The 121896-nt window shown below is 38.6% G+C and overlaps 1 protein-coding gene and 1 long non-coding RNA gene across 11 annotated transcripts; one reads left to right on the top strand and one right to left on the bottom strand.

The window, feature by feature from the left end:
* Positions 1-525: 525 nt before the first annotated feature.
* Positions 526-89425, bottom strand: ZNF236 (zinc finger protein 236). 10 transcript variants are annotated; one of them, XM_075416593.1, is made up of 33 exons: positions 89406-89425; positions 77049-77191; positions 75614-75778; positions 71030-71208; positions 67795-67919; positions 63217-63389; positions 60908-61054; positions 59123-59194; positions 53618-53821; positions 51816-52041; positions 49716-49988; positions 46889-47092; positions 43477-43621; positions 40323-40583; positions 39820-40070; positions 39439-39540; positions 34358-34509; positions 33094-33200; positions 32848-32999; positions 32523-32735; positions 31746-32025; positions 31183-31286; positions 29354-29719; positions 27241-27386; positions 25800-26043; positions 25188-25367; positions 23793-23945; positions 21963-22153; positions 20178-20309; positions 15565-15762; positions 7797-7926; positions 2666-2842; positions 526-2229 (listed from the first exon to the last, which is right to left on the bottom strand). In XM_075416593.1, the coding sequence occupies exons 2-33, from the start codon at positions 77073-77075 to the stop codon at positions 2102-2104; spliced, it is 5607 nt and encodes a 1868-aa protein (XP_075272708.1). In that variant the 5' UTR covers positions 77076-77191; positions 89406-89425; the 3' UTR covers positions 526-2101. The 10 variants fall into 10 exon arrangements, with proteins under 10 accessions (XP_075272708.1, XP_075272698.1, XP_075272699.1 ...); XM_075416583.1 differs by lacking the exon at positions 89406-89425 and adding an exon at positions 89257-89336; XM_075416584.1 differs by lacking the exon at positions 89406-89425 and adding an exon at positions 89257-89336 and having other exon boundaries at positions 27241-27356.
* Positions 89426-89702: 277 nt separating this feature from the next.
* On the top strand, positions 89703-91880 carry LOC142360754 (uncharacterized). The gene is made up of 2 exons (XR_012763333.1): positions 89703-89863; positions 90699-91880. It is a non-coding gene; the product is annotated as an uncharacterized LOC142360754 (long non-coding RNA).
* Positions 91881-121896: the final 30016 nt, after the last annotated feature.

Here is a 121896-nt window from a genome sequence, read left to right as displayed (position 1 = left end):
CAGTTTTGACTAGCTGGCAAAGCAGTCACAGCTGGAGCAGACTGAACGCTTCCAAGCGTGCAGGAACCATGTTCCTCTTATGAAGGATGGATTTGCATCTGGACGTGACCAGCTGTCAATCACCTTCTGTCCAACTGAGTGTCATCCCTGACACAGCTTTACTACACGTATATATAGTTTGCTCTGAAAGAACAGGGAAAAGGCACTATACACGGTACACGCAGCACTGTACATTTTGCTCTATTACAGATAAACAGGACGCTACGCCATGGGGCCAGTATGCCTTCAGACAACTGTAAAATGTAACGTCTGTCTTGAACAGGCGAAACACTAACAGGCTGTCTGGAAGGAAAGGCACTGCTGGAAGAACTTCGCATACATTCTTTACATCTTGAGACAAGCACTTCTGTTAAACGGAGTCTTTCAGATTTCCTAGAATCCAGAATCGAACGCATAAAAAATACACACAACAGAATTTGGAAAAAAGTAATATTATTTAACATGTTTTTGAATTAAATATTCCACATAACAAAAGTGTTATTTTCATGTCACCAACTATATTACTTATATACATATGCCAAGGAGTTACCAAAAGAATTTAGAGATGCCCTATCAAAACCAACAGTGATTTCTTGCTTCAGCAATCTGAAATAACCAGTTTGTATCATAGACAAAGTATAGACAATATTTACAGAAAAGGGCTTTTTGGATCTGAGAGCAATTATCTTTCAGAAGGTAAATTAAAATCCATCTCTGTATTATAGTACAATAAATCCACCACTGATCTAGAAGTACTTGCGGCAAACCAAAAAGATGAACTTCCTGCAACTGGGATTGGTATTTACAAAATATACTGATCAGCCACACAGAGGCTCATATAACTTTAAATATATATATACATACAAGCACACATATATATATCTATATATATGTAACATAAATAAAATTCAAAAGAACAAGGTAAAAATAAGAGAAGAGCTTCTGTCTTTGGAATGTCTAAAAGATGACTATGTTTTTACTCCAGTGTTTCTTTGTTATGAATATACTTAAGTGGCACCTTTCCAAAGCATTACTTAGTCAACTAGGTAGTTTTGCTGAAATGACGACTTAAAAGTAACATATTTCCAAAATTCACAAAGAAATTAATGAGGAGTTTACAGATTTGAAGTGATAACTGTTTATAGCACTGGGGAATATGGAATAATACAGGTAACCTCGTGTGCACCTAACTTTCTCACTGCTAACACAAAATTGTACGTTTACTTCCCAGATTTAGTATATGGCTGTGCTTTCCACAGATACCAAGATAGGTACCTGCTGATCCAATACAGCAAACATGAAAGAAGAGGCTTTCACTGGAACCCCTTCTAATTTGGATTCTCTTTAAACAGTTATTGCTGAGCTTAAAACCTCAGACTTTTAATGTAAAAACTAATAACTAACTGTGTCTGTGGCTGGAATGGAAATGAACATACTCTCCGTCAAGAGTCTAACTCAAGAAAAGCTGTAAGTTCATGGCATATTTTTTTTTTCCAACAAATTCTCAAAACATACTAAAAAAAGCTTAAAACAGAAATACGGCATTTTCCTGTGCCTTGTAAAAAAAAATAAAATCAACACTATTTTATACTGCATGCATCTACTCTGTAACATTTTGTTTCCAACCTCAATGATTTCTTTAAACATGTAAAAAAAGAAAGCTGACTGACAGTTTCATAGTTTTCCCACGAAGCCATCCTTCACCTCCTTTAAAAATGGGAATCATTCTACTCTGATATAAAGTTCCAGTTTATTTTTCAAACAGATATACTGGCTGTGAATTAGAAGATGAAACTGTATACAGTATTACCTGAGTTCATTGATTCACAGACAACTTAGCACAGATCAAATGATGTTTTCCCAACATTCTATAAGCTTAAAAAAAGAATGAGTCTTTTAGGTAATTTTTGTAAATAATTAAAAAAACTGTAATATATTATTCTATTGTTAATATTCTCAATGCTTGCAGCTTTAACCGTAAAATCCATCTTTTACTTTTCTGAAAACTTGCTTAGAGAAATTTGAGTCCCAGAAACATTATTAGCTTTCATATTTTAAGGTGTCATCGAAAAACATTGCCTATGCTTTGCCATTCATTTGAAGATTCTTGTACCACTTCTTCTAAATTCAGAGCCCGACTAATGTCTTCCCCTTCTTGTTCTTGATGAGTAGCAGGCTCTTGTACAGGACCTACCAAAGTAGAAGAGAAGACGACAAATGAGTGTGATTCGATGTACAGTGTAAGAAAAAAGCAAATATAGCACTTGGGAATAAAGGAATCACACCGGGAAAGGTATTAAACAACCAATTCCAATTCTTCAAATTCATTAGATGCTCTTTGAAAAATTAAAAAAAAGTCTAACATAATCAATTGCTTTCCTGTAATAGCTGTTGAACTTTGTATTTCTGTCCAACAGAACTCCATATGAAAAGCAAGGAAGCCTAAGCACTAACCAGTCTCTCTTCCAACCTGCTTTCTGGGTTGCGTGTGGAACTACCTACTCATCAACTCTGGTCTTTGGCTATTTGTGCCCAGTTCCCCAATAACTTAAAGGAAGTGTTCTGTGCTTTCCTAGTAAAGCATACGGCGTTCTGCACTCACCGTTACTATCACTACGCTACATACCGGTGTAACCATGAGCCCGTTTCATATGCAATTTCATATTGCTCTTCTGTGTAAATCCCATTGCACAGTAATCACATTTATAAGGCCTCTCTCCTGTGTGCTTTTTCATGTGGACTTGAAGAGCACTCTTCTGGTTAAAAGCCTTTTCACATAGTGTACACTGAAATGGCCGTTCCCCTTATAAAAGAGAAAAACATATTTAATAATTTCTCATTTCAACATAAAAAACACAGTTCAGAATTCAGTACAAATCACCAAGATGACCTAGAAATTAAGTAGACACGATGATCTTCCTTGAGATTTTCTCAAAAGAGTACTACAAGCCCGTATCATCAGCAAAACAACTCAAATTAAATGTCAGAATATTTACACAAGTCCTAAACCACTGATATTGTTATGCTTCATATACAATTTATTATCTCAGTGAATAATTTAACAGAGGTGCAGTTTGACTTTTCTGTATTTACAGGAACCATCACCTTTTTATGTCATTTACAAATAATGTATATAAAGCAATACTCTAGAATTAACAAAGCTGAGGTCTGTAAGAAATGAGAAAGTCAAACGTGTTAAAAAAAAAGTTCTGGTAATACTACATGGGACCTATGGCCTTCTATGCCAATAGCTATTAGTGATTCCTATATCTTACCAAAGCAGGCATATTGTTCCAGATCTGCCAGAATACTACTAATTTCTAAATATAAACTCAAGAACATATGAATTGTAAAAATATTTTAAACTTTTACAATATCTACTTTGCAAAACCAGATCTTTGCTCCAACAGTCAACACCACAACCTCCGACATCAACACAAGACACACTGCCGTATGTCATTAGGGACTTCTAAAAGCACTTTCTGAACTTACAAACACACTTTGTTATCAGTTAGCACAATAAAACACAAGCAGGAGTATAAATACATTCCACAATTTTCTTTAAAGGATCAATTTCTCTTTTCCTTCACTACCTGTCTGTTAGTGTCCCCACATGCACTGTAGCTTCCATGCTAAATCCAACTTCTTAGACGATCAATAAAGGTCCTTTAAAGCACAGTCTATTTTTAACAATTATTTCTATAGTTTAAAGTGAAATCTATGTTTTCTCACATACTTTTGACTCCAGGTTTTCTATTCTGTTAAGATGAACAGCCTTTTTGGTGTGTAATGGATTACCACATGCCTTTTTGGTAGAACTGGAAGCATCTGCATCCCTCTAATTTTGGCAACATTTCTCCATACTGTTCATTCTTCACTGATAAATCTGAATATATAGGATATTTAGAGCTATTCAGACAAATAATGTGTTTTCCTTACAGCCACTCATTCAGTAGGTATTGCCCATTAGAAATTGTTAAAAATGTTTAATCAAGATAGAAATCACAACTACTTTCTCACAAACAGGGATCATACCTTTAGGAAAGCACATCCGTTTAGACTTAGATTAGCCTTTCCTATCACAGTTCATGTAACAGCACGCATCTAAAAACTTCTGCGCAGCACACTTTCACTCTTTTGGTCTTAAGGTATTTTTAAAAGAACTTTCGCTTCTGAAAGAATGACTATCATGTAGATTGATTTGCTGTTTCAACATCATCAGACAACAGACATATAAAAATGAATTTAGCAAGGATTGTTACAATTTCTGGGTGTTCCTAGCACATGAGCACCCAAGTATAAAAAAACCCAAAATACCTGAGGGTTTAGTGAGTAAATTACAAATCATTCCAAAGCAGAAAGAATTTTTCTGGTCATGGTGCAGATTTATGCGAAACAGATGCATAAAGAGACTCAACTCTGCTGCCAGCCTTCCTCAAGTGCTCTGTGTCTATCACAATGGACAGCATAAATCATGGCAGGGAAAAGGGAAACTGGCCTTCTTTCCCACTTTCAGATTATTTTGTGGAACTCTTAATTAGAACATCTTTTTAAAGTTTGTATTATTTAAGTCAGTTATGCAGAAAGCAAACAACTGGGGAATTCCAAACTTTTATTCTCCCTGGATTGCAGCTCCTGCCTCTCTTCTCCTGCCCTGAATACAACCAGAATGTTCCCTTCTACCACAGTAACCACAAACAGCTCTGTTCCCCTTCTTCAGTTTTGCTCTCAGGAAGAGCAGACACCACTTCTCGTGGCGCAGAGGGTGGAGGAAAGAGAAGCATAACCAGCCAACCCATCAGATGAGAATACACAGGGTCAGCAGAGACCCCTAACACATAAAACCAGCTCTAGTAGATCAGATAAAAGTTTCCTCCCATACTCAGATGGGAAACCACCTTCAACCAGTAGGTACAAACACCCCTTATAAAACACGCTGACACACACCCACAGTACGGTAACTGCAACCGGCAGCAGTTGTTCAGTGATGAATGCTGCTAGCTGCCAAATGGCTGCCAATACCCATTACTCTTACCAAGGGTTACTGATTATCTACCAGAAGTTAAGTTTTGCTGGAATTTGATGATCCAGCCCATTAATATTAAAGTCTATCATATCCCACCTGCACTGAAAACTTCCCCTCCTGTTACACTACTCTCCAGTTGCCGCAACCAATATGAAATACTGCAGTGTGGGTGACACACAACTCGATACATAAGGATCTCATCCCTTCCCATCTTAGTGATCACTCACGTTTTTCATTTGCTTTTTATGCCCAGTACCTCCCCTACCTACCCATGCTTTCCCACTGCAACATCTCTAAACCTGCTCTTAGGATTCCCAAATCCCAGAATTCCCTCAGGAAAAGGACTCAAACCATAAATTCACCAAGTTCATAAATCCTCTCTATCCAATGTCCTATCCCTTCCTGCTAGACAGTTCTCAGCAACTGAATGAAATGCCAAAAAAAGTCAGGGCCAGCACCTGAGACCTCTCTGGCTCTCAGCTGCTGAGCAAACCCTAACACCCCACAGATCAAACCTCAAAATAAGGTGCAACAGCACTTTCAATTACTGCTCCTACTTTATCTTTGACAATATACGAACCATGTGCTGAATTAGGCAACCAAAACGAGCCAAATTAATTTTACCAGAACAAATAAAAAAATGGCACAGCAGGCTGCACATTGTATTTAATTGATTTGATTCACCCACATTGATTTAATTCACTGATATAATTCACCCACAAACATTTGGAATCACTATATAATTTATTATCCAATTCTTTTTTCCCATGGTAAAACAAGTATCAGACTGCACGAATCTGTCTGCAAACCTCATGATATACTGCAAAAGCCAGCAAGAAAGCACAGATAAAAGAGTATGATCCTGTCTTAAGCAGTTACTGAGACATAACTAGTCATGTGCAATAGTGAGTATGAACTAACTTAATTCTAACAGAAGACAAAGTCATTGATCACCTAACTACTACTTTTCTATATAGCCACTGCTATATGGAAAGTTAAAGTAGTTTCCTAGACTGTGGCACTCTTAACATGTTTTCAGTTTCATCTACTACTTTTTTTTTTCCCCTCTGTCTTCCCTGGAAACCCTTTTATCATTTATTATTCATAAGATCACACTACACACCCTCAGACCTGGACTGAAACTCTACCACATTAAGTGCTTCATGAAAAAAAGAGCAAAGAGACAGATCCTACCTTTAAAAACTTGCCATAAACATAACTAAGAGAAGAGAAATTAATAGATAGACTAGTATGCAAGGACACATGAAGATAATGTAAATTATCAATACTGGTAGTGGTCCCAAGACATCAACAGCCTATCAGATATCACAGACATGTAAAAAGAATTCAAAGGTACTACTGAATAAATATTTACATCCCTTCCAAACATTTTGAACAGCAAGGCAGAATGCATGTGAGAGTGTGCGTGTTTATATATGACTGCATTTGTCAAAGCCAAAGAAAAAGAAAAATTTTTGATGCATGAAATGAGAGCACGTACAAGACACTTCGATATACAGGCAAGTCTATACTTCCCAGATGCAATACTAAAAACCGCAAGCCTAAATGTGAAGGTGCGAAGTGAAGGTCCATTCAAAGGTGAAACTCAAATTACATGTCACAAGACCAGCCAGTGATGCTAACCAAGGAAAAACTACAGGGTTAACAAGACAACTTCAAGGAATAGATTAGGAACTTTGCCTTAAACGCACGAAGAGCAGTCAAAAGCTAAATACCAGAAGCTGATACTAGGGGGAAGAGAAAGCTCTGGCTAGCTCACTGGAAGACAGTTATACTTTTGCGGGAGTTTCTTTACGCTACAGCACATCCAGACAAATTCCTTGGTCCCCTCCAGCATAGCAGCAACACAGATAACCTCCCCCTATCCTTTTCAACTCTAGCAGCCGTGAAAGCTCTTTACTGGGAGCAGTGGTATGGAAGAGAGAGAAGTTGTTTCAGAGAACTGACTCCTATATTTAGAACTCATGTTCTGAAGAACACTGTTCTGAAGATACAGAAAGGGAAGGGGAAGGCAGCTGGGCTACCCAATGTACAGCTTTCAACTTATGACAGGGCAGAGGCTGCAACCTGAACAGCACTTCTGTCACAGAAAACGTGTGCTCCCTAAGAGAAGTCAGTATAGTCTTTATACAGTAACAGTTGAAGAAAATAATTTTGCAGAGAAGAACACAACAAATTAAAAGCACTGGCATTAGAGACAGATGAACTAAGTAATTCAATGACACTGAAGCACTGCATACAGCAGTCAGTATCAGCAGTCAAGACTGTCCCCCATTTAACATTACTGAGAACACCGACTTATTTGCACGTTCACCTACATGCTTGAAGAAGATCATCTCCGGTGTTTCTACACCACTTTGCTTTAAAAAATGCTCTTATTAGATCTGCTTCAAAGACTGACAAACTTTTAGATACAAGCTCATGCATTCACACTACCACTGCAGTACCACTAGTCCCAAAATACGGAGCAGCTTAGTCTCACCACTAAGCACAGTGTTCTGGCTTTAAACAAAACATCACAGTCTTGCAGATTTCAAGTCTGCTGTTTCTCATGTTTATTTCTAGACTCTTTGGGTTAGAAATTTACTTGTGTTTAAGCTTAAACTGACATTTAAATGCAGTTACCTGAAACCATGAGCAAGGACTCCAAATATAACACCCATATATTTATGAGAAAATTATGCAAAATAAAAATAATTTCTGGTGTTACCTGTGTGAATGCGACTATGTCTCTCCAGCTGACTTGGCTTAGCGAAAGCTTTTTCACAAGTATCACACTTAAACACTCTAGGCTTCTGGGAACTCAGCGATGGTCCAGCCTGATGGGTTTGCATGTGTTCCTAAGCCATTACAGAAAGAAAAAAACCCCACATTTCAGACCACCTAAAAACACTTCAGTATTTAATGCAGAAATACATTCACACTTTGAACACAAAAGCAGAGGATCTTAGTCATCAGTAGACAAGGTGGAAAAAGATGGAATTCTGCATTTTTTTTTTTCTTTTAAATGAGAGATTGCTTTTGTATATCAACTCCTTGTAAGGCTGATGCATCAATATCTTCACATTTCTGAAAACCTCTGTCAATAGCGGTATGCACTCGTGTTTTTGCATATGTTAGTCCCTTCACTAATTACCTGAAGCAAAATAAATAAAAAACCCCAGAACTCTTGAAATGCTTTGTTCACTTACAAATGTGGATTTCAGACAACTGTGCTTTGTAAGTTAATACTGGATTTTTTTTTCCTTCCCGTCTATAGCATCCATCTCCCCTCCCCCCTTGCCTGAAAGACAGATACTCCTACTCAGCACCTGAATAAGTAAGTATCATTGTAAAATTGTAAAGGCCTCAAAGAGGGGACTATCACAACATACATGTGTGCAGCCACACAGTGTCAATGTGCGAACAGAACCACTTAACACTGAACTCTTAAATTAGTAATAAAAAAAAATATATATGAGTCCTTACTGATAAGAAAGCATTAATAACAGTTCTAACTTCAGCCATTTTAATTCACCAGTACTGGGCCCAGAAGTTTTGCAATTTTAAAGAAGTATCAATCTCATTATTAATACTAATACATAATTCAGATTGCAAAAGAAAGCAAATACAAACATATTTAATTTAAAAATCTGATCAAGAACTATATTTGAAACAATACTGTACTTGCCTACTTTTTAAAATGTGTGTGGATATTCTTTTCTAGTCTATTCATTAAAGACTAGACTATTAATTAGTCTTTACTACACCTAAACAATAAGTCTTCTTGATGTCTACAAAGTCCTATTCCTCACTCTGTGGACTGAAGCAAATTGTGTCTGCAGAATTTGTTTGCACTGGAAAAATCAGTGACTGTTACAGGAAAGAATATTATAATCAGAGTAATTATTATAATATAGTATTATAGGGAAATAATAAAAGGTGTTCAGAAAATCTCTCAAAAGGAGATTCATAAACCACAGCTTAGTTGGCGATCAAGAAAATATTTTGCTTTTATCTTGTTCATTACCTCCTGAAGCACTGAAATGGTGGAAGCACACTATGACCTATTCCAGAAAAATTATCTGAAACCGGCTGCTTCTTTCTGACCGCCACAAAAAACCCCAATCCAACACAACAAATCCCCCCTGAAACCCCAACAACCCCCACACCCTATTTTCTACTTGAAAGCAAACAGGTGAGCATCCAGATAGCCACCATAAAACTCTATCATGTTTCTCTGAAGAATCAGTTTGGGATGTAATTCTGTTCCACTGATCTGCCAATCCCTTACACTTTTCCTGTAAAATACAGGTTTTTGAAAATAGTTCCTGGCAATACAATGTTCTGAAGTGCAAGCACTTCTTTATATTCATGCTTGGTATTTCTTTGATAGTTCATACGATGTTTTACAAGTTTGTGTAATTCTCATATTTTTCAGATCAGAAGTATCTTAGGGTCCCAAACGCACATTATCTATTTAGAAAAAATGAATAAGAAACCTTATTTGAAAGGGCCCTTTACCCCTCCCCCCCCATGCACTGGTATGCAACTCTTCTGCCCCACCTACCTTAAAACAGTAATTGTAACCACCTCTCAAAGTATGGCAATATAAAGTTTGTTTCATTCCATTGTTTTAATAAGATCATAATCTCATTCTATTTTCATCTTGGAATGTCGTCTGTGCTTTACTATCTACAGTCACCTTGCAGGTACTTCCACTATCTAACGTTACGGAATTGGATAGTTTAGTCACCACCCATGTCTAAAATCAGGACAGTCGCCAACATAAGAAGAACCAAAAGACACTGGACTGAAAATTTTTGACACTGAGGGTGGGCTGCGTGGTGGAAGCGTTCGTACACTCTCTCTAAAGAAACTTTTCTTGTGGGTATTTGTGAAATTGCTGGTACTGATGCCTTTGGAAAAAACAAACACAGTTAAGTACTGGCATCTAAACATTGGTACCCTTACTTCCTACTGGGTTTTTCTGGAAAGCCTGAAGTTTGGCAGGGCTCTTGATATTTTTGGTGATCTCCAGAATACCACCAGCACAAAATTAAGACCTTGAGCAAGAGATCACTGAACACCGAACCCTTCCCAAAAACCCTAAGACAAAACCTGTGGTTCCATTGATCTTTGTGGAACCTTGTGTAAAAGCTGCTCACAGCTGATGCTCTGGAACACCTTAATGAAGAAAAGAGTTTGATGAAGAGGTGAAATTTGTTTTAGGACATGAGAGCCAAACGGTAAATGAAACTTTCTTTCTGTTTAAAACATCCTCTCCTCCTTCTCACCAGAAGTGAAAAATGATGATTTTGAGATTCATTTGGAATTTCATCATCAGAAATCCTGAAATAAGATTTATTAACCTTCACAGCCACTAGCTGGATTGATAAAGATCAAACCATTACACTGGTTGAAACAGAGTGACAGTGCTTCCACAAGATCAGCTGTATGAAACTGCAAACCTCTGCCACAGTTTTGATGAAATGTTCCAAAAACTTAGCTGGTCACTTTGCTGATCTGTCTACATCCACATGACAAAAGCAACTGCTGAAATTTTCTCATCATCCGATGAGGTTCACTCCCCAATTTTTCCATATACATGCAACATTACCCTCCTTTCCTAGGAGCTAACAAAATACGACCTTTTGCCAACACTGATGTCTTCGGATCTGAAGGTTGAAAATGGTCCACTGCACTGAGCAGCAAGTGTTTCCCGGTATAAAGCGTGGTTTAAAAAAGCACCCCAAATAAAGCAAATACGGCTGTATTTCACACGAGAAAGTACCCATTCAAGAAATCAACTTTCAAATATAAATGTTTTTCTAGCATCACCCTAGCCTTACGTAGCAAGCAGGTTTTTGTCCATGTTGTTCCCGACCCGAGTTGAACTGCAGATTTTTTCAAATCTCTTTTTTTCAGAGAAAGTTCATAGAATCACAGAATCATTTAGCTTGGAAAAGACCTTTAATACCATTGAGCCCAACTGTGAACCCAACACTGCCAAGTTCACCACTAAACCATGACCTTAAGCATCACATCTACATGTCTTTTAAATACCTCCAAGGATGGTGAGTCCATCACTTCCCTGGGCAGCCTGTTCCAGTGCTCCATTACCCTTTCAGTGAAGACATTTTCCCTAATATCAAATCTAAACCTCCCCTGATGCAACTTGAGGCCATTTCCTCTCGTCTTACTGGTAGTTACTTGGGAAAAGAGACCAACACCAACCTCACCACAATCTCCTTTCAGGTAGTTGTAGAGAGTGAGCAGGTCTCCCCTCAGCCCCCTCTCCTCCAGACTAAACAACCTCAGTTCCTTCAGCCGCTTCTCATAAGACTTGTTCTCCAGACCCCTCACCAGCCTCGTTGCTCTTCTCTGGACACGTTCCAGCACCTCCATGGCCTTCTTGTAGTGAGGGGCCCAAAACTGAACACAGTGCTCGAGGTGTGGCCTCACCAGTGCCGAGTACAGAGGCACGATCACCTCCCTGCTCCCGCTGGCCACACTGTTCCTGAGACAAGCCAGGATGCCGTTGGCCTTCTTGGCCACCTGGGCACACTGTTGGCTCATGTTCACCTGGCTGTCGACCAGCACCCCCAGGTCCTTTCCCACCAGGCAGCTTTCCAGCCACTCTTCCCCAAGCCTGTAGCGTTGCATGGGGTTGTTGTGACCCAAGTGCAGGACCCGGTATTTGGCCTTGTTGAACCTCATACACTTGGCCTCGGCCCATCGATCCAGCCTGTCCAGATCCCTCTGCAGAGCCTTCCTACCCTCGAGCAGATCGACACTCCCACCCAACTTGGTATCATCTGCAAACTTACTGAGGGTGCACTCGATCCCCTCATTCAGATCATTGATACAGATCTTAAACAGAACTAGTCCCAATACTGAGCCCTGGGTAACACCACTTGTGACCATTCACCAACTGGATTTAACTCCATTTACCACAACTCCTTGGGCCCAGTCATCCAGACAGCTTTTTATCCAGTGAAGAGTACACCCACCCAAGCCATGAGCAGCCAGTTTCTCCAGGAGAATGCTGTGGGAAACTATTTCAAAGGCTTTACTAAAGTCTTGGTAGACAATGTCCACAGTGTCTCCCTCATCCCTGTCATAGAAAGAGATCAGGTTGGTCAAGTAGGATCTGCCTTTCATAAACCCATGCTGATGGGGCCCAATCATCTGGTTGTCCTGTATGTGCTGCATGATGGCGTTCAAGATGATCTGCTGCATAACCTTTCCTGACACCGAGGTCAGACTGATAGGCCTGTAGTTTCCTAGATCCTCCTTCAGACTCTTCTTGTAGATGGGTGTCACATTTGCTAACCTCCAGTCAACTGGGACCTTCCTGGTTAGTCAGAACTGCCAATCAACGACTGAAAGTGGCTTGGTGAGCACTTCCACCAGCTCCCACAGTACCCTTGGGTGGATCCCATACAGCCCCACAGCCCCACAGCCTTATGTATATCTAAGTGGTGTAGCAGGTCGCTAACCACTTCCCGTTGGTTTATAGGGGCTTCACTCTGCTTCCAGTTCCTGTCTTCCAGCTCAGGGGGCTGGGTATCTGCAGAACAACTGGCCTTAGTATTAACGACTGAGGCAAAGCAGGCATTAAGTACCTCAAACTTCTCAGCCTTTGTCACTATGTTTTCCCCTGCATCCAATAAAGGATGGAGATTCTCCTTAGCCCTCCTTCTGTTGTTAATGCATTTATAAGAAACGTTTTTTACTGTCTTTTCTGGCAGCAGTAAGATTAAGTTCTAGTTCCAATTTTCTCCCTGCCTAAACTCACATCTTTGTAGTCCTCCTGAGTTGCCTGCCCCTTCTTCCAAAGTCATAAACTCTCTTTTTTCTCCTGAGCTCCAGCCAACGTTCTCTGTTCAGCCAGTCTGGTCATCTTCCCCACTGGCTTGTCTTTTGGCACATGGGGATGGCCTGCTCCTGAGCCTTTAAGATTTCCTTCTTGAAGAATGTCCAGCTTTCCTGGACTCCTTTCCCCTTCAAGACTGCCTCTCAAGGGACTCTGTTAATCAGCCTCCTCAAAAGGCAAAAGTCTGCCCTCCAGAAGTCCAAGGCATTTCTGCTAACCCTACTTACTTCTCTGAGAATCAAAAACTGTATCATTTCATGATTGCTGTGCCCAAGACAGTCTCCAATTACCACATGATGCACAAGTCCTTCTCTGTTTGCAAACACCAGGTCCAGTGGGGCACCTCCCCTAGTTGTCTCACCAACCGTGTCAGGAAGTTGTCTTCCACACACTTTTCACTGTATTGTGTTTCTAGCAGACATCTGGTAAGCTGAAGTCCCCCACAAGAACAATGGTTAGTGATCACGAGACTTCTCACAGCTGCTTACAGAATATTTTATCTGTCTTTTCATCCTCATTGGGTTGTCTACAACAGACTCCTACCATGGTACATGCCTTGTGGGCCTTTCCCAATTCTCACCCATAAGCACTCGACCTTTTCATCACCATCATCCCACCACCTCTCCTTCCTTGTCTATCCCTTCTGAAGAGTTTATAGCCATCCATTGCAGCACTCCAGCTGTGTGAATCATTCCACCACATTTCTGTGATTGCAACTATATCAAAGTTGTCCAGCTGCACAATGGCTTCCAACTCCTCCCATTTGTTGCCCATGCTGCACGCATTGGTGTAGATGTACTCCAGTTGGGCCATTGATCCTGCCACCTTTTTTTTGGGGAGAAGCCCTAATTCCAATGTGACTGTTCTGAGGTGCTTCTGTAGTTTCTAAAACACCAGCAACCCTTGCGCCTTTGCTGCCATGTGGATCTCCATCCCCTAACTCCACCGAGACGGCTAGGGTGCTGCATGCATAAGTACATTTCAAATGTGCTCCAGTGGACTCAGCACATCTTGGAGCAGACCAAAGGACCTCACTTGCACACCTTCCCTCAAACATTGGCATACTGTGCCCAGACTTATCTCTAGCAAGTCTGGTTTTATCCCTTTCCCCCTTCAAACCCAGTTCAAAGCTCTTTCATTGAGCCCTGCTAACTCCTGCACAAAAATCCTTTCCTCCCTTTGAAACATGTGTACCTCATCTGTCACTAGCAGGCCTGGTGTCATGTGACAGACCCACGCTCAAAAACCCCAAAATTTTGCCAGTGACACCAGTCTCAGAAACAGTTATTTGTCTGCTGGGTCTTACTGGTTTTTTCCCCCCTCATTGTTTCCTGCAACTGGAATGACAGAGGAGAACACTACTGGTGCTCCTCGTCCCTTAACCAATCATCCTAAGGTCCTGAAGTCTCATTTTGATTGGCCTTGGTCTTCTTATTGCAACTTCATCGCTGCCTACATGAAAAACGAGTAACAGACAATAACCTAAGCACCATGCCAGGGTAGGAATTTTCCTCATCATATCTTTAACCTGGGACTAGTGTGTAACAGAAGTCAAGTTTTAATTACAAAAAAAAAAGTAGCACCAGCCAGTTCTAAGAAACCAAATTGAAGAAAGACTGATATTTGGGGTTTTCTTATCATTACTTAAGGAAAACAAGTATCAATACCGTTTTTCGTGTCCCCCCCAGAAAATTTCTACTAAACCAGAGGTTAATAGTTTCACACCCCCACATTTTATCATGGTTTCCTCAAGGCATCATAGTCTGGTTGACACACATGATCACCCCAATTGAGTGAACTTCACAAACAGGGTATTTTTCCTAACTAAAGTGAAAGGAAAACTACTGAAAAGCTCTCCTAAGAACTACTTAATATAAAGACATTGCCTCTGGCTCCAGAAATTTCCTGCTATAAATTCTGGGCAAGTTATATTATATGCTTGCTCTTTTTGTAAAGCACTTCTTCAAATCACTGTCTTTTAGTATCTCTCAGAGATGGGGTACTGTCCTGGACGTACCACTTGTCTAGTACAGCCCAGTATTCCCAACAGGAACATTCTATCAACTAATTAAAAAGTTAAACACATCACTTTTTTTTTTTTAAAGACTTGGAAGTATCAGGTTGTTCATAATATAGAGAAATCTACACAGTTAATATCACTGGACAGCAGTAATAATATAAAGATATTTTAGAACAAATGCTTCCTCTGCAGATGTCACTTGTACTCACAAGACAGAGCATCTAAAAACCAAATGATAGCGTGCAAAGCAGACAGCTTCCTATGATTCCAGAAGCTTATCTGGAAATCAGGATTACCAGCGATGACAAACATAAGCAGATGAACTAAGTGACATATTTTTCTGGCACTATTATTTTCATGACAGGCATTCACATTTTTCATTCAGTAGTCAGTACATGCATTAAAATCCTCTCCATGCTCCAAGAAAGAGTTCTCTCTCTGTGTATACATTATCACTTAGACTCCCTCTCTCAGATGCACACCTCATACTGTCAAAGGAAAGGAAAGGTAGAGGGACAATAGGGACCTTTCATTAGTATCGCAAAAAGTCCAAAACAAAAGAATGAGTAAACAGAACAATCAACTGTTATTACCAAATACCTTGAGATGTGTTGCCCGCTTAAAGGCTTTATTGCAGACGTGGCAAACATGTATTCTTTCCTTGCCATGAACCTCTTTACTATGGTGCATCAACATGGTGGCTGAAGAAAAGGTTTGACTACACTCAAAACACTGGTGCACGCGACCTTCTTTTTCTGCTTGACTGCTTTTCGTCACACCAGGAGAAACTTCTGTCACCTGTAACAATTTACAAAAACACCGTCAAATAATTTCACAAGCACATCCACAATAGCAGTTTATTTTTTAAAATCTACCTCAACATGACCAATTTCTGGAGAGTACTTGCAGGCAACTTACCAACACAAAGAAAAGAAAGAAGTTGGATGTAAATATGAACTTGTATTTCATTGCTCTTAAGAATGACACATATATGTACCTTAAGAAAACGGAAAGATTATAACTATGATCAAATTCATTTACATATTATAAATAGAATGTGTTTGTATTAATATTTTCCTATATTCAGTTTTACATTCCTGAGAATCTCAGATGATTCTCATATTTCTCGCTGAACAAAATTCAAAGCCAAAACCATTCAGACAAAAAAAGACAGTATCTCTCATTTTACAGAGGAGAAAAATTTTATATTTGTTTAACTTCTTCACTGGGAATTCCATTTTCATAAGGAACTAAAGCTCTGAGCTATGAACACTAAGTTCCAGAAGTACTGAAACACAATGAAAAGTTGATAGAGTTTGGATGGTGTTGTGCTGCATTTTTGTTTTGATCAATGAGGGCGTTTACAAAAATTTCACTCTCTTCAAATAAAACAACACAAAAAAATGCTAGAAAGTAAAGATACAATATAAAACACATGGAAACAAATGACAAAAAATCCTGTGTGCCTGTGTGCGCACATGCGTGTGCGTGTTTGTTTCCAACTATCTGGAACCTCTCGGAAAAAGGGTGAAATGTTGAAAGGTCAATCAACACAGTCACCATGACTAAATAAAACACATATCACAGGCAATGACAGAAAACTAGTTTACATTAGTGTTACATTCTGACTGTTATTACAGTAGCGCTATTCAGACACAGTCACACTTTACAAGTGACATCAGAAGTCTTCTTATGAAATGGCATCCTGATTTATGAAAGCATATATACCGAAAGACAAAAAATCTAGTTTTAAATTCAGAAGAGTAAGAAAATTATGTTCATGCTAAATTTTAAAACATCCACCTTCACAGAGTATTTGAAGACTAACATTGTTAAGAACTCACAGTCATAAGCATATGCAAATGTAAAAATCATACGCACATGATGTTATTAGAAACATACAATAGTTCAAGTTGGAAGGGATTGCTTGAGATCATCCAGTCCAGTGTCCCTAGAGCACACAGGGCCATGCTCGGACGCGTTTTGAACGTCACCAGGGATGGAGACTCTAGAACTTCCCTGGACAGCCTCTTCCAGGGTTTAACCAGCCTCACAGTGAAACAGGGGTTTTGTGCTCAGAAGGAATTATTTTAATTCGTGCCCATTACCTCTTGTTCTTTCACTAGATATGACTGAGAAGAGCCTGGCTCTGTCTGCTTTGCTCCCTCCCATCAGGTATTTATCCACACTGATAAGACACGCCCCCACCAAGAGCCTGCTCTCTTTTAAGCCAAACAGTCCCAGCTCTCTCAGCCTCTCCTTTTTTATTGTATGTTCCAAGCCCTTAATCATCTTTGTAGTCCTCCACTGCACCCAATCCCATATATTCATGTCTCTCATACTGGGGGGCCCAGGACCGGACACAGCACTCTAGATGATGTGTTCTCACTGGTACTGAGAGCTGGATCAACCCTCTTGACTTGCTGGCAACACTCAGTGCATCCCAGGATGCTGTTGGCCTTCTTTGATGCACGGCTGCCTCATGGTCAACTACTTGCCCACCAGTGCCCCTGGTCCTTCTTTGAAAAGCTGCTTTCCTGCTGCCCTCAGTGTGTATTAGTGCATGGGGTTATTCTTCTCCAGGGACAGGACTTTGCACTTCCATTTGCTGATCTTCATGAGGTTCCCGATGGCCTAACTCTCCAGGCCTGTTGAGGTCCCTCTGCATGGCAGTGCACCCATTCAGTCTGTCAACCACTCCTTCCAGTTTTCTATCCCCTATAAACCTGCCGAACATGCACTCTGTTCTATCATGCACATGACTAACGAAGAACATTAACGAACAGTACTAGCCCCAGTATTTGAACCCTGGGGAAACACCACTAATAACTGGCCCTGAGATGAACTTTGTTTCATGGATCACAACCCTTTCATGCCCAGCCATTCAGCCAGTTTTCAATCCACCTCACTTTTCCATTTATCCTGCCCATACTTCACCAGCTTGCCTACAAGGAGGTTATGGGAGACAATATCGAAAGCCTTACTAAAGTCAAGACAAACCACATCCACTCATCCACCAAGCCAGTCATCTCATTGTGAAAGGCTCTCAGGTCAGTTAGGCATGTTTTTCCCTCCATATATCTCTGCTGACTACTCCTAATCACCTTCTTGTCCTTCACGTGTTTGGAAACGCTTTCTAGGGTTTTTCGCTCTACCACCTTCCCAGGGATTGAGGTGAGATTGACTGACCTGTACTTCTCCAGATTATCCAACCTGCCCTCCTTGAAGGCAGAAACAACTTAGCTTTTTCCTAGTCCTCAGGAACCTATCCCAATCACCATGACCTTTCAAAGATAATAGACAGTGGTCTCATGACGACATCAGCTAGCTCCCTTAGCACTCATGAATGTATCCCATCACCAAAAGATTTGTGTATAGTCCTGGCCTCCTCTACTGAGGGTACATATTCATTGCTCCACCCTTTCCCACTGCTTTTAGTGATCTGAGACTGCAAAAGACAAATCTTACCAGTAAAAATGAAGCAAAAAGGAGACACTCCATACATCATCGTTTTCAAAATCTCCTGTCACCAAGTCCTCTTCCCCAATCAGAACAATTCATATTCCTTTTGCTGCTGATATACCTGTAAAAGCCCACTTTTTACATTTTATGTCCCTTTCAGAGTCAACTGCAGGTGGGCTTTGGGCTTCCTAAACTCATCCCTGCGTCCTTGAATGGTGTCTCTCTATTCCTTCAAGGTCACCTGATCATGCTTCCACTTATGTATGCTTCTTTTTTAAATCTTGAGTTTTGTCAGGACCTTCTTGTTCCTCCATGCTAGCCTCCTGTCACCTTTGACTTTCTACACACTGGGACTGACAATTCTTAATCTTGGAGGAGGACAATATTTAATATCAACCAGCTCTCCTGGTCCTCCTTCTCTCCAGGTCTGCTCACCATATGATTATTCCAAGAAGATCCCTGAACAGACCAAAGTCTGCTCTCCTGATGCCCAGGCTTGTGATCCCGCTATTTGCCTTATTTCCTTCCTTCAGAATCCTGAGCTCCACCATCTCATGGTCACTGCAACAAAGAACATCCCTGACGTTCACATTCCCAATCTGTTCTTCCTTGTTTGCAATTATCACGCCCAGAACACCACCCCCATTTGCTGGCTTCTCAGTCACCTGTATCAGGAAGTCATCACCAATGCACACCAGAAATTTCTGCATTCCTTGCAGTGTGCTTGTTGCCTTTCTAGCAGATGTTAGGGAGGTTGAAGTAACTCATTTGAACCAGAGACTGCAAATCACAGATACGTTTAGGTTGGAAAGGACCTAGTCCAACTCCTCTACACAAGAACGGTCAGCTAGAGCAGGCTGCCCAAGACCAAGATGAAAGCCTTATCTTCTATCTATTTCTTCCTGATCAGGTGACCTGTAGTAGATGGCTAGTACTCACGACAGCATCACCCACGTTGGTCTGCTTGTCAGTCCTTACCCACAAGGTCTCAGCTAGCTCATCATCCAGGCAGAGCTCCATGCATTCCTGCTGCTGTCTTGCCAGTCTGTCCTTCCTAAAGCTCATGCATCCAGCTATGGCAGTGCTTCAGTTGTGCGAGCTGTAGCACCTTCTCTCTTCGACTCCAGCGAGATCGCCACCCTGCAACTGCATGCAGACCTCTAATTCCTCCTTTTTGCTCCCCATGCTGCATGCATCAGTGTACAGGCACTTCAGAGAGACATCCAGTTGTGACAATTTTTCCAAGTAGAGTGTTGAAGTTTCCTTTATTATGCTGTTATCTCAGCACCTTTATTCTTACACATACACTTGAGGTAGGCCCTTTCTCTTCAGCCCTTCTTATTTTTGAGGTTTCTCTTGTCCACATCAGTCACAACTTGCCCACATCTTGCCCTTCACTTGCCAATCCAGTCCATCACTTCTTCACTGATTGCGGATCCCCATCTGCCTCTCCCAGTTTTGCGATTTTAGAGCTTGCATTACCAGGTTGTTTGAAAACATTCACTTTGCCTTCAACAAGAGAAGTCTGAATGACTTTTTCCAATATTAATACTATTCTTACATACGTAAAAGTTTCAGTTGAAATTCAAATATGCAAGAAGTTGAAAAGACGCCACAATGAATCTCTTCCCCATACTCTAATTTGGGAATGACATCAGCCTTCCTGCTACAGGATATAGTGGAATCATTCCAGTACTTTGATTAAATAACGTCCTTCACCCACAAAAGATACAGGAATGTATTGTATCTACCTGATACGTTATTTCATCAGAGTTTGCAGATGCTGCATGGGGTGTATGGCTCACCAGTATGACTTGCTGTGAGCCTGACCCACTTTGGCTAGTGAGACTGGAATCTGTTAGTATAGCAGGGAACTGCTGACCCTGTCAAAGAGGGGAGGAAAAAAAAGGTATGACAGTTACATTTAAACAGCTAACCGTAATCATGTAATTTACTTTTATGCCTCAAGACTACTCCCCCTTCCCCCCTTGAAAAAGTCCATTCTGGAATCCTAACTGAACAAATACACCTGCTTTCTCTCTTTTTCTTCTTCCTTTTTAAGTTTACCAGTTTAAGGATAACAACAGCTGGAAGTCTGTAAGAGTACAGATTCAGTTCCGCTTAATTTTTCCCAGCCTTGCATCAACTGCTGAATGTCTCAGCCTTCCCTCGTCTTTGTCTCTTCAGCTGACGTTTTCTTCAACCCCTCTATTCTGCTTTCCTGCATGGTCTTCCCATAGTATTTTCTTTTTTTTTTTTTTCAAATCTCTGAATTTAATCTAATTCTGAAATACATGAAATCCAGGCACAAAACTACTACTTAAGATACACACTTACTAATAGCACGCTACTAATTCTACTTTACTGTTAAAAGACTTTTCAATTTCCCCCCAAAATGCCGTACTTTTATGTACTACCTGTCTGTCTATCAAGATTTCTGCAACATACACTGTGTTTGCATAGTACCTAATACAATGTTTCATTTTTATTTATGCCTGCCTTGACTTCAGGTACAGTGTCTTATTAATCAACATCAACACTGCCAAATGTAATTGCTTAAAGTCTGAAATGAAACCACAAGTTGCTTTGTTACTCTGTGATAGCAGAAATCACAACTGTGTCATAAGAACTATGTAAGAAGTCTTTTCTGACCCTCCTCAGAGCAAAATTGCAGAGAGTGAAGCATATAGTCATCCTCACAGACTTTGCTTTACCAGGTTTAATCATACCATATGCCAGACAAATAGTCTTTCATTTCTATTTGCATCAAAACATTAAAGTCAATCTAAACCTTGTTAAGCCAAGAAAGGAGAAGAAACAGCCCAAGTTTTCAGATGTCAAAATCTACACTGAAATGCTGACCACACAGTGACTCTAAATTTTCACTTTCTAGTCTTTTAATATTTTTTTATTGATTGTGGCTTTTTTCCTTCCCACTCTAAACATTCTATTTGCCAACATGTCTTTGGCGCCTGATACCATGAAAATCTTAAATAAAAACAAAACTAATCCTAAATCTACTGGGGAGCTAACTGTCTGTACAGCACTATTATTATAAAATGCCTTATAACGCTACCTGTTTTTAAAGACAGTCAATGTAATTTAGATGCTGTCCTGTTAATTGCTGTGAAAGGAACTGTTGCAACCGCTCTTCAACTCTCACGTTCACAGTAAGGACAACAAAACTTTACCATATTAAGCAATAAAAAGTTTATGAATATTAAGCTGCATTACTGAATAGTGATGAAGTACACAGTTTATCACTAAAAAATTATTGCAAACGATGTTTGAAACAGTAGAGCCTATCTGCTCATTGCAAAAAACACCCTGCAAAATGTATCTATATTTCTGTTTAAATGGTTAATGCTTCTAGATGGCAGCATGCACACACTGTTGGCAGAAAGAAGGAAAGTTAACTGAATTTTCAAATACTATGTATTTGCAGGACAAAATTACTTTCTAAGCAAAATCTCCAATTCCTGCCCTGTAAGACAGTAATGCCAGTTTATCTGTCGGTTCAGAAATGCAGTTCTTACCTGTGAAGTGATATTAAGTGTAACTGCATCAAGACCACCTGACAACATCCCCTGAGTGTCAGCAAGAGTCAAGGTGACACTACCATCTCCTCCAACTCCTGATGAAGACATTACCAAATTCTGGGCAGAAACTGTAGACTGAGATATGGGTGTTGCTGAAGGAAGGTTTGTTCCACCTGTTGTATTAAGTTCTGGAATATATGTAAAATAGTAAAAAAAAAAAAAATCTGTTACATATGTAAACTGTCAGCTACAAAGTTATTTTAATAGCACTTAATTTCTATTTCTCATTTGCCAGGTCTTTCTATTTTGGATGCAAATAAATCAGTTAAACAGCTAATTGCATATCAAAAGTTGTCTGAGAGTCAGACAATAAAATCAGAAAAATTACATCTAAACGTAGCTTGATGGACATCATACTGCAAAGCAGTAACTTCGTAACACGGCCTGTGGGAGTTGACTCATCGCTGAAAAGACACCTGAAGATGTTTCAGGTTACATTTTTCTGCAGTCTGACCTCTCGAACAAGTCTCGATGAAATACACTTTGACTCATGGTAGTAAAACCAAAAGTTGGTAACTCCATAACCCAACACTCCTACCCTATCCTTGCAACATGGTTAACAATCCATAATAGCAAAAAAGGCCAATTTATTATATTAATATTCTCCAACACGTGACTAGAGGCGTCACGGCTCTCAGTTTATGATACGCCTCAAAAACCTGAGGAGATGACACAGAAGGTACAATACAACTGTTTGTTTTTACCTTATAAATGCTTACAAATATCTGAAGGGTGGGTGTCAGGAGGATGGGGCCAAGCTCTTTTCAGTGGTGCCCAGTGACAGGACAAGGGGCAACGGGCACAAACTGAGGCACAGGAAGTTCCGTCTGAACTCGAGGAAGAACTTCTTCCCTCTGAGGGTGACGGAGCACTGGAACAGGCTGCCCAGGGAGGTTGTGGAGTCTCCTTCTCTGGAGATATTCAAGACCCGTCTGGACAAGGTCCTGTGCAGCTTGCTGTAGGTGACCCTGCTTCGGCAGGAGGGTTGGACTAGATGACCCACAGAGGTCACTTCCAAACCCTAAAATTCTGTGATTCTGTGATTTCATTTACTAATTCATTACACAAGAGTATGCCTTAACTTTCAAATCTTACAGGATACTCTGGCATAGGCTTCCCTTAGTATGACATCAAAGCCAATTTGCTTTATATATGTATATGAGCACTCAAGGAAGCTATGAAAGGAGATGGATGAAAGAAAAGGAAGATCGAGAAAATTTAAGTGTACATAAAAGTGAAGAAAATTACTAACTTATCAGTAATAAGTCTGTATGTGTGCAACCTGCTGCCACTGCAACCAATCAGTGCAACCAACACAATCTGCTGCACTGGTTGAAAATATGAACAACTACATACACGCACATGTGTTTGTGTGTATATACAAACAGATATAGGTAGGAATTCATATACATATTTAAAATCTCAAAATTTGAATACCAGAGCAAATTTGATATAAAGGATATTTTAATATGTCTGCAGCAAATACACCAGATTTCTTAATCCTCCAATTTATAAACAGCCCTTCAATATTCCTGTAACTGCCTCAAAGTACTAGTTTAAGTCTTCTTATTTTCGTTTTCTTCTTACTATGTGAAATTCATTTACATTGGCGTAACTATTTCAAGCTAGTGAGAAAACACACAAAGCCATGTAGTTCCTGAACCATAAGGTGCAAGACTATACCATTTTGTATTTAGTTATCTGGTCTAATATTTGTTTTTTAACACACTGTTATTCTTTTTAATTAGAAAGTCACTGTATGCATACCTGAAGCATTTAGTGAAGCGCCCTGAGAAAGAAGCTGGTCATTGCTTATAGTTAATGTAGCACCTGTAGTCTGACTGTTGATGGTTGGCGCTGTCAGCCTTAAGCCACTATTCAGATCACTGCTTCCAGAATTATGCTGAATAAGATCTTGGCCTGAACAGAAATTAGTCCTATTGTAACTGGAAATGTCTCAACATTATTCTGCTACTGTACTAAGAACAATAAACACGTGATCAGAAAATAAAAGCAGAAAGTAAAACCAAAATACAAAATTTATTTCTACACACGCAGATTTGCATGCATAGGTTTCACAAGTTTTTAATACAGATGTGATTATGTGTATCCAGATACTAACATGTAGAGAAATGCCTGTGCTTATTAGTATTTAGACAAATATTGATCTTACTTATCCAGATTCAAGGCATCAACTTCATAAAACTATAAAAATCTAGCAAACTAAAAGCTAATGGTTAAAGTGTGTCTTTTTACTATTTATTATATGGATATTGAATTGCATAGAACATGTCCTCCTTTGTAAAAACATCACATGAAGTTTATTTTGTGGAACAGTCAACGAGCACAGAACAGAGAAACTGAAAGCAGATTCTACCAGTTGCTGGACACCTATACTCCATTTTCCTTAGATGAGTGAACATCCATTGTCAAGCAGAAAAACATAAGTGGGGGACTGTAACACCTTCACATAAACATTATTGTCATGACACTTTAAAACACTACACACGCTACAGAAAATGGAGCAAGAGAAAAACGGAAAAAGAAAGAAAGGAAAAGAGAAAAGTACTAAATATACTGGATCTATTGAAGAAATGTTATGACACAAAATACAAACTGTCTTTGAGGGAAATTGATATTTATAGTGTATGCAGGATCAGTCTCAAAGTCAGTAAGCAAAGTCAGTCTAAATTTATTCAAAGTATTAACTACTTATTATAAAGACTGAAGAGTACACCTCAAATAATGATCACAACGTCTATTAGAACATGGATCCACAGGCATTTAAAGAAAACTAGATTAAACAAACTCATCCCCAATGCCTGCCCTGCTTGTTCCTATCCCATTACTAGCCAGAAGTTGCACTACCCCAAGTGAGGCACAGTAAGGAAATAAGAACTGATTATATGGGTTTTGCCACAGAGATAAATGTATGTTGACTCAAAGCTATGAATAAAATAGCGAACCAATCTAATATACATCCTCCAAGCATATGTATTTGGTTTTCAAATGCAGATTTGAGGAGTATCTTTTAAAGCTGACTAATATAAAAAAATATGCCATAGGAAAACCATGGACCGTGAAAATATCCTCAAATGCTACTGTACAGCTACCATATAAAAAGGAGATCTGATACCATTAAAGATCATTTAAAATACCAACCAGATATTGTAAGAGTGATTTCTTGAGGACTTCCTGATGAGCTTGTAGTAGTAGAACCCGAAGCATGAGCTAGAACTTGACTCAAACTGGAATTATTTATGGTCAACGTTATCTCATGTTGTCCATTTGAAGATGATACCATACCCTGTGAAGTCATGACTTGAGAGATGTCCTGTGCACCTAAATATAAGTGGGTAGAACAGAAAAATTTCCATGAAGATACTTCCTTTATAATAGACACAACTTTTAAAAGCAATTAACACATTGTTTTTTGATCTTGAATACCCATTATCACAAAAGATGTAGCCACAGTAAGATGCTACAAATTTTACTCTAAAGAATAAACTGTTTTCATATGCAATTTATTCTTCTGCAGGAAGACCTTCAGAAGAAAGATTTTGTACTTTTCTGAAGACTACAAATGTTCCTCAATATTTTCATTATATAGTCCACCTTCTGAAAAAACTGTATTAAAAATGGTAACACAAAGTTGTAAAATATGCTGATGATGCTCATAGAAGAACTGTATGGGGGGAATTTTCTCACTGTGGGTAATCCCATAAGTAAAAATAAAGACATTCAAAGAACAATAAAACTACTGACACTACTTACCACTAGCGCTGGTCGTCAGCACAGACTCTTGCTCAGAGAGGGATCCTATTGTCATGTTAGCAGAAGATGTTACTGTGGGTTGCAAAGACAGGCCTGATATAGGCTGAATAACCACATTAGCTGGTACTGCATTTTCTGTTGCCTGAAGGGAGGGATTCTGTGGAGTCATACTGGGATCTCCAGTTAGCTGCTGGGCAAGTAAATTACTCGGCTGTAATGTCTGCTGTAGAATACTTGGATCAATCTGAAAAACAAGTTTTCAATCTGATCAATCCGACATTAATAAATAGGGGTTAAGTGAACATTCTTAACATAAATCCAGAATTCAAATTCATTACCTATAGAGTATATATATTTAAACTTTCCAATTAGTCATTTAAAACTTAAATTTATTTTTTAAGTGTCTGTATACGGCCAGTCTCCAAAGTCACTATGTAAACAGTCTATTCAGCTTCATGTATAGATTCTTCCCTCAGCACAGCGTTTGGGGAATCATGATCATAGTTACATATGAGCATGCTGGGCACCACATATCCCCACTACTGGCATTCTGTAGTGTCTTATTGCTGCATGTAATGCTTATCACTGTCTTCAGGTTTTTGAAAGTGAAAAGGCAAGGAACAGAGAGAAGAACGGTATCAGAAATTACCCACTGTTTCAGCTCCTAGGACTCATTAAGGTTCCAGTTCACAGTCAAACATTTGTTCTCGGTAGTTCAAGATAGAAGTTTTACTATTTAGGTATGTTTGTGGATTGAGGAAACAAAGCTAAAAACTAAGTTTTCTTCATTTTAGGCTAAAAATTTCTTGAGTAGAGAGACCCTGAGCAACTCCATGCAACTCTGACAACGTCCTTCCCCTGACCTTGGTGTTGGACCTGGTGACCTCCAAAGGTCAATGATTCTGTGAAACTGATCAACAAATTTTTAAATGTAAACATTTCACCTTTTTCTGTCCTTCATTTTACAAGCTCAAAGGGAATTTAAAATGTGAATCTAAATATTCAGAGCTTGCAAAACAACACAGGTGTCATGTTAAGGACAACATTCTGTGCAATAATTCGAGTTTATTTGTCTTGGGGATAGGGTGTGTGTGTCTTGGGGGGTTGGGTGGGGAGCTTTAGCCTAAAGTGCTTTTAAAGTGAAAAGACAAAATTAAATTAAAAGAAAAAACAAATACAAATTTTAAAGCAATCTGCCAAAATACCAGATGGGTAAAAAACCCTGAAAGACTGAAAAAGAAAGAAATTAACCAGAAAAAAACCCTACTGTGCAGCTATTGTTTAAGTCTTCTAACACGGTACAACTGACACAGAATGGTATTGATGCGTGCCTCACTCAGCTCAGGGGAGCTCTTCCAGAATTACGTATGCTCCTTAAACTTCCTTCAGCCCTCAAAGTGACTCTATAAAACTAAAAATCAAGAAACTGCAAGTAACCTACCTGTAATGTTATGTTGTTAATACTGGTAGCATCTATTCCAGAAATTTGAACATTTTGTCCAACCAGATTAGCAGCAAGTTGTAACTGTATTCCTTCAAGCGTGGCCAAGCTACCATCTGTCAAGGACACAGTTAAGTCACCTCCAGCTACCAAAGAAAACAGTCATATTATAATGTTTTTCTTTATCATTACTGATTGCCTCTTTTAGCTTGTTTATTTTTATAATTAAAATCAATACAAAAGCTATACACACACACAGAGCTATGCCAAGAAAAACAGTCTGAAGTAGATTATTGCCTATTTTAAAGCTTCATGAACTCTATGTAATTCAAAGATTGTTATTATTTAAACACTAGCTGGCATCTTATAAAAGAATCACTCCAGAGTAACTTTGGAAACCTGGACAAAGTTGGTATAAATCCGCTTGGAGAGTGCACCTCACCTAAATACATGCAGCACTCACACACCATATGTACGCATTCTGAACGTACATATGAAAGCTACTGCCACATTTTTGCATAGGACAAGCACTGTTCAAGAAAGTATCACAGTGCATCTTATGTGTTCACATGGCTAGAAATAAAGGTACATTAGCATTTGAAGTCTTTAGAACTTGGAAAGCTCCTAATTTGAAAAGCTGAATAGATCATCTCTACAAAAGGTCTTGAGAGAATATAAGGAAAAAGTCACCTTGTATTTGACATACCTTCTCCTCCAAACACCTTCAGTACGATCAACTAGTCTCCTTTAGCTGATGCTTCAAAAAGCTATGTATCTTTCCCTCTCCAAAATCTTTCAGTATACTACATCTGCTTTACAATGCACCTAAGAAATACCCGTTCTGGGCAAAGCTCAAATCACTAATCTTGATTTAAGTAGTCCTAGAAAGAGGCAGGAAACATGTAAACATGCTAAAGACTTCTCCTTGCTGTATTTACTTAAAAATCCAAGCAAACATCAGTTTTAACTACAAATTTACCCCAAACTGTGCCTGTCAAATAACATTTACCAGCACCTTTGACACAACCAACAGTCTGTCGGTTTTGGACAACAGCTTAGGTCAAATCAGATAAGATGAAATGGCTACAGTTAAATATGAGACTGACACACATTACTCTCAATTTGTGGGCACACTTTCAAAATCACAGACACACACTGAAAAAAGTGCCAATGAAGCACAGAAAATCAAAGTCTTGCTTTCAGAAGTGACTGACAGACACACAGTCCAAGATCCACAAAAATTACTGAGCAGTAAATTTAACAGTACCAGGGAACATTTACAGACACCTGAACACGATTCTGCTCTGAAAAACATCCCTGTGACAACTTTTCCTGAGGCCAGATAGCACTTACACCAGCAATTCCTCAAAGCAATTTAGAAGTTAGCCAGAACAGTTCTCAAAACGCAACATTAAGTACATTGTGTATTCCGTGCCAGCTGGCCTCAGAGTCATTCTGTGGCACTATTAATGTGCTAATGCAGCAGTAGTCACTGTCAATCTGCAAGACTTCAGATCCTAGGCATTTAGTTCTTCAACATGCATGCCTACACTAGTCGTTTTTCGTATCTTTGAAGTGTTGTCTTGCTTTTTGGCTTTTTTTTTTCCCCAGGGTGGGTTTTTGCTGTTTCAGCCTATTAACTACACGAGTACAGCAAACCATGTGCACTTAAAACATGCCCTTCATTGTGTATGTAAATAGCCGGCGTAGACAAACTTTTCTTTGCTCTATGATCTAATGCTTGAATACAAAATAAATCTTACGGAAAGTTTACAGAATAACTGTTTTGCTTCTCTCCTTCTCAAGAAAAGGCAACAGAGCATTATCAAAAATACAAGTACTTCAGCTACTTGTTATGTGTATTTTCTTCCTTTCTGCAGTGTAACACAACAGCAGAACGCAAAAGATCTTTTTAGGTGAGCTGCATACATTCTCCCCTTAATTCTTAAACAGAAAAATTTCTATTTATGTCACCACTGTGCATCAAACCACGAATTCAGCATAACTCTTACCTGTTTGGAAGTAGTGTTTGGCATTATTTTCAGAACTCTAATAGAAAGCAAAGTTCAGTACTTGATCTCAACACCACCACCAAAAAGTCATCCATTTTTACCTGACACTGAAGCAGGCAGGATAGCCTGGCCCACAAGTCCTTGCTGAAGTAAATTTTGATCAAACTGACTCGTCAAAACGGAGTTATTCATGATGAAAACGTTTGGGTCTGTTGAGGATGAATTAAAAAGATTGACTGGTTGTAGTCCCTCTGCTGAAGTACGGGTTGCAGGCTTCCTAACTTTCTTGGTCTCTGGTTTGTAATGACACTGTATATGGGTTTTTCTGCGCCCTGAAGTACGAAACCGTAAATCACAGTGTGGACATTTAAAGGGCTTTGCTCCTGTATGCAGGCGCATGTGGACTTTTAGACTCCCTTTCGTAGAAAAAGAATTACTGCATACATGACAACTGAAGAGCTTCTGGCCTGGAAAAGTTTCAAAAAGAGAAATACAAGTGATAAAACCTCTAAAAATCAACAACACTGTACCAAAAATTTTTTTTAAAATATAGATTCTAAACTAATTTGAACAGAATAGATTTGAAATAACTAGCCACCTTCTTTATATTTTTGATTGCTTTTCAAATGAATGAAGGATCTCAATGAAGGTTATCTTAATTTTTTCCTACTTCTAAAACTCAAAGTGCTGTTAAACCTTTCATGCAGAATCCTATTTGGTCACTTTGATTCTATGGACAATTTTCACAAGGCTGGAAGTCAGCAAGGGAGGTCTTTAAGCACCTGAGTGAGGAATCAAGCTAGTCAAAATTGTAACATATGTAATGTGGAAGAGAGGACAAACAACAGGTTGGAAAAATCTGTTAAGGATATATTAAAATAATTATTTACAAAGCTCTGTTTTATATTAAAGTCTGTAAAATCATAAAAAGTTTGAAAAAAGAAAAATGGGGAGCTATTTCTCATTATTTCTCAAACAAAATGAGCTAGCGGGCTTAGGAACAAAATCATCAGATGGCACACTGAAAATCAAATTTGAATCATTCAAGAAACTTTTCATTACTGGATGTACGGGAGGCTATTCATTTTCACTGTTTTTTTCTGGGTATCAGAAAACAATTGGACAAAACTAATGTAAAATATTCCACTAAAGGTAGTGAGCAAAAAGATACAGTCTCCCAGAACTTGCACACTGCTTGAATCTGGAAGAACATGATGAAATCCCTGCTTTTTAATTTTTGGAAAAAGCTTATAATGCACCTTAGCAAAACTGCAGCCACTTTTAGAAAGTAATTGGTTTATTACAGAAGTTCAATAGTAAGAAGAAAACAAGTTTGAAAGATTTAAAGAGGTTTTGTTTCTAATTTATGCAAAATTGAGGTTGAAAAATACTACTAATTAAAGTCAGACCTCTCAGAAATACAAAGAAACTACTGTAAAAAGTAAATACTGCAGAAATTAGGTTTATATTCAACTTCCACAATTCAAATAAGTCAATGGTCAAATTTTTTGTACTCTTATTTTTCAATCTATTTAGCAGTACAAACATTAGCGTTCAGAATTTTCTACTTCAACTTAATTTTATAAAATTCTCCAACTCCACCCTCTTGCTCAGGAAACTAGTTTAGTATTGAAATGCCACAGCAGATATAAAATTAAAATATTATAGATACATACATAGTTTTTCCATGAGCTGACTATGACTGCTTTATAAGCCTATTAATACAGAAGGCTGTAATAATATGGTTTATTCAAAATATCATAATATGATCCATTTGATGATGCGGTAAGTACCAAATTTCACCTAGCGCTGCCATTTGTAGTGCCATTTCCCAGATTATAGTGAAACATACCATTCCTTGCAAAATCTTTAAACTGCCTATCAAAAAAGTAACCGGTTTCTGAACAAAGACATTCAAAATCTTACTGACCTGTGTGTGTTTTAACATGACAATCTAGAGTGGATTTTACAGTGAAGCTCTTTCCACATTCTTCACACTTATACGGCTTCTCTCCAGTGTGGATACGAACATGCCTAATAATTCCAGAACACATCTATACGTGAATTTCTACTTCTATGTCAGTTTGTAGAAATATTTATTTCATATCTTACTAATTTTAGAATTAGTGGAATACTTATATTAACATTACACAGAACTAGTAAAGAAGATGATTTAAGCATTTGCCATTTTTCACACTGATTCTCACATGGTTTTAGATGTAAGTCCTAAAGCAAGAAAAAAGTAATTTATTCTAAAACTTCGTAATAATAATTTTAATGCTGCAGGGGAAGAAATATCAAAAGGTTGGTTTAGTCATATTCAGAATATGGAACACTTTGACACATTTTTAAACCATTCTGAAAAACAAAAAATGTACGTAAATACAAGTCAAACTTTAGCTTAGGCATACAAAAGTTATATGAAACTTACTGCTAAGTTTCTGGTGAACAGTTTAGAAAAATGAAAATATACAAAACTCTTCCATTCCTTACCTGACTAAATCACTGGGTTTTTTAAAGCTTTTTGGGCAGTAACTACAACAGTTGGCATATTTGGGCTCTGCTTCTAGTTCTGCTTGCTTGTCTTTGATCTCACTAATTCTGTCCTTCTCTGCAGCAGACTGGACAAGAACTTTTTCTGAGACAGTGGCACTTTCTCGAGGCCTAATCTTTGCCAGTTCTGCCGTTTCTTCTTCTGTAAATGTTATGACACCAGGACGAGATTTTCTGGAAGTTCTTTCTGAGTTTTCATCATCCTCTTCAACACAAGCAACTATTAAAAAAATACACACATACACATTTGTTTAGTTTAATCTGTCTGCTGAAGTTACAAAAACAGAAGGGTTTATTATTAAACACATGGCCACTACATTACGTGCTTGGACTTAAATGTCTTTCAGAGGTCTAACATTCATGTCGATGTTTCTTTTAAAGATGGATTTATAATTCTTATTTTTACATAAATAAATTCAATACATAATTAAATACAGGTATAAGTAATTTAGGACAAAAAAAAAATGCTCTACTTTAGTGACACACTAAAAAACTACGTAACATACAGTACTTTCAATTGATTCGACAGACTCCTGGAAAACTCATTTCTTTAAGCAATTTAGATAACAGAGCAATTTCAGTGCCTCTGGACATTAGACATTATCCATGCTGGAAGGCTAATTTATAACATTACTGTTACAGCATTCATGTAATCCACTGAAACACCTGTACTTGTTATGTAGTTAGAACTGTAAGAGTAAAAATGAAATAATTTACCTCCCCCTCTTGTTTCTGTAGCTGCTGCTACAGCTGAGGAGACTGCCTGATGTTTTTTCATATGTTTTTTGCAGTGAACTGTTGTTCGAAAGCTTTCATCACAGAATGGGCACTTGTAAGGCTTCATGCTCATGTGAGTTGCCATGTGCCTCGTAAGGCTGCCATTAGTTGTGAAGGAGGTATTGCAAATGCTACAGCTGAATGCTTTAACTCCTTAAAGTAACAGAAACAAATAAGTAGCATGCCATTTGTTTAAGTTTACTTACACAGGACATTTACAAAACCCAAATGTGAGTTAAGCTAATATAGAACTAGTATACTCTACCTGTATGAGTTTTCTCATGTGACTTAAGAACTCCCGAAGAAACAAACCCACGGCCACAGAGCTGGCATTTGTAAGGTTTCTCACCAGTATGTGAACGTACGTGTTGTTTCAAATGGCTGGACTTCTTAAAACCCTTGTTGCAATATTCACATCTGTTAGAAGAAAATGGTTTTCATTAGTTGCATATAATTACTAGCCATAAAAGATTCAAGACATTCGGTGACAGAACCCGAAAGTCTAACAAACCTATACGAACGCCTGCTTTGATCTTCGTTATCCTCAAGAAAATGAGGCCGTTGGGTATGCAATTCAAGTTCTTCTTGTGATGACTGATCTTGTATCAAGCGAGTCGTCTAGAAATCAAAGCCTCAAGTAAATTTCAGTAACACAATACTGAAATAAAGTCACACAAATAGGTAAGAAAATATTACAGCATTTACAGTCACAAGTAATCAAAATGATGATTTCATAAATTTTTGTCAAGAAATTAAGAGTGTGATATGATACCTCACTCTTTCATAGCGACAAGGAAAGCAGCAAAATGTGCACCTACTGAATCGGAATAAACAGACATGTTGCCCTTGCACCTCCCTGCGAACCTAGACAAAAACATGTCTTGAGTCTCATAGATCTTCCGGTGTTTGAGAGGTTAAATCTAACACTAAACCAATCATTCAAACAGTATGAGGCCCACGCTAGGTAGCAAAATGCACAGTGGTGCTGACAGACTTCACTACTTTTTGAAAAGGTTTTTCCTCTAAGCAAAAACCGCCACAGAATAATCCTCAAGAATGACAGCATGTTGTGAGATCTGAAGAAAAGAAAGCTCCAAAGCCTGTAGGCTGAAATCACTCACTCTTCCAGATCCTAAAACCCACTTCAGTTCTCTGACTGACATTTTCCCTTTGCATACAAGCATCAAGGGACAGTAATTCATGCAGGTCATCACGGTAAACATATTACTACAGATGGTCTTCATGCCAGGTACTGCGACCAATATAAAAAGTTTTATTTAAACTGTATTTTTGGCAATCAAGCTCTTAAAACAAATTTAACCAGATGAGAACCACAAAAGAACATCATTCACCACAATATGCAAGCTCCATGAATGATCTCTACATATCTGTAATGTTACTGTTATTGCTTGATCATATCTATATGAAATAAATTAAATAACTGTGACACAATATAGTACAATAATGTAAAATTATTTTATAACATTAGGTCCTTTCCTTAGTTTTTGACTTATAATGCTTCACAGCATTATATCGTCCTCTAAGCCAAGAGCATCAAAACATACAACTTTTTTTTTTTTAATTAGAAACACATAGCCAGGTCAACTATAATCCCCCTTGCCCTTTTCCTTTCCAGTTGTTCTACATAAGCTATCTAGAAAAGAAATGGCAAAAATTTTCTGACTTCTCAAGTTTACCTAATCACCAATGAAATAGCTCAACGAAACTCATCACTGAACACAGAACAATGGATTCCACCTTCTAGCAGTACTTACAACGTTAATAGTGTCTGTATTCGGAACCTGAAGAAGGGCTGGAGGATGGTAACTCGTTGAAAGAGCCTGAGATTCAAGTGTGCTTGAATCCTGTAGCTGCTGTACAGCTGGAAACTGAGTCTGTTGATTGTAGCTGTCATTCACTGTAAAACCTGCCAGAAATTAAACAGTCACCAACCTGGCAAATACACTGAATTGGACTTTGAGAACACCACACTTCTTTGAATACTACCTTCAAAAGAGATTAAGTAGTATTACCATATAGTAATACTCCTTTTATACTCTTCACTGCTGAGCGGCAAAATACAGAAGCGTTTCTGGCATCTACATAATATGCATAATAGGGTTACTTACCATTAGCTGGAATTCTATTGGAAAATCTCCTCCACAGAAAAACAGTTTGAAGTTTCTTCAGGGTGCCACAATTAACCTTAGAGCCATTGAAATTTTGAATTTCTTGTATGTAAGCATGCATGTGTCAAACAGGTTGACCCATCTCCCTTTATCCACGCTGGTACCACGCTCCCTTAACTACACTGGAAGCCGATCACAAGGATGCAAAGCTCAGTGGGGAGGATGGCGGGTGAGTGGAGGAGATGACCCAATAGGAGAACTCCAGTTTCTGACATAGTAACCCCATTTTCTCCTACTTTGGATCTCCTCCACATATTCCCACTCTTTAGATAATAGTAAAGTAGAGCCTCTCAAAGGCAAACTGCAAAGTAAAAAATCAACAAATTTTTATTCACATTTCCAGTGTGAAGACCTGAAATTTTTATTTGATTTTGTTCTTCAGAAATATCAGATCTTAATCACTTCCTTTTCCAAATGAATGAATGAAATGACAGTATCAATGATGCAGAGCCAGGGAATTATAGCTCAGACCTGAGGGTTTTTTAACGCTATTAGAGATGCCCTTTATCAACCCTTCTAAGACCTAATACGTCTAATATTAAAAAAAAGGAAAAAAAATCCATGTTATGTGGGAAAAAATTAAACGAGTATCAGTAATTCAGGTAAGGGCAGCAATTTTACTAATTCTGTGCAGTTTGCCTTTAGTGGACAAAAAGGGTGAAGATTATGAAAACAGGGTAGAAACAAACCCACATCAGATGATCACAGCATCAAAGGCCAAAAAAGCAATGCTTAAAGAATGTTTTGAATTACAGTATATCAAAATCTGGGATGTGTTAAGTTTCAGCAGAAATTTTCCCCAAAGACACTTCTTACATCAGAATAATACTGTTACCAATATAAGAAAAAAAACCTACTTGTATGCTATTGTTTACACCATAGAATGAAAACTAACCAATCTAAACAAATCTTGCAAGCATTATTAGTCAGGCTGTAACTTCTCACCAAACCTAATGCTGCACCTTCTGTATTATTTCTCTCCTAGAACTACCAAGATCACAAGAAAAAAAAGATTCAACAAGCTGAACCTTGCACCTCAGTTACTCTTAGTGAAATGACAAAATAAAAGAATAGCCTGAAGAACAGCGATGCAAAGCTTTACAGTGATACAATGGTTGCTAATTTCTATTTTCAAATACATTTTAAATGCACCTTTATGGAAAAATGGCAATCCCACTACACTTGATCAGAACAAAAAAAAACAAGTCTCAAGAAACTGAAGCAAAAGTGATGCCATTTCCATGCCCTACTTCAAATAAAAAAAAGGACACAACTATTACATGTGCAAAGAAACAGCTATGTAAAAAGACAGAACTTTTATTTAATGAGTAAGTAAATTTTACTAGCTAAGAAGGAAACAAGAAGTTACTATACCATGACCTGTTTTACTTCACAGTGTTCTAATAAAAGCAATTACTGACATCCTGAAAAATTTCCCAGAATCGTACAACAAAATGCTCAGGAAGAAAAGTTCTGAATTTAGAGGTATTTTGGGACAAAATGAAGGAAGAAATACTACTTCTGAAAGTAGTTCTAAATAAATATAAACCAATGCTGTAACAAGAATATACATGATGCATCCCCATTTTGCTCAATATCTAGTATGAAGGACAATTTCCACGCAAAATTTTAAAAAGATCTGACAATTTTGAGCATGCTAAATGCGTTTGCTACCACCTCACTATTGCTACAGAACAGTATCACAAAAAACCCCAATTATGTTAGTTTCACATTTCTTACAATCTCCTCTACCAGTATACATTGTTTCCCAGAAGCTTTTGCTTAATCTGCAGAGAGCATCTTAAGCTCTGTACAATAAAGAGGAGTCTCTTACTACAAAGTCCTCTAAACATTGAATTGGATTTTGTGTTATTTGAGTACAAGCAACCATTTGCTTTACTTGTTTTTTTCTTTGTGTTAGGACATCACCCAACCTATTCCCTTCCACATTAACAAAACATACTGAAAGAATAGAATACTCTGGAAATCAGTTTACTAGTGGAAAGACGTCTTGCACATGAGAGTCAGAAAACAACAGTACGAAAGTTCGTAACAAATACAGGATTTTAGTTCAGAGAAAACTTAAAGTCTTTACTGACATATCATTTGAATTCTAACATTACAAACATACCTACATGCACATGTGTATCTCTGTGGGGGTCAGTGACTAGCAATTAAGTGTTCTGCAGGTTTGCTCTCTGGGCAACTTTTGGAACCAGCTGAACAGCATTGACTGGAATCAATACATCAATAGCTACTGAAAGAATCGCAATCCCAAGTCCTGAGATTGCAGATCAACTTCTTAGGAAAGCAAAACCGCAGTCTGGTGGCAAGGGTTTATTTGTATGGGCTACTAACAGTATTTGGACTTGTGGTTTTTCAAGATCACTCTCCTCTCACCACTAGCTGACTTATTATCATTCAACCATGCTTACAGGGAGACTTTAAAGGAGGCAAAGGTGACATAATCTACGAGAAAACACATTTGGTGACAGATATTGAATAACACAAAGACATTTTCTGATAAAAGACCTATTTGGTTATTCTGACCTCACTAAAGTCTTAAAATGAAGACAGCTGAATATGTAAACTACAAAGAACACTGAAGTCCTTTTTCTTAGTCTTCAAATCTAGCTCATATGAATAATAGATTATGATACAGCAACACCCTTATAAGATCTGCACTTCTTTACGAGTCTGAACATATCAAGAAGAAAAATCTACCTGAACATACGAGAAATTCTGTAAAATTATTACAAACAAACTTGAAAGAATAAACAAAGTTCTGACAGGTCTGTGCAGACCTAGAGACATCTTTCTGAAATACAAAGTTTTTTTGTTTTTTTTTTTTAAAAAAAGGAAAAAGGAAAATCAAAAAACCTGCTGAAGATTCTGAAGATTTTTCAGAACTCCTATGTTGTCTTATTAACAAACACTGAGCCAAAATATTTTCACAAGAATATAGCCTATAAAAACCAAGGATAAAAATAACATAGTTTTAACCTTGAATGTTCTGCCTAGTTGATAGGAAAAAGAAATTAGGAGCATGAAGCACAGATGCAGACATAGGGAGAGGGTCGACCAATTTAACGCATGCATCCGCGCAAATGCTTACCTACCTGAAATTCAAAAATTTTTAAGGGCTCCAGGATCTTCAAGGAAACTTCAAAGAGTTGGGAATCTGTGGATGAGATTCCAAGTAGAATAGGAGACATCTTATACAAATGAGACTTAAAGAAAACCATACCATAAATGTTCTGATTCTCTGAAGCAATTTTATAATGTACTGATGATGAGTCTAGATTTCTGATGATGGAAGAATTGTTTTAAGAGATCTAGAAGAGTCTCTCCCCTCCCCAAGAAATCACTCAGTATTCAATATTTATTTAATGGAGAAGATACACATACATACAAACTGAAGTCTAAGTAAAATAACAAAACAAGGTTTATGTATTGGATTTTCAAATTCAAAGGAGTCGTAAAAATCCAAAGAAAATCCACCACCACTCTTGAGAGTAACACAGAGTGAAAGGCGGCACTTTTTTCTGTAGTCTCTTTTCATTCATTTGGAAAACCATAACAGATAACCAATGAAAAGAATCCATAGGGTTTTAACAGGACCTGCTTCAGTCTTGTTTAATAAAGGCGGAGACTTTGATTTTTTTTCTGAGTTACATACAAAGCAGCACAACCTAGAGAATTAAAATCAGCAACAAATTATACTATTTCTTCACAGCGTCATGCAACTTCGCACAGTCAATTACATTTTAACAAAAGGCACTATACAATTAAACAGAGAATGAAATTAAGAACAGAAATGTTTACGCAGATGGAATGCCAATTACTGGTCACCAGTTAGATGAATACTAAGTTATTTGCTGGAGTCAGAAACAAGGAGGAAGAGATCAACTGGTCAGCCAGTGAGGTATGGTTCCCAACCAAAATAAATGGAAATCTCTTGAACCTACCCCCTTCCCTCCCCCTGCCCCCCCCCAAAAAAACCCAAAACAAAACCAGTAGCTTCATATCAAGCAACAACTCAAGAAATCCGGCAGTGAAAAGCAAAGCAACACAGTCATTTCTTCACTTTCTGCAGGCTACATAAGCCTTAAACATATTTTTCAGAATTTTGTAGATAAAATTACAAAAAAAAAGTTTCCAAATGTTTACAATCTCTTCGTTACTTATGCAGCTTTATAAAATACAAAAGGAAACTATTGTGGTTATGTGAAAGTAGGATTATTATGTGATTATATTTTACACTGTCTTTTTCCATAATGAATCCCAACAGAAACTCAGTCAAATCTTAGACCGTGTTGCTGATCATTTCAGGTTATGAGCACATACATTCAGTGGCAAAGTTGTGTAAACTGCGCACTGCCACAGTAATTTCAAACACAATCAAGGAAAGAATATGAAATGCCTGACTATAAACCCCATACTGTAATGACTAAACATTGGCTCATAAAAGCAAAATCTATTTCTAAACATTCAAAATATTCCACCAAATATAGTTCAAAAATAGTAATTTAAGAAAAAGTTTTTGCAAGTTCTCTGCATTGCAGTTACTTTGACTGTAGATGTCCACTTTTGAAATGCTTTATGATAGCTATGCTGTAAAGCCAGATTTATAAAAATCACTTTTAAAGCCTTTATTTATTACTAACCTTGTGATAAGCCCTGTTGATCAAATGGCTGCTGTGTTATAGCTTGTTGTTCAAATTGAGTGATGTTTTCCTGTAAAGCATGCTGGGATGTCACAAATCTATCTGAAATGGGGAAGCGGGCAGGGGGAGAAGGTGGGGGGAAAAAAAAAAATCATGAAAAGATGATGTAATTACCTGCCTAATTCAGTTGTTCCCCAAAACCTACATTTATAGTCATCTGATTTTTTACTGCATTAAAAATAAATAAACAATTATTAGCTGAATAGCTATTTAAATCTTTGCTTATTGTAGGCTTTATTTGTATTTCTCTGTAGCATTTGCTAACTCATTACACCATGAAAAAGAGCAAACAAGCAAAACGAAATTATTTCAAATACTCACCCTCATCTTGCTCTAAAGGCTGATCAGCCAATTGTTGTTCTAGTGTTGTTTCTTCTGTGCCTACTACTGGCTGCTGGTCTAACTCTAAAATAGCCTGCTGATCTGTTGCAACTGCTTCTGACTGCTGTAGCTCATCACTTTCTATCTCCACTTGCATCTGTGTAGAAACATGAATGCTCTGCTGATCTACGGTAGAATCTTCTATTGAAGCAGACTGCTGATGCTGCTGAAGTTGCTGTGCAAGTTCGTATCTGCAAACAAAGGCAAGAAGGTCTTTTCATGGCTTCAGTTAGACACTTAATTATTTATGTGAACAATCTTTATTTTCGCTATACACCATAATTTACTGTATCTTTAGAGCTACCTAAGTATTTGCTACCTGTAAATAAACATCCTTATTCAATTACTAGCATTTGCTACAGAGCAAAGCTGCCTTTCTAAGCATCCTTAAGGAAGGGCTACCAAAATACATTGTAGGATTCACATAAAAACTGTGAACTTACCTATGAGTCTTCATGTGTTTTTTACAGTTTAGTGATGTTTTGAATGTTTTTTGACAATACGGACACATATATGGTCGCAGGTCATTATGGATCCCCATATGTCGCCTGAGGCTACCACCAGTAGTAAAGGCCCCGTTGCATATAAGACACTTAAAAGCTTTCAATCCAGTGTGTGTTCTAATATGTGCTTTCAGAACTCCAGCTGACACAAAACCTCTTCCACACTGAGAGCACTTAAATGGCTTTTCACCAGTATGTGACCTTTTAAGAGAAAGAAGAAGTTAAAATAGATTTAATAGTTTGATTTACAAAGTTATTAAAAGATTAAATTTTAAAATGAGCAAAATAAACCAAACTAAGGCAACCGCTGTATGGACGGAAGAGGCTTCAGTTAACAAAATCCAGAAATTAAAGTTTTAATAAATTATAAACAACCTTCATGTCATTACTGGCAGGGCTAGAAGCAATACTCTCTATGACAGTTTCAATGATGTTCTATAATCTAATCTACTTCTCTGATTATACTTTGCCTCATTTGGGTTGAATTTTTCCATTCATTCACATGTATTTTCCTCAATTGGCTAAAACAATGTCCACAAGAGTTTGGAGAAAAATATATGGTCCTCCTCATATTGTATGCTACTACGTTTAATAACAAAACTTTTGGGAAAAGAACTGTGTTCATCCTGGATACCCCTGAACGAGGCACAGTACAATCAGTCTTTCCAACTGCTATGTGCAAACCATATTTACGTGAGGAAACTCTCTCACCCATACTATCAACACACCCCACTCACTAGATCTTTCCTTCCATGGGTGCTAGAGGAGTTTCCCTTCAGGACAGACTAGGAAGTGGAGCAGAGTGCAATGAGAATTTTTAACGATTATGACTTAGCATCCCAGGAGTGAGAGCCAGGAGGGAGGCAATGTGCATTCTAGGAAAAGGAAGTTAAAGGAAGCAGGATTTAATAAAATTGTGAAAATTTAGGGATGGTTTATGACCACAGTAACTTTAGAAGTCTATGACCACCACATCAGATGCCATAATAAAGAACTGCGACAGATACCAAGATTACAGTTTTGCTACCAATACGCATCTATGGAAATCAGTGGTAGAGCATTTCAACCCTTCCTTGGTGTGCCTGTGGGAGAACCTGACACACTATTCAGTCACTGCTCTATTAAAAACACCCCTACTACAAATTTCCCTGTTTCAGACAGAAATTTTCTTTCTTTCTAAGCAATGATCAGGATCACACCGTGAAGAGAGACTGACCACACAAGTGTCAAGGCTAGTAGTTTAGGTACAGCAATGCCAACTTACAAAAAAAAAAAAAAAAAACATACATGGAAAAAGAGAAAAGTTTCTCATTCCACTACAACACCCCAAACAAAGCCAAGCTAAGCTTGACTCACTCGGTATTCTGTTGTAAAGATCAATCAGAAAGAAGCACAGTGGTAAGTGATGGGTACCCCATCACATCTTTGTATTTTCAGTATGGGAGAAGAAAAACAAAGATGCACATACTAAGTCAAGAGGCTTTTAAAGATAGCTTATCCTGAGCTGGAGTACGTGTATACCCAACAGCAGAATGAATTCAAGCACAGGCATTTGAGAAACAGAATTTTCAAACACAAAATGTATTCTGACAAGAAAAAAAACATAATTGTGAGTATTCAGTGCATGTAAACCAATTGTTTAACTAATAAGCTATTCGTGTTCTGTGTAATTAAAACTTTCAATTTCTAATTCAAAGGATCCTGACAAAACTGTGAAAAAGAAGAAATAACTGAACCAGTCAACTACATTTCTCTAACACAAATGAAACATGAAAAAATATGAATCTAAAAACTGTAAACTACATAAATGCTTCAGTAAAATATGCATAAATTTAGCTTATATTTAGGCTAAGGAAGGCCATCTGCAGGCATATAAAGCCCTCTTTAGTGGCAACTAACATTTTAATGGTAACTAACCTCTGACAGTTACACTCTCTTTAAGAAAATAGAGACAAATGTGAAATACAATTAAAATCAACTATTTCAACGAAGGACAATGAAGGTGGTAATGATGCAGACCAGCAACACTTACTAACTTAAAATCATTTTGACTTTAATCAATCCAGCTTGACCTTGTCTGCAAAAGACAGTGAGAAATCTAGGTAGCATATTACAAAAAGAAAAGATGAGATATTGCAAGACTTCCCCACCGTCCTGTTAAGACAGCACACAGAAACTAAGAACTGTTTCAAGCCAGTTTGAGAACCTACCACTACAGAACTTGACCTATAAGGAAAATGTGAGGAACTCACCATGATTTGAATTAGCGACAGTGAGAAAGCGGTACAGAGCTTACATTGCAGAAACAAGCAGATTGTCACCCGCTTGTTTGGAAAATTTCCTTAGATCCTAGTAATGATCTTTGGTGGGTTTATTTTTAAAATATTTTCTCTTCCAGTTATTCATAGTTTATAAAACAGGGAGCAATGTTCGATAATTCAACTGAATGTCAAAGCTCACTGCCTGTAAAACTGCAACCCAATCTAACTTTGAAGCTAGCCTTTCTTTTGAAAACAATGTTGGATTAGTCACCTCCACCGGCTCCCCTCCAACTTAAATTTTTCTGTGGCTCCATGACTATGTGCTTGTAACACCCACTCACTATATGGAACTTGAACTAAACTTCAAGAAAAAAAAAAAAGATCCCCGAAAACATTTACCTGATTACAACGTAAGCCTAAATTCTTTTAGGTTTAGCACACAGAAAACAGCACACAAAACAAAAAACTAGTTTCCTTTTCAAAAAATAGCAATTACTTACAAAGCAGATGAACTGGCGCATCCAATTACAAAATTATGACAAGAATTCACATGCAATGCTTGCTATTTTCTATACATAGTTTAGGAAAGAAGAGTCTGACTGTTAATAAGCTAAACTGCACATGAAACACAACCACTTCTACTGCTAGGACTGCACATAGGTATGAATTAGTCTAAAGTCTCCTTCGACTTCACCAGAAAAATCAATTATCACTGGTTCTCTACTTAGAGACGATAAAAAAAGAAGTCTTTTCAGTGAACACTATATAAAATTCATACTTTTCCATAAATTTGTTATTACATACATTTCCTTTCTTCTTTGTATTTATTTTACCTGATGTGTTGTTTAAGATGACAAGATTTTTTATAGGCTCGATGGCAATAAAAACATTTGTATGGTCTGTCTGCATCATTCACAAAATTATTGTTAAAATAATTTTGGAAAAACTGGCTATTCCTTGGGATTGGCTGGATAAGACCTGCACACATAAACACACACAAAAAGGAAAAATTAGTTGGTGAAGTTATTCCAAAGTTGCAGTAGTCTGCAGAGCTAGTATTTGAAACAAAAAAGAGAGGTGACTTTTAGTATGCAAGAATACAAAGAAAATTAGCATGTTTTCAGCGCTTATTTAAAATTATGCACACATCTATTTAGCATTATACATGCTATACTGCACCTGCTATTTCAGTGACAGCTCTTCTTTTATCCATATGTACACCTTGTTGCATTAAGCCTCATGTATGTCCAAAATAAGCATTAACTTTGAAAAAAGTTGACAGTTATGAATTCACTGCTAGCCAAACAATATTTTGCTCTTCTGACCTCCACCTTAACCAAATTACATTTAACCCATGTACCCCAAATATACACTATAACGTGATAAATATTTACTATGCATTTTGTGAAAAGTAGAAAATACCATGATATATGTCTGCCTTTACTTAAAGTATAAAAAGTGTCCATTAAAAATTGTTGTATTTGTACATCATCTACTTTGGCTAATCAGTCAGTTCTGCGAATTCTCTGGGTACCTCCAAAAATTTATTGGGGAAAAAAAAAACCCCAACCTCAAACCAACTTATTTAAGCAAATGCTCTTTATAAACTGTTCCCTGAAGTCAGTCAAGTGTAGTTCTGGAAAATGAGTTAAAAGTTTCTGCTCCCAAACTTCCAACTGCTAATGCAAGAGTATTCTGCCTCAGAAGCAACCAACAGCACGGCATCACCCCAAACACCAAGACAGAATGGGAACAGTAGCAGACTTCTCAAGTAAAAAACCAACCTCATCACCATTCATGCATCTGTGAACTCAGAAGTACCCATCACAATACTCATACACAAGGCTGAGGGAGCGATGCAAAGTTTCAACAAATATGCAAAAGATCCCTTTACAGTCCTAAATATTCACCACAAAAGCCTTTTATGCCGTCTTTTCTTTCTTCAGACTGCTTCACCTAGCATGCTATGTTTCATATTCAGAAAGGAAAGCCTGAAGGGTTTCTGCTGACTTCCACATGTAATTGAAAAGAGCAGAAGACAAGGAGAGGGAATTCTCTCAATTTTGAGAAGAGATGGCAACAATGAAAAAAGAACAAGCTTCTCTGTCTCAGACTTGAAAAAGTTTATGTATATATATGTATTTATAAATACATATACACCAAAAGTTCCTTCGCCTTCCCCAACTAACTCAGTTGGTCTAGCAAAAACATTTTCTCTTAACAAAAAAAAAAAAAAAAACAAAACAAAAACAAACAAACAAAAAAACAAAAACCAACCAAACAAAAAAACACACAAAAAACCCCCCAAACTGAAAACCCCACCTAAATGAAAACCCAACTTCCTAAATGCCTTCTGGCATCCTTCTGTGATGATGATTAGTAGTATTGTTCAGGAGATGACACAAGTCTTCCAAACCAGAAGGAACTCCATATGACAAATATTTACTCTGTTGTTTTTGATCATATAAAAGCAGAATAATTCAGTTAATAAATGATAGCTGACTAAATTGTGAGCTTATCCCAGGTTACAATGGTTTTGGTCTGCAGAAGTACTGCAGAAATTCCTAATTAGATACATAACAGAAACAACAGAAATTCCTAGTAAAAAATTTCCAAACTCTTTACTCAACCTGTTCAACTCAGATAAATTAAACATTTCTCCAAACTGTTAGAATAGTTAAAGGTGGCTCTGCACTGGATACAGCAAGTCAGCAAAACAGCTGAGTTGTCTAAAAAGGTATTTTTCTTCCCACCAGTTCCACCTTTGGAACCACAGTACACGCTAGAAAATACACAAATATTTTTTGTGATTCCTAGTCAATAAATTCCATCAACTAATGGAATAAAATGAAGCAAACATTATAACAGGTAGACAACAATTTTCAAACTTGCAATAGACTTCTATAGTAATTTAGGCTTTCTTTAAAAAGCAAAATATATATCAAGTTTTATTATCTTTTTTCATGAAAGGTGCCACTCAAACATTAACACTAGTATAGAGCAACAATACTAGTTTCTTGACACCTCCACAAGAAATAAGATTTTTTTCTGGGAACAGTGGAAATACTGTCAGTGGTTTGAAAATAAACATCACACCTTCTACACAAACAGCGGAACTTCTTATTTTTACATTGAGCACTGCAAGTTCATCAGCAGAGTTCAGGTGTTATCAGTACCTGTGAGGAAACAACTTTCATAGTATTTCTTTTTTGTTAATACTAATTAAAAAAAAAACAAACAGAATATCACTGCGCAGATCATAATTGTATTGAAGTGCTTTTTTCTTCATTTTAAAGAAATAGCACTGTATCAGTTTCCAGGGTTCACCCAAGTAAGAAATATTGTGCAATCTGAATAGCTGAAGCTGTGAGCTAAGTTTTGTTGCTACTCTGAAAATTTCAGTTTCTTATACCTGAGACCAGAATAACCACTACTCTTGCATATGGTAATTCTCAAAAGCAGTGAAAGCAAAAGGATTTTTAAAGAGTGATAAAGATTTTCGGCTAAAGATTTTACCTATATAATATTCTACTATATAAAGATGACTACAGGACAGACAAGGCAGGGGTTAGCAGACTGGTGAGTCAAACAATGAAGAGTAAATTCCTTGTCCACTAGATTGACCTCTACTGGACAACAATACATATTGTCTTGAATGAGCTGTACAACATTCTACTTCCTTCCAAAAAGTGGTTTTATGTAATGCTGTAACAATTATTCTACAACAGAATTAAAGCAACTGTATGAATTCTCTATAGCATGTTCCAGAATTATTCTGCCCTTTTTTGAAATATTACCAGTAAGGATTACCAGTAATTCAGTTGAGGTCACAAATATACCAAATACGCTAAAGTCATGTAACACACTGACTCATTAATACACGTAATTTGAATAAACATGATCATCTCAAGAAGAATCTATGTCATGAACTGTCTGTCATCTTTTCTATACCAACAGTCTAACAATAGTTAAATTAAATTCCTCTGATAATGTAATGTAAAAATGCACACTTTTTTTTCTGTAATGATTATACAATTTCTTTGTAAAGAAAAGATTCTTCTTATAAATTCTAGTGCAAGCAAATTATAAAATCTGGAACTTTTGTGAAGCTGATTATTTCTGATGACTTATTTCAAACTGCATCTTTCTGTGTAAGCTCTGAATGCGCTTGCTTGGTTAAATTGAGACACGTATTTTCCAGTGAAATTCAAATTTCAAAAGAGCACGGATTTACTCGCTCTTTACCTAAATCAGTTATGAGTATTGGCTCTTGCAAAGGAATGTCTGGTACTGGAACACTCGTCTTTCCCACTCGAACTTTTGCAGGTTTACGTTGATGTCGCAGCTTTCTTAATTCAGTATGTTTAAAATGTGAAGAAATATGAGTTTTCCGGTGGCCCGATGTTCTAAACTTTTTGTCACAGTGAGGACAAGCAAAAGGCCTAACACCTGCAAAACATTTAAAAAAAAAAAAAGTTAGTTTGTGATTTTATTTCCACTGCCCTAGAAATGTAGCTTTGGAATACAGATTCTTTGGAATACATAGACAGTGGGATCGAGTGCACCCTCAGCAAGTTTGCAGATGACACGAAGCTGAGTGGTGCAGCTGACACGCCAGAAGTACGGAATGCCATCCAGAGGGACCTGGACAAGCTTGAAAAGTGGATCCATGTGAACCTCATGAGGTTCAACAAAGCCAAATGCAGGGTCCTGCACGTGGGTCAGAGCAACCCCTGGTATCAATACAGGCCAGCGGACGAAGGGATGGAGAGCAGCCCTGCCGAGAAGGAACTGGGGGTACTGGTGGATGAAAAGCTTGACATGAGCCAACAATGTGCGTTGGCAGCCCAGAAGGCCAACTGTGGTCTGGGCTGCATCAAAAGCAGCGTAGCCAGCAGGTCGAGCGAGGGGATTCTGCCCCTCTGCTCTGGACCCCACCTGGAGTCCTGCGTCCAGCTCTGGAGCCCTCAGCACAGGAAAGACATGGACCTGTTGGAGCGGGTCCAGAGGAAGGCCACAAAAATGATCAGAAGGATGGAACACCTCTCCTATGAGGAAAGGCTGAGAGAGTTGGGGCTGTTCAGCCTGGAGAAGAGAAGGCTACAAGGAGACATTATTGCGGCCTTCCAGTACCTGAAGGGGGCCTATAAGAAAGGTGGGGACAGGCTTTTTAGCAAGGCCTGTAGTGACAGGACAACGGACAATGGTTTTAAACTAAAAGGGGGTAGATTCAGATGGGATATGAGGAAGAAATTTTTTACAGTGAGGGTGATGAAACACTGGAACAGGTTGCCCAGAAAGGTGCCCCATCCCTGGGAACGTCCAAGGCCAGGTTGGGTTGGACTCTGAGCAATCAGATCTCGTTGAAGATGTCCCTGCTCACTGCAGGGGGGTTGGGCTAGATGGCCTTTAAAGGTCCCTTCCAACCCAAACTATTCTACGATTCTCTTTTCTGTATTTTCTTTTTTGTTTTCTATCAGAGTGTTTATTGTTAAATAAGTTTTCAAAACAGATCCACAAAATCCAATCAGAAGTCATGAAATTGCTGAACTAACTGGTAACACATCACTTTAAGCAAGCTTATTACCAGTAAACTGGATGATGCAAAAGTGACAGCAATTTTTAAAGTGTTCCAAAAGCTATCCTAAGAATTACAGATAGCAGACCAAGTGTCCTTCCAACGCAAACTGTTGAAAAACTCAGAGAAAAAAGAATCAGCAAACACACAGACAAAGGATATATAACAGGATAAAACAGAGGAACAGTGGTCTGACAAAGTTTCAAGAAATTCTAGACTGGTCTCTGAAACTGAGCTAAGTTCTTTGGAACTAAAAAAATCTATGAATTGCTGCTTAATACAGAGATACAGCCTGCTTCATGAAGCCCTCAACCCAAAGATTAGCAGAAGCTAACTGTATGCTGCTAAGAAGCCTTACTGTTGGCTTCCCTGTTTCCATGCATTGCCATTAGAGCATACAGGGCTGGAGGAACCTCTAACCTGACCCAGCAAGCCTAACCTGCTAGACAGAGGAAGAAGCAAACACCTCTGACAGGAAAAACAAGTATGCTGAATGATGGCTAACTACATGCTGGAGTTCTATAAACACTGGACTACCTATTTTTCAAGCCACCTAATGCTTTTGCCACTTTAAATGAATCTGACTTCTCAAATAAAGTAAGGTTGATGAAAGTTACAGGAAAAAAATGCAAGTTTACAAAATACAAAGTGTAAAATTTTCTGCAGATGAATCCAACATTGACATTTCATGGATTAAAAAGCATCTGACTATAAAACCTACTGAGCACCAAATGCATCTAGCCAATGAACGATACTTTTGCAGAACGTAAATACGTAAACAGGAGTGAAAGAGCAGCACATTTATGAGCTTATCTTGCTGAAAACTTATTTACCTGCAAGAACAAAGAAAGAAAAGTGGAAAACAACAAGGTAGTCCACCAAGAGTGGAAAATTCATTTTTCTCTATGCGGAGGATAGAAGTTCAGCCACAGAAAAACAGGTATTGAAGACAGCATATACAATGCAAACAGAAACCACATGAACGGAGGAGTTTCAGGGTATGCAGTATAAGATCTAGCAACAGGTAAGTTGCTGAAAAAAACAAGCAACACCCTACTGTTGAACATAAAATGGGAAGTAACCAAATAGTCCTGAGTAACACAGGGAAACTATTCAAAAGGTGTGGGGAAGGGGACAGAAGTAGAAATGCAGAACACGTATGAAAACATGACGGGATAAGTAAAATCAGAACACAAATTCTAAGAGTATGACTCTTTAGAAAGCACAATTAAATACGCTCATAATAGCTGTATTAAAAAGGAGCAACAGCTGACTCATCATGATCAAATTAGAAGTCCATGGCTTTTTTAAGAGCTCAAAGTTTCAAAGCCAGGAAACACTAGAAAGTTATAACAAAAATTTAAGTTAATCATATAAGACATTAAAACCAGTTCATTCTCCAATAAGATACCAATGGCATGATTTACATTGTCTTTTTTCATTCAAGGTCTCACTCACATCATAGAAAACACAAAAGCAATTTTGAGGCCTTACCTGTATGTAGACGTATGTGAACTTTTAAACTCCCTGAGGTGGAAAAGCATTTCATACAAAATTGGCACTTGAAAGCTTTAATGCCAGTATGTGTTTTTATGTGTGCGGTGAGAGTGCTCTTAACGGCAAAGGCGCGGAAACACTGGGGACACTTGAACGGCTTCTCATGGGTATGAATGCGGATGTGGCGCACTAGGTCACTTGGTTTTTTAAATTCTTTAGAGCAATATGGACAAACATGCCACCTTATTCCATTTTCTTCGCGTATAGAACCTAAAATAAGGAACAACATCAAATGAATGTGTTTGAAACATTGTAACAGTTCTTCAACAATTCCACTACACTGACACCATTATACAGAGCAATCAAAACACAAAAACATTTTGCCAAATTGATGCCATTACAACGCACTTCGTAGACAATTAACTTCTCTATCAGACACATTCTATTTCACAAAAATAGTAACAGACTGGAATGACAAAAACAAAACCCAAGAGAATCCTTTTGAAAGTCAAACATTTTTATGCCACTGAAAAGTAAGAATTAAAAAAAAAAAAAAAAAAAAGAGGAAAAAAAGCTAAGAAATATCTGACTTCACAGAACAGAAAGAATGCACTCTGTATGCCACTTAGAGATACGGAATGTAGGTGTAACGCAATATATCAATTAACTTATAAATACCATATCTAACACAAAATCATCCAACAACGAATGTAACTCCTCAGCCATAACCACATAAAATTATTGTAAATACAAAACACTTATCTAACCAAATGGATAATTTCTATGGCGCTCTCTTCTGCAGATTCAGACTTAAATTACAATTTATACAATTTTAGAGGAGCAAAAATCCCATAAAAAGTCGTTCTGAAAGATTTACATTTAAGGCTGCTTTTTCACAAAAGTTGTTTTATGATCCAAGAACCCTAAGCTCTGTCCTAACGGAACAGCATACCTTTTCTCAACAAAAATGACAAATGCAGCTTGTAAATCCTATTAGGGTTTTTATTCATATATACTGTTCAGTATCATATATTTGCTCATTTAAATCAGTTCACATACTGTTTCTTTCTGTAAACCATGTTAATATATTGAGTTTACATTATTTTATCAAAAAATAAAGGCGGTTGTGTATGACTGTACAGCAGTGACCTTTTATTTTTATTTGCAGTTAGAGTGTTTTTACTGTTGCCCACAAGAAACAAAATAGTTACTATTACCAGAGGAAAACGTTAGTGTTGAGTTTTAGCACAGTTATGCTGGACAAGATGAGTTTTCAACTTTGGATCAACTTCTGCATCCCTTGCAAACAAAACAGCAGTATCAATGCATCTATGAAGTTACTCTGGACAGAGCTCAATGACTGCTTATTATAGAGCTCCCTCCACCAGGCCAGTCATTAAAGTATGATGGCTATACTTGGAACAAACCACTTCCACCAGCCTTAAAGCTTGAGCAACCTTAACACTAAAGATGCATTTAAGCAGAGAGACAAAATCCAGACTTGCATACACACAATACAGTAAGGAGGTGGAAATATTAACGTGCATTTATGGTGACAATATCAAATCAGTACTGCGATTCCAAACACAGGTGACATGAAGTATCCTCCATAATGCCAATCTTCATCCTTCCCTACATGGCCTAGATCAGTGAAGATCTGCATGATGCAGCAGCACTGCACTTCTGCCTCTGCAAGGCCTCACTTCCAAAGAGAAAGAGTAGAGCTTGCAAGAACTCTGCTCCAGGATACACCATGAAATCCCAGTCCTCCTCACAGAAGGATAATGGGAAAAACAGGGCGAGAGATTCATATTCTTCCTTTTTTGTCCTCCTCCAAACACTCCACTGATCTAAATCCAGAAGATTTAACTGAATAACTTCACTTACTGCCATTCTGACACATTTTAATAACAGTATAATTAAACTTATAAATGCTGCTATCACAACTTATACACATACTGTGTTTTAGATAAAAGTAGGTGATGTTTGCAACTGATCCACAATACATTTTGCAAAATTCCTTTATAAAGCCATGAGCACGCCTACAAATACTGTAGTCCTTATAGCATAAAAAGTAGCAAGCAGTGGCAAAATTACCAGGTAAAAACGGTGATTTTTTCTTAATAACCTTTTTTTCTTTTTTGTCCAGTTTATCTGTACTCTCTTGCTCCTTATTTTGTTCTGCATTAGAGTCAGCCTGATGATTTGAGAGAGCCTGGACGTCTGGGTGCTGATCCTGGGCCCCAGGAGTCTTAGCTTGGCTGCAGTCAGTAGAATGTGCAGAGACCGGAATCGAAGACAACCCGCTGTTCTCTAACGCTTGCTAAAACAGCACAAAAAAATTTCTAGATTAAGAAAAGAGAACATTCCACAGTTGCTCCAACTTTTCTGAAACAATTATTTAGAAGATGTAATGCCAATATAATGCAAGGAATTAACGTCTCATCCTCCCAGAATTTCAGCTGGATTTCAAATTTGCAAAAACATTCTTATGCAACATTGACTTCTGATTGTCTGGGAGATTTTAAGTCGGACTTCCTGCACTAATACTTGTGTCAACACCTGCCTTTCAGAAAAGTGTTAATTGTTTCTACAGAATCAAGCATTTACCAGGGATATATAGCTACCACTTATGCCTACTACATGCGAGAAGTTCCCTATAAAAGGTCAAATTTGAAGCCCATCAGCTTGTGGAGAAGCCATAGATGATATAAAGAAACAGGAAGAACAATAAACTAAAGAAAGGCTCAGAAAAGCTCAAAAGCCTCTGTTAACAAACCACTGATAACCGTCTGACCAAGGCAAGAGCTATGCACTCATTTTTATGTACACCTGGAACAGACTGAGTGTAGGGACCTTTATGGACACTCTCATGACTGAAAAGGCTCTGGGTCAAAGACCTCTAACACACATTTAAGTAGGAGTGTGCACATATCCAATCGCCTGGAAGAAAACAATGTTTTATTTTTATTTTGTACAACAATATAGCTAGTGATGTTCATACAGTAACTTAAAGCACCAACCTCAAAGACCGATCTATATTTTTTTTTTTACAATAGCTATTAAGCCAATAGTTATATTTGGTGTTGTAATCTGATGCAACTACACATTACATTTCAGACATTAGAGAACTCGGCACAGGTAGCATGGTGAACCTCCACATAGCTACATGTAACTTTTGGGTCTTCCAAAAAGAAATTTAAATGGTACTTAAAAGCCTAGAGATTAAAAAATAGCTTAGAGGTTAGCAGGATACCACCAACACTAAAGAAAAATATTCTCTGCCCTGTTTCGTTATGCGGTGGAGGCTGCAGAACAAGCACAGACAGCTGAATTACCGCCCTGCATCTCTTCTGTTACATAGCATCTCCTGCTGCCAGTATCAAGGACAGAACAATGGGTTAGACAAAACATTCGTCGACCCAGGAAGGGATTTTCTTGCACAAATAGGAAATACTCAAATAGCCCTTATTAATTAGAATGGGATAAAGGCCCTGTATACATTCTCATTTTTTAACCAGGTAAGAATATTTTTCCCTCTCTTGAATGTCATCATGTTTTATGCATGGCACAACTTAAGGATGTGTCACAAGCTGCTTCTAGACAACAGGAAAAAAAAAAGCCAAAGGGATCAATAAAATGTTCACATATGAGTATATACAGCTTTTTTCTGGGTCATGTAATCAGTATTTATAACCTTGCTTTTGTAATGTTATACAAAAAGATATCTTGGTGCATTCCATACCCATTCAGTAGATCTTTACAATTCTTTCACTGATAAGCCATTTAGAAACACAGAAGGAATGCTATCACTGAAAATACTGAGAAAAGACTTCACTAAAATAAAAACGAGAACGAAACCACTGAAATGTAAAGCTCTTCTCACACACAGCTCTTACCTGCAAAATATCTCTATTGATTCCCACTGCAATGTTAAGTTGTTGACCAGGTTGTTGAGGCTGGTTATTTTCTACAGGACCTGGTTCTGATAACTCCAGGAGCTGCTGAATGACGTCAGTTACAGCCTGCTGACCTTGATGTGCAGTAGCTGAAGACACCTGGTTTTCTGTCTGCTGAAGAAGTGGAGACCGAAAATGCATGGCCTGAAATATACAGTACTACATTTGTAAAGGAAGATGAAAAGTATATATGAACTCAGCTGTCTGGCTCCCTTATTTGACATGTCCGTTAACTGTCCGTTACAAGCATGTCCCCTTGTATTAGACAGAAGGATCATACAGATCTGTCATTCAAGGTCTGCTCACTATACTAAAGAATTGCTTCTGTATATCCCTTTTCTCAAGTTCTTCCCAAACTGCATTAACTATACTCTTACAGCTTCAAATAAGTTTATCGTAACTACCGAACCTTCAACCAATTTACAAAACACAGGGATCAATTACTGAATTCCACACATAGAGGCCACATAAAAAGGAATTCCAAAACAAATAAACAGCACTTACTTGGCTATCTTTTTAAAGTTCACATTTAACTAAAGCAAGTCCTTTGGAAAAATAACCTTCTATAAGTTGACATTTATCTGTGTTGTTACATCAAAACCTTCAGAAAAATCGAACTATCAACTTCTTTCCCTTCAATTTTCCATCTTCCAAATCTTTTAGCTTTGGAAGAATCCCTTTATATTCTAAAAATTTAAATACGCATGGAGCTGTCTCAAATTACTAAAAAAAACTTTAATTCTGAAAATCAAGTTTCTTATCTTTAATTTGATAGTTGTATCTTAGGACCTCAGTAACAAATATAAAGAAAAAAGTGATAAACTGTTGGTATTCCTTTTTAAAATCAGAAATAAAGGCTCCTTCTGTTCTCCTTCATTTACAAACTTCTCTTCCATACAACAAATAGACTGCGTAAGTATACCATTACTGAGACAACTGCTTTCAATCATTTATTTTACTGCAGAAAAGAGAAATATATATTTATATAATGGCTAGCCCCATAATCCTGTTTCTTAAAACACATCGGATATTTGCTTCTAATATTCACTTCTGGTCTCTAAAAACAATCACTTCCAGACATGGATGCATGCTCAAATACATACATACATATATATTTATTTAGTGCTACCTTCTTTCAGATCTTTTTGAACAAATAACAACTTCTGGCTTCATGTGTGTAATATTTCTTCCAATGTGAAAACCCCTGAGATTTTCTTTATACTGACACATTACACTGAACAGTTAAAATGACACTGTCACCGTATTTAAGGATGGTTACAAAGAAATATATTAAGAAAAATTAGCTTCACTGGAGTTACGTCCTGTGAATTTGATGAAGTACTCTTAATGCCTTCTCATAAAATGATACAAAACAAGCCCTTATCACATTTCTCTTGCATGCATGCAAGAACAGCACTCGATGTTTGGCTGACTTACCCATTAGTTCATCTTTTTTCACCTCACCAGTGGGACAGATGGAAAGACTCCATCCCATCAGATTCCAGTTTAGCAAAAGTGCTATAAACATTTCAACATGTATTTTACAAAATAAAACGCACTATATGCCATTTTCATTGCAATGAAGAGGAACTGAAGCAAAGCGTCTTGCTAAAGTATGCAACAACTCTTTACAGAGATCTTTCGTTTTCTTGAAGCAGAATGCAGGGACGCTCTTTAGTAGAGCAGGAGGCCTACACTAAAGTACATTCTCCCAGGCTTCAGCAAGAGAAAAAAAAAAAAGCAAATAAAGGAACAGCTCAATATCATCTTTCACATGAAAATTACAGTACTATTATGTATTTAGCCAGCATGTTCGCGTATTATACAGCAGCTTATATACAGTCTTATGGAGATAAACTATTTTGAAAAATTATATACACTTCTGCACACGTATAAAGTTTGTTACCATTACTATTAAGATCTCCTGTTCATTACAAAAAGCTTCAGAGATCTCTTTGTAGGTCTCACTTCAACAACCAATTTTAAAAATAGCACAGAGAATGAAGTGTTTTATTACAACTTCACAATTCCACATTTGTTCAGTTAGAATAGCGGACCTTGTGATCACCCTTAGTCTGTCTGATCTACTGTGTAACACAGACCACGTGACTGCTCTGAATGAATTGCTCCTTCAAGTAAAGTAATTGTACTGAAATTATAGCGGTTTTTTAAATCAAGTAATTTTTTGTGGTAACTTTTTCTCTTGCTATCCAAGTTCAACAAGTGGCTCCAACAGTAAATTATTCACACTAAAATTCCATACTTTATTTCAAAATTTGTCTAGCTTCAACCCTCAAAACCAGTTTTTCCTCTTCTCTGTTGAAGAGATTACCATTTTTTCCCTTTTCTTAAAGATCAAGTCATGCTTAAATATTTTATCTGGTGGGCAAAATAGAAACTGCAGCTTCAATCTCTTCAATAATAAAACATGTCACATCATACTTTAAGAATTCTGATGGTTCTGCTTCCTCCCGTGTCCTTGAATACAGTTCATAAATAGAGAACAGTACAAACAGACAACCAACAAAAGCAAAAATTCACAGGATTAAATACAGAGTACACACAAGCTTTGCATTTCTATGCAAAGTTTCTTCTCTAAATAAAAAGACCCAAATTAATCTTTCCCGGCAAGGAAAAAGTAACTTTTAGTTGATATATCAAGTATTACCTCTTCCACCCCTATTTGTACGGGGAATTATAACTCCTTCAAAATTCCCATCCTGTGACTATGGCCTATTTTTCCCATTCTTCTAGATGTGATTTTATTCTTGGCCACATTAGAATATATACTGCTTGGTACATCCAGCTCAACAAGAAATGCAGAACACACTGTATCAGTGATTTATCCTCTTCATAAATTACCTCAACCTTTGTATCATCCTGATCCATGATGCTTTTATATTTTTTTCCAGGTCATTGATAAAATATTAAGCTATGTAGAGTCAAGAATTAACTTCCAGGGGACTCCATTAGAAACACAGTAACAGCAGTGATTCCCTGCGCGCCTCTTTCACAAACTTCTCAGAGTTTTAAAAAAATCACTCATGGTGCCTCACCATTAATTTTAGTACGTGATTCTATTTGAAAACACAGAACATATCCTTGCTTTTTATCACCTCCGTTACAAGAAAAAACCAGAAGAATCATTAAGGATGTAACTAGCAATACTTACCAGAAAGCTAACATTAAACAAAATAAAAGCACCTACACATTTTCTTAAAACCACGTGTGACACATGGTAGAGTCTCATGGAGGAATCTGAGCATATATCCCAGTTCAACAAATGAACAGCAACTGCACATAAACAAGCAGGCTGTGCATCTGAAGGCACAGAAACTAGAAGATAGTCCATCAAAGGAGGAACATCTGAAACATGTAAGAAAATTGCTGCTGATTCAGCTTAGCACTGAGGTCTGTCTGCATTAGTTTTGAGGTGATGCCATGTGTTCCTTTTCCACAAGATTCCCAAACATGGTACAGTATATACTCTTTACTGTAAAAATACAAGGTACCCTAGCAAGGGGAAGAAGAATTCAGGCTTCTGCTCTAAATGCTAGACTAGAAAGTCAGGCTCCTCCTTGCTTGGTTTCCCAAATCCACTACATGTAAACCAAAGCTGAGTTTGTGAATGTTCACACTTAAACTGCTTAGCGGCTCAGCAGTTAGCAAGTCATTCTCTGGAGAAGCAGCAGGTTTGAAGACACTAAGAATGGAACCGGACCAGTCCTCCCACCTCGTAGCCAAGAGCACCAGGCAGCTCTGGGAGGGGGCAACGGGATCCACTGCTCCCAACTGGCACCTCTCACTGGGGAAAAACCTGGCACTCTGCATCAAGTACAGGCAACTGCACAATGTGGCACAACTGACAATTATCTTCTTTTCAGACCTGTGCTTTCACACACTTACTTAAAATAAACCGTCTCGAAGAACAGCCGTTTTTAGTACTTCTTAAAGTCTTCTATGAAATATAACTATTTAATACAGTAAATATTAGTAATTAGTTCACATCATTTCTGTTCAGCTGTAAATCACTTGGTCCTGAACACTGAATTCACAGTACAAGATAAAAAGAAAGTGGATAGACTGGTTACGGTGACTTTAAAACAATACTGTCCCACTTCTTTGTGCTTGGTTTTGTGGATTCAAGTTCAGGAGAAGATACTCAGTGGCTGAACTTGAGACAGGGGGAATGCAAGTCAAATTAGTCTGTCACTAAGATACCATGCTGCAACCTATACCTGACAAACAACATGCTACATAGTGTCATAGTTTAACTGGGTAGCCAGCAACTCCGGCGGGGACAGCCACTTGGTCACCCCTTCCCTTGTTCCCCAGCAGGACGGGGCGGAGAAATGGACAAAAGAGGAAACTCAAGCATTGAGATAAAGACAGTTTAATAAGGTAACAAAGAAATTACTAATAATACTAATAATAGTAATGATCATAACAATGATAAAGAATACGCAAAATAAGCTATATACAATACAATTTTTCTCACTACCTGATGACTCATTCACAGCCCAAAAAAAGTTCGAACTCCCGGCTAAGAGAGGATTCCAGCTCCCAGGAACTGAAAAGCTAATAGCCTCCTGCACCCCTGCCAACCCCATCTATAAACAGAGCATGACATCTGTGGTATGGAATATTTCCACTGGCCAGCTTGGCTATCTGTCTGGCCATGCTCCCTCCCAGCTCCTGCACAGCTGCTCATTAGCTGAATAAGAGAAACTGGAAAAAGTCCTTGATTTACAGCAACGACTAGAAACATCAGTGTTATCAGCATTCTTCTTGTACAAAATCCAAAACACAGCAGCTACTGAGAAGAAAATTAACTCTATCCCAGCTGAAACCAGGACACTTAGCTGCAACAAAACACCCTAATGCTCTCACTGTGACTGGCACATCAAGACCTGCCCGCCTGTACATCAAGACTGCTTGTTATGGGGTTCCAGAAAGCCAGCCCTGTACCCTCCTTCCTTGGCTCCATGGGCTCCTCCTGAGCCCCACGGATCCCCTGCTGCCTCAATTCCAACCAATTCGGCCAGCAGCAACACAGCTCCTTCCCTCTCCACCCAAACCATGGCACCCCTGTGAAGCAAAGTCAGAGGGGCAGGATAACCTGGTATTCATGAGAGTCCTTACTCTTCGCTTGTCTTTTTATACAGAATGTTTGCCTCCATTTTGAAGACCTAATGAACAGAACTATGTGCAAAATCATGACTGTTATCATGAATGAGGGAATATAATCCATTGAAGACCTGTTCCATTCCTAAATAACCAGCCGCGTTCACCAAGAATTTTGCCTTTACATATTAGTTGATCAACTTATCACAGAGGACCACTGCATATCCTTTTCCACCAGTCAAATGAAAGTCAACAAGACTCTGCAAAGTTTCTCGCACTTTTAGTCTTGACACAAAAATATGACAAAAACTGTACACTTACATTCTTCCATTTGTTATCAACAGGTTGTAAAAGATTTGCAGGCGATGTTGTTAAGGGCTGGGTGACAGAGTCCTACAAAGAAATGAAAACTAAGTATTTTAAATCTTTGTACAAAAAGAAGAAAAATACGGCTATTAATATGCATAAAAGTAGTGCAGTTCATTTTCCTATAGTACGGAGAGTAGGGACAGAAAAAATGAGACTATGGGAGAGTACTTAGTACCACTAATGTTGCTTCATAGTTTACATACATTAAATAAACACAAGTTAGAGAAACCAATACCTTAGTTATAAGCAATGACACAGCAAAAGACAAATAACAACCTTACAGCAAGCATATTTTGCAAGATGTACTCATGTATCAACAAAAAAATGCATTCTCCAGTAGCACAGTACTTCAGGAGACTTCAACTTTTGGAATCTGCTGCATTTAAGGACATAATCATTGTTCACCCCCAGGTGTACAGCAAGGGACAACAGAGACTGATCACAAACTTCGGGACAGAATTATTAGACTGGAGATGTGTTGCTAAAGAAGCTCTGCAAGTTTTAAGCAGAATGAAGAAATTAGTTTTCATATAACAATGCTAGTGCTAATCTAAGAATGTACCATTTTTTCACAGCAATAAAAAAATCAATCATTAAATCTCTGCATTTTCAGATACAAAATTAAAGAGTGCAGTACTCTTAATATGCAATTGACATGTCAGTTATTCTCTTTGTTCTTCCTTGTTAAACTTCTGGGCAGCTGTTTTTAGAAAAAAATTTTTTTCTCCCATTTTGCTTATGCTATTGTATGGAGGTATTCTTTATTTTTCCCCTCCTTCATGCAAGCAGAGAAGTATGTATGCAGCGAAGATAATAACAACACACTTCTGTAATATCAACACACAATGTAAATGCAAAATACTCAGGCAAACTAAAACAAGAAAAAAAACAGTTGGACAGGGAAAGCAAACATGAGGGCACCTGAAAAAGAAAAGTGGTTCTCTAAACAACGTTACTAGACACTTGTTTTCAACAAGATACAGTTGCAAAATGAAATTGAGATTTCACATTTTAACCCTCCTCCTCAAAGTCTGATATTACTTGTCATCCATCGACCTTTAAAGCACAGAAGCTGGAAATTATGCAAAACAGGGTGGAATAAAGGTAGAAAAGGTAGTTCTATTCAATGAAAAAAGAATGTAGTACAACACATTAAATATGCACTGGCTCAAAAAAATAAAATAGTAATTTAGCTTCTTGTATCTTGGTAAAGAAAAAAGCCTGCAACATTCAGAGCTTCCAATAAAGCTAAGATTTTTCCTTTCTGATCTGTCAAGTAAGAAGCTAACTCAGAAGAAGAATCCACCATGTCTTTACATGGACTAGAATTATATAAACAATTTCTGAAAATTAGTTAAAATTAATATATAATTTGAACAGTTCCAGATTTCATTGTCCCAGCAAAGATTCACAATTATTTTTATCTTATCTGGGGAGGAAACCTTTCCTCCATACACAATACATAAGCACCAGAACTATATTTTACTTAGTTATAAAATAAAATGTTGTGTTTTCACCTAAACCCTCAAATTGCAAATCCTTTTCTGCATATACTTGGCCGATGTGTATTTAGCCAATATTTAATAATCCAAATCAATTCAAAAAATGATACGACTTAAAAAAAAGCAACAGCTACGGGTCTTTTAGTTCTAACCTATCTGAAGAATCACTGGAATTAAGATATAGAACTTCTTAAACTTTTAAAGACATTTTCACAACATAGCAAGCAAAGCTTACCGCTGTAACATGAGATACATCTGCTGAAGAGCTTGCAGAATTCTGTGGACCACCCATGTGCATCTTGCTGATATGTGTATTTAAACTACCCAAGCTTTTGAAGACACAGCTACATTCCGTACAGTTGTATGTAGGGCCATTCTTCACCTTCAATAAGACAAAAAAAAGCAAGTTATCCATAAATCTACCAAATTTTATATTTTTCATTATTTATCCACATAGCAAATACATTATGTGGTTATGAGAGCTAAAATGGTTTATTTTTCCAAGTTATTGATATGTAGTTATGGAATCAATCTGGTATCTCTTGGGTATCAAGCCGACTGTAATATATGTGCATGACTGTCATCTCCTATTACTACTTCTCAACGTTAGGAAGCACCAGAGAGCAAAACAAATGTCATCCGTCAAATGAGGCCTCAGACTTTTCCCTCCTTACAATTTCCTACAACTACACACTTAGAAACAAAACCAAAATGCAACTTTATCAAATTACAGTGTGTCCGAAGATGTAACATAAAACAAATGGAAGTTTCGAAAGGTGAAGAGAAAGAACGCAGATAATTCATCTTCAAATTTTGGCTCTCTTCTGTTTACTTTTGCAAACATATCTGTTATAAATTTCCAAGAAAAAATAAAATCCATTTTTCAGGTCAAAGAAGACTGAAAGTGAGACAGATTGGGCCAAAGGCCATAGAGACTGTATGAAAAAAAAAAAACCACCACCAAAAAAACCCAACACAGTGAAGGGCAGGGAAGTTTAATATATAGTCTGAACTCAATTTGAACACATAGGATGAGAAAGCGATCAGCAGCAACTTGTTTGGGACTTCCATGCCAAGGGGCTGAGGCAGCTAAAGCAGCTAAATTTGCAGATTTCGGCCATCTTCACTTCCCCCTTCTCCTCCGCCAACCACAAAGCAGTAAGAACCAGCGCAGTACTTCGAATATGTAAGGAACAACAAAGTCTTCAGAAGAAAACATGCTGCTTTCAATATAGTATGGAATTTTGTATTTTCTGACATTAGCTTGTAGTGGTAACAAGATTTTCAGAAAGAAGTACCATCTAATAAAATACAGGTACGACTAAATAGCGATATACAAAGTATAAATCAACTTGTTTGATTATGACCTGTAACAGCAATAACTAAAATGTAGACTCAGGATCACAAAACACAGCATAAGACATGATCAAGAGACAGCAGTTACTTGAAGTCCCTTATCCCACAACTTTTTTGGCTTTTTGTTTTTCTCACAGAAAAACAGAGTAACAGAAAAAAGTCAAAAATCAGCGAGGAAGACTAGTCACATGAAGTCATGTGAAATGTAAAAATATGATTTAATAAAATTAAGCGTAATACAAAACAAGAAGACATCGTCAATGAAGGATCATATCCTAAGAAACTAACATACTAAAAAGACTCTTAGCAAAAAAATACAAAGAATAAAATTACAATGAATAAAATCTATCGTAACACAAAAATGGAAAAGAAAGCGCATCTGAGAGTCAGGGGAAAGAGTGAGAGCAGAAATAATATTCTCCATGTGGGAAAAAAAAAAACAAAACCAAACAGGAAATAAAGCTGCCTCTGTCAGTTTATACCTTCCAAACCAAAACTAGCTCTTTTTCTACAGGTATTTCCAATCACAAATCACTAAAGTCAGTATGGGAATTAATAAACAAAGTCGCATAATCGATGTTGCTCAGAAGATTATATGACATTATCATAGCAGTACCTTTTCAGTCTTAAAAAGTCCGTCACAAAGAAAAACAAAAAATCAGCATAAAGAGGTCTGAGGCAACATTTCTTATTTTGCAATTTTCTTCTACCCATAACTTTAAAACTTCTGAAAAAGGCCGAGATATATACTTCAAAGACAAATTGCAAGTATGCTCTATAATGGAGTTAGTGAGCTGCTGTTTGGCCTTGAAATTTGTCACCATTTTCTGCTTTGCTGCTTTTGGCTTACTATCATCTGATTCTAGCCCTCGTTCTCACAAGACTGACACAGGTACATTTTTATACACCTAAACCCACTAACAATTTACTAATTTATCAATGCACTGAAAAGACAATGGTAAATGAAGCTTTTGACACTTACCCTAAGTATACATTTACTCAGATTAAGCTATATTGGGAAAGCTCGCAGGTAAAAACAACAAACTAGAATCTATACTACAGCAGTAAATCTATATTGACTGCAGAAAGCACCAGAGAGCACAGGAATAGCAAACAGGATAATTTAAATACTGAAAATTAAATAAGCAGTATATTAGCACCAACTACTTTATTAATAATTGTATTTACCTCTGAATGAACTCTCTGTATGTGTGACTGAAGATTGCCTTTCTGAGAAAAGGCTGCAGGACAAAAGGCACAAGCGTGGGGTTTTTCACCAGTGTGCTTGATCATATGGGTCTGCAATGCCCCCTTCTGGTTAAAGGCTTTTCCACATTCACTGCATTTGAAAGGTCTTTCACCTGAAAGGGAAAAAAAGAAAGATGTGGGATAAGGGCCTTTAAATAAACGTTAGTAGTTTCCTGTATCTAAATGAAAGATTGTATCAGTTAAAATAAAATACTGCATATAGATATCTGTACACCCCCCCCCCTAAACACAGAAAAGTACATGGTTAGGTATCTTCACAACGAAATTGTTTACATCGATGACCAATCCCAGCATCTACTCTTTATCAGATGGAGCTTTGTGAGAAAGTTTTATGACCTAGCTGACGATGATTAGTTAAAACGCATAAAATAAACAAAACTTGTATGAAAATTCTTTAGAACAGCTTCCCTCAGCGTGTGGTTTGGAACATTCAAAAGTTGCTATGCAAAACCACTGGAGGAAAAGAAAAGGGGAAAAGAAAAAAAATGAGCACACACCCCCCCGTTCTTTTACACCAAATCCTATAAAATGCATATACCTGCACGGAAACAAACAGGGGAGCAGAGGGTGGAATGTACAGTAATAAATCACTAACAGTAAAAAATTTAACCTTTTATTTAGTCTAAAATCAAAAAGTCTTACAACAACACTGCAAAAGATGATCACAGAATCACAGAATAATAGGGGTTGGAAGGGACCTCTGTGGGTCATCTAGTCCAACCCTCCTGCCGAAGCAGGGTCACCTACAGCAAGCTGCACAGGACCTTGTCCAGGCGGGTCTTGAATATCTCCAGAGAAGGAGACTCCACAACCTCCCTGGGCAGCCTGTGCCAGGGCTCCGTCACCCTCAGAGGGAAGAAGTTCTTCCTCACGTTCACACGGAACTTCCTGTGCCTCAGTTTGTGCCCATTGCCCCTTGTCCTGTCACGGGGCACCACTGAAAAGAGCTTGGCCCCATCCTCCTGACACCCACCCTTCAGATATTTGTAAGCATTTATAAGGTCCCCTCACAGCCTTCTCTTCTTCAGGCTGAAGAAGCCCAGCTCCCTCAGCCTCTCCTCGTAGGGGAGATGTTCCAGTCCCCTCATCATCCTTGTAGCCCTCCGCTGGACTCTCTCCAGTAGCTCTTCATCTTTCTTGAACTGGGGAGCACAGAACTGGACACAGTACTCTAGATGAGGCCTCACTAGGGCAGTGTAGAGGGGAAGGAGAACCTCCCTCGTCCTGCTGGCCACACTCTTCTTGACGCACCCCAGGATCCCATTGGCTTTCTTGGCAGCCAGGGCACACTGCTGGCTCATGGTTAACCTGTCGTCCACCAGGATGCCCAGGTCCCTCTCAGCAGAGCTGCTCTCCAGCAGGTCCACCCCAAGCCTGTACTGGTGCATGAGGTTGTTCCTCCCCAGGTGCAGGACCCTGCATTTGCCTTTGTTGAACCTCATCAGGTTCCTCTCTGCCCAACTTTCCAGCCTGTCCAGGTCATGCTGAATGGCAGCACAGCCTTCTGGTGTGTCTACCACACCTCCCAGTTTGGTGTCATCAGCAAACTTGCTGAGGGTACATTCTAACTCTTCATCCAGGTTGTTGATGAAGAAGTTAAACAAGACTGGGCCCAGTACTGACCCCTGAGGGACACCACGAGTTACCAGCCTCCAACTAGACTCAGCGCCGCTGATGACAACCCTCTGAGTTCTGCCATTCAGCCAGTTCTCTATCCACTTCACCGACCATGATCTATGGTTGCCACTCCACAATAAATATTAATAGCCATCCATTCTTTACAACCACCTATTGAAAATATGCTATAAAATAATGTTTTTATTATATGATCTATTGTACAGCCCTGGTCAAAAAAATATTTAAAAACCTGGAATTTTCATATTACTATTGAACATTAAAGAAAATGTAGGCAATATTGTTAGAGGAATGCTCTGTTACCATTTCCTGATATTGGTGTTCTCAGTGCTGGGCATACTTACAGTTATTTGTACATGAACAGATTAACCATGAAAAATTTGCCAGAAATTGTACGTGACAAAACATAATAGAACTGCATTACCATATTACAAGGCTACATATTTTGAACACACAGATGCTAAGAACAAAGTTCAATTTCTTCCAACCATGTGTCTTAATTGACTATTGGAAATCTCCACTGTGGACTCAGTATTGCTCTTTTTTTTTCTTTTAGTGAAACAGTTTAGCTGTGGTAACTCCAGGACCTTGAGAACATTTATCCCTTTGCCTTTGCATCTTTCTATAACAAAAACACTATGAGCATGAAGCACATTATGTCTGCTACATCAGTAAGTACTAGCATGTGCTAAATATTATGCACACTAAAGCAGTTTTAATGAACATTTTTATATGACTTCTAATTATATAGCTGTAATTACATCTAGTTTAAAATTATTAATTCTTAACTAAATTCACACTGTTTGAAATAGAAGCAGTTATTTTCTGAAACAGATTACAAGCATATAACACAGTATCAACCCTGAAGGAACGGATGTTTTCTGTTCTCCTGCTTGTGGCTTTTAAGGTCTGTGGGTTTTAACTGTGTATTTTTTAATATAGATTAAAATGCAGTACACCAATTCAGGTCTTCTTGAAATACAGTGACAAAATCCATACTGGACTTTCACAGGTAAAAGGCTTAACTTCTACTACTAGCTGCTGCTGGTGGACACACAGAAGTATTGCTCCAGGTTAAGTTTGCCTATTGAAGTAAATTTCATTACAAAACCTAAATCTTAATTCTAGAGTGGAAATGCAGAATTTCTGTACTTATCAAGTACAACTTAACAAAACACAAATTTTGGAGGAGGAATGGGGTTTCATTACTTAGTTATTAATATGGAAATTGCAGCCCCTGAGACTTAAATTTGTTTTTTCTTCCTCAAAAGGGTCTAAGTGCTTGAAATAATAGTTATGAACACAAAGTGTTGCAATTAAAACACTAAGGTAACGCTGTACATGTAGAATAGACATGCTCTTTTAACAATTAAAGACTTAAGTATGCTAAACTCTTTAAAGCAGAGTTCCTCTTTCCTATGTATTTTATAGTACCTCAAGAAATTGGATGCCAGACAGACTGTCTGCAGATTTAAAGTAATAACATACTTCACAAATTGAGTAAGTATTCACTAGCTACTTTGACCTTAAAACAACCTACCGTCAGGTGCAGATTGGGGCTACACTTTCTGTCTCTGGTTTCCCAACAGAAAAACATCTCTTTAGTCTTCAAACGAATTATAAATGCTCTTGAACTTTTTGAAGCTTTAGAAAATTTAATTATGACTAGAATAAGCTAAAATAATGTACCAAACAGATACAAAACTAAAATAGGAAAGTTAATTTTCAATTACTTTTTTTGGATACTACTTTGCGGAAACTTTTCAAGCAGGTACAAGGGTGACCTCTTGTGTTAGTGTTTTACAATTAGATAGCTTAAAAAGATTCCTAGGAAAGAGTCAAGCGACAGCATTTTCATTTTTCCCTTGGCAAAGTCATTCTTGTACACAGCACTCGTCATATCACTGTCTGAACAGACTGCTAATACAAACAACATGGCACACTTACATAATTTACTGCTTTAATTAGCTAAAAGCTAGATAACCAACAATTTATTCACAAGATGGAAAATACGTATACATTGCACATCACCGGAGCGCTTTCAAAATGAAGGCTTCTTTAAAGCCAAAGAAGCTATATCATATACGTCTGGTTAAAATTGAAGAACTATTTGTATAGTCCTCTGTATACTTATTGTTTTAGACTTAACTATGTTCAATTATTTCAATTGCTTAAGGGTTAAACAAATGCACATATTTATCACAGTAATTCTGCAAAAATGATCTGCTATTCATTCTGCAATACTGAACAGTCACCTGCTCTTCTTCAATTGTCAAAATTACTATCTAGGCTTATCACCTCGCAAGTTCACTGTGGACATCCTGAAAATGGCAGTTACAGTAAGTACAGCAAGTATATGGCAGTAACTTTAAATAAATCAATTTAAAAGCAAAAGCAAGGCCATTATGTTAGTAGTATTATTCGTTCTCATGTATTTCTACTCTATTTGTGATCGTAAATTTTAGAACCTGTTCTCTAGAGTATGTAAGATCTTATTTAAGAGTACCCGACTGGCCCTTACCTAGGTATTCCAATTGTAGGGCCCACTGAAACTTTTATTAATAAACTTGTATTCTGTAACAAATGAAACCTGTAAAGTACTTAAAATTCCCAGACGTCTATCATTAGAAACAGTTAAAAAGTTTTTTAAAAATCTATAAATTTTCCAAGCAAAAGAATTACATAAAGTGTGTTTTAAACGAACAGGAAACAGCATCTAATGAGCCAGATTCGTAGTGTATCAACACTATAGTATTAGTACTATTTCAAGCCCCAATGGGGAGAAAAATATTTAGCACTTCACAAATTAATTGAATTTTGTAAAACAAATGCGAACTAAAATAATTACTTCCACAGTCTTACCTGTGTGTATCCTAACATGTCGTGTTAGCTGACTCGGCTTCTGGAACGTCTTTCCACAGTGAGGACAGGAATAGGTAAAACCACTTCTGTCAATATTTCTGTTATAAGATCTGGTATTTGATACTCTGCCATTTAAAAATAAATAAATAAATAAACAAAAACCTCTTAATCCTAATATTAAGCATTATTTTGAAGAAGCTGACTCTACCCATTATTTTTTAACATACAGTGTAAATTTGATGACAATGTACAGTATCAGCCACAACTGTTAAAAAACAAACTCTTTAATTAAAGATACCAAAAGAACAATGAAAACAGAGCACTTCAAAAAGTGCCTACAAACACCAAGAATTTCTTACAATTATTTCTGTAATAAATTGGTACTTCTCAGAGGTTGTCTAGTAATGTTTTCACTGTAAGTTCTGCTAAAAGTATACGGTGACATCAAACTACTATTTTGGTGGAAACTTCCAACTCTGTGCAACTTTATTCCTTTTACCTGAACATAGCAAGATTTCTGTTCTTAACTAGAATAGGCAGATTGTATGAACCAGACCACAAATGCAGTTGCTGAGGTCTAACAAAAACAGGTGAAGAATTCAGCAACCCATATATTCACCACTGCTCCTCAAATACAAATCATAGTCTCCAAAGACACGGTAACAGATGACAAACTCCCATAATTCATCTATCTACAAATGAAACTAATTAGTTTAAATGACTGCTGAAAAACAGCGACGTGGAAAAAACAACAAGGGATTTTATGCTGGAAAAGAACAAATGAAAACCTAGGGGACATTAAAAGATCATTACAACAACTCAGCTAAAGAACGTGAAACCAGAGTGCAGTGTGGTATCTAGAGCACTCCACATCTTCTGTAGTGCCTGAGTACTTACACCTATACAGTAATCCAGCCTGTCAGTACTGCTTACAGCTACTGAAATTACATGAATTTAAATACCTGGTGTTTTTCTGAACAACTGAGAAATAAGAATTCACTACTGTGGAGCAGATGTACAAAATATACCACCACCTTGAAACTCAGGCTGGTATAACAATATAAAGAATAGCAGAGGAATAACAGTCTGTGCGTAACACAGGAGATCATTAAACTTCTGCTCAGGTAACACATCTTTCTACTCTAAGAGAACATAGATATTCAGTGTATATTTAAAGGAAGGCACATTTTCCCTTCCATTTACTTCAAACAAATATTACATGTATTTTTAAACTCTTTTTATACTCTTGAAGAGTGAGCATGGAGTTTGGGTAATATACTTTCACATATTAATTGTATCTATCAAAATTTACTGAAGTATGCAGAGTAAAATCAACTGAAGATTGAACAGTAGGAGAGAGAATAGCATAGATGTTAGAACCTCTTCTTTCCAGCTCAGGACAGATCTAGATCAGCCTGATTGTCAGAATACGCTCTCTGATGAGTAACAACCTCTGTTTCAAATACAGCTGTGGCATTCTAATTAAGGAAATAATATCAAATTTGGAGACAACCCTTCAAGATCAGGTCACCTTCTACAATGGTCCCTCATTTAGAGTTATAATGACCATTTCCTTTTTAGCAAAAGGTAGATACTGATTAAATTATGACTTCATAGCAGTTTTCCATTCAGATGTCTCAAACACAAAATAAACAACTTTTGGGGAAGGAAAACTGCAACCACTTTACAAAAAAAAAAATTAAGCGAACAGTGCTCTTCAAAATTTTAAATCCTAAAAAACTTCTGAAGCTTATTTCACCACGAAAAACAGGAATGAAATTGTAAGATTATTAACTGCTGATGTATGTCTTTGAACTTTATATACAGTTGAATAGGTTAGGTCAAATGTTAACTTTTCATAATTCATCTGATCAATATTAGAGGAATGCATCAAACAAATTAAAAAAAAAAATCAGAATGTCCACATTTCTCCTTTCAAAATCACTTCAACCGAAACACAGAAGGTGGAATGGGATCACTTATGCAATTCATTAACCTGGCTGACATACACAGGTTGTATTGGTGCTGCTGGTGAAAGAACAATAAAGCAGTGTTATGGACAGTAGCTCTTGAATACAAATGCAACACGCTTCTACATCTGAACTAATAAATAAGGTGAATCTCATACAAGGAAGCTCTGAATACAGAAAAATCTGTATTTATGAAAATAAACAAATTATCCTGGAGTGTTTATATCAGCATATAGCATGCATAATACTTTCTCAAAATCGCACCTGTCATATTAGATTCACTCATCTATTCTTTATTTATTCATCCTAACTTACACAAGAGACGTCCAAAACAAGAATGGTTTTTTGTGTGTAACATTGTATATATAACTCAATGCAAACTTAACAACTTCATCTCAATTTTCAGTTTGCAAATGGAAATCTAAAATACTTTCTTAAACCCTCTGGAACACAACTATTGAGATCTCACAATCTCCATAATCTGCTAATAAAAATAACTGGAATTACTCAGTATTTCTCAATTTTAAATATGTCTATTTTTTCCACCTATTCTTTATAGAAAGAGAGTAAAGATTAAGAGAGAGATCACCTGTCAAAAACCTTGGGCTTTCTTAATATATAAGCTAAATCAACAGAAGTTTTTCTAACTTAAAGTAATTTTCACCTTCCTAAAAGTGAAGTTAAACTAGAGAGCTGAAAGAAAGGACAGAACAAGTTTTCACTGAAACTAAGAACAGCATTTAATAGGGCTGTTTTTCCCCTCCATTTTGTGCTTCTTCAGATTTACAGGAACGTCACAGCAGATTGTGGTGAGGGCTACTTGCAAAAAACAATTAAACTGCAAAGAACAACTTCTTTCCTTGCAGAAAGTAACTATTAGGATTTTTGCAATTACAATCACCGCTACTTAAAATTAGTACTGCCATTAGCCTTTAAAATCACACATAAACACACTTCAAAGAGCACCCCATATCAGAAAAACTTTGCCTGTGTTTACAAATAGCTAGCAGATGGAACTATGCTTAGTATGGGTGCCTAAATATGAAAACAGAAAAAGAAAAAAAAAAGCCTCTAAAAATAACCACCTACTTCTACTTTAGCAAAGATTTAAAAAACAAATGCCATTTCATAACAGTGTATCAAAGAAAAGAAATTATCTGCATAGATCATGGTACTTTGCTGACTGGAAATGCTACTCTTGCTTCCCCCAGCTATCACCATAAAAGTAACATCTGCTCATTTTGTTACAATCCCATGATTGTCACCTTATTTTATAGTGAGTTTTCATATGTTCCTTTAGCTGTGAGGAAGTTTCAAATTCCTTTTTGCAAGACTTGCAGCTGTGGATTCTACTGCCTGCCAATTCTTGACGATGTTCTTCCATGTGTATGGACAGCTGACTCTGTAAAGTAAATTCATCTCCACACTCTGAACAGATAAGATTCTGAAAGAGATAATAGAGACTGATTTTTCAAAAGATTCCCAAACAGTAGCATACTTGCACAAGCTTTGCTGAAGTAGATGAATGCATCCTTCTATGGACATCAGCAGCTGGGGGCAAGCAGCAATAAAAGCATATAAATCATGAACAATAATCACTGCAAGCTTATGGTAATATTTATATTTTAAGAAACTCCACTGCAACTAAGTTCTGAAAAAGTTCATATGATAGCAGAAACGGGCAGTCCAGTACCATCCTCACGACCACTCCCTGTATTTCCTTGGTAGGCTAGTTGAAGGCACACACAGAAACTTACCTCGGTGCCTTTACGCTATGGTCTGCATAAACATTGTTAAAAAATACTACTTACTAACCAGAAACAACTTAATTGTAAATTCAAGGATTTTACACTTTTGCGGGTTAAAATGATACAGATTGTCATTTACTTTTTAACACTAATCCCACCACAGTTACTACTGACTTTTCTTAAGCTGTCTTCGCAGAAAAGACAACTGAAAAAAATGGGGACACACAATGGTTTTGACAGGTATCACTTCAATCCATTAATTTTACTGCAGTGTTAAACGTACCACTTTCCAGTGACATTAGTATTCCATGTCAATTACACTGGAAATCATACTTGTAATGTTTAATGCAAAAGCACTGCCATTTTTCTGAAATTCACAGGAAGAATCCAAGTCAAATATTCTTTCAATGAAAACTAAAAGCTCTGCATTTGTTTGACTCCCCTTTGCTGTTCAAAACCATTAATCTCATTTCTCAGTGTATCTTTATTTTACAAAATCTAAGCAGAGTGTTAGGATTAAATGTCTAAAAATATTCACCACCTTTTTGGCAATACATCTGTTACATGTTCCTTACTGGTGCGTGTAAGTAACCTCAGACAGTTTTCACCTTGGTTCATTTTTCAATAATTGTAATTATCACTGTAAATGGAAATGTTTTTATCCTCCCCTCTTTTTTTTCCTCCTTGAACAACCAACAGCGGGGGGGGGGGGGGGGGGGTGTGGGGGGTGTGTGGAAGGACAGCGCTCAATGAAATAAAGATACTGACAAGAATGTCTTCATCAAGAGGAACAAAGACAAAGATATGCAGTGCTATTTTTAAAATGCTTTGACAGTAAATTTGTTCCCCAAGTCTGAAAAAACTAAAAATCCTGCAACATTGCTAGACAATGTTTCCACACAAAAGCTTAAAAATCTGAAGTACTTCAATGAAATGAACTATTACCACAAAAACGACTTGTTTAATCTAACCTAGAGATCATTATTACCAGACTGAAGTTATAGAGTAGGACAACAAACAAATAAATATTACTTTCTTTTCCAGGATCTACATTCAAATCTGGAGAACACCACTTCTTATTGAAAAATATTGTCCTTGTACAACAAATTTGGTTTGTAATCCTTTTGTAGAAGTTGTGAAAAATTACCTGAAGACAAGCTTACAAAGCATACTATATCAAGCTCACGGTCCCCAAAACTGAGTTTGTCAATTGCTTCTCAGCATTCTTCAGACACACATTATCTATGACATTAAGTTGCTATTACACATACTCTATCAAGCAACTTCCATAAACAAAAGAACAGCCTAAGAAGAAGTATGTGAGACAACAAAAGTCTATGTATTTTTATTCATTACTGTAGACTTTGCTGTAGGAAAGCAAGGACATGGTAAAACAGAAAAGTTGTACAAAAAACCCAGCAACATATGAAACCAAATAGCCTCCTTCTGGAACAGGCAGTACCAGATTTGGGTTTTTTGTTCCATCAAGCAAACAAAAAATCCACCACCACACACAGAACAAGTACTTGCACACTGTTAATCTCACTATGGTTAAAACCACTTTCTAACATTAAGGAAAAGAGGCTGTTCGTACACTGGTAGATAATACTTCAAATTCCCAAACTCAGAAATAATCTTAGAAAGCTTTACTCATCTGCCTGTGCTAACTATCATTATCTTATTAGATGCAATATCTGAAGGAACACTTCGGAATTCACAATCTTCACCTGTTTAGTATCAATAACTCCTACCATCTGTAAAGATTTTAATCTGCACTTTTTCAAAGACCACTGCTCCTGAATTGTAAGACACAACAAATCAAATACAGTGAACATTCTTAGGAAAAAAAAGAAAACCCACAACCAAAAAACCCACACAGGATCTTTTAATAACAGAATTTTCACTCTATACCCACCAAGCATCAGTTTTAACTTTTTCAACGCATTGAGGTTTTCCTAAAGCCCAAGAAAACCCCATGCTCATGGAGAAACAAGACATATTAGCAGTATTAATGCTATAAATTAGAATTTTTCAGTTTGTATTTAGCATTCCTGTCTCACCACGTTAAAAAGTACCACTGTCTATTTCCACTTAGGAAACAAGACAAAACCAAGAATCCCCTATGAGGTTGGGCATATTCACACAAGGTATGTTCTTTATGTCTTCTTAAAAGAAAGCTACTCATAACCAAGGAACAACTTCAAACATGGGTTTTTTCCATTACACCAGTTTATCACACACAAATCACTAAAGAACACAAAGATAAAAGCTACTTTAATGCAAAATAGATTTAAATAGACCAGAAAATTCCTTCTGGAACCTCTCTCAGGAGCAACCAATCACAAAAACCTGCATTTCAAAACAGACAGACACGCTCTCCCAAACCTAACTGAAGAGTTCAAGAAGCTCATCACACCGCTTTCTTGCTACTGCCCTTCTGCACTCATCTTGCGATAAAGCAGGCTGATAAAGCACAGAGTGAGATTAAAGTTACCCAAATCTCACCTTTGTGCAGTAGTCACCTGCTACATATGAGTAAGTGAGTATGTATTTTTGCTCTGTTTTCAGATTTTCAGCTTTTCTAACAGCAAGAGTGGGAAAGTGATAGGAAACAGGAGAAAGAATGTACTCCACCAACGATTTAACGTCTTATCCTCAGTATTAAGAAAAACTCCTGCATGACAGTGCCATTGTCAAGACCCTCTGCTCCAAGTTCAAATTCCAGCTTTCCTACAGCCCCAGTATGTAACTATCAGGAAAGTCATTCTCGCAGTTCTCTGTGAATCTACTGTTACATTCATCTGTTTTATCACAGAATTATAGAGCATTATAAGAACATATTCATTATCAATTGAAAGGTGTCAATACAAATTTAATTTATAAGCTACCGATTGAATTTTAAATTGAAAGGCATCACAACCTATTCTTCTGCCATCTGCACCAAGCATCAAAATCAGAGCAGCTGAAGTGGATGAAAAAAATCACTTAGTGATAAGAATGAATAATAAAAATCACTCTTAGGCATCTTTCTTGATGCTCATTTTCCTTATTCTGACTTTTTTAGCAATCCATAAATCAAGTTTCCTCAATAAATATACATTAAACTATGTATCATTATAGATACATTACCATGCAACAAAAACATACTCAAGTCCTCTCATTTTAACTCAGTTGTGTACATGATCAAATGTGAACTAACAAGATTAAAGAAGGAACACATTCTCTACAGATGGCATTCCTTGCCTGGTTTAGAGAAAAATGCAAACAGGCCTATTATCCCAAACCTGCTGGTAAAAACCGCTCTGTAAACTGTCTGTAGTTGGTATGGAGAAACATACAATTGTTACGTTTATCATTAGAAGTCTGGGGATAAAACTGCATACTTGAGTCAGCTCCAGTTCTCCAACGCAAAGTGCCATTTTAAAAAAGCCTTCACAGGAGGAAGAGGTAATTGTAATTACATGATTGAAAACTTCGTATTCTGGGCAGTACAATCAACTCTGGCAACTGCAGTAATTACTATAAAGTGTGCAAAATACTAATATGCATTAACTGTTTGCTAAGAATTTAACCAATGCCTTACAAAAATGGAAAATGAAATTGTGAGAGGGGAAGGAACAAGAAGTCCTCTCAAGTGAAATAGCCACTCAGAAAAAAACAAGTGGGAGTTCTAGATAAGGGAACAGCTTCATGATGCAAGAAACAGATTCTGAGAGTGCCTCACCAAGACATCTGCCATCAAAAATGTTCACCCAGACTACCACATGTGGGCTTATCAATGTACATGAAATCACAGAAATTGCTTCAAAATAAATGTATTTGTAAGTAATAAATCAGTTAGTGTTCATACATGATATGGTATCTATCAAACACGCACAGCTTCCCTTTGTTAGTAAAGACAGGGTGGAAACAGTTGCTTATCTTATATTCAGTATATTAATTTCTGCTACTATTATTAAAACAGACTCCCCACTAAAAAGTGTTCTATCTCTTCTGAATGAGACAATTTATTCAATCCTCCGATCTAAAGAATATGGGTAAGGGATTAAGCACAACCATTATGACACGTCTTTTCAAAATCTATGAGGTTTAATGAATTACCTCTTCTTTCTCATGTAGCATTATATGAGCTTTCAGACTGGCTACTCTGGAGAATTTCTTGTTGCACACAGGACACGTAGGATCTTCACCATTATGGGTACATTTATGAAGTGTCAAGTTGAATTCAACATTAAATGACATCGGACACTGGTCACATCGGTGAGGCTGTTTGTTAAAACCACAAAAAACGAAGTCAAAATTCAGTATTCCCCTAAGTTACATATAGCCTATGTGACACATCTAACCATACAAATCAAAATGTTTAAAATAAAAAAAGAACAATTCAAGTACCCACATATGATAATGTTCCTTAACCAGTCAATTATTTTCTCTTCTTTGTATCTCACTACTGAAAACTTACATACAGCATTTCAAGAGCATATGGGTAAAGGTAGGGCAACTAAAGAAAGCAGAGACTCAAAATTGAGACTGTCAAAGGAGAGTGAAGTTAGCAGGAGACAACAATGAGCAAGAGACAGAAATAAATTTTCCTAGTTTAACCAAGATCATGAACTGTCCTTGAACAAAATTAATAATTGAAGCAGCAAAGCAAAAAGCCTAGTTTACGTTAGGATTGACTGTTCCTCAGTCTGTATCTGCACAATCAGTTTTCATTCTTTGAGAGCACCTTCACTTTTAGACAAATAGGCTCTATAAGTGTGCAACAGCAGGGTTTTAACAATGTCACTTCCGGTTTTTACATATCAACTTTACAGCACTGAAACTTGTGCAAGTAGTTCTTTGTATACACGAATTGTCATCTCAAAGTCCTACATTTTGTCAAAATTAATCTGTATCTACAGCTACCTCAAACTAATAATCCCATGTAAAGCAGTTTTAGCTTTGTGAAACATAAAGCAAGGAACAGAAACCTGTGACAACAGCTTAATTTAAAGTCACTCCAGTCTTAATCACACATTTGTATTTTTCTCATTCTTTCTCAAATTTGATTTGTAAGCAGCTAAAGTGATGACATTAATCTACTAACACATACATACTAGATTAGGTCGCTTGACGTTACTGAAAATAGCTATTAGAGACTAGTGGGGTCCAGTTTAGCAATAAAAAGAAAATAATGCTTAGATTGATTATGTGTAGAATCAATTTGCAAATTTGATTAAAAGAAACCCATACGTTTTCTCAACGACCTGAATATCTTATAAATCAAAGAAAATCGCTAAAATTAAAAGTTACTGAAATAGAAGCAACAATCTAAGTAAAAATGGCATCAAAGTAAGGTCCTGTCTCAAAATAAACATGAGGAAACATGAAAAGAGAAACTTCATAAAACTCTGAGCTTCCCCAGGTATTGGTGATGTGAGTAAAAAAATCTGAAAACCTGAAAACGATGTCTTGTGTTAGCTTTACTTGTCAGTATATGAAAATATCAATACACACTAGTATTTTTAAAGTTTCTATCCACTAAAATTCATACCTTGTCATTTTGCTCATGATCCCTCATATGGCGCTGGAACTGGGTCTCTTTTGGAAAAGACAGCAAACAGATTTCACACTTATGGAAGTTAGGTACTTGGTAGGGAAAATTACTGTTCTCTGTATTCGGTGTCAGAACTTCATCTAGAAAACAAGCATCAAAGCATTTGCATGAAGTCACATTTCATTTACTTATAATTTATTGTAAAAAACAGAATCCCCTGAAGCAGAAACTATTGAAACTCCTGTAAGATTTTGACTTTGCAGTATCACAGAATGTTCAGGGTTGGAAGGGACCTCTGTGGGTCATCTAGTCCAACCCTCCTGCCGAAGCAGGGTCACCTACAGCAGGCTGCACAGGACCGTGTCCAGGCGGGTCTTGAATATCTCCAGAGAAGGAGACTCCACAACCTCCCTGGGCAGCCTGGTCCAGTGCTCCGTCACCCTCAGAGGGAAGAAGTTCTTCCTCATGTTCAGACGGAACTTCCTATGCTTCAGTTTGTGCCCATTGCCCCTTGTCCTGTCGCTGGGCACCAATGAAAAGAGTTTGGCCCCATCCTCCTGACACCCACCCTTGAGATATCTATAAGCATTTATTAGGTCCCCTCTCAGCCTTCTCTTCTTCAGGCTGAACAATCCTAGCTCCCTCAGCCTTTCCTCGTAGGAGAGATGCTCCAGTCCTCTCACCATCTTATACAAGATTCTAACTTCACTGGATCTCTAAGATCTCAGGCGTAAACATTACTGCTTCCATTGACACAGGATTAAAGCAATATATCCATCCCTCTACCTTCCAGTCACTAAGCAGATAAATAATCACCTTATCCTAGTAATTTGAAATAAATTCTTTCTGTGCTTGATAAACACACATCAAGTTTGCAACAAAATAAAATGAGCCAAAATACACCAGGTATAAGATACTGCCAGGAGTTACTTTTAACAATATTGCAACACATGTTTCTAAAAAAACCTTTTTAATACAACAGAGTCAGCAGTTCTGACTACACAGCTTTTCTGCTCTCCCCCACTCCATTCTCCAACTCTTTTTTTTTCTTTAAGAAAAATTTAGACATCTTTTCTGTCTTCTACTTCTTGAGATATAAAACCTTTATTAGTTACATTTATAGTTGTAAAACCAACACCAATACTTCAAATAGCTAAGAGATGCAATAAACTGCCAGTCAAACTGTGTACACATGAATTAAATGAAGAAAAATTTTTATAGACTCAGTCTAAGCTCACAGTTTTCTTGTTTTCAACTCCCAGAGTCACACAACTTTTGATATACGAGTTGCAAGCTTCTATAACCTCTTGCTCAAATGGCTGAAGTCAGTCCTATTAATATCTTCCTTATAACTTAAATATCCAAGTTAAATGCATTTTACACGTGAGAAGATACTGTATTACTAAGGACGTTATCTTGATTTGAGAAAAACTTTAAGAAAAGCAATTGGCAGGAAGAGTTAAAATACATAAGATCATTCACAGCAGTATTAACAAAAATAAAAATCAATCGACTTGTGCTGCAGATTAAGGACACTAAAGAGAAAAAAAAAACCCACAGAATTCAGTTTCAAACATTGCTACAACTCAAACTGCATCAACACCAGAATGCAACAGGATGAAGAAAAAAAAAAGGCAACATTGATTTTATTATCTAGACATGCAAGGCCTGATGTTTCCCTCTCAGTCAGTACTTCTCACCATATATGTAAGAATTGCACATATGAAGTAACAACACAACTAGAAGTTTACAGCATCCTGTTTATATCTCCTCAGAGGAAACCAAGTATTACGATTCATATAGTATTTCTGCTCAGTACTGCACCTACCTCAGAGTCCTGCCTCATTCAAGGGAAAAAAAAAAAAAAAAAATCAGTAACTTTTGTCCTGACCACTCATTTTCCTGCTAAAATTCTCATAAACAAACGTAAAAAGCTTGTAGTTGTGGAAACTCTAGGAAACATTTCAGCACAAGATAATTTGGGCAAGAAATCACAACTAAAAACAATGTCCTGGGGACTTCTACTTCCCACTTCTGGACCAAGTCACCCAATCAAATTTCAATTTGCAAAGTTTAGTTCCGCATCCTTCTGTTGGAGAGAAATAATTTGCTTAAGCATCACAGATCTTTAACATCTATAAACTTAAACCTACTGCATCCTTCAAAGAACTCTCAGCTGTAAATCCACAGTATACGCACACCATTTCAATAACAGACATCCTTTCCATCCCTGAAACAGTCACAATTCTTCAAAAGCTGAAAAGCAGAGCTTTAATTATAAGACACTGTCCTTTAAGCATCCTTGTGATAAATATACCCGAGTAGAATAAAGGGCACAAAATCCATTTCTGTAAATATTGGCATGACAAGAGAAAGAGAGGTGAAAGAAAAATCTACTCCAATTCTCAGACTATATGAAAACGTAATGCAAGCAGCTTTCCTTTCCCCTAGAAAAATGAGTAACTGTTCAACCCCATGAAGGCCTGACCTCTCGCTTTAAATTGACAACTGAAAATAATCCAATCCATGACTTTAGAAAGGCCTTTAAGCCTTCTCCATGAACCAAAGAGATTATCTTTAAACATTCACTCTCGAGATCAAAGATACCAGACAACACACAAAAACAACGCCTAAGTACATACAAAAACAATGCCTAATTCAAGTGGTGAAAGTATAACTTTGAAATAATTAAAGGTGCTAACTTCTCTACAATTTGAAACACAGAAAAAGCAACATACTCACTAGCATCTGAATGGAATTACCAAGTGAGTTACTTTCCAGGTCAGTAACATTTCTACACATAATTTTTATTAAAATGTGTATCATATCTGTATTGACTGCAATACTGATTAATCTACAGGTTATGAATTTTCTTCTGGAATTAAAAAAGGACTTCATTTAAATTAACTAAATGTTACTGAAAAACTAAATAGCCTTGTGATGTTTCAACACAATTTAAGTGATAACTCTAATGGTATGAAATCATACCAGATGATGCACAGAGTTATACATGAAGAAGGCTTTTCAGCTTTTCTTTAAAAACAAGGAAATGATCACCACTAAAGTAAACAGAAAGGGATAACAAAAGAATAATCTTAGAATATTTCACGGGAAAGAATCGAAAAACAGCCTAAACTTTGGGAAACGAGGAGCTCAGCACATCATACCCTGTATCGAAGTGTCAAGAGCTTCTCAAGACCAGTACACAGGTGGTCACAAACGCTGAGCTGCCGCCTGCAAACCTTTCCACCTTCCTAGCAGCCCTCAGACCCCACAGAAGAAGAAATAGAAGGCACGCATTTAGAAAATGCGTTGCTTGCACTTCTAACATCTTAAGCATTGCACTTTCAAAGAAAACCTTTGTAACTCTTTGTAAAGCCAAATCTTACACCTTTTTGGTCCAATCTTTCATATTGCCAAAGAGCAAGACAGACATCTGGGAGTCAGGATTGAAACCTAGAATTAGCAACTGGACTGGACAGTCCAGTTTGACTTAGCAGAGAACTCTTACTGCAGAAATCCTTAAGGATAAGGCACAGGAAAACACTTTAGGTTAAATACCGCAAACCTTCAAAGGCTCAACTATTGAAAGATCTGGCTGAAGACTGCCCTAAGTAGTTACAGACTGTATGAATAAAAAAACAGTCCAGTTTGGATTTAAAAGAACTCTGAAAGTTCAATTGCTTCACTTTCACTCAAGGGGCAGGACTGAGATCTAATGCAGATTAAAATTAAAACACAAATTCATTTATTCATTAACATTGTGTCTCAAGTGACTTAAGGGAAACATGAGACTATAATAACCTTTTTTCACCTGTATTTTCACCAAAATAGTTTGGTCCTCTATTAGCAGCCAAATACTTGGTATTTCTGAGAGTTGCACAGCTCCCTTTTATTAAAGACACAGGAAGTGAACTTTAATTTATTCTTCAGTAGAAACCAGGAGAGTATTCAGAATAATATCCCTGTTGAAATCAAGCAACTGGGTAACTGCAAGGGCAAAACTTACACTGTGTTCAGAATTGGGAAGGCAGAAAAACAGGAAAGACACTGTCAACTGAAAACATAACAAGCAAGTGAGCTGTATTTTAACTTCTCAGGGAGCTGTCACAGACTTGTAAAGTATGACTTGGGTCTGTCTTAATTTCAATACAAAAATGAAGTAAGAGTTTGACAAGAGTTTTTGTTAGAAGAATTAATAACCATACGAAGACAATATTTACACTGATACCTCTATATCATAGCAAGTCAAAGTAATAACCTACATTACCATATTTTGGGGAAATCAGCAATAAAACCCAGTTGTGCAATCACCTTTCCTTATATCGGAGAAAAAAATGCTTTTAGACATATCAGCTTAGACCATGAAACAAGCCAAACACTGCAAAATACAGAACCTATCTTCAAGGCCAATATTTTTAAATAACCAAAAGCATGGGAGATCACGTCAGTTCAAGAAGTTGACAGTGGGATATGCATCCTGTACTTTTAAATGCACTGATAAATTTGCTAATTAAAAAAAAAAAAACCAAAACACTTCTAAACATTCCCTCTGCACCAAAGGGAAACAAAATAAAAATACTGACATACATGACAGTGTTTGATAGTCACAATTCACCATTTATCAGATTAGCAACCTTTGCTCACAGAAAAATGTAAATATTGGGTATACAGATTAAGCTATCTATTGATTGCCAGGTATGCTCCGTCCAGATGAAAACACAAGTCTGCTGTCTCTTAACAAAGTAACAGAAAGCCATTCAAGTCAACACCACAGAATTAAAAGCTTGAAGTTTTATTTCAAGTCATTAACTGATTAAGCATATAATGTCAACAAAATCACATGAAAAACTGGCATGCTCTTACTAGAGGGAAGCTACTTATTGACATCCATAAACAAACATACACACAGAGAAAACACAAAATAAGTATCAGGCTAATGAATTCCCTGAAAAACAAGGGATTCCTTCAAGTCTGCACACTACAGCAAATGCTAACCATCACTGAACAGCAGCAAAGTTTAAAACACTGCCATTTACTAACTGTATAGAAACAGTGCAAAAGCTACTGTGGTCTTTTTTTTTTTGCAATTCTGCAGTATGCTTGTCTAGCTGCAACATAAATCAACCCTATTCCATCACAGTTTGAGAGAAACAGTCAAGCATCAATACAATCAAACTAAACAGGGAGCATTTAGCTCATTACGCAATGTCAAACATACATTTTGGCTGTATTCTTACACTTTGGACAAAGTGCCCAAAAATACCAGAATTAGATTTGTAAAGTACCTACCAAGGATAATAAACTTTCAGTTTAAAAATGGGCTTATTCAAATACTCTTAATGTTACAACCTTCAAGTTCTTTTGAAATTAATTGTCCCTGACAGAGCAGCGGCAATCAAGCGTCGGGTCAACTCAGCTACAGATTTCTGCAATACCACCTTCAAGAAAACTTGACCTCGGGAGTTGAGTCAGCAAGCAGGTGCTCTCTGCTATAAGCCACGGATGACAACGCAACATGGAAGGAGGAAGACAGAATTAGAACACTCTCAACCATTCCTCCCTTATGTAAGCAGCACTGTGCCTCATGGCAGCCTGCCGTCCTCTCTGCACGGCGCAGATGGACTCATTCAGCTGTAAACGGAGCACAGCCTTACTAGATCTCTAACAGCCTACTCGCATCCAACTGGGGGCACACTGCGAATACAACGCTCAAGCTTGCGGAATTCATGGATGAAAACTTGTCACTGAAGTTAAATGGCAGCTGGCAAGTTTAGGGCCAAAACGGTCTGACCCTATCAAAACATATTTGCTAATTTATGAGTGGAAAGTGATAGGACAGGAGAACAAAACAGGGATGGCAATATGGATGTCTCCTCATACTACACTTCAAGTCATAGAACACAAATGACAATGAATCAATAAAACATTTTGCTTAGTTCTGCAATCATAAAAGAATCAGGTTAGTTTAAACCTAGCTCAACACTCTTAAACAGTCGTTCCTCATGACTTCTAATGGGAGGAGCTGGGGAAAGACTCAACTCTCAGTCCATGTATCGGACCAAAGTACCAAAATCAGTCAAGATTTGCTCATCTAAGACAAGGTAGTTTTACTACGTTTTGGTCAGTAATCAATCTGGAATTTAAAGCAGTACCAGTCCAGACACTTAGCTTCCAGGAGCACGGCCAGGTGTCAAACGCCCAGCATTTGCCAGCACAAAGCAGCTGCACTCCCCTCTGGACCACAGATGACTCCAGAAGTTGCGCAGCCCCAGCAATGCACTGCAGGCAGCAGAGAAGCCTGACAGGACACAGAATGAATAGCTCCATTGTAGCTGGTTAGATGCTGAATAGATTGCACTGGGTCTGGCTGGGATGGAGTTAACTTTCTTCATAGCAGCCCATATGGTGCTGTGTTTTAAATTTGTGACTAAAACAATGCCGATAACACACCAATGTTTTAGCTGTTGCTGAAGAGTGTTCGTACAGCATGAAGGCCATCTCTGTTTCTCACCCTGCCCCCACAGTGAGTAGGCTGAGGGTGGGCGAGAGGCTGGAGGAGACAGCTGACGCAAATCATCCAAAGGGATAGTCCACGCCACACAGCATCACGCTCAGCAATACAACGCGGGGGCAGTCCTTCCAAGGCAGTCTTTGCTCAGAGACTGACTGAGCATTGGCCTGCTTGTGGGAGGTGGTGAATGTTTGCCTTTGCATCACTCGGTTGGTTCTTGGGGGTTGGGGGGGGGGGGGGGGGGGGGGGTTTCTTTTCTTTTTTTTTCTTTTTCCCTTTCATTTATTAAACTGTCTTCATCACAATCCACAAGTTTTTTTTCTTGCTTTTGCTATTCCAATTCTCTCCCACCCTACTGCAGGAGGAAGCGAGAGAGTGGCTGGTGGGTGCTCGATTGCTGGCCAGGGTCAACCCACCAAATAAATATACCACCCACATCACGCTAACCCACGTACATAACTGAAAATGGGCATTTCCTTAACCATCTCTGATAGCTTCATCTGGTACTGCTAAATATTCCAAAACAGAAGTTACACTTTTTTGACAGCTGCATACGAATATACCAAGCTAGCATTTTTCAGCTGCCAGTTTTTATATGACCTGGATGCCTCACACGTCAGACCTTGACCCCTACCTGTGCCCAGCCACTACACTGTTACCAGAAATTTCAGAATGAACTAAACGATTTGCTAGATGATCTTCACTCTCCCCAAGATGCAACACAATCCAACTACAGCAGAAAAACTTGAAAGAGACATGAGAGGTCTCAAATGGAAATTCAGTTCTATCTGGAAACAACGCACAGGAATGAATGGGGGATGAAGGTATGAGTGCAACTGCAACAGAGAACAAAATAACAAAGATCTGTAATCGACAGAAAGCTATGGAGAAGTGGCAGAACAAGGCTGAAGTTATCATACAGCCAGAACTTAAACACAGGTTATTTAACTGTATGGGTTACTGGGGGAAAGGCATAAACATATTTCAAGTATAGAGAGGAACTAATGTGGAATTAAAGAACACCAGCATAATCATCTTCTTGCTAAGACCCAACATATCCTGCCTGCATAAACTTAGATTTTGCTACCATAGAACACTGAGATGACCAAACAGATGTATCACTACTAAAGCCTAAAGATTCTATTTTCTAAGGCAAAACTTTCAACAGTCCCTCCTGTATGTTTTAAAAAGGAATTACCTATACCTATCATATTTAAAAGACGAACCCACATTACAGAAGCAGTACCACAACCTCTTTTGATTCTTGCCTGCAATTCAAAGAATTCCTCTACTGCTATTTGAAAATGACGAGACAGCCGTGAAAGTAAAAAACTGATAATTTCATGTTGCTGCAACTCAAACAGTGGCAAGCAGTAATGTACCTAATAGAAAGAACCTTCGTTATGGTGAAAGAACATTTAGGGCAAAAGAATACAACTGAGGGTGCAAGAACAGCATCAGAGCCCTCAAAATCCTTCTCATACACCTGAAAGAACAACAGAAATAGCAAAGTAGTGACTACCAACTCATGGTAACAATTCCAACAAAATGGAAACTCTCACAAATCAGCAGAAAGAACCCACGACAAAGTCTCAAGTTTTCACCTAAGTTTTCACAGGACCTACAGAAAATCCTTGTCCACTACAGTAGCTAATAAAATAGCCATTAGCACACAAAATATTTTTCTGGATCTGTAAGAAACATGTCTTCAAACATTGTCTCTTCACTGGCTACCTAAGTGAACAGTAAAAGCCTGGTATTTATTTCAGTTCCAGCCTAACAGCAACTATTCATTGCTAAATTCTAATTAAAACAAAAAGTTGAGTAGGATTTTTCAAAGTAACAACCTTACAATATGAGGCCTACCACATTTTTAAAAACTCTTCTCAAAGCAAAATCATACTGCACCTCCAAAAACACTTGTGTGTTTCACGGCTTTTTCTTTTCAGTTTTCACGCACTTCTCCCAAGCTCCAAAAATATTTAAAATTGGCATTGTCTATTATGCTAGTATCTTAAAGAAAGCATACAGAGAATATTTTATGCAAAGTCAGTTGACAAAAGTAAAAGTAAAGGTAACAGTTTGAGGGATTACTACTAATAAAGTATTGCTAAGATATCCAAGCTTAAATCTGAGAAATATATTCATAAAAGGGCATGAGAAAACATACACCAATATAAATAGAACACAATAAATGTTCCCCTGCATGTTTACTTTGTGCTACCTCAGCTGCACAACGGCAGTGGAAATCACTTTCTAATGTCTTACAGAGACTCCTAAGACTACTGAGTAAATAGAACTGCCCCCTCAGCCAGTGGTTCTCAAACGAATCTTGGCAACCATACACACGGCCTAAAATTATGACAGTTCAAACGCTGTAATACGGGTTACTTAGAACCACAGCAGCCACACTGGAAACTGAGGCCACACACACGAATAATTCTTTTTTAACGTGCTTCTCAGGTTAGAGGCCATGTCATGAGAACCTATGTTAACACCAGTTACGTGTTAAGAGCTGCTTGTCCCTTTCTTTCTTTAACAACATCTGCATGGAGAGGCACTTTTTCTAATGCATTCTTCTTGCTTCATGTGTTTTCAAGGTCTCACCCTGAAATTTTCAAAGGCAAGAGCCAAGGACCTGACACATCTCTGTAAAAGGATTTGCTACACAACCACTGTTAAGCAGCCAGAGCAAGAATCAAGGAGCAGCAAAACCCCAAATCACAGACTAGCTCTTCTAAGCTTCTTGAGAATCATACCCTGTAGTTCATCCACCTCCAAGGAGAACCACAGAATGGTTAAGGTTGGATGGGACCTCTGGATGTCATCTTGTCCAACGCCTTTGCTCCAGCAGGGCCACCCACAGCCAGTTGCCCAGGGCTGTGTACAGATGGGTTTTGAGCATCTCTGCAGAAGGAGACTCCACAACTTCCCTGCGCAACCAACGCCTCCACTCAGCCACCCTCACAGTAAAAAAGTGTTTCCTTATGCTCAGACAGAATCTCCTGTGCTTCAGCTTGTGCCGATCAGCGAGGTCAATTTGAACAGTTCAATTAAGTTGGTTTTTTGTTTGTTTTTTTAAAAAGATAATCACAATACAGCTTTGGGAAAAAACTACCAATGCAAAAAAGATGTCTTGTAATAGCAGCCACTGAGGTCAAGATACCATTTTGGCTATTTCTGCCTAGAGCTCAGTTTTTTATCTAACATATTTAATTTTCCTAGAATAAAGAACATGTTCTAGTATTTGACATGCAGGGTGGTTAAAGAAGCCTGAGGAAAATGCACAACACAACATTACTGATTCACCCTTACTTTCTTCCAAACGAAGTTATATTACCATAAACATACAGACTGTACAACTGCAGAGAGCAAGACTTCTCTTCCATGACAGACATTAGTCTGCCAAGGTTGTAGGAATTCTGAGGGCCACACTACAAAGGAACAAAAGCTAAAAACATATAATTTCCTAAGCAAAAGATATGGAATTTATTTTTGTAAACAGCTATTCTCTAAATAAAATTCCTCCCGCTAAAAGTGAGGCCCATGAAATTCACAAGTTTTCAAAGACTGTCAGCCTGTATCTGAACAGGACAAACAGCCAAATCTCCTGAGAACATAAATTCCGCAGCTTCAGTCTTGCTCAGTCAGAGCTTCTTCATTCATGACCTTCTCTTAGCCATGTATAAGTGTAGGAAAAAAGGTGACACTTGCTGACACTGACTTTGCTGTTTTCCTAAACTGCTGAAATCTCAAGGACCAAAGACTCCAGAATCCATAATATTTGCCTGTACAGGGGAGAGTCCTTGCAATTGCAGACTGCTGAAGTCTCCGAATCTTTGTGCTGGCCCTACACCCTGTAATTCTAAACTGCTGTCTGCAATCAAACTCCCTCTATGAAACAATTTCATTAATAAATTAGCAAGTTTCTTTTTAAAAAATTAAATACATGAAAAACACAAAATATGATCGAACGCACAGTAAGATCCGTCAGCCATACCTCTTACCATAGGAAGGGTCTAAGATCAGGGTCCAACTATAAGCAAAAGGGACACAGCTACTAGGGACTTCTTCTGGACAGCTTGTCTCAGTCTTGATCTTTTTCTCATTCATACACTGTACCATTACTGCAGGAGCTTATGTGCATATGATACATGTGCACCCCTGAAAAAACTACTGCAGAATTAGGTAGACATTTTAGTTAAAATACACTTCAAAAACAAGGTCAGCTTCCATAACTGGTAACAGCCAGAGCTCTTTGAGTCCTTCTTTATACACTTATTATTTAGTGTTCAAAAACAGCTCCAACAACAAAAAAACAATATAATGAAAACTTCTGGTAGGAATCTATGGCTCATTTGGCATTCCATACTGGAGAAAACATTTTACCCAACTTCCCAACACTCATGTTAACAGTACAGCATTAATTTTTTTTTTTTTTTGCCTGTCAGCACATTTCAGTTCTACAAAAAGTACTCTACAGAAGGCTCAAGGCTCACCTACACATTCCTCTTGCAGAGTCAGAGCTCACTTACAAGCATTCAGAAAACCAGACATTCTAAATGCATACTGAAAATATTAATTAGTTGACCCTTCATGACTGAAATAATCATGATATTTGACTGTTTAATGAAATATCTCCCCGTTCTACCTGGTGAAAAAAAAAACACACCTACTGCTACATGGTTGTGCTGAAAGAAGTCATTGCAGAGGGTTTCAGGTCTACCTGAAACACAGGATTTTTGCAGTTTGTGGGCTTTATTCAGATACTCCTCACGGATCCCTAGTGACATCAGCCGGAGTGAACTACACAAAAGAGCCAGAAAACTCACCAGCTACAAATTGCTGTCAAAAACTCCCAATCTCATCAAACCAGTCCTGCCCTGAAGTATTCTCTAGTCATGAACGACACTGAAACGCAACCAACAACGTGAAGCGTGAGACAGACTAATACCCGTTCGGGAAAGAAAACCAGCTCTTTTTTACGCGTCTACTCACAAAGAAAACGACTAGAAAGGTGTTTTTTAAAGCCTCGAGAAAAGGAAGCCCTCAGCCTTGCCACCGGAGAGATGGAAGAACCGAATCTTGTTTTCACTGGTTTGTCACCCTTTATTCGAGGCTCTCGATAACCCGGCCCGGGGGAGGGGGCAGGAGGAGCGCGGCGGAAGGACACCGGAGCCTTCCTGTCCGCTCCTCGCCCGCCCGGGCTCTCCCCCAGGCCCTTGCCAGCTCCGGCCCGCCCGGGCCGCCGCTCGCCGGAGGCGCCCCGGGAGGAAGAAGGCGGCCAGGCCGCTGCCGGAGAAGGGCTTCTCGGCCCAGGCCGGCAGCCTCACCGCCCCCCCCACGACGGGGAAGCGGGCGAAGGCAGCGGCCGCGCCGCCACCAGTCCCTCCCGCACCCTCCGTGGGTGAGGGGCCATTGCAGCCACCGCTACTCCCCGAGGAGGAGGCGAGAGCGGCGGGGATCGGCGGGGCAGCCGCCGCCGCGCCGTGTTTGGCGGCGGCGCTGCCCGCTCGGTATCATTCCGCAGGGCCGGGCCAGGCTCCCCTCCCCTCCGCCGTCTCGCCTATACACTCACACAATAGACCCGGCCTCCCTCCCCCATATCCGGGGACTATATGCGGATCCCGCGGAGGCTTTTCGCCTTCCACCCCCGGGCGCTCGCCGCGCCCGCCCGGCCGCGCTGTTTACCTGACTCGGTGCCGGCCTGGCCGCTCTCCCTGCCGGGCTTGGGAGGCCGCCCCCTCGGCATGGCTGCCCCCTCCCTCCCCCCACCCCCCCGCCCCCCTCCCCACCCAGCGCGCGCGCACACACACACACACACACACACACACACACACTTGGCAACGGCGGAGGAGGCGGCGGTTGGGGGTGGGGACGAGGGGGCGCGCCCGGCCCTACACACGGGAAGCCAAGCGGGGAGGAGGGAGGGGGGGAGTTAGCGCAGGCGCACAACGGGCCCAGCGGCGGAGGGGAGGAGGCGCCCTCACGGCACGGTCAAGCGGCGCAGGCGCGCTGAGCACACGGCGGCGTGAAAGAGGTCGCGGAGGGGCGGTGGCAGGGAGGCGCCGTTGCGCATGCGCTGAAAGGCGGGGGCGCTGGTACATCCGGGTGGTGTGGCGCATGCGCGGGGCTGTGCTCGGCCCGGGAGGGGGCCGCTGGTCTGCTGAGCGCGGGAGCCGGGTCTCGGGAGGGCGGCGAGAGGTGGCTGCGTCTTCTCGTAGCAGTTCTTGGGTCTTGTAAGCTGTAATACTTGGTTCTGTGAGCTGCGTGCGGTGGAGTTGTGCCCGCTGGGAAGGTATTAGTAAAGTGGGGGGGGGGACACGGGGGTGTCGTTGATGGCTTGTTCCAGCGCTTCGTGGCTTTCCCTGCCCCCAGAGGCACTGCTCAGTTTCGTCTTTGAATTCATAGGGCTTCAGCTCCTGAAATGAGATATTTATTACCCCTCTTTCTGGCTAAATAATAATAAAAAAAATACAAAACGCTTGCTTTTGATGGGTGACTTATCTTTTTCCGTTATCTCCACAGTCCGACCTGTTTAGGCTTTTAAAGCTTTCTGTGAGTTACATGTTCTTCGTCCCACATGGCCAGCACCTGGCTGGTTTCTTCATTTCAAACCATACAGTGTTGCAGTAGCCTCTGTTAAAACACAGTTGATACGATGTAGGCTTAGTTAAGCAAGCTCGATGACCCTGTCTGCATTTATTACACTTCATGCTTTAATGTCGCTTCCGGTAGTCTGCAAATAGTGTTAGGCAGGTACTTCAGATCACTGATCAAAATATAGGGCAGGCTGGGTACTGATACCTGTAAACTAGTAGCAAAACATTACTTAATAGTTTTCTCATCATTGAATGTTAACACTTTGTTTAATAATTTATCGTGTTCTGTTGCAAATACATGGAGCTGTTTTCATCAGTTCTAAGTTAAATGCCTTTCAGATACCTACTTAAATTACATCTAAAAACTTGCCTTTGGGCTACCAAATGTAATCATATCAAAGAGAGAAATCAAGTTTTTGGAATGCAAGGTTTCATTTCTTCCTGAAGGCTAAGGCTGGGTAAGCAATATTTAGATTTTTTTCTTCTTCTGTCTCCCAGTAAAAAGTGTACTGCGTTTAATTTTCTCTGCAGAAGTGCAGCATGGATAAATACGGAAAGGAGGACTGAAGCTGCTGTGACCGTTGCCTGGGGCTCCTGTGAGCTGCCTGCTTGCTGCGGCCCAGCTACAAGCCGGGACAAGGCAAAGAACAGCAGTGGCCTCTGGTGGATGTAGGCTAGTTCTGTGCTGAAAATGAAGATTGCCGGTCCTTTCAGCAGTGAACAACAGTACAGAGTACACCAGACAAGGTGACAGCTGTTCGCAAGATTTCAGTTAGACCCTCGGGATGGGACTCAAAGAAACTAAATCAGTTTCCAAAAAAACTTTGCACAGGCTCATTGTTTTAACGACTTCTTCTGATTTTCTTCTAACTTTGCTATCAGGATTTTCTTTGGGTTTTTTTCAATTGTGGTCTTCTGCATTAGGATGAAGAACTTTGAATCTTGAGTTTTGTTTCAGTTTTGAAAAGAACTGATGTACACTTTACAGGGATGTAAGTAAGTGGGATTGTATGTGCAAGCAACTTCTGTCTGTACTGATAGTAATGAAAGATGTGCATCATTTTTCAGGTCTGATGCAAAAGCCAACTTTATTTTCTGGTTTGGCTTTTCAACATCATTGTTCTCTGCATTTCTTTCAGTGTCCGTCGGCAGTACATACAAACGTGGTTAATTTTGTACTGCAAAAGTCTGCATCATCTGTTCCAAATTTATGTGGTGCATTTGTCATTGCCTGTCACTTTTCTAACACTTCAGCATCACTCTCATTCTGTACAAAACTAGCTCTGTATAAAAGCAGAAAAGACATCAGATTTTACTTCAGATCCTGGAGTCTGTACTCCTGGGAGACAAATAACAGTCTATGAAGAGTGCATGGAACAGATACTGAACAGCACATGAAAATAACTTTTTATTAATAAGGAAATCGAGTGGTAAATCATATGCTTAAAATACCGTCTTTACAGCAGTTTTCAATCTATTGAAGCTGTTTAATCTCTGTGTAATTTCCTTTCTTTGTCTATGTGATTTGACATAATATTTTTCACCTGCATTTTGCAACTCCTGAAAGAAAGGTGCTGCATGCATAGTAAGACTGTTGCTATACTTGTTAGTGAATCTATTGTCATCGTTTGCAGAGATGCTGATATTTCAAAATGGTTAAAATTTGTTGTGTTTTGTAAATAATAAAATAACCTATTATGGTCTTTCTATAAAGTCTCAGTCATTATTCTAGAGGTGCTACACAGGAAACTTCTCAGTTTTGGGGTGTGCCCGAGCATTGCAAGCCAGTGCCTTCTCGGGTGAGAGCCCAGCAGACTGTTACTCATGCTCTGCAGTCCGTGCAAAGGAAGCATCAGTCTGTTCCCCAGAAGGGATCTGTAACATAGTACGCAGGGTGCTAGATGGTTGGCCTTTAACTTTTGCTATCAGGAGTTTCATCTGCTATCACCACTTATTTCTAGGAAGAAAAGCAACTATCATATCAGCCCTTAAAATATGCAAGATTTAAAGTTACGCTTGGTTTTCATCTACAGATGAACAATATAACAACAGAGAGAGTAAGGTTAACACAAGGCCACTGAACAAATTGAATTCTAGGTGCTACTACCAACTAGTAGTACTAGATGTGCTACTAAATTTTAAGGCAAACTGATTAAATCCGGTGAACCAGCTCGGTAAAGCTGCTTACTAAGTAGGGTACTATTTACTGTTAAGGTTGTCAGACCCTTACTGTTGTAAGGTACTATTTTCAGTTGCTTATGGCTTTGCCACACTGGAATTGTTTGGACTAAAATTCCCATGCTAGCTGTCTAACTTCATTTTGGTTTTGGTTGATTTGAACAAACTGCTTGTATTTGTCAGATTAGGTTTCAACCTTTTTTTTTTTTTTTTTTTTAAGAGGGCACATGAAATCACTTGCTGTACTCGCCAGTGAAACCAGTGATTGAAAATTTTGACTCTAGCGAGAATTTTAAGTCAGGGTGAGTCCATTACTCTCTCCAATAAAAGTTCAGATGTGTCCTTTTTATATATGTTGCATAAAAATCGATTAGCGTGTGCTCAATATTTTTTCATTTTGAGGAACTGGGTCATAGAATCATTAAGGTTGGAAAAGACCTCTAAGATCATCAAGTCCAACTGTCAACGCATCACCGCCATGCCTCCTAAACCATGTCCCGAAGTGCCACATCTACACCTTTTTTGAACACCTCCAGGGATGGGGACTCTACCGCTTCTCTGGGCAGCCTGTTCCAATGCCTGACCACTCTTTCAGTGAAGAAATTTTTCCTATTATCCAATCTAAACCTCCCCTGATGCAACTTGAGGCCATTGCCTCTCATCCTATTGCTAGGTACTTGGGAGAAGAGACCAACACCTGCCTCACTAGAACCTCCTTTCATTCAAGTAGTTGTAGAGAGCAATAAGGTGCCCCCTCAGCCTCCTCCAGACTAAACGGCCCCAGTTCCCTCAGCCACTGCTCATAAGACTTGTTCTCCAGACCCTTCACCAGCTTCATTGCCCTTCTCTGGACACGCTCCAGCACCTCAGTATTTTTCTTGTAGCGAGGAGCCCAAAACTGAACACAGTACTCAAGGTGTGGCCTCACCAGTGCCGAGTACAGGAGCACGATCACCTCCCTGCTACTGCTGGCCACACCATTCCTGAGACAAGCCAGGATGCCCTTGGCCTTCTTGGCCACCTGGGCACACTGCCAGCTCATGTTCAGCTGGTTGTCGACCAACACCCCCAGGTCCTTTTCCTCTGTGCACCTTTCCAGCCACTCCTCTCCAACCCCGTAGCATTGCATGGGGTTGTTGTGACTCGAGTGCAGGACCCGGCACTTGGCCTTGTTGAACCTCATACAGTTGGGCTCGGCCCATCGATCCAGCCTCTCCAGATCCCTCTGCAGAGCCTTCCTACCCTCAAGCAGATCAGCACTCCCATCCAGCTTGGTGTCATCTGCACATCATGTAACAGCTCTCTGCCTGTGTTCCCCAAGCCGGGGCAGCACAGTACTTTCCCTGAGTTAAAGCTGTAGGTGTGTAGTAGTTCAGGTTGGCAAATCCCTCCACAATTTGCTTAAAATCATGACATTTAAGTAAGTATAACACCTTCTCAATTCTCATGTTTTAGCTTTTGCATGTCTGTATGCTTGTGAACTGGAAACAAGTGTACTTTTAATGACTGTATTTTTGTGTCATGGTTTTACTTCAGGTAATGGCATTTTAGGAAAAAACATCACAAGTTTCACAGCATGGTGGAAATACTGATACACCAAAGTATTTCTATGTTCATCCAGAGGTGAAAGAAATAAAGTCCATCGCAATATCTTACGTACACAATATAGCCAGGCTTCCGTAGAAGGGTGTTTCAATAGCTGTGCCAGCACGTTTTCTCACTGTAGGCACATAACAGTAAATACACTTAGGACTGAATTATACCTGTTGCCAAAAGAAATAAGCTGTACCAGAAAGAGCAAATTTATGCTTATATGACATAACCTGAACTAGAACCTGCAGTAATGTGGAAATGTCAATAAAAGCAGCAGTCTTCTCTCATGTTACCATGATAGCAAAAGCTAGAATAGACCTGCTGTATATTTAGTGTGAATAGTTGAAATTATATGCTGTAAGAACTGCAGTATACATTTTTTTGTATGAAGGATTGCACTAAAGAAGTAGTTTTCCAATGTTATCATACTATTTCCCAAGGCAAGGTTTTCTGATTTGGTGCGTTCATTTGTTCATTTATCAAAGAAAGGGTGTGTCCTATGCTTTCTTGATTTGCTTTTGTGTGGCTAAAGGACTTGGGTTTCCAGCCATGTCAACCAGCTTGCTTCTAAAGGTGCCATTCCGGCGGAAACCAGTGTTTAGGTTAAATATTAATAGTCTGTAAAATCTAATGTTTACACTCGTTTAAAAAAAATTAATGATGATTGAAAAGGTAAATAAAAATACTGTTAGCCACTTTAATAATATCCCTAAAGTTCTCATTGTCAGCCATAAGGTTGCATGTACAGTTCAGTATTTTGAGAGAAAATTAATTAGAACAGTGAGGTAGTAAACTATCGTGCTGTAGTATACTGAGATAGTACAGCTGTATTAAAGGTGAAATTTTGCCGTATTGTGAGGCCAGGACCACTAATCCAAGAAGAACACTGAGTCTAGCAGCTTCTTTTAATGTTCGCCACGGAACTTAGAGATCTCCCGTCTGTGTGACTTTCACCTGCTGTCAGCTGGGCACTGGCTGACACTGATCATCTAAAGGATATGAATGACATTCGTTATCGGTGCTGCAGTTCTAATTGGATAGCTATGAATCTCTACAAAACCATCTTATCTGTGCTGGGTCCTGCCCTGGGGTTTTAAGGCTCATTCCACATTGAAAACTGAACGCAGATACCACAATTTTCTTGTGCAGCTTTCCTAAACGTGCAGTTATCGCCATGACATCGATCAGTCTGAGGGTCTGTGGTTTGTGTCTTTTCTACCACATTGGGTTCTCCCATTTTCCTTCTCTTTATGTAATGCTTGTCCTGTGGTGCAGGTCCTCCACCAACTGAACTGTATTTTCTGTTTGTGGGTGTAACACGCCTGGAAGATGTTCCAGTCCTTCAAATACCACCTGCTAATCTTGCAGCAGCTTTGCTGCAGGCATGCCGTAGTGTATTATCTGCTCTAGATGGTATGGAGTGTTGGTGTCCTTTTGTTTTTGAGTCTGTTTCAAATAATTTTTCAGAAATCTGCTGTAAGAAGTTTCACGATTTCTTTTAGTGACATTCGTTTCTGTGTTGTCTACTACCTGAAGTTGCAGCCTCTAAGCTTTCTCTGTACGTTTTCTTTGTGCGTCCTCTTTTTTTTGGTAATTACATGATCCTTGTGGTTTTATGACCATGCATTCTACAATTTTAATCTGTCTTTTTGTGCTTGCAATTTTACCCTGTAGTCTCACATAATAGTATAGGAGTCTTCATAATCTACTAGGTTCACTGATGCCTTACTGTGTGCTTGGCATTTAATTTCCTGTTTGTATGCTGCCTTGTCTTGATGTCTTATGGTGGGCTGAGGTTTATGTTTTATGGTTTATGTTGCCTTTTTTTTCCTTCCTTCTTCCTCCTCTTTCCTCTCCTCTTCCCTCTTCTCTTTCCTTTGCCCTGGTCTACAAGTTTTGGCATGATAATTTCTTCTGCTACAAGTGTATGACCCCAGAGAGAAGGTCCACCCATCATTTATTTTTCTTCATAGTAAACCATGAGCAATTTTACGTGATCCTGTAATTTTCTTGCCTTCTCTGCTCCGTATTGCTTTTTGATGGATTTTAGTGTTGGGGGTGCATTCTTGGGCAGGCATTTTGTTGTGTTTCTGTGCTTTTCCTATGTTACATGCCAAATTATCTCTGAGGCTTCTCTGTTGGAGAGTTGCTGTCCATATTGCACTTGTCTGTATCTGTTCCTAATGCTAATGTGGAGCTTTTGCATGTTTTCATTGAATCTCCTGAAGCTTCATTGCTATTTTTAATTTATGAGGATTTTAATCTGACAATCACAGAATTGAGCTGTCTTATATAATTCAGAAACGTAGTGGTCTGTTGCTTTTAAACGTCAGTTGTTTTTTAAAAAAAACCCAACACCTTTCATGAGTTCTTGAGAGAATGTAAAATCCTAGAAGGCCTCTAAAACACAAACCTCCCTGATACTCTCTTGATATATCCAGATGCTGTTGGAGTATGTAGTAGTCCTTACAAGTAACTTTCAATGGAAACAAACTTACAGACTTTAGAGCTAGACTATGCATAGAAGTTGCCCTGAAACAGAAATTTAGGCTAAATACTTTGATCCTGAGGAAGAAAAAAGAAAGACTTCCAGGTTCGTTCAGCAAGACAGGAGATCTGCTGTAACCAAATTGTGCTCATCCATACTTTACTTAGATAGGTAGCTAGGGGATTTTTATAATTTTACAAACATATATTTCTCCTACTTGTTGATGAGAGTCTGTCATGCTGTATCACGCAGAGTGTTATTTATTAATATAAATGAGCCCACAGTGAGAAAGCACAGAGAGAAGTGAGTACGTGCTGGCAGGGAAGATGAGAGTAAGAAAGTAAGCAATTATACTTCCCTGGACAACAGGAATATGTTGCATTTCTTAGAAAAATCTGATAACAGTATTTCTGGTTTAAACCTAAGCCTGACATTTTCTAAGTCAAATATATTTATCTGAATGTTCATGTTCACAGTGTAGTAATTTTGGAAACTCATGTGACAACAAACAACACAATGTAATTAATTGTTTTGTGTTTTTACAGTGTTAATTCACGTGAAGGATTATCACTGTATACAGAGTCCTTCTGGGGATGTAGCTGCACATTGTGAAATATTTGATGGCTGTTCTCACTTAGAAATTCCCTCCCTACCACTCTCTCATTGATTTTTCCTCTCTCCACTGCTTGTCACCCTGGGCTGTGCTGGCGTGGTTGTCAGGACACACACACACACCATACTTGAAATAGATCATGGAACCGACCCCATCTTAAGGCACATCCATTGTTGTGCTTTTGGCAAGCACAGTAATACCGTGGCCAAACACAAGCACCATCTCCTCAGACAGATGCTGAAGCTACAAAAATCAGGGAGTCAGATTTACCAGGAATTGGGAATATTGCCTTGATACAGTGAGGCTGTAGAAGAGGGTTTGTAGGGGAACTGGGCTTCTGGCACTTAAAACCAGGAATATCACGAGTGAGCTTGTAAATGAAGAAGTGGTGAGAAAGCCAGTAGGTGCAGAAGAACAAGAGGTTTGAAATGGTACCTGTGGTACTGGTAATGCTGTGGGAATTCAGATACGTCGGTCAGAGGGGAGAAAAACATCAAATAGGGCATGGAGGCAGGCTGCCAGTTAAAGAAGAAAACATGGCAGAAGCAAGTGCTTGAAATCCAGGATGAGGGAAGCGAATCTAGCCCCAGGTGAAAGAAGTGGCATAGTACGCGTATCAGAAGCTTGGCAGAAGAAAGAAAATTCACACGAGCTTGTAACACCAAACTAAAAAAGTGATGAGGAAAATCAAGGATGAAGTGGGCCTTCTTGGTGGTGATATAGCATTATATATTTTTAAAAAGTTAGAATCTAGTTAAGAAAATTCCCACTTCTGCAAGCAACCTTATGGATCCACATGAGCTGAAATCTGAAGCCTAAATAAAAAGCATGTATCATTGGCTTTCTACAACTGCCCAGCAAAGAAGATGATATTGGTTTCAGTATCCTAAGACCATCAAAGAAGCAGCCAAAGCAGGAAATAGAATAATCATGGCCCTCCTCTGTTGCCTACAGTGATCAGGCAAATACTACATCAGACCGGAACACAGAGCTTGATGTCAGTAGCTGCGTGATGGGGTGGCTGGTAAGGGAGGGCCCAGAAGGGTCTGCAGCCACTGAGCTGGTCCAGAGCAAGTGGCAAGCATCATGAAAGCAAGGAGACACTCTTCAAAAAAGTGATGTCCTTATTAAAAAAACAGAAAGGATCGTATATTCTGGCAGGTGACAAGTAGAAGTACAATAAGACCAGAAGAATTTTGAGGAGCATCTAGCAGAAGGATTCATAAGTAGCAATAAATCTTTCTTCAGATATATCAAATGCAGGAAGTGAGTCAGAGTTTGAAGGGCCAGGATGATAATCACAGTATGAAGAGAGCACTCAGGGGAGGGCTAGGCCATTGCAGAGGGGTGAAATTAATTATTTGCATCAGGGCTCACAGCACAAGAAACAGGCAGGTTCTGGTCTAAGGTCTTCTTTGTGATAGACTCCTCAGAGGACGTGCATGGAGAGGAAGTGACTGCAGAAGACAACACATGGAGCAAATAGAGCACACCAAGAGCGGCACATCACCAGGACCAGGTGGTGTTCACAAGAGAGTTTAAAAGGAATTCAAGTCTAGAATAGTTGAATGGCTCCTCAAACATGATACTGGGTAACTTCTTGCATAAAGCTGCCTTGGCATCCAAGGACCAAGGACAGCTGAAAATCTGAAGACACTTTTCTAAAAAGTTTTGAGAAGAGACCTGGGGAACTACAAAGCTTTTGAGCATGACATCTGCACTGTGCAGATTAGCTAGCAGCAACAGAGTTACTGAATATCTTGATAAAATGATCTTTTTGAGAAAAGCTGTTCTGGCTTTTTTTGAAGTCTGATCAACAGCTATGTGCATAACTGTGATGTGGTTGACATACTTTACTTGGTTTTTCCAAAAGAGAAGTGTTTTATTAGAGGCTTTTGGGGAAACTTAGCACCACATCATGAGAGGGGAGATCATTGTATAGTTAAATGGCTAGAAGACAGGAATAAATGGTCAGTTTTTGCAGTGGAAGGTGGTGACACGTGAAGTTCCATAAGATCTATGCTAGGGCCTTTGCTGTTCAACGTGCCCATAAATGACTTTAAAAAGCGTGTTAGTGGTGAGGTAATCAAGTTTGATGATATTAATTTATTCAGGGTAGTAAAACTTTTTGACTGAGCAATAAAATGACAGCTGAAATTCAGTGTAGATAAATGTACAGTGATGTACATAAAGGGAAGAAATCCTAATTTCACTTGCATGAGCTCTGAGCTGACTGGAGTGAGAGTGGGTAGTTATGATAGATAGTCACACAGAAACATCACTCAGTGCTCAGTAGTGATCAAAAGAGTAAATCAAATATTAGGAGCCATTAGGAGAAGAATGAAGAACAAAAGAGAGAATGTCACTCTGCCATTATGTAAATCTGTGGTTTCACCATATCCGTAATATGTTGTGCAGTTCTGACCTTGTCCTTCCCTACCACCTCAAAAAAATACAAGGGACAGGAGAAGATTTAGTCAAGGTCAACAAGGATGATGAGAGATATAGAATAACTTCTGTATGAGAAATGACTTAAGCTACAACTCTTTAGACTGAAAGGAGATGTTTTCAATGATAAGGGGCAAGCTACAGAAAAAGGAACCAGGAAGAAACTAAATTATCATTAGGGGTAACAAGTCATAATAATCATCATTAAAAAAAGTATTGAGGGAAAAGTCAAAGGGTAAAAACCATAAAAATAGGGAAACAGAGATACTGAGATACTAAGCAGAATACCTCTTGATAGCACCAGTTGGTCCCTGAGGGCATACAAAGCCATGGTGAATGCTGCCCCACAGTTCTTTGCACAGAGACATTGAAAGACATATGACCACAACTGAACACAAAATACTGGACTGAATAATTTTTTTTAACCAGATACGATTATTTTGATACTCATTTACATTTGCATTTTTTCAGCTGTTCTGTGTTTTTTGTCTCTTTTAACGAATTTGTTGAAATGCAAATTATAAATGCATATCTTTTAATATGTTTCAGAGTTCAACTCCACATGAAGCTTTTGGGACTCCAAACTAAACAAAACCTGTAACAAGTTCCAACTGACATCAGGAGGACAGCTATTTGAATTAATTTTTCACTGTAATCTTTATCAGTATTTGAAGAACCCAAAAATACATCAGTCAGCATCATACCAAATGTTAATTTTAATATTCTTCCTTATTTAAAAAAGAAAAAGAAACCAATTGTTCATCTGTTTTGTGTCTTTAAACCCCATAAGATGGAGACGACCAGATAGTTCCAACCAGTTTATGACTGCTGGTCTAACGCAGACCATTAGTGGCTAAATTACTGTTGGCTGTGGTTAAAATTGCTGCAGGAGTTCTATTTAACAAAGTGTTAGTTAGGTGGCAGATGACCATAAAACAATGGGTTTGTGAGTCGTCAGTACCGGAGAAGGAAACTGTAAATGCCAAGCTGAGGTACATCAAAGAAAGATATTGAGGATTGCCCTTTACTGATGTTAATTGTAGTCTTCTCTACATTCAGCATCTGCTGACCTGGGCCAAAATGTAGTTGCCAATGTGTTTGTGGAAATCTCTGTAAGCTGCCGGTAGGTCACATCCACTCTTACCTATTTCATAGACATTGCAGACAGTAAAGGTGGATGGGTTTACTGAATTTTCAAAAGTCATACAGAAAACTAGGGACAAACTCAGGGTTTAAAACCCAAACTTCCTGATTCCAAATTCTGTGAGAGGGGATGAGGAGAAGTGTAAAGTGTAAAATCATCCTAATTAAAAAACAAACAACAATGTCCTATGTAGGTCTTAGCAGCTGAGCACTCAACAGTAACAATTTTAGGAATGCCAGTAATTTAAAACATAATTTCTTTTATGAAGGGTGTTTCAGGATTGTTGCCATAATTTATCCCTACGTAACACGAATCAGGTAATATCACTTTTCTGAGAAGAGCAAATGGTTTTGTGATAGCATATGCCTGGACTCAGTTTCCAGGTATGCAGTTCGCTGCTCAGAAACCTGACGCTGACTTTTCTTGGGGGAGGTTAAAACAACTGCATGCTCATCTTCCATGGGAGTTATCTGCCTGGGCTGTCTAGGTCGTTGGCACAGAACTTCATCGTTATTTCATTATCAAAGAAGTAACAAAATGAGTTATCATGTTTGTGGACATTGTGGACAAATGAATAGAAAGAGATGGAAAATGACAGCCGTTTGCCGCATAATAATTTACTAAAGAGCAGAGAAGCGTCAAGACTTTGGAGTCATGATTTAGATACCTCGTAATTTAAACATCTGTTGCCCCCTATCCTCCTCCCCAGTATTTCCTTCTTTTTTTCTTGTTAATATTTGTTCTTTTTTCAGTGCTCACTGAAATTGCATGTCTTGTCCAGCTTGTCTATTCTTCTTCTGTTTCATACACCCCATTGCTTTGCTACACCTCTGTCCACATCATCCTACCTACTTTGTTGGTGTTTGCCTTCCCCAGCTGTCTTTTTTCACTCCTGGAAATTTGTCAGAGGTAAAAGCAAGTGGAATCTTCAAAGATGTTTGATACAAAATTGTAACATCCTTCCATTTACATCAGTGTGTATTGTCTGATGTTTCTGGGGCTCATAGCTTGGCCAAGTATGGATGCCTTTCTAGGGAACTTCAGCAAGTGAAATTCTGCTGATTTTCAAGTTCTTGTTTCAAAGGATGTAGGTAACTGATTTTTTTTAAATGAAGTAACTGAGAGTCCATATGAAGTAAGCGAGCTGTTATCCCCCTCATAATTCTGGAAAATCACAAGGACATTTCATCTGAAACACTGACTCTCTTTTTTCCTTTGATTTAAATAAGAAGATAGCGCTTATCCCAGAAAATATAAGTCCACACATTTAAATTGGCAATGAAATGGAGAATTGTCTTACGATGGGAAAAGTTAGGCACTCTTAACAGCAGGTGTCAGTGTGAACTCTGCCTGTTAAGGGTGAAAACAATCTGATTAAGAAGTTTCAGCATCATTGCATTATATCTTGAGTTGTGGATCTTAAAAGCTCCTTTATTATTCAAAAGTATTTTGCAAATACTGTTTTTTCACACGTCCGATACATATCAAATAGTTACAATGTCATAGTCAGGCTATTTTTCTGTCTTGTCAGCAATTTTCACTAGCAGCAGCAGCAGCACCGTAATGAAAACTTTGAAATAACATCTCTGAAAGCCACAGACATGTATTTAAATATTTGATGTTACACATAATATATATTATATTTGCCTTATAGAAGAATGCGCTAAATAAGTGATAAGGTTGATCGAAAAGACAGACTAAACTCTGACAAGACAGAAACGAGATAAAGTATAATTCTGAAGAGATGTGAAAACTGTACAGTCAGTGGAAGAAAATCTAGTGTAGAAAGTTGCTGAAGCATGTAGTAATAAAAATCAATTGTCTGCAGAGCTGGCTGAACAAGTTGTAAGAAGTTAATGAAATTAATTAGATTAGAAGCACCTGGTAACTAGTAAAGTAGGGTGTTTTTTTTACAGTGGAAGAAATGAACACTTACTGTTATCTTGAAATCCATTTAGGTATTCCCTCTTCCATTCTGCTTTTAGCCAATACCTTCACCCACGTATTTCTGTGCTGGATACAAAAAGATATTTTCTGTTACTGCAGGTCTTTGGAGTATCTACCTATATTTCTTCTCCAGTGCAGGTATTCCAGCCTTAATGCTGTTGGTATGTTTACTCTTCATTTTTTCTGAGAAGAGAGGCGTAGAATTTTTTGTCAACATGATTACTTAAAAATCGGGTTTATATGAAAGCTGAGGGTAATCACAGGTTGGGCAGCTGCAGGTTTCTTCTATACTAGAATAGATATGAGATAAAAATCTAGTCAAACTAGAAGACGTGGAAGATTATTCTTTTAAAAGTTCTGCTATACATAAATACATATATATATGTGTGTATATGCAGAGGAGCAAGTCTGGAAGGCAGCCAGGTTCTCCCAGCTGAGAATTCCCCTGGCGCTGGGGGACTCCGCTGGCATCCAGCCTGCTTTGCTGGCTCCTGCCCAGCTCCGCTCCTGTGCCGCAGAGCTGCAAGCACCTCGCCCTTCAGCTGTACTCGGCTGGCATACATAAAGAAGCTTTCACCAGGATTTAGGCCCCTGTGAGTCAGTCCTGAGAATCAGCGATCCGTAGCTGCCTCCATCATTCAGCCCTCTTTGCACCAACAAAGGTGTTTTATTGTTTTGGCTGCGTGTTTTGTGTGGCTCCCATGGTGCGTTGCCTGAGTGACTCCAAAATGGGAATGTATTATCTTCCCAATCTCTGCAAGGTGGAAAAATTCTGCTGCTCACCATATTATGCATGGAGAATAAAGTCAGTGCTTTGTTTCTACCAACTTTGACACCTGTGTTTGAATTCCAAGAGCCAAATGTCTTGAGCTATGTCTGTAAGGCCTGGGGGAGCAGGAGCTCAGGTACAAGCCAGTCCTGATCTCTGCCTCAGATTTCTTTTTTGGGGAGGTACCTTCATTTTCCAGATGAGAATCAAGGTGATAGTCAACATGCAGGCAGTCCCCAGGGTACTTTGACCCTGGCCCCAGGTAACAAGACAAGTGTAAATGCAGCAGAGATCTGAAAGCTGGAGCTATTACAGTGATTAGGTATCCATAATTTCAAGACAGCACAGATATATTTTATGAGATTGGGACTCAAGTGTGGAATTCAAAGCCCAGAATTTGGGAACTAGACAAAGTTAGGATAACCCAAAAATGTCATGTTCTGAGGAGCCACTTAAAAATATGTCAAAGGTACTGGTAACATGCAGGTTTGTCTGAAAACTCGTTCTGTTTGGGACTTGCATCTCTATATCAGGACTGTGAACTAAAAATCTAGATTTCTTCTGAGAGTAAGTACTTACAAGTAGGAAGGGAGCAAGTAGACTTTGATTGTACTGTACCTTCTATTCAAATGGCTGGAGCATTTAGCCTGCAAATGGGAGACATTGTCCCTTCCATTTTGTTTCTCTTCTAGCTGGAAGGATTTAAAATCAAGATCTTTTTAGGGCTGCATTAACCATTAGGGTACTTGATGATCTGCTTTGGGGCATCATCATGTTATTGCAAGCTTAAATGGATTGTACCGGAGGCAGAGAGGAAGCGTAATGCTGTAGCCAAACAGTTTAGACATGATGGCCTAGGCTGTAAACAATTTGCCCAAAACAAGACAGGAACTCTGTGTGGGAGCAAGAATTAATGCTCTGGTCTCTTGGCTTCCAGGACAGCACTTGGGGTAGCAGGCACTCATTTCTGACTACTTACAGTATTGGATATTGACATATTCTGCCTTTAAATGTCCAGCCTGACATTCTGCATGGGTTTAATCAAAATACAGAAGAAACGAGCTGCACCTCAAACTGTGTCTGACTCCAGCTGAATGCTGTGTCACCTTTGTTGCAGTGGGATTAAAACAACAGGGGAAGGTGCCCTGTTAAAAAAATCTGAAAAAAAACCCCATTCTTATGGATTTATCAAAATTGATTCCAACTGAATGAAACTTTACTGATTTGGTCTTTACTTTCCTGAAGCATCCTACTTGTCCTCAGCACTAGTGGGAAAGGGATAGGAGTATGTCTATACTAGCAAATAAAACCGTTCCCAAGAATATTCCCACGCGCTGAAGCCAACTGACATGGACTGACTCGCAAGCACAGCAGCAAACAAACACAGCCAGCCTCCAGAATAGGGTGGCTGGATGCAAATCCTTGGGTGGTAATGGTCTGTGGGATGTTCTAACTCCCAGACTGTGCCCGGGAATTGCTTGGGAGACTGCTGGTTGGTACAGGCCAAAAGCGTGCCAGGGACCGCTCTAATAGTTGCAGAGCAGTCGTATTCCAGTGTCTGGGAATGCTCACAAGCACTGTTTAATTCACTAATATAGACATAGTCCTAGGTTCACGAGTTTATTCCACAAACTCTTTTCAACAGCACAAAGATGATAAAGACTGGTGATTATTGGTGAGGAAACATTTAAAATTAAATTGTGTCTCAAATACCTGTTTTAGTGAACCTTTTCACTCTTGAAGCATAGAAAAACATAGTTTTGTTCTGGATTTCTGATCTTGTAGTATTTATCTTGTTAGTGCAGCCAACCCTTTAATGACTCATAGTAACATGAAATATCTTGAAGATGTCTACAGGTTTTAGAATTAATTTTTTAACCTTTGGGGCAAATTTAGGCAGCGACGATTAAATTTAAACTGTTTTGTTTCATTCTTAATATACAGAATCAGTCTTCTGTGCAGAGTCTTCTCTCTCCAACACCTATTGTTGTCTTTAATGCCAGTTACTTATTTAGGAGATGATATAATTTTAAAACTACCATTAGAGGGGCTTACTTTGGGGCACTGGATAGCCTATTATCTATACCTGTCATTAATACCAGTAGCTAAAAATCGTGGTTTGGTTACATAATGGTACTAGGCTGGTAGAGTCCCAGAAAACAGATAATTTTGAAAGACTTTCAGGTTTTGCAAAACATTGCTTAGTTTTCTTGTGCAATTAGCTGTGCTTATTATATAGGAATTGAGTGAAATTATAGCCATGTTCCATATTAACTTGATACAGAAGAAGTGAGGCAATGATTAGATGTGAATAGAGAGTGCCTATTTGAATTACCTTAATTTGTTAATTATCACAGTTTTAGATCTTATAATTCCTACTTCCTACTGCTCACTAAATGTGTTGTGCCCTATGTTAAATTAGCTAACAAGGAACAGATAATCCCCCATAAATTTTAAAAGCTATTTGTAAGCACCTAACAAACACATTAAAAATAACTGATTAGCCTTTACATTGAATTTAACTTCTTTTCCCAATTCTTACAGTCCTTTGATTGCAAATCTTGTATGAGAGAAAAAAAGTGGGGGTTTTACCCCATCAAATATTCTTTTCTCTTGGAAAAGAAAATCAATTCAGCATAAAGAAAGCATAAAGAATTCAGCTTTAACCTGAATAAAATGGTTCTCTTTTTCTCCAAGTTATTTATTCATTCAGATATTTTTATCTGAATTGCTCTTTACTTACAGAAATAATTTAAATCCTCTGAGCCCACAAAAGGTCAGACAAAAACTGCTCTCACAGTCCTAACGCCCTTCATGAGTCACTTTGTATTTTTATGGAACTTTTTTCACATCGTGATGGTAAAGGTGCAAGGCCCTAAGAGGATCACTCTGAGGATCTCCTGGTTGGATATTGTCTTACTTTTTTGTGATGAAATTATGTTTGCGTATTTCAATGACTAAGATTTACAGAAAACTGGCATGTAAAACTGTGGTAAGGCAACACAAAGAAGTCAGAACAGAAAGGAATGGCAGCTTTTATTACAGCATATTCTTAAAAGGCCTTTTGGTTTCCAGCTGTTGGAAGGGATCTGCAGCATTAGATCAGATGGTGTCATTGTTTGTGCGGGACTGCTTTTACTAACACACAAAATGGATGGAGTAAATATGAACTAATACAAACATTTTCATTATAAAAGAGAAGTGGAGCTAAATAAGCAAGCAATAAAAAACTTTATTCTTCTGTTATGCTATACCCTACCATCAACTGAGAAAGTGTTTTTAAAACTTGCTTCTGCTCTGTTTCAGCATCAATAATTCATTTAAATCCTTCCTGCGTCTACAAATAGCACAGTCTCCATGTTGTGACATGATATTCTAGTGCTATTCCAAAATATTGCGAGACTATTAATATAAAGGCAGTGAAACGAGACAGAAAGTTATGTAGCAAACAAAACTAGGAATTATTGTTAGAAGACTCAATTTTTAGATGTTTTATCTAGTTCTGAATTAAAGTCAAACCACCTATTCCAAAAATAAAAGGCCATAAATATGGTTTGGAACCAATGTGATGCATGAACTTTTTGTATTTTATTTTATTCTGGTAAACATATTATGCATAAAATAAATATGATTGCCAGTGGTTTGGAACCAATGTGATGCATGAACTTTTTGTATTTTATTTTATTCTGGTAAACATATTATGCATAAAATAAATATGATTGCCAGTTTTCATGAGCGAAGCAGTTCAATACATAGATCTTTAGGACCGGGGTTGACTCAAAGTAAATAGATTAAAATACGTCAGGAGCAGAAGACTGCAGTCAGTGTCCTCAATGTGTAAATTCTGTGAAGTTTGGTGTTTTCATGTAGTCTTATGAATCTAGGAAGTTGTATCTTAAAGAAAATCATTAAATACCATGAAAATCATGACACAGCGACGAGTTCGCAGCGCTAGACGTTTGTGTCACTTATGTGGTGTTGTATCTCAAACCAGCTATATCAGTTCTAGATACTTGGTCACATTAAATCTCTTCAACTTAGGCAACTTCACCTAATACCAAAAGTCGTGGCATGGTCTCTCAGTTTAGCACTGAATTTCAGATCAAAGACCAGGTTGCAATGGCTGGTGGTAGTTGGCTTGGTTAGAGCCTGTGGGATCTGTGGTTTGCTGCATTTTGCTGTTTACAGTCTTCTCCAGGGGAGCTGAGTAACACAGACAGCGTGCAGCTGAGCCAGCTGAGGCTTTCTGCTTTTAATCGCAGCTGATGGACAGTTAACTGCTGAGATTTAACAATGGAAGTAGCCAATGTCCAGGGACTATAAAAGCACAGAAATAAAGAGCATTAAAAAATGTTTTTATAGGGTGAGATGAAGGAAGTACAATTTTCTCTTTAAATTTAGGGAAATTTGATCTGAATCGATCTCTTGCTCACAGAACTAATTTAAACACCACACGTCTTTAAAAGGTCAGGCAAAATCATCTTTCACAAACTTGATAGTCTTCCTAAGTTATTATATATTTTCATGTCCGCACAGATTGTTGTTGACTCAATATGACACATCCAAAAAAACCTCCACAGTCTATTAAAAACAGGCAAGGGACAGAGAAATACAGTTTCTTTAATGCATAAAATCTGACTAAAAATGGAACAGGCATGAAAAGTACTTGATGCAGAAGCTGTAGAATATTTTCTAATCTTGAATAGGTACCTGGTGGAATTTACGTACTGATGAAGTGTTGCCAGACAGAAGAAAAGATCTAAGGATTAGCGCTGCAGCTGGAGGATTAGTGAAAGAGCAATATGAAAATAGAGGGCAAAAGAGGGGAGAGAGGAGGCTGTGCAGGCACTTCAAATTTATAGACACCTACTAAATGAAATGACATAGAGAAGAGATGCTTGAATGAGTTGGACGACCCAAAAAAACATATGTCAACTGGTCAAAATGGGCAAAGAGATCTCTAGTGGAGGAGTAGCAGAGCTGAAAAACAGGTTTAAATCACTGAAAAGCCTGTGCAATGAACTAGAAATAGGAGGCTTGTTTTCTGGAAAGAATGGGAGGTACCTCTCTAGAAAAGGGGGGAAATGGAGACAGCTAGAGAACACAACAGGAGAGAGAACGAAGTAATATGAATCACAGGAATATAAACATGCTGGTTGGAGAGACCTCTGAAAATCACCCAGTCCACATGCCTGGTTGTAGGAGGGGTTTTCCACAGATGATCAGGTCAACAATGGCTTTGTCCATCTAAGTCTTGGAAACCTCCAAGGACGGAGTCAGTCTCTCTGTCCCAGTGCGGCACCCTGCCCTCAGCAAAGACATTTTTCATAATGTCCAATTGGAACTTCTCACACTGTACATTGTTGCTGTTGCCCCTTGCAAAACTGTCTGCAACTACCATGAAAAGTTTCTGTCATCTCTGTATTTCCCCTTCAAATAGTTGCAGGCCACAATTAGCTCACACCATATTTTCTTCTTCACCAAACCAAACAGATTTCTTCCCACATATGTGAGGACCTATGCCCATGGCTCCTTTCCATCTTCAAACCACTTTGCTGGACTCTCAAGTCCACCTCTCAAGATCACCTCCCTGCTCCTGCTGGCCACACTATTCCTGACACAAACCAGGATGCTGTTGGCCGCCTTGGCCACCTGGGCACACTGCTGGCTCACGTTCAGCCAGTGGTCAACCAGCACCCCAAGATCCTCTTCCGCTGGGCAGCTTTCCAGCCACTCCTCCCCAAGCCTGTAGCGTTGCATGGGGTTCTCGTGACCCAAGTGCAGGACCCGGTCTTTGGTCTTGTTGAACCTCATACAGCTGGCCTCAGCCCATTGATCCAGTCTGTCCAGATCGCTCTGCAGAGCCTTCCTACCCTCTAGCAGATCGACACTCCCACCCAACTTGGTGTCACCTGCAAACTTACTGAGGGAGCACTCAATGCCCTCATCCAGATCTTTGATAAACATATTAAACAAGACTGGACCCAAAACTGAGCCCCTACTTTCTCATTGTGTACCAAGAAGAAACTGTTCCTGTCATCTTACATAAGCAGAAGAGCCCCCCATTAGACTTCCCTTATGTAGACTGAACAAACAGGGGTCCATCACCTGCTCATATGTGGTGTGTTCCAGCCTCCTAGTCATCTTGGTGGCCCTCCAGTGGGCTCATTCTCGTATGTCCATGTCCTTATTTTACTGGAAAGCTCTAAGCTGAACACAGTACATTGAATATGGTCTTATAAGTACAAAATAAAGGAGAAAAACTACTTCATTTGACTTGCAGAGCACACTTTTCCCAATGCAGAACAAGATATGGTTAGCCTTCATCACCACAAGGACACAAGGAAATATCTCTGATCCTTTGAGAGGAAAGGCAGTGTTATGTAAAAGCAACAAAAATTCTAAAGGCTGTTTGTGAAGGAAAGTTTTGGTTATGAGGGCTCAGTCACAGTCATGAAGTTTTTATAAGAGGAATCTCTGAAAATTGATTCCACTTAACTGTTGGACTGCTGTTCTCCTGCCCAACTAAAAGGAGTTTTAAAATAAAAGCTTTAAACTGTTCTCATATTTACAGTGCTGTTTAAAATGTAGCGTAGCTGTACATAAATTACCTCACATCTTGGAAGCAGCCTGGCTGCAGCAGTATGGAGCACAAGACAGGTTTGCTTGTGCAGTTCAACCTGATGTTTAGAAATTGCTTGCACAGCAGGGGAAGACTGACATGGAGATTCATGTTAATTTCCACACTTGGCAAAAGTACAGAGGAAGAAGAAAATTAGTAAAATAAAAGCACTGTGGTGGTTAGGAGAACTAAAATTAAATCACAACTTCTTCATCCAATATCCTTCCATTTGATTTTCAGCAGATTTAAAGTATTTAATACTTTACAGTAATACTGTAATTGCATGGGGAATTGCAAAATAAAACACAGATTGAGGTTAAGCAAATAAATGTCTCAGAAAATGGATTCTCCACTACCTTATTTCTCAGTCCTTCTCCGCACTCCCTTCAGATTTGAGGCATATGAGTGCAGCTGTGGGATGGCGGAGATACTCAGTATCTCTGCAGTGCCTTTCCCGATGTGTTCTGGGTTCCCTTTGCGTATGGGTTCATGTGTGATCAATATGTGTGAAAACTTGTTTCCAACCAGAAGCACAAAATGCAGAAGTTCTCAGAGCAAAAGTCTCTGCTCTCAGTCTTTCAGCACAGCATCCTGCATTTTAAGCTGCGACGTTTCATTTGATGGGTATTTGTCCGCTGCTTAATATTATACCTCTATATGATATTCTGGTCCTGGTTTGGATTGTTGATGCTTCCCAGATATGTGACATCAACACAGCTCATGCTGCTTGTGTCATGGCTATTAAAGAAGTAATGATGGATTCTACCCTAGTACTAGTGTTTTACCTGCCTTACTAGCCACTCTGGCATACACGTATAAGAGCAGGAGAAAGAGCCATTCAGCTAAGGGACAATGCTGGCAGAGTAACAAATATCTGCAAAGTGACCTTAATTACATTTGAGCTGCAAATTTGGAATCAGGATTCTGACTTCTGGAGTGTTATTTTGGAACTTCATCTCAGCAGAAGTAGTGAGGGGAGAGAAAAAGATGGGACTTCAAATAATACTGTCCTGCTCGGGTAGTAGAAATCTGGACTTAGTGTAACACAAAAGGCACTTGAAACTAAAGCTTTTTTGGCATTTTCACCTCTTTTTATTGATATAAATATGACACTATCTCCTTGAAATTGGCTTTTTTTCATCTTAAAACAACAAGAAAAGAGCAAACCAAGATTTCCTGTTTGCTTTTAGTCCTGAAAGGGGATAGGGAAGGTGGGCTTACAGTCATCCTTGTTTTCTCTGGAAAGAGAGTGAGTACTTTTCCATGTCTGTCTCAGACACAGCATCGTTGCCACTTTCCAAAGAAAATTGCATTTGGGGGAAAAGCCAGTCAGATTATCAATCATTTTTCAGACAGAGTAAACCAGTTTGGGTGAAAAGCCGAAAGGTATCCAGACTGGGGCCAACTTTTCCTGAAAGTAGTTAGTATGACACCTTCTAAAAAGGCCTAGAATTAAATTACTACAGAAAGAAGTTATTATATCACAGTTGAAACTGTTAATATATAGTCCTATTATCATGAACTTTTCTCACTTTACAGGTGTAGTTGTGTGATTGATTTCTAAACAGTGTCCTGGAAAAACTGAATCATGGTTCATTTTTTAATGAAACTCAAACAGTAACCTTCAAGGTTTAACATCTCTGTATATATCTCATATGTCACATCACACTTTGGAACCTTTCTGACAAAAAATCTGTGTTTATTGTGCTGTAAAATATGCAAATATTACCATGATTGTAGTTCTAGAAAAGCTTGGAAGGCAAATTTCTTGGGTTCGCATGTAAAGAAGAAATTCATTGCCTTTGATTGAAGTGGTTAGCCAATATTTAAAGCTTCTATGCATTTGGAAGAGAAATGGAGAATAGCCCAATAGTGACAGTCCTGGTGATTTACAGGAATGTATGCTACATCCTGTTTTGTAGGAAATAGTTGAAATAATCACTGCAAGGCAGCTTCTTTCTTCAAAAATCAAAATCTGCCTGGCTTTCCAGAAATTTTGCTCCAAATAATGCTGTATGTCTTTCCCACATAGGTATGCCCTTGACAACTCTTGCTTTCTTCTGGGTTTCCACTCCTCTCATATGTATGCATCTGTAATCAGTCTCCCAGCACCCCGGGGACCTTCTCCATCTCTCTCATCTTCCTGAATTGCAACCTATTTAGTTAGTTACTTAGTTACCACTCCCCAAAGGGGCCCTTACTTACTCCTTCCAGTTAGTCTGTTGAAAAGATAGTTTCTATGCCCTTTTGATTTTGGTTGTCTATGAATTAGAGAAAGCATCTATCCAAAATATTAAAATTCTGCATTTTAAAAAACTAATCTGCAACCTATTGTTTATTGTTCTCTTATTTGCATTGGAGTAACTGTTAGCCCAGTCCGAAGCACTGGAACAGAATGAGGATAGAGTACCCATTCATTCCCCATTTATATGAGTGCTATCCAATTAAATTAACTGGGTTGCATGGTAAACATGGCAGCTCTAGAGCTGCTGAGCTTTCTTCATCAGCTGTAATAATAATTGAGTAGTTGGCAAGGAGGATGAGGGAGTTAAATAAAAGGGGTTGGACAAGCAAGAATGATAGTTTCCTCGTGTTTTTAAATACAGTAGCCCCAAAGAAGACTCTGGTGCAGGATGTACCTGGAAATATGGAAAATATTCCAGTGAAAGATTGCTCTACGCTTGATCTGTTTCTGATGCTGTCTCCCTACACAATCATTTGGACCTTCTGTCATGGGGCTAGATGGATTTTTGATCTGCCTGATTATGGCAATTCCAGTACTTATATAGGAGCCAGAAAAGAAGATGGATTGTACCTGGAAGATAATGCCAGGAGCACTCAAAGTGAAAATTAAGCGAACTAGCTTTTGAAATAGTTTGTGAGGATATGTTATTATTCTTCATCCTCTGCAGTTCTGAGGTCCAATTCAGCAAAATACTTATTTTTTTAATGGACAATCAATGACATACTAGGAGGCATTTCAATTTAATTGTGTTTAAGTGGTGTGCTTTATGGTGGAAAGTCTTTCTAAGTATGTAATCTAGATCAAAAAGTTGTTGAGATCACTCTAGAAATTACTGAGTGAAACTTGCTGGCTAGCGCTCTGCAGGATATTAGGTTAGGTTGTCCTGATAGCACCTTTACATTTGAACTCTTACGTATACATAGGCAATATGAACAAATTATTGGGAGATAGTAAATTGCCATGTTGAATCCTCTGTGTGCATTCTCTTACCTCAGGTAAAAGCGAAGTAGCCTGTCCTTCTTTAAATGAACAAAAAAATACCTATGATTATATTACATTTGCAGGAGAGAAAGAATGTGTATATAGACAGTTACCTCACAGGAGCTGACACATGGCAATTCATTACCCCATGGTACCTTCTTGGTGTGTCAAAGCCTTATGACTTCCAACTGATATTTTGTTACATTTTACACATTAATTCTCTGCATTGAACAGGCTATATATTCATTTCTTGAAGTCACTGAGAAAGCCAAACATAAAATGATGACCTCTTGAGATTTTGGAGTGCTGGAAGAATTATGACTCTTTGTAATTATTTAGTTTATGATGAAAGTTGCAGCAAAACTGACCTATATGTACCCTGACAGGTCATAATTTCTGTAAGGCTCATGTCTATCAATGATAGCATGTATTTAGCTCTGTATTTAGCTGCATTTCATTTTTGTCCATCATTTCTTTTGCCTAAAACATTTTAAAATTTTTATCAGCACTCTGCGTATGTGATGCACAAAATTAGTCATGGTCACAGCAAGTCCAGGCTTTGAAACCTTTTGAAATGAAACTTTGTGTTGCTGAGTATAAATATTTGTAATTAAAGCTTCCAAGCAGAAGATACTGTAGTGACCCTATCTTGCCAAAACAATGATGATTTTATAGCTGATCAAAGTATCACTTATATCTAAAAAGTTCCTGACTAAACAGAAAGTTGACACACCCTCACCCCTCATATCCTACTGTATTGTCAAGTTAGTATTGTCATAAATAACACTCTTGGCAAACGATTTCATATTGATGTTACTTTATGCTTACATCAAGTACAGGAATGAAGGCAATGAATTAAAGATTCCTTTACTATCAGTGTCAGAATCTAGGTTTTATTTCTTCCTTTATACCCCATGCTGCTCTTTCATGGAGAATGAAACACATATTAAAACAAAAATTACGACTAGACTTCTGTTTATGTAAGAGAAACTACTAACCACTTAGCAGTGAATTTAATGATATTGAATAGTAAACTTTAGTCTTTTGCTATAGTTCATGTCTCTAACAAAATAATTAAGAAAAGAATCAGAGAAGAAAAAAAATAATCCACAAACCAACCTGGAAGCTAAAAAGATACCTCAGCAGGAGAAAACATGCAACTAAGACAGAATTATTTATACAGATGGCTCAGCAGGTGGCATGCCAGAAAAAGGACTGCCCAACAGGCTTGATGCAAGGACTCATTGACCTGATGTCATTGCAACGCCACTCTCGATAGTCTTGGAAATGTCATGACAATTAGGAGAGGTTCCTGAGGACTGGAACAAAGCAAATGTCACTCTTGTCTTCAAGCAAGGCAAGTTGGAGGATCCAGGGAGCTACAGGTAATTCAGCCTCACGTTCATCCCTGGGAAGGTGATGGAGCAAAAAATCCTGGAAAGCATTTCCAAACACATGAAGGACAAGAAGGTCATTGGGAGTAGTCAACAGCAATTCATGGAGGGGAAAACATACTTAACTGACCTGAGAGCCTTCCATGATAAGATGACTGGCTGGGTGGATGGGTGAAGCAGTGAATGTGCTTTGTCTTGACTTTAGTAAGGCTTTTGACATTGTCTCCCATAGGCAAGTTGATGAAGTATGGGCTAGATAAATTGAACAATGAGGTGGATTGAAAACTGACTGAACTGCTGGGCATGAAAATGTTGTGATCTGTGGAACAAAGTGCATCTCAAGGCCAGTCATTAGTATGTGGTGTACCCCAGGGTTCATTACTGGGGCCAGTACTGTTCATTAATGACCTGCATGATTGAACAGAGTGCATGTTCAGTAAGCTGGCAGATGATAGAAAACTGAGGGGAGTGGCTGATACACCAGGGGGCCCTTGAAAGGCTGCAGAACAGGGTCAACAGAACTTCATGAAGTTCAGTGAAGGGAAATGCAAAGTCCTGTCCCTGGGGAGGAACAACCCCGTGCACTAGTACAACCTGGGGCCTGACTGCCTGGAAAGCAGCTTTTCAGAGAAGGACCTGAGAGTGCTGGTGAAACAATTGACTGTGAGCCAGCAAAGTGCTCTTGCAGCAAAGAAGGTGAGCAGGATCCTGGGATGCATTAAGAATAGCATTGTCAGCAGGTCAAGAGAGTTGATCCTTCCCCTCTACTGAGCACCAGTGAGTACACATCTGGAGTGCTGCGCCAAGTCGCAGGCTCCCCAGGACAAGAGGAGCATGGACAAACAGGAGTGAGTGCAGTGAAGGGCTACAAAGAGGACTAAGGGATTGGAGCTTCTGACACAGGAGATGAGGCCAAGAGAGCTGGAACTGTTTAGCCTGGAGAAGTCTCATGGGGATCATATCAATGTATATAAAGATGTGATGGGAGAGAGTAAAGAATATGGAGCCAAGAGTCTTCTCAGTGGTGCCCAGAGGCAATAGGAAAAAATGAAACACAGGAAACTCCACCTGAATATAAGAAAATCTTTTTTACTGTGAGGGTGGCTGAACCCTGGAAGAGGTTTTCTAGAGAGGTTGTGGAGTTGTCATATTTCAAGATGCTCAAAATCTGACTGGACAAAGTCCTGAATAACCTGTTCTAGCTGCCCCTGCTTTGAGCAGGGGTGGGGGGCAAGGTGCGAGGTGAGGACCCTCCCCACCTCAACTCTTCTGAGATTCTGTGACTCAGCAACATCATGCGGTTTCTGACGCAGACCGCCATCAGTGAAGGAATGCAATGGGCACAGTTTTCCCAACATTAAAATGGATATCCTAACTGGAGAAATAAACCAAGACACTTAAAGCAAAGAACTGATGAGTAATAGCTAAGATGAAAGCATGAAAAGTGCTTGAGAGAAATAGTCTGGAAGACAGTATAAGCTTTAAAAGGACTCTGAGGCCATGTTGAAGGTACCAAATAACTTCTAGCCTAATCACAGAGTTTAAAAAGAGTTTTGATGAACATAAATTTGCTTAAAGGACAGATCTAAGGAACACAGGGCTGATTATATTCTCCTACTAAAAGATTCTGATATGTTGAATAAGTATAATGACCACCATGTATCCTGTTCTGTGAAATGCAACTCATTTTATGCATGTTGGTTTTGTGTGCCTGTTTAGAAGGTCAATGCAAGAGAAGAAACTGTAGATAATAACTGTAGATAAAAAACATGCAAAATGGGAAACATGAGCTTTTAGTATTTAATTTAGTGTTTGTTGAAAATTTGATGTGTCAAGTCAATATATGTTAAGACATGAGATAATATCTTCACACTGAGTTAGTGTTCAGCCTATTGAGTAGGCAATTCTTAAATGCTCTTCACTCTAAGTATCTTAACAGAAACAGTCAAGGACTCTTATTTTGTAAAAGAAATATAAATGGGAAATGAATCAAATGTAATTGCTGTTGGTATGTGTAATACAATTATAGGGGAAAACATGATTAATAGTGATGAAATATATGATTTGATTAAAAATAAAATATAATGCATAGAGAGGTACCACAGATGAAGCTAAATGCATATTAATATGAAAATATGCATAATATGAAAATAGGCGTATGAAAGTAAAAATCTGTAGCAGTGGAGAGCCAAAATATAGTTCCTTTTTAATTGTGGAGGGATAATAATTACCTCTAAAGTTGTTGTAAAAAAAAATCTTGTTTAAAAGACACAGTTTTTGAATGAACAAAAAGACATATTGCTGTTAGAATCTGTTCGTTTTTCTACTGACATAGAGACTAACGTTCCTAGCACACACACAAGAAGTATTTCAAGCCAACAGAGAGACAAACGCGAGGTGAATTTCACAAGACCTTGCACTGTGTTGCTTGTGTGGCCACCCAGCAGTCGGCCACTAGAGCAGACTTTCTGGACACCTTGATTTGGTGGAGCCAGAAAAGCGGGGTGCTACAGACTGCCCTGCGTCTCAAGAATGGAGCTATCATTTTTTTTTCATACATGCAAAGGAACTTAGGGAGTCAAAACTGCCACTATCTTTAGTGGAGGGAGAGCATGAGATTTCCACTATTTGCAAATTAGATGCATTTACTTACAGAAATTCTGGGAATTCTTTACATTGTTCAGAAGACAAAAGGTATGAAATATATATTTAAGCTGCATAATGAAACACATAAGGGTCTTCTTCAAGCAACCTGTGAACCTGAAGTGCGTGAGACATAGACTTGATGATGGAGATAGTGAGTAAACGTGGATTGAATACAGGCAATGGACTAAAATAATGCCCATAAATGCTGTATGCAATCTAGCATGCCATAAATGTACAGACACAACAGCTGAAACTAGCCAAAGTGAGTAAAATAAAGGCATAACAGAAGTGTAGCCTGAGGCAAGCTGCTTTCTTTCATCTACATTATGAATATTCCACTAAAGGAGACCACAGAAAGAGAATTACAGCAACCAGACACTCTAAAACTTTACCTTATTTACATCTGTTTAAGTTATGTCTCATTCCTACAGTTTAAAAAAAACCAGTAATTCCTAATTTTGTTACCACTCTTTTCAAATATTTTTATTTTCCCCAAACAGATGAGGAAAACTGTATCAAGGATAAATCTAAACACTACATACACATTGCTGTAATGAAGGATGCAATACAGGGCAAAGAGGAAAATGCAAGGAAGTTCAGAAGAATAACTCATGTTCAGACCTTGTATAATAGATATAATTCTCTTGAAAAGCCCAGAACTATTTCAGAGCTGAGTTCAGTCCTCCAAGGTTACGTGAAGACAAACATCTTGGTAGATTGTTTGTGAGATGGACAAAATATTGTTTCCCCTGTTCAGGAAGCTTGTAGTAAATACACACACAGATGGCAATCCACAAATACTGAATTTATAACCACCATTCCAGCTTGTACAAATGAATACTTAATTACTTGTTTATATATTTTGCATATCACCACTCAATGATATTTTATGTTCTTCTTCCAAACCAAATACCCAAGTAGAAAGTAAATAAGGGGCCGGGTTGTCATTCAGATAGATAATGTGTATGTCATATGGACATCTAAATCCCATCATGTTGTGATGAAATGTTGAAGGAAATCAAAAGACGCTCTTTTTTCTTCCTGTTTGTTCTTTTCAGTTTCTTTCATTGCAGATTTGTTAATGCTTAGTCAAAACCTTCCCGTACGGCATCTTTGGTACTTCCCTACACATACATTTCAGTAAATGTTATGGGCTTTAGTCAAATTTTTATTCCTTTCCCTTTTGTTGTTCAAGCCATTGACATCAAACTGAAACATGAAAGAGGTTGTAGAAAAGGTCGTTTTCCCTACAAGAAGAACCACAGCAGTGTTTTAGATTTTCTATATGAATACCATTATTGTTCGCCTCTTACTTGCACACTGCATCCTACACGTGGACTTTGGCAGGTAAAGTTGTGCTACCTGAGCTGGCTAATGCTTTGTCCAATACCAAGCAGCACTGTAATCTTTGCTGTCGTCCACTAGAGCCTTCCCCTTCCCCGTCTGCTACTTAAATCCTTTTTATGATCGGTTTTCTGGAGTCCATCTGGCATTTTCAGACCCCTGTTACAACCGCGTTCTGCCGCTGCACTGCTGGGGTGTGCTGTAGCCTGTGAGAGGCCATGCTTTCTTACGTACACACAGCAGCGGAAGTGCTTTGTGTTTGTACTCCTCCGCATGTTATCTGTAATCTAATTTCAAGCATGTTAATACTAAAATAAGACTTCCAACTACTACTTCTATTTATACACTTAAAGCTTTCTCAATCGTAGCTTTATTGGCTAAAGAAGTTTATAAATAACATACCCCAGGCAAAGTTCTCTAATGCTTCATTTAAGAAACATTAGTTACTCTGATCTGTGGAAATTAGCTGGGATAAATGGTTGCTTTTTTAATATAGTGTCTTTATATCCAATTTAGGTATCAAAGACTGAAACACTGGTAATATATCTGAAGCATCTGAAGATCAAATAAGAAACGAGTGTTAAAAATGAGGCTGAGTTTACATCACTTTAAGCATGATCTATCCAGACTAATACCTTAAACTCAAAGTTTTTAGTACTCAGAGATGAGGGAGACAGTGCCATTTGTCCCTTCATCTTACTCTGTTCTCCTTTTATAAACAGCCGAACGTTCCCTGATCTGGATCTTCCGACTCATGCACAGTCATCCTAAGCATCACTCTTCACGCTGCTTGAGTGCGAGTCTTCCTCCACCACCTTGTTTTCCACTGCTTCATGTTGTGTAACCTACTTCAATGCCCGCTCACCTCGGAGCAGCTCTCACGTGCTGTTTGAAGCACCTGGTGTCAAACCTAAACTCACAGTCTGGATGAGGGCCCTGAGCTACGGGTCAGAAGTGGGGACTTTCTACTCTGACAGTTTAATGCAGCTAGTAATTTATTTCAATGGTTAGCTGAAAAATCAGTTCTCAGCGATTCCTACTAGCGCTCAAGGTTTATAATGGAACTAGAGTCATCAGTACTGTCTTTGATAAAGGACAGGAGTTCAGCCATAGTATCTGTGGCATCTAAATAAGGTAAAGTGCTAAATTTAGTGAATCCTATCTTGGAAATCACTTTCGTAAATCTAGTGGTATTTTTCATATAAAATTTGAAATTAATCATTGTCATCCTCTCTGGCCCAGAGAACATAGCATTCAGGACTCTGTTCATCATAGATTTACAAGTTTTCTGTGAGACTTAGGGCAAACTAGATAGTTCAGCCTAATCCTCAGTTCTCTGTTAATGAAAAGTAATAGTGTCTAAGGGAAGTTGTGTTCAGTGATGATTCTGTGGTGAGTATGTAGATAGTCTCCTTTTGCTAAGCAGTAGAGAAATTCAGAGCTTTGCAGTCGAGCTTTTCGTATGAAACAGAAATCAGTGACAAGTCAGTTACTTAACTAGTTTAATTTGTGCATTGAAAAATCATGCAGAAGTTCCTCTTCTTTAAATAGAAGTAGGAACAAAGAGCAGAAGGGTAATTTCATTAGACACCTCTGTCCTGCAACAAAGAACCATCACTCAAATAACATTAAATTTTCTACAGCCTCTTTCTCTGTTCTTGAGAAGAAGATGAGTGATGCCATGCCGAATTCAGAAATATCTATCATGTTCGGAAAAGTTTGTGTCTCTCCATCTTTCTGCTCGTGGATACTTCCTCCTCAGCTGAGAGAGATGAATCAGGTCCGGTAATCAGTGTCTTAAACGTTTCAGGGTAAAATCAGCTGGGCTGCCCTAAATCCTAGCTGATGAGACTTCATGGCATCCAGGTGACTTTGCACTGAACAGAATGAGGGGCATGCACAAATTGTTTCACTAAATCAGATGTATTGCAGCCAATAATTTCCAGTTAAGTCATTAAAAAATCTGGGGATGGAGGAGGACGAGTGCGTGCTGCAGTTTTTTTGACAATGATCACTCTTTTCACAACTGGGAAACTCCTGGCCAAAGGCTGTGTATTGCTGATTTAGGAAAAGCAGATGAGACTGAGCATCCATCTTCCCTGCTATGTTTCCTTTCTCTTCACTCTGCTTTCTGCTGGGGTTGTGTAATGTAAGGGAACTTCAAAGCTTCAGGTGACATCCCACAAGAGAGATATAATTTCTCCCGGGAAAGGTGATGGAGCAGCTTATCCTGCAGCTAATCAACAAGCAAGTGGAGGAAAAGAAGGTTATCAGGAGTAGTCAGCATGGATTCACCAACGGGAAATCATGCCTGACCAATCTAATGGCTTTCTACGATGACATGACTGGCTGGGTAGACGAAGGGAGAACCATGGATGTTGTCTACCTTGACTTCAGAAAGGCTTTCGACACAGTCTCCCATGATATCCTCCTAGGGAAGCTGAGGAAGTGTGGGCTGGATGAGTGGTCGGTGAAGAGGATAGAGAACTGGCTGAATGGCAGAACTCAGAGGGCTGTCATCAGCGGCGCTGAGTCTAGTTGGAGGCTGGTAACTAGTGGTGTCCCTCAGGGATCAGTACTGGGCCCAGTCTTGTTTAACTTCTTCATCAACGACCTGGATGAAGAGTTAGAATGTACCCTCAGCAAGTTTGCTGATGACACCAAACTGGGAGGTGTGGTAGACACACCGGAAGGCTGTGCTGCCATTCAGCGTGACCTGGACAGGCTGGAAAGTTGGGCAGAGAGGAACCTGATGAGGTTCAACAAAGGCGAATGCAGGGTCCTGCACCTGGGGAGGAACAACCCCATGCATCAGTACAGGCTTGGGGTGGACCTGCTGGAGAGCACCTCTGTGGAGAGGGACCTGGGTGTCCTGGTGGACAACAGGTTAACCATGATCCAGCAGTGTGCCCTGGCTGCCAAGAAAGCCAGTGGGATCCTGGGGTGCATCAAGAAGAGTGTGGCCAGCAGGACGAGGGAGGTTCTTCTTCCCCTCTACACTGCCCTAGTGAAGCCTCATCTGGAGTACTCTGTCCAGTTCTGGGCTCCCCACTTCAAGAAAGATGAAGAGCTACTGGAGAGAGTCCAGTGGAGGGCTACAAGGATGGTGAGGGGACAGGAACATCTCCCCTACAAGGAGAGGCTGAGGGAGCTGGGCTTGTTCAGCCTGAAGAAGAGAAGGCTGTGAGGGGACCTAATAAATGCTTACAAATATCTGAAGGGTGGGTGTCAGGAGGATGGGGCCAAGCTCTTTTCAGTGGTGCCCAGCGACAGGACAAGGGGCAATGGGCACAAACTGAAGCACAGGAAGTTCCATC

Source organism: Opisthocomus hoazin, chromosome 3, assembly GCF_030867145.1.
Source record: "Opisthocomus hoazin isolate bOpiHoa1 chromosome 3, bOpiHoa1.hap1, whole genome shotgun sequence".
NCBI classification, from domain to species: domain Eukaryota; kingdom Metazoa; phylum Chordata; class Aves; order Opisthocomiformes; family Opisthocomidae; genus Opisthocomus; species Opisthocomus hoazin.
The sequence above is the reverse complement of the archived record's forward strand: the minus strand, read 5'-3'. Positions and strand labels throughout refer to the sequence as shown.

Bases quoted from the DNA above. Each gene is read 5' to 3' on its own strand.
- ZNF236 (XM_075416583.1), bottom strand. From the start codon at position 89,317: ATGCCGAGGGGGCGGCCTCCCAAGCCCGGCAGGGAGAGCGGCCAGGCC. The intron at 52,042-53,617 runs GTAAGAGCTGTG...GTGCTGTTTTAG, and splicing joins TCAATAGAGATATTTTGCAG to CAAGCGTTAGAGAACAGCGG. The intron at 7,927-15,564 runs GTATTTGGTAAT...GTAATGGCTTAG, and splicing joins AGCGGGCAACACATCTCAAG to GAACACATGCAAACCCATCA.